Source organism: Pieris napi, chromosome 23, assembly GCF_905475465.1.
Source record: "Pieris napi chromosome 23, ilPieNapi1.2, whole genome shotgun sequence".
Taxonomy (NCBI): Eukaryota; Metazoa; Arthropoda; class Insecta; order Lepidoptera; family Pieridae; genus Pieris; species Pieris napi.
The window spans coordinates 8,358,825-8,503,003 of record NC_062256.1 but is presented as its reverse complement, the minus strand read 5'-3'; the positions used below and the strand labels follow the sequence as shown (position 1 = coordinate 8,503,003).

General features: G+C 33.9%; 1 protein-coding gene, 1 non-coding gene and 1 pseudogene across 2 annotated transcripts; 1 reads left to right on the top strand and 2 right to left on the bottom strand.

The window, feature by feature from the left end:
* Window positions 1-63,640: 63,640 nt before the first annotated feature.
* LOC125061607 (carbonic anhydrase-related protein 10) lies at window positions 63,641-123,174 on the top strand. Its single transcript, XM_047667115.1, has 11 exons — window positions 63,641-63,820; window positions 69,357-69,547; window positions 89,155-89,205; window positions 99,564-99,700; window positions 100,914-101,105; window positions 104,791-104,886; window positions 110,147-110,213; window positions 110,927-111,081; window positions 121,040-121,171; window positions 122,206-122,254; window positions 122,802-123,174. Exons 2-11 carry the CDS (start codon window positions 69,484-69,486, stop codon window positions 122,822-122,824), a joined length of 966 nt encoding a protein of 321 aa, XP_047523071.1. The 5' UTR covers window positions 63,641-63,820; window positions 69,357-69,483; the 3' UTR covers window positions 122,825-123,174.
* Window positions 73,550-73,668, bottom strand: LOC125061654. Its single transcript, XR_007119067.1, has one exon. It is a non-coding gene; the product is annotated as a 5S ribosomal RNA (ribosomal RNA).
* On the bottom strand, window positions 73,849-73,967 carry LOC125061659 (annotated as a pseudogene).
* Window positions 123,175-144,179: the final 21,005 nt, after the last annotated feature.

Sequence of the window (144,179 nt, the reverse complement as noted above, 5' to 3'; positions counted from 1 at the left end):
TTTCCTAAAGAAAAATAATAACCTAAGGGTGCTACTCGGGTGTCCATGGGCTGCGATGGCTGCCCATTTTGTGCGTCGTTAGTCTCGTTTACGTAAACTATCTTCAATCTCTTCTCAATAAGTCCTTTTTATATGATAGGGGTCATATTAAAAGGACTTATTGAAGATAGTTTTAAGGAGAAGTAACTATTGCGTGATGCGTCGTCCGCGTGGATTTCTTCATTTTGAAAAGGTTTTTTGCAACGTCTTTTACAATAATAGTTATATATCAATTTCTATTAACCTATAATGACAAAGACATCCTTAGGAATCACACGGCCTTTATTCATGTACGGATTAATAAAAAAAGGGTGCGTGTACTTATGTACGCGCGTAAGAAGTTATACTTCTTTGGCATTATTAAAAATAGTTTTTGATTGCATGCAAATAATTAATTACAATTATATAATCAAAGGAGTCATTATAGTCAATAAAGTTCAGTTTACATTTGAAAAATTAAATAAATAAATATTTATTATTATTCTCTTACATTAAGTGTAACATAAATTCTACTATTATTCGAATGTTGTTTTTAAATTATGTCCAATGCCGTAGCATCTTCCGTGGGCAACTTCATTCTGTTAACTTTGTGTCACGGTGCGCGCGCATCGTAAAATTTCACGCTCATAAATTTTTCATAACGCGCCTAAAGAAGTATAACTTCAAAAAATAATCTTAATGTAAATCTTTTTTCAATGATTTTTGAGAGCAGTGTTAGGCGTTAGCCTAGTGGCTTCATTGTGCGATTCTCATCCCCGAAGTCGTAGTTTCGATCCCCGGCTGTGCACTAGACTATATAGACGTTCTATGTGCGCATATAACATTCACTCGAACAATACAGGAAACGTCGTGAGGAAACCGAGGACTCAAAAAGTTAAGTGTCAGGCACAGGAGGCTGATAGGTGCTTGCCTATTTGATTGACAAATGTGCATGAAACATCTGAGGCCCAGAGAGATTTATTTTTATTTTACATTTCATCAATACAAACCAATATTTTGTTAACAAATTATAACACTAAAAAATATATGAAGAAAACAGAAGTTATACAAAAAATATAGAAACTATTTGGTATAAAACAATACTGAACTTCTGTTAAATTAAACTTTAAATAAAAATACATTAGGTGAATGTATGGACGTCGGGAACACGGGTTTCCGCTAATGTTCATTGTAGGAGCAACAAATAACCCTCAATCAAACTAACGCCCGACCGCAATTTGTTTGACCAAAGAAATATCGCGCTCCACGCCGTCGTAACCGCTACGTAAAAACAAACAAATACACCATGAAAACGTAATGTATCATTAGTAAGCGCATTTTTTACGTGAATTATTTAAGTGTAAATAGTGCTCCGTTCACGCATACGCAATGCTTAAAGTATACGAAAATGTTTCTATTAAAATAGCTTTGTTCGTGTCAAAGCATTCAATTTAATATGTGTTATATATATATATTTTCATATGAAACTTACACGTTATTGTATGTGCAAAACTGTAGGAGAAACAAAAAGTAGAAATTTAAAAATTAATATATTTAATTAATCAATGTACTTTGCTATCTATTCACTTTTATTAAAAAAAAACATACGGACGGTATTCAATAAAATCTTTGAAGGCAATAAAGGCAAAAGAAATTTTGTAGCAGGTTACGCGCCATGTTGCTTTTTGAACTCAAACTTCTTTATCGGCGTTGGAAAAAAATTTACACACATTTGTCACATTTTTCGGTTACGCGCCATCTTTTTCTTGTCCCTACCACGGTTGATCCGAAGAGATTCGAAGCCATTAGTAACAAAAATATATAATAACGATAACAATGATAGTAATACTAATAATTCTATTAAAATTAATGAAATTCTGTAATAATCTTAGTAGTAATAAGGTAAAAGGAAATAATTGTATTTGTATTCATGTCTATGATAATAAAAGCCTTTTGTTAAACTTTATCTAATTTAACTTTATTTAACCAATTTCTGTAAAGTTGCATAATTATAGTAGATCATTTTTCGAAAAATAAGGTCATAAAGAAGTTTCACTTCTTACGTGTGTACACCTAGTACACGCACACATTTTTTTTATTAAATAATTTATTTGAATATTGCAATGATTTTTTTGTGTTATTTAACAAGGCAGGGCAGGAGGCTTACCTGGTGATAAGTAAGGCCCGCGCCCTTTAACTCGCGAGTGCGTTACTGGCCTTTTATCTTTATAAATAGTAGAATCATAGAGTTAGTTATGTAAAATTTTGTTGATTTTGTTACAAAATTGAAATAGAAAAGACAAAAGTTATTAACTTTGTACTTTAGTTAGAAAAGGGTTTAGTTCAATCTAGCCAATGCCACTATAAACTCGAGAACACTCTCTTGCAGTTTTCGTAGTACTGAAGCTTGCGATTGCGGGACTAAAAATTCTAAAGGTGCGTACAGACTATATAACATAACATGTAATACAACATGTTTCAGATAATGTGGACACTGAATGTTATAAAACATGTTATAATAACATGTTATTGATATGTATGCTAGGACGAACCCAGCATTTACGTTTTTTTGTTTTTCTTTTGTTATTTAAAATGGTTATATAACATTGTTATATTGCATTGTTATTCTAATGTGTACAGTATTGTTTTATGTTATAATGTTGAATAACAAGGTTACATAATGTGGACGTGTTATAAAACACAAGTTATATAATATGTTACATAATCTGTACGCACCCTAAGAATAATTTTGTTACAATCTAATAAAGCCTATGCGGCACTGATAAAATGTCATTGCTACAATTGACATCGACAAGTTCGCGTTCAAGAAATTAATATTCAAGTTTTGATGAAAGCGGTTAGGTCGAAGTTCAATCGAATTTTAACGAGTTAATCCACTTTTAATAAGTGTTGATGCTCGCTTCAGTGTGGTCGCGGGAAATCTCATTTCGCCCTTAACTAGAGATTTTCGACTTTTCACTTTGTAAAAACTTTTAAGTACCTTGCTTTAAGTGGCTTATGGTGACTTATTAATACACTAATTAGATTAAATGCGCTTTCTAAATAATTTAATTATAATTTCAGGACGTTTCACTATGCATTTTTATGTCTGCACGTTTTGTAATGACTTATATGTTTACCGTCGCAACACTAAAAGGTTTGCAAATGCGTTGCCGACCTTTAGGCGCTACGCTCTTCTATTGAAGGCAGACGTAACAATTCGGAAAGGGTGTCTAAGCGCAGATTTTAAACTTAAAATATTGATTTAAAAAAAAATTGTATTTGTAATATTATAATTGCAGTAAATTATAATGTATTGATATGGCTCTAACTTCTGTCGTTATTTTAGTCTTCAACTGCTCAAATTTCGTGACAAGGGTATCACAAACTCTTGCTTTAAGATATAATAATAATATAGTCTTTAAACTCCGTAACTCTGTGATTATATACATGAACTTTAATATATTTTCACTCCACTATATCTCGGAGTTCGGTGTGCCTCTTGGCAAAGGCCTCCTCTAACTCTTTCCACTGTTCTCTATCTTTTGCGACTCTTCTCCAGTTGTAGCCTGCTGTTAGTTTCAGTTCCTCCTGCCATCTCTTGCGTGGTCGGCCTCTTCTTGCTTGCTTTAAGATAACCCTTATAAAATAAAGTCAGATGGGGTTAAGTCGGGAGATCTGGGTGGCCACAATATGTCTCCAAAGCGGCTTATGATTTTTCCAGGAAACAACGTTTTAGTGTGCCCTTGGAGACCTAGCACTGTGGGCTATGGCCCCATCTTAAGTTTAAAATCGGCGCTGAAACACCCTTTACCCTCTATAAACGAGTAGTGAACGGCAAGAAGTGTCTTAAAAAGCCTGTCGTGGAACACCAGATTGTGAGTTGAGAATGTAGACATCAGATAAATTTAACCCAGCCCAATTTCCTGAACGTTATCGATATTGGTATTATAAATGTTTCCAGGTATTTGATGTCTGTTTTGATAAACATCGTTTTTCAAACAAAGATTCCGGTGCTTAGTTATCTTATATAACGCTTATTAAGATTTTAACAAACTATAAAAAAATTGAGGTTTAAAAATGAATTAATTTATCAATTATTTAACATTGGTAACTTATTAACATTTATACATAATAATAATAATTTACATTTCAAATATTTTAATGTTATGGAAATAAAACAATGCGTTAACAATAAAATATACAGTATTTACAATTTTCTTAACATACATAGTAATAATAAAAATAATTAAAAATTAATAAAAAGGAAATTAAAACAGATTTAAAAAGTTTGGTCCCTGTGGCAGTGTACCTTTAACGCTGGTAGAATTTCATCGCTGTATTGCGTTACTTATTCGTTGAGCGAGGAAACGTAATACTCACTTTTGTTTTCTTAGCCGTGTCATTATTTATTAATGTATATTTATGTACAGCGAAATACAATACAAAAACCTTCAGTTCACAATGTTGTAACTATTTTTTGTTAGAAAATGGTCTTGAAAATATTACACGACCTTGTCTTAAAAATATTAATGTAAGAAGTAAACGAAATGATTCCAAAGTCATAAATGATTCTTGGCATGAAGGCGTCGATTGAGTTAATTTTCAGGGAATCGTTTTTACGGTTTTCCCACTCGATGTTTCGGTTTATTTCACCCGAAGGTATCATCACTGGGAAATTGTTTCCGGCGTTTCGTGCACTAAAAAGAAAACCGTCAAATACCAATCTGTATGTTTGTTTAGCGCAATATTTTTTACGTCTCCATCAATGTTAACCTGTGAGGCATGAGATTGCTAACCTTTTACGAAAATAAAAGTGTTCATGTTTTTCACAAAGAAAATCAATATTTATATGCTTGATTACCAAAGCACAGAAAATCTATTACGACCTCTAATTTAATTTAATAAATGGAACGTTTTTCTCGTGCACACTAGTCTCAATTTAGTACACTCATACACGAACACGCACTCACACTGACCCGTACACTCACACACACACACACACAAATGCTTTTACTTTTTACTATTTTTTTATTTTTATTTATTTTTTTATATATATTTTTTATATATTTTTATAAATTATTTATTTTCGTTCGTTTTTAAAGACTTGTATTAGCAATACTTTTTGCAACACTATGTTCAAGAGGGACTGGTGACTTGTAATAACAGGTTTTCCCAACCTTTTTCAAGCACCAGTCTCTCAGTATAATACATAGCTTTAAGCTTATTGTCAAGTTTATTATTATTATTATTAATTAAATTAAATTAAGTTAAAGTTAATTAAAGTAAGTTTATCATAAAGCAATGTATGTATAAGATAAATAAATTCTCTCAAAATTCTCTTTCAATTCATATGCACAAATTAAGTTCGGTGGTGGTTGTTAGATGTTCAAATAAATGAAACACTTTGTTTGAATCTAGGTGTCAACTGGTTTTAAAGGTTTAAAACGTGAGCTTATAACTAACATATAATTAGGGGTAGTGAGGTTGCGACGCTGGATTAACATAAAACTTAACTTGACTTATGTAAGGGTTCTTAAATCTAAGTGGCACTTCTGTTACCTACAAACAATGTAAGTATAGTCGATCTAGTCGACATTATCAGAAACTAAAGAGCATTATGGTTTCAAGTATGCGATAATTCCTAACATTTGGCTTCTAATTTTATTTACTAAAATATATATATAATATATGTAACTTTACTAAATATTATCTAAGTTAATTGTCACACAACACTTTAATAATAATTTTATAAGTTGTGTTTTATTTAAAAAAATAATGGATTAATGTACTCCCAGTACAAATGTACCAGGAGAGACGAAATGCGAAGAGGTATTTTTCACTTCTATTGCATAATAAGTACATTACTGTAAATCTTGAATTGTTATGGTGTGTGTATAGTTATGGTTTGATAATTTTGTACCAATCTTGCTCGCACCCCGATAAGGCATGAGCGTTTGAGTCCTATTACTACAGGAATCTATATCAACGATTGACCCTTCCTTCCCACGTTAGTAAAACGATTAGTCGCCCATAAGGCAGGCTGGGATGTCTCCACGATATGTCCTTCTGAATTAAATGTAATTTATGGTAAAGTAATATTATTCCATAATATTGATGACAGCCACTGCGCCGCAGTACCTGAAAGGTAGTCCATGTTTATACGTGTCAAAACAATCATAATTAAAGATTTTATTTTTAATTATGATTTTGTCTACTCCTCCCTCAAAGGCCGGCAACGCACCCACTAAAAATGGGTGTCTATGGGCTGCGTAGACTGCCCTTTTTGGTCGTCTCGCAAGCTCGTTTGCCCCCCTATTATATAAAAAAAAATGGCTTGACTTAGCATTAACACATTCTTTCCTCTCTGGGAGACGACAATGTACGCGTATTCTGTTTATATATTTATTTTATTTTTATTTGTTGTTGATGTTGATACTAAAATTAGTCTTTAATTTACTTTCTAACTACAATTTAATGAGTGTTAACTAACTGGAATATATTCTAATGTTTAATGTACGCTAATTAAAAGAATATTAATTAATTATTTATAAATTACTTGCAATAATAATGCAGCAGGAGCACTGCTAGCCTAGTGGCTTCAGCCTGCGATTTTCATCCCTGAGGTCGTAGGTTCGAACCCCGGCTGTGCTTATACTTTCTTTCTATGTGCGCAACATTCGCTCGAACGATGAAGGAAAACATCGTGAAGAAACTGACATAGACGCAAAAAGTCAACAGTGTGTGTGTGTACTTGCCTATTACATTTAAAAATGATCATGAAACAGATTCAGAAATCTGAGGCCCAGACCTAAAGAGGTTTTAGGGCTACTACTGATTTATAATTTATAATGTTAATATGTAATAAATATATGTATGTATGTATTAAGTTATGTTAAAAATAATAATCAATACCAGTAGCAATATACCAGGAGAGAAGGAACACGAGGAGGTTAATGACCGCTCTACGACGCCAATAAGCAATAAAATATCATAATGTTTTTCAGTAATTACGCGAAATGTGTTTGGAGGGTTAATGTAACCATATCAGACATCAAATATTCGTTACAAATACCTTTTCGAGATAAGGCCATCATTTCCGTAGTGCCAATCACACGTCTTGCCTGTCCGGCAGTGGCGCTAATGAGATCGCAAAATAAATTTCCGAAGCATTGTCGATCTCCAAACAATTTGTAGTAAAGGGATCGTTCCAAGCCTGTCGTGGCTGACCGCTTGGCCGTTTCAAGTCGGAAACATTAAGGTTCCATCAGCGGCCATATTTTCCGGCGGGCGTTGAATTTTCACGGAGGCCGACTCCGTCCGGCAACTCGACACGCCTTTGCACTCAGACACTAGCAAAGGATGGAGTTGAATTGTGTACCCTGGTGGCACTAAGCCAATATTTTACGAGATTCGGGAGTTTGAATTTGGAATTGGAACTGTGTCGATGTTTTTGTTTTATTTTTAATGTGTAATTTATCTTTACTCTATTGGCTTTCTAAAGTGTTTAAAAAGTATTTATTACGATTGTTATGTAATAAAATATAAATATCACAGGATATTTATAAAAACCACAAGTTATATACCACTATACAATAACTGAAACTAAACAAATGTTATAATTAACACTAATAAATAAATGTGGGCGCCAAGAGGATTTTGGTTTATCCTACGAAAACTATTTTTATTATCCTTTAATTGGAGACCTAATTTGAGGGAATTTCCCAATGCTTCAAACCATTTCAAATAACTTTACAATAAAAATCCAAAATTTCATATAACACGAGGAACAATAACTCAAAAGCGTCCAATACACGGCAATCACCGCCCGTGTCTGTCGATATTTCCTATTAATTATTTTCATCTATTAATATAAATATATTATATAGATATCGATCTTTATTATAGTTCCTATTATAAGGAAATATTTTTGTATCATTTTTTCGTGGATTTGTTTATGTTTGGTAAACAGTATGTTATTTGTTTCAACAAAGATTTTTCGTAATATAATAATATGAAACAATACAAATAGTCGTATCCTTATATTACCTGCCTACGGAAATAATATTAAGTATGAAATATATTTTCCTCCGAAGCTGTTATTTATTTATATAGTACGACAAACGATAGATTTTTTCACCAAAACGCAGAAATGTCTATAAAAAACTAACTACATTTAAGATTTTTGGAGCAGTGTTGGCCTAGTGGCTTCAGCGTGCGACTCTTATACCTGAGGTCGTAGGTTCGATCCCCGGCTGTGCACCAATGGAATTTATTTCTATGTGCGCATTTAACATTTGCTCGAACGGTGAAGGAAAACATCGTGAGAAAACCAACATGAACACCAAAAAGTCGACGGCGTGTGTCACTGGAGGCTGATCACCTACTTGCCTATTAGATTTAAAAATGATCACGAAAAAGGTTCAGAAATCTGCCACTGATTTATTTTTTATATTTAAGATTTATATGATCCGCTTACATGTATGTTTTTTTAATAATAACATCTATAATTGAAAGTGTAATATTTTATTTACCATAATAGTCTTCTACTAAATGCAGCTGGTAACATATACTTTGGATATAGATATTAAAGCCCGGTAACGCACTTGCGAACCCTCTGGCAATGTGAGTCAAATCAAAATACGTTTATTCAATTTAGATGCGTCTTAAGGCATGCTTATGGATGTAAAAAACGTTACGAAATTCGCGAAAGAGCAGACTACGCCATACGTGAGTGTCTATCACTTAACATAAGGTGAGCCTCCTGCCCGTTTACATAAAAAAATGTGGTGAACTTTTATAAATAAATACGTATGAAACATGAATGTCCCGAACCCTAAAAGAGCAAGGCAAAAAACAAATGACTGTAGAACGTTCCTTCATTTGTTTCAGCAATCACAATTTAAACGTTTCAAGAATCGACGTTTACGAACAAGTTAAAAGTTAAGGTAGAAGCTACTCATACCTTAAAAGCTCGCTTTAGCCACGTCACACGAGGTGAACTTTATTTGGGCTGCAACAAACTTTGACATATTTGCACTGTATCTTACCATCCATTACAACTTTCTCGTACTAGGTTTTAAGTACTAAGTTAGTGTTTATAATGGCGCAAATAAATTTATATTTTTACATACATAACAGGTAATATAGTTTTATATAGGTTTATACATACTATTAATTATACCTTTTCTTTAAATTTTATTTTATTAAATTTTAGTTATAGTTGCATGTTATTTATAGTATCTTTTTGATAATTAATTATGCATCTCTTGTACTTTACCCTCTGTAGGTGTTTCTTTTTGCCGTTTCAGGTTGCCTGGAAGAAGTGTATGATGGTAATGTAGAGTAAATAAATAATAATAAAATTGTTTATTTCGGAAAACATGGTTCCATAATACAAACATGTATTATTAGAAAACATAAAAATACAAGAATTGGAGAAATTAAAAACATTAATAACGCTTCAATTCCTTTTATTAATAATCCATTGGCGCTACAACACTGTATTACATCCGTTTCTCAAATAATTTTTATTTAATAGACAAATGCCTGAAATTCGATTTATGGATTTGAGACATGCCATCTTTTTCTTCACCGTACGAGCGAGTGTTTTATTAATTAGAATTAATTTAATATTTCTGTTGATAAGTGTAATTGACCTATAAAGTTATTTTGGGTTTGAGTTTGATATCTGCCTTGCGATTCTGTAACTCACTTTTCGAACTCTGACAGCGGTTTTCGCAGCGGCGGTCGCGCTCAAATCAGTGGTGAAGCAGTCATTTTACGATTTGGCATTCTAATAAGGAGGGAGCTTGTAGTTTATTGTTTATCAGAATGCCAAATCTTAAAATGACTGCTTCACCACTGATTTGAGCGCGACCGCCGCTGCCTTCTGTGCTTCCAGAAGCACAGAAGTCTCCTGGGCACTTCACAGGCTTCTCGGAGCGACCTCACTGTTCCGAGGATTTCTGCACGTTGATTAGCCACAGCATCGCATTCCAGGACTACGTGGGTGACTGATTCCTCTGCGCTGAAACAGCCTCTGCACATGGGGCTGTCTGTCGCGCCTAGGACTAAAAAGATGTTTATTAAGGAGACAATGACCCGTAATTGTTCCTATCATTGTTTTAAGGTTGGTTATATTTAAGCTTAGTAGTCGCTTTGTCAGTTGTGGGTCGAATCACCTAAAAACAGCTCCAATTTTTTTTTAAATCGTAAAGAACATTACGACTTGTATGTAGTACCCCAAGTAATATTAAGGAGACGCATGGCTTTGGACCCCTTAAAAAATAAAACTGATAATATTACATGATGTAAATGATATTGTCTCAGTTCCCAGTGAATTACATTGGAATAGGTTAGATTAGGTTAAAGCTAATTTGTACCTTCAATCATTCGTTTCCCAAATGATGTTTTAATTTGTATGGTAACTATTGCCGAGTGATGAAAAAATGTAGAAAAAATTTGGAGATTTAAAAAAAAATACCGTTTTTATTGTATATAATTTTACGGATTATTTTATTTGTATTTTTTTAAATATCATAGGTGACCTACCAAGTTCTCAAGTACCTCTCACTCTTTCGTTTACGTCGACATATTGAAGAATATAGAAAGTAAATATATTATAATACGCAGTTCTCATAACGTGTATATTTTCCATTTAAGGAGAAAGGGCTTAGGAAGATTTATATGAATGATTCGTCAAAATGAATAATGATAGTACGTGTGAAGGGATGCGTAATGGCCAGAACTAAATCCGTTCCATTCAGTAATACATTATCATATTATTCAATAATATTATATAGAATCTTCTCTTTACAAATGGTAGTGGTACTTATATACCCAAGTGTTCCCCTACTTTCTCCTACCTTCACAACGTTATGTCCTGCGATATTTATTGTTTACCCAGGGTACGGAATAAGTTTAAGGAATTAATATTATGACACTATCTGTTCAATATATTCTTGAAGCCTTGTTGTATGTACAAAAACATAGATTATGAACAAATGGTGACTTTCACCAGTATAATACGCGAAATAGAACTAATTTGAGTGTACGACCAACCAGGCTTTAGAAGATGAACCACTCCTTATATGGAAATTGTAATCGTTTATCAACAAACTCCCAAGTTCTCAAACAATAATATGTATGACGCAAAATTTGGAGATTAAAAAGAGTGGCGGAGAGTTTCTTGCCAGTTCTCCTTACCCGCTCTATGCCGTTGACTTTCGAACTGGTAGTCAATGTAAATCTACAGTTAATTTACCTTTTTTTTGACGTTTATAAGTGTACTTGGTTACCTATTTAAATAAAGATATTTTGAATTTCAGTTTAAAGTCGTGATACACTTTACGACGCGTGAAAAACAAAAGACGGCGCTCGTTTTTATTCACTGTCATGGTGAACAGGATCTTTAGTCCAATGACAGATACGCGACACGATCCACCGATCCATCCGACCAATCACAATGAAACGATTTATTTGATGTTTTAACGTGCTCTTAACTTTCACGACATATCTTTAGTTGCATCGTTATAAAAGAAGACCGTAACACAAAAATGTAGTACAAGTTTGCGTAGCTTCTGAAACGACACCTCTGGGCGTCTTTGACGTCCAGCAAACACCCCGTGAAATTGAAACACTTTCAGACGGGGCTACCGGAAAATTTCCTTTAATACGAACAAATATCTTTGAAAATTTACTTTGCTTTTATGCTTAAGTACCTTTGGACTTACATACAACTTAACGTCAATTAATATCTATATATATAAAAATGAAACCCGTTTTCCGTTGTCACGACATAACATGAAAACGGCTTGACCGATTTGTCTGATTTTTTTTTGTTGTGTTTGTAATTGTCAGGAGAAGGTTCTTATAAAAGAAAAAAAGAAAAAAATTGCGCGGAAAATTAGAAAATTTAAGAATACTTAACCACCATGCAATTCGAATTTTTTGATGTAACCTTATGGCGTTTGACATAACATTGACAGAATGCGTGCAAATATCGTCAAAGAGGATGTAAGAAAATTGAATATAGTTTAAAATAAATGCTTCGATCGGAGTTATTATATTGATAATATAAAGACTGTTGTATAACATAAAGCATTAGAATAATAAACACTTTGTTTCTGAATTTTTTTAAATTAATTATACCAATTTGAAATCAATATTCATAATTAAGACAGGACAACGTCTGTCGGGTCCGCTAGTTGTTTATAAACAACAGTATTAATTACAGTGCCACATACTTTTCTTGGCCGGTTGCAAATTGGTACTACCGTCGCCATTTTGGTGCGTACAATAAATAATTTTACTATCAACATCTAATAAAAATCCAACTAAAATGTATTTATTTTTATTCCATGCATTATTAATTACAATGTCAAAGTTTTAATTATCGAACGGTTCTGATTGCTAGGTGCTTAAAATATATTATATTAATAGTACAGGTAACAACACCTATCAAATCAGTTGTTCTTAAGTTTGTGTCACATTTATTTAAGCCTAGAACTGTATTTTCTAGATACGAGTATACAGTTTTATTAAGATATTTCAATTAATTATTAAGTTCAAAATATTCCCCTTATAATGGTTAATTTTTATTTACTGGCAATACTAATGTATATGCCAGCGACGCGCTATCCGGCCAAAAAAAGTATGTGGCTGTAATATTTAAATGCGCTAAATGTCATATGGTCAATAAAATAGATCCAAAATAATATTGTCTATATACGGTCATAAAACGAAAAAAAGTGTATCTGCCCCGATCTAAAAGTATCAGGCAGACATAAAGTATTAGAACATTAATCGTTAACCATTATTCCAAATGCATTATAGTGTGTGCCTGATTTATAATCTGTGTAAAAATATATCAAAGAAATGAATACATATATGATCGATCAGAATTAGAGGCCCTCTCCCGTCACACATGATCGATGATCAGAAATGGAGACGTCTTTCTTGGAATATGTTATACGCCATCGGATACTTCATCGAAATTTGATGACATTTCAGATAAATCGTAATGTTATGATTCACATTTATCCTTTATTCACATTCTCATAATTTTCTTACTAACAAAAATGTTTGAATTTCTCAGTAATAAGTTTTTTTCTGTTTCATGATCATTTGTCAATTTGATAGGTAAGTAGGCAAAGGAATCTGTAAACCTAAAAAAGTGGTAGCGTCACTGATTTTGATTTTACGTGCTAGAATTCTAATATACAAAATACTCCTGTCGCAATGTTCGTTCCCATACTCCTCCGAATCAGCTCGACCGATTCTTATGAAATTTTTTATGCATATTCAGTAAGTCTGAGAATCGGACATCATCTATTTTTCTTCCCAATAAATGTTAAGGGTCCCACACCTAAATTTGTATATTTAGACAAAACTTTTTGTTTTTTTTATGATACAGCATACAATAATACATACAACCCTTAATTGTCACCAAACAATGAACCCCTATTTTTTATTATAGTACATAGTTATTTTTATCGAACTAAAGAAATGTTTCCTAGAAAATACATGGCAAAACGACGTTTGCCGGGTCAGCTAGTAAATAAATAGAGAAACAAATGAACTATATATTATGTACAGCGACCCATCTGCGATAATTCACACACGTAAGCGGAGGTTTTTCGAGATGTTCACGATGTGTTTTTAAATCCTTTTCCGTAATAAATTATTCCCGGCTTGAGTGCATGAAGCGGGAAGATCTTTTATATTACACTTACAACTAACGCTTTGAAGGACGTTTTAGCCGTGGTGTTAAAGTACGGTTTATGTGTACGAAAAAACATTTGTAACAATTAAATAATAATAACAAATATTAATTTGTAAATCCTATAATTATGTTAATATTATAGGATTTAATTTTAATTTTGTTGAAAATAAATTTTTTGAATATAAGGCTAGGTCAAGTGGAAACTTAATCTATATATATCTATCTTCTATATATATATAATGAAAATGGTCTTTCGTTTGAGGCTCAATCACGCCTAAACCACTGATCGTATCGACATGAAACTACCACCATTCGTTATGGCGTTATGGCGTTATGTTCGTTTATGGCGTTTATGGCACCATGGTTTATGGCTATTTATTTATTAAATTCCAACGTTCCTTCATTTTTTTATTGCTGTTTTACTTTTATGAAAATTTAGCCATACGGACTTCACCGCGGAAACATTCGGGGAGGCTTCCTAGAACCTCTAAACGTCAACATCTGTTAAAAACTCGATTTTCGAAATATTTCAATTTTCTTAGCGGGAAGTTAAAAAGAAGAATAATAAAAATATGAAAAAAAAATAATGAAACATAACATTTTATTTATTTCCTATTTTAATTCGCCCAGCAAAGCGGGCGGGAAACGGCTAGTAAATTATATATCGATAGCTAGATTATCGATATCTCAAAGTCCTGCAGCCTTTCCATCATTACCTCGTCTGTCACAACTAATCGCTTACTAGTAGAACCTGCTACCCGTCAAAGAATATCTGATCCAATACGACTTCGAAAAGAGCGACTCGTTAAAGACCGGCAACGCACTCGAGAGCCTTCTGGCCGTGCAGTGAGTGACAGTCCGTTTGCCCCTATTGAAAAATATAATATTTCATTATTAGGAAATATTTGTTTGTTTGCATCGATTAGGCTAAAACAACAGGACCGATTTGAATATTTCATTCACGATTGGAATCGTCCACCATGATGAAAAGGCTATGGAATATTTAAAAAAAAGTTAGATATGCATATGAAAACTTCTATTGTAAACAATGTGAAAATAGCAATAAAAATCTCAATATCGCATACGCTGTGGAAACTATTGACAATAGAGCAAAGTGACTACAGTTTTAAAGACGACGTCAATATCTACAATAATTTAATACCACAAACTATTAAGTCAAAGTAAAAGTCAAAATGCGATGGCATTTACGATTATACGTAAATGTTAGGTAAGATATTTCAATAAAAAACCCGCATACAAAAACCGCAAATCATATAGAATGTTATTATTTACACAACTCTCATCTTCGTTCGCGGTTCAATCGTTCTCATTCGAGTCTCAATGCATTCGCTATTGTATTTGCAGACGGCTCTACCGCTCATGTCGATTGCCAATCGAAAGGAATGAACATTGGAATGAAATCTCACCATTTGCTAATCATCCATATCCATATGAAACAGCTGACCGTAATCTCTTTGATGCGGTATTAAAAATGTGCATGGATAGATTACAATGACTGTATGAGGCTTTTTATTTAAAATTTCAAATAAAGAATCTTTATAGAGATATGTTATATTCTAAATTTCAAATTATTTTTTTATAGTGTAGTAGTGTTTCTCTTTGATTTATGAGATTACAATGTATGTAGCTGAGGTCTTTATTTATATAATTCAAATAAAGAATCTTTTTAGAAATAAGTTATATTCTATTTGTTTTTATAACGTGGCAGTGTTTCTGGCTTGGTTCGATTTATAAGGTTACAATCCCTGTACTAATGTTGAGGTTTTTATTTAAAAATTCAAATAAAGAATCTTTTTAGAAATGAGTTATATTATAATTTTTTTTATAACGTGGCAGTGTTTCTGGCTAGATGCGATTTATGAATTTTCATGGGACCTTCAATTCGTATTATCCCCTATGAAGTAAGGAGCTTGTAAGGGGGCTAGCAAGTGCATCGCCGGCCTTAAGATTCTAGCCCGTTTGTAGTCAAGGACATGGAGCTGGTAAAGTTTTACTTATAAAGTATGTAGCTTAGTGGTTAAAGCTAGGTTTTATGAATAATTAGCGTATTTAGGATAATCACCTATTAGTTTAGAAAAATCTTGATGTAATCTTTTACAATTCTCCTATTATCTTTTAATAAGGATGATGTAATTAATCACCCTACAGTATTAAAAGCTTAACTAGATTAATATAAAAGCTGATAATTAACAAGTTAATTACAAAAGCTTTAAAAATATGAAGTAGCAAGTGAAGCGAGTATGTATATCCTGTGAGAATAGAGCGAACTACGAGTAGAGTAATTGCTTTCACATCGTGTACCGTACGTCGCTTTAATTAGCTGCTTTCCTACGTGAAACTTTTAATTATTATAATGTACCAATATGTAAAGTTCTTTAGTTTTCATTCTATTTTCAAATGTTTATTTTGAATATGGAAATGCTATAATGATATCGAGTAACATATTCTAATCGTCTAGGTTCGATTTTTAAATTATTTTGAAATTCGAAATTTTTAGTAATTTTTACTCGTTCTTCGAAAATTTAATTTTAAATTTGGAATGCTGTGAAATGACGCCATTTCATTTTATATTTTCATTATATAATTACTCTTCATAAGTTTTTTTTTCATATTAGTTATTTTTTGTAAGTTAATCTATAATAACGACCGATAGACAGTAAAATTTAAATACTGCATTTTGAAATAACCCTGGACTGTATTGTGTAGCCTTCCCACCGCATGTAATCGAATGTTATCGGATGACAGTGGACCATACGAGATTGAAATGAAATATTCAATTCACTTTTTCAATTTTATATGAACAGTGAAAACGAATGAATAAAAATCTAGGCATATTCTAAAAGTTATTTATATCTTATCTCGTATATGGATTTGAAGAAAAATCCATAATTTGGACAAAAATAAGCAAATTAGCCGCCATTTTTCGCATACTAAATATAGAATATCAAATATAAAGCAAAGCTCATAATATCCCCGCTATTAAAATGTCAGTATAAAAGATTTTGTAATTAGAACCACTTTTCATTACTATGCAAAAAGCGCGCCATTTCTATAGTCAATGACATATTCAAATTTTTCTAATATGTGGCTGTGGTTTTAAATATCGAATATTAAATTAATAACAATGGTCATAACATCGCTGTTATTGAAATGTCAGTATAAAAGATTTTGAAATTAGAATCAACATTCATTACTATGCAAGAAGCCCGCCACTTCTATTGTCGATGACATTCCAATTTTTACTAATCTGTGTTAGTTTTGGCGCCATTTATACATATGAGCGTTTAACTTAAATCTCCAATATTAATTCACATGTATAGATTAAAGAATACAGCTGTTTAAATATTATTAATGTTATTCTAGGCTAATAATCAGAAGTTACCGAGCCCGATAGGAAATAATATAGCCTTAGAATGTAAGCTCTATGCTCCATTCTTAGTAACTCAGAGTTATTAAGTTATAATAACAACCTAAATAAAATTCAGCTACAATATTTTGTTTGATTACATTTATATCAAAAGTATTGTCGTAAAACGAAACGCCATATGCCATTAGAAGAGAAAATTGCATATTTTCTCTTAAAATAAATGGAAAAATTAATACCCATAGGTATAGTATATAAGGTATTAAGATAATAATACACAGTATTTACAATTTTCTTAACCTACATAGTAATAGTAAAAATAATTAAAAAGAAAATTAAAACAAATTTAAAAAGTTTGGTCCCTATGGCAGTGTACCTTTAATCTAGTGACTTCAGCGTGCGACTCTCATCCCTGAGGTCGTAGGTACGATCCCCGGCTGTGCACCAATGGACTTTCTTTCTACGTGCGCGTTTAACATTCGCTCATTTGTTTAATGTTTAATAAATTTTTCTTTTTTTATCTATTGATGTACTTTTTAAACAAAAAAATATAATCTGTTTTGTCTTTGTATATTGTCTAAGTGTTTTCTTTTATAACAGGTATATGTGTTGCTTTTAGATTACATATAACTAAATGCTACATATAGTGATAAGCAGAAAATATATTACGATAAACAAAGCAATTTCGGTTTAAGGCTTTAAGTGGTTCTTCATAAGCTACGCTCAGACAGAGCTACATAAATCGTTGATACTGCCCTCTGCGGTGCACAACTAACTACCGCCATTTGTTTCTCTGATTACAAAGGCGATAATGCAACATCAATTTAATACCATGAGAGATCGGGTTTTCTTCTACTGCTCAATTTCGTAAAAGGGACGTGTACTACAATCATATACAAATCATGGATTTTCACCATTTATCTATGACGTGGAAAATATATTTTTATATGAAATAAAAAAATATAGTAAATTCATCAACTAAACAGTTAGTATTTGATTTCAATTTTTAATATACTTGCCGCGAGAGCGATACAAAGTAAAATACTTCAGCTCCAGCCCACTGAACTATTTCCGAAGCAATTCGACTTGGGGTCCTTCAAGAAAAGAGCATACCAATTCCTAAAACGGTAACGCACTTGCGAGCTCTCTGGCATCAGAGTACCAATGGGCGGCTGTATCACTACTATCAAATGAGCCTGCCCGTTTGCCCCTATTCAATAAAAATACCTATATTTAAACAAACAATAACATTATTGTTTAACTGGCTGACTGATATCTAAACCATGATCATTAATACAAAAACAATACACATTAACGGAAAAACTATTTTTTTTAATTAGTAGTTTAATTTCGTAAACGTTTAAAATTCCTTTTTTAAACTTTTGTTTTGAAAACTACACATTTAAAAAATGCCGAACATTTCGATAATTCTAACCTAGCCCAATTTACCGAACTAAAGAGTTACTGGGTGGATAAATGTAGACTGTATTTGTTCTTTTTTCAAAATCAAGGGAAAAGCCAAGTCAGTGGCCGTTCGAAGTGAAACTCAGAAATTTACAATTTATTGTGTAAATAGAAACCACGAGTTGACTCAGCTCTTCATGTGCCATGTTTCGGATGCGGTCCTCTTACGCCCTGTCTCACATAGATTGTATAAATTAGATATTTTGAAAATGGAACATAAAAATATGTAATAATCTGTGGCTTTTTAAACAATCTATGGTAATTGTCATTGTCAACAACGTGGTAAAATTAATAAATTGTGTAACAAAAAAGTGTTGGCATAGTGGCTTCAGCGTGTGACCATCATATCTGAGGTCGTAGGTTCGAACCCGGGCTGTGCACCAATGGAGTTTCTTTCAATGTCCGCATTCAGTTTTAAACAATCTATGGTAATTATCATTGTCACAACAACGTGGTAAAATGAATTAATTGTGTAACAAATAAGTGTTGGCATAGTGGCTTCAGCGTGTGACCATCATATCTGAGGTCGTAGGTTCGAACCCGGGCTGTGCACCAATGGAGTTTCTTTCAATGTCCGCATTCATTTGCTCGAACTGTGAAGGAACATCGTCAGGAAGGCTTGCCCTAGACCCAAAAAGTCGACGGTGTGTGTCAGGCCCGTTTTGCCGATTAAAATGACAAATTATCATGAAACAGTTACAGAAATCTGAGGCCCAGACCTAAAAAGGTGTAGCGACACTGATTTATTTATGTTTGTAATTATTAATTCAATTGTAATGTGACCAGAGTATTAAAACAATTTGTTAATTGAAGTTTGTTGTATTACTTTCCTTACTGTAAAAAGTGCGTAGACTTTATTGAAAACAAAATGTCTGCTACAGAGTTGGTATTTCAAATCTCCTATCGATATCCCTTAATTAAATAGATTAGAAAAATACTGTTTACAACGGCAAACCTTTTTTTAATCTCTTCAGAAGCTTTCCCCGTAAATTAAATGTATACCTAAACATTCATTTGATGCGAAATTTCTCCCAACAAAATTCAATTTAGTTGACGACAGTCGAACGCCCTTTATCTATGCACAGAAGGTCTTTTTATTTGATGGGCTCTTTCGGATACTCTTGTCCTTGTGAAATTTTTAAATAATGGCAAAAGTATTGATAAGACTTACAGGAGATGCTTTAAAAACGTATCAAAATTTAATATCAAAGTGTAGCAAAGTGATTATTTAAAAATAGAATTGTGACGGATTTAATTTAATGAAAATTAGAATCGTTATTAGTTTGAAGTAAATTTGAACGTAACAAATTTTAATAGTTACGTATATATTATAAACAAGTGTTGTAAAGTTATTATTTACGAGAAATTTAAAAATAGAATTTTGATGGATTTAAAATTAGAATCGTTATTATGTTCGAAGTAAATTTGAACGTATCAAATTTTGAATATATAAACAAGTTTAGCAAAGTAATTATTTACGTAAAATTTAAAAATAGAATTTTGCTGGATTTAAAATTAGAATCGTTATTAAGTTTGAAGTAAATGTTAACGTATCCAATTTTAATATATAAACAAGTGTAGTATATGATGGCTTAGTAGCTATAACGACAGTTGCACCGTGTTTTTTGTAAGTTTTTTTTTAATTCTTGTGTAAATAATACTTAAAAGAATTCCTTAAAAAAATTACTATTCAACGCTTTACAATCTATGTCCGCAAATTCCAATAAATATAGAATGAAGTTAATTTAAACGTATCTATCTAAAACCAACGTGTTGAATATTCATCACATTTAGATAGAACGACGCGATAGACCCACATCAGAAAAACATCAAAAATGCATCAAGCGGAAACATCCGTCCATGTTGTTACAGCAATATTGTGCCTCAATTGTGCTTAGACAATGATGTACTATCAGCATGCTTCGGCTACATTTTTTTCTTTTTTTTTTTCTTTTTAAACTAGTAAATTTTCGTAAAATAAACGTGCGTGGTAGTGAAATAATTTATTGTCCAATTGTCATGAAACAGTAAAAGTAATAACCAATAGTTGGGGCCGTCCAAAGTCCTCGTAGTCTTTCTCTCTTTGCCTCATCTGCAACTGTAATGTAATGTAATATGAAATAATTAACATACAGTCAATGTAATAAACAAAAATGTTTGTCAACTGGCAAAGATACGTGAATATTTATGTGTCAAAAATAAAAGTTAAAGTTTAGTGATGATTATGCAAAACTATGTATAAATTGTGTGCATTTGCAGAATTATCAAATACTAGCTGGCCTGGCGAACATCGTACCGCCTAACAGTCGATTCTTTATTTTCTTTAAATACTTATTCTGCTATTCGGGACACCGGTCTAGCTAAGATAAAAAAAAAGAAAGTTGATAAGACAACAAATACATTATGTCAAAAAATTAAAATTTACCTTCCCGGAACCCCTCCACTAACACTTGAACTTTATGATATGGTATTAAAGTTCAAATTGACTTTTAAGTATTATTACGAATATTATGTATGGGAATATAGAAAAGTGTTGTTTTTAGACATTTTCACTGAATTTTTTAATTTTTTCTCTATGTAAGAACCATCCTCGTACTTCAAGGAATATTATTAAAAAAAATCAGACAAATCGGTCAAGCCGTTTTCATGTTATGTCGTGACAACGAAAAACGGGTTTCATTTTTATATATATAGACTACGACACGCTTCGAGTAAAATTTAAATTTCATAACAACCAGTCACGTCTTGGCAATACAGATTATGCAAACAAAAATAAAATTAATTTATGAAAAGCATTACTTTCGTTAAGGTTGAACAAATTGTTGGGGCTCAACCCACGACGTGACAACGACCGCTCAGTCACTGTTAATGAGAGGTCACCGCAACTCCCGCTGATTTTTTGCTGGCTTACAAAACGTTACTTTGCTTTTTAGTTCGAAATATAAACATTTTTGTATGAAAACTTTTAACAAGCTGCGATTACCCCGGCCCAGACGGTCTATTTTTGTCGAAATTTTAATCTTCAAACTTCAATTGTTGATGTTCTTTAAGAGGGCTTTAGCTGGTATTATATTAAATGGTATTGCGATTTTCCTCGTCTACATCAATTTTTTATATAGTAAAGGTATGTAAGTTACGTTTCTATGAGTTTGGAATCGTAATTATAATAATTATTATTAACACTAATCTTAATATATATAAATTACGTTGTTTGTCCGCTATGACCTCCTAAACTACCGAACCGATATCAATCAAATTTGCACACCGTGTGCAGTTTGATCTAACTTAAAAGATAGCTTACATCTCAATTTATACCCGCAATATTATTTTATTGCAAAATATTTGATTATTATTTGATAGTCACAATTCTAACAGATGGCGCTGTGTTGAAAGTATGTACCAACGTTTTACATAAGCTACAATTTAATGGCATAACCCCTAAAAAAGCATGGTGGTCCCCATGACTGGTGTTCTCCTACCGTTTCCCTTGAATAGTTTACTACTATGTAATATAACAAAAACCTTAGCCACAGCAACGCTTGGCCGGTCTGCTAGTATTATATAAAAAAGTCTCTATAGTTATGCTGCATTGTTTTTTACCCCGCAAATTTGGCCCCACATGGAGTACTGTTCTCACCTCTGGGCGGGAGCTCATCACTACCAGAACCTTTCGCTTGATCGTATTCCACGAAGAGCGATATGAAACGTCGACGATCAGTCAGTTTCCGAGGGGTTGATCCCTTCGCGTTTCGTAGAGATGTGGGGTCCCTCTGCATCTACTACCGCATTTAGAAAGATGGTTCAGAGAAGTTGTTCGGTCTAATACCTGCAGCTGAGTTTCATCAACCGACGACAAGGCAGAATACAAAATACTATCCGTATCACCTTGACGTAAGTCGTTCCGCAACTGAGAGTTTCTTAAGACAGTTTTTGCCGCGTGCCACCACTATGTGGAACCAGCTGCCCACTGAAGTACTTCAGAACAAATTAGACTTAGGGTCAAGAAAATAGCATGCCGATTCTTAAAACTCCGGCATTGCACTTGCAAGCCGTCTGGCAGTGTTAGTGTCCCTATGCGGACTAAACATCAGGTTACCCTAGTATTGTCTTTTATTAACATAACTTTTATACATTTAAATAAAACACTTTTTTTACCGGATTGAAGTTAAGTATTATTATAAATTTCCGTGTCCACGCTCGCTGTAAAGCACGCGAAACGTCAGATTTTTTTAATTGTGTAAAATAATTATAAGTTTATAATAATACATAGTGTTTTCTTTAAATCAGCTTACCCTTTTAGAAAAAGGTCGATTTCTCTGTAAAAATAATATAAAAGTCATTTTTTTACTTTGCATTAAAAAAAACCACTAAAACCCTTGGGCCTGAAATTTCTGCAATTAGATGGCCTGGCAATTAGATTTTTTACCTAACAGGCCGACTTTTTGGGTCTGCCGATGTTTCTACGAGTCTACGAGTGTTAAATGCCAGACAGAATTCGTGCACAGCCAGGATTCGAACGTACGACCTCATTGGTCGCAGACACATTGTATTTTCCTTTAAAACTATCAATGTTTTATTTAAAGCAACCTTTATCGCTTTGTAAAATTACAAAGGTTCTTATTACAAGAGTGAGCGTGCAGTCTCTATTTTCTTTAGCCATTTGAATAAATATTGTGCTCCTTTCAACGATATTGTTTTGCGAGATACAATACACAAAATAATCTCGTAGCTCCTGCCGTACTATTCAAAATATTTGTACAACATGTGTGCACGTTTCACTGATTATTACTTTTTAAGATTATTTCAACCGCATTTTGCTACAATTCTTGTTACCAGTAGAATATATCTACATTGAACGATGTTATTTCAAATTTGAATGTTCAATTTTATTAGTTTTTAATGATTTGTTATTTATTTATTTGCTCATAAGTATTCCTACAGCTACTCACTAAACAATTATATTATACACAAAATCCAAAAACCGAATACAAATTCAAACATAAACATAAATCACAGTTAACAATTTTTACCTATTTATACAAAAATACAAAATACCATCCGTATCACCTCGACGTCCGTCGTTCCACAACAGAGCGTTTTCTAAGGCAGTTTTTGCCGCGCACCACCACTATGTGGAACCAGCTGCCCACAGAAGTATTTCCGAACCAATTCGACTTAGGGTCCTTCAAGAAAAGAGCGTACCAATTCTTGAAAGGCCGGCAACGCACTTGCGAGCCTTCTGGCATTGTGAGTGTCCATGGGCGGCGGTATCACTTAACATCAGGTGAGCCTCCTGCCCGTTTGCCTCCTATAACATAAAAAAAAAAAAAAAAATAACACGCAAACAAAATGTATATTAATAATAAATTATAAATTCTAAGTTCTAAGATGCATTGATCATTATAATACCTATATATTTATAATGTCGTCCGATAATGAAAATCAGCTGTATCTATTAATCCGAATAACTTCTCTAAACACCCTCCATGGTAAATGCGGTGGAAGATGCAGAGAGACCCACATCTCTATGCAACGCCAAGGGATCAAGCTGCTTGGAAAGTAACTGGTCGACACTAATATCGAATGGATAATTAAATAACAATTTGTTTTTGTGGTATACATTAGTATTGTTGTAGATAACTTGTGGTTCCTTTTATAAATATCATGTGCCAATTTTTATTTTACAAGAATAACCTTAAAATGTAGAGAATATAATACATAGGAATTCGTATATCTTCTACACAATGTGGTAAGAGAGTAATAAACTAATATTAACGAGCCGGGATATCAAACCGCAGAATCATGAAAATGTATCCCCCGATATGGCACGGATCATACATTATTTATTATAGTGTACCTTGTTTACATCGGTTTCCGAAACCCTTCCGGCCACGTGATCGTTAGTGTGGAATGTGAGGAAGATCTTAAAGGCCTAACTACACAAAAGTATTACGTATGGCATGAAACTCAAATTTAAAACAACGTTGAAAGAAACAAAACACAAGTGACCACGAAGGTAACGGAGACGAGTTTGAAGGGAATTGGAGGATTTGCTGTGAGGGTCATGCAGGGGGTTGTCAAAAGAAATAGGTAGTAGTAAAATAGTGATATAGTAATAGAAAATAAACATTCGGGTTACCAATACATTTATGTAAGCTTTTTAACACCTCCGACGACTACATAGTCGGGGAATAATCTGGAAACGTTTAAATAAAATTAAAAAAAAAGCGACCAATTCTTTTCCGAGCAGCTTGATGTAGAGATCTGGGGTCACGCTGCCTCTTCTACTGCATTTACCATGGAGAGTGTTCAGAGTTCTTCGGATCAATGTCTGCAGCTGAGTTTCATCATCGGATGTCAATGCAGAATACAAAACTACTGACAACTGAGCGTTTTTAAGGCAGTATTAGCTTCGCACCACCACTATGTAGCACCAGCTGCCCACTGAAGGATTTCCTAACCAATTCGACTTAGGGTCCTTCAAGAAAAGAGCTTTCCAATCTTGCCCGCTCCACGACCTTGACTTACGAACTGATAGTAAATGTAAATGTAGAATTAATTTAACTTCTTTTCTGACGTTCATAAGTGTACTAGTTTACCTGCCCTGCGATTCTGTAACTCACATTTTGAACTCACACAGCGGTTTTCGCATCGGCGGTCGCTCTCAAATCAGTCGTGAAGCAGTCATTTTATGATTTGGCACTCTGAAAAGGTGGGAGCTGTGTGAGTTTGAAAAGAGAGTTACAGAATCGCAAGGCTGATGAATAAAGTTATTTTGACTTGACTTGAATCTTTTAAAGGCCGGAAATTAAGCTCTATGGGATTGAGTGTCCATGGGCGGCGATATCACTTAACTTTTCAAAATACAAAATACCATCCGTATCACCTCGACGTCCGTCGTTCCACAACTTAGCGTTTTCTAAGGCAGTTTTTGCCGCGCACCACCACTATGTGGAACCAGCTGCCCACTGAAGTATTTCCGAACCAATTCAACTTTGGGTGCTTAAGAAAAGAGCGTACCAATTCTTGAAAGGCTGCAACGCACTTGCGAACCTTCTGGCATTGTGAGTGTCAGGTCAGTGTCAGTTAACATCAGGTGAGCCTCCTGCCCGTTTGCCCCCCGTTCTAGAATATATATATTAAATTTAAAGGGATAGGAATTATGACGCTTACATTGCTTATACTGAAATTTACAGTGTAAATCAAATTGTATCTGATACAAGGTCCCTAATAGGCGAACAAAGTGATTAAAGTAACATTTTCTGGAGTTTGAGGGAATTATAATGTTGTTATCGACATGAACAATGTTTGGCTAAATTACTGTTTTGCTATAGTGTTTCTATATTTATTGTACCAGACTATTTGTATCGTAAATGTATAATTAAATTCTTACAATATACAGTATTTGTTAAAATGACTATAAGTCTGGGCCTCAGATTTCTGTATCTACATCATGATCATTTGTGCCTGACACACGCCGTCGTGTTTTTGGGTCTAAGGCAAGTGGGTTTCTTCACGACATTTTCCTTCACCGTTCGAGCTAATCTTAAATGCGTACCTAGAAAGAAAGTCCATTGAGCCGGGGATCGAATCTACGGCCTTTGAGATGGGAGTCGCACGCTGAAGCCACTAGGTGAACACTGCCACTTTAACATTAACAATAATAATGATTAGGCCTCATTTATTCCTTCACACAATTTGAAAACTAATTTTAAATAGCTATATTGTTTCAAGGATCTCTAAAGGGTGAAGGCTCTTCTACCAACTGGCTCCATTTCTCTCTATCTTGATTTTTCTGCCAATAATACTCTAAAATAATAAATTGTGACTCTCAATCCTCAGATCAAGTGTCGCGGTGTTTGTGGTTAAACTCCTCCGAAGCGGCTTGACCGATTCTCATGAAATTTTGTGTGTAATTGGGTATAACTGAGAATCGGACAGCATCTATTTTTCATCCCCCTAAATGTTAAGGGTAGTCCACACCTAAATATATTTTTTTTAGTTTTAGATATTTTTTTCTGTTTTTGTTTTTTTATGATACAGCATTAAAAAATACATACAACCCCTAACTCTTACCCCCTATTATTTTATTATAAATGATATACATGGCAAAACGACGTTTGCCCGGTCAGCCAGTTTATAATATAAAATTCTCAATTTTGTTTCTCAAAGGTAAGATAAAGAAGGATCTACGTAGGCTCTTACCTTGATCAGCGAAGGTGGATTCTCCGTTTTGCGTCGCTGCAACAGTAAAAACAAATAGTAAACTTTTGTGCGATAAACGAACATTAAAATATACAACGAGAGGCCGTAAAAGCAACGGGTTGTATGGCACTCACTAATCATACTTTGCTTTCTGTTTTATTTCGTATTTCCATTACCGTTATTCAAAAGGTATTGACATACGAGACGTTTTTACGAGTTAACTTTCGGAACATTTCCTATAACGAAAACAAATGAAAATTTAAACTTCTGCCAATTATTTGCAATTAGCCGTTTCGCTTTATTTCGCAATTTTCGTTTGTGGAATTTACATATTAAACCTTTTTGTTATTTATAATGTAATCTTACAGCTACACATATACATATTAAAAAAGAAAACACTAGCACATATCCAAAACAGATTACATTGTTAAACAAAATATAAGTCAAATAAAGTAAGTAAGTAATCTTCTTCTATTCAATAAAGTGCAACCAATTCTCATTTGCTTTACAAGTCAGTTTGACATCCGGCTCGAAGGATCAAAATATTTTGGTAACTCCGAACTCCAACTCCACTGCCACGTTTATAAAACTATGAAAACCTAAGTGAGTATAATGTATAGCTTTGGCCGTAGTATACCTTATGTAAGCAGATATAAAAATAAGAATCTCAAAGAATAAAGTAAAGTAAAAAATCATTTAATCATATATGTAACATAATATACACTTATGACTCGTCAGTAAAGAAATACATATTAAGCTTCTAATTTTACATTTACTGCCAGTTCTCAAATCAAGGGCGTAGAACGGAAGAGAAGAACTAACAATAAACTCTCCGCCACTCTTTTTAATCGCCATTTTTTTAACACAACGTTTGTAAGGAGCTGCAACAATTATACCATGTTCCACATGACATATTAAGTAATTAATAATGATAACATAAATTTAAAAAAAAGCAAAGACTTGTCCTCTATCAGCAGGAGGCATGGTGAAATAGGAGCACGCACTTACATTCTCGTGGGAACAACATGCAAACACATAGTCGAAATAACTAACATAATAGTACAGCAATTCAATATATAAAACGTAAAACGATCACAATCCGTATCACATTCATTGGATGTTTAAATTACTTTTAGTAAACCGTAGATTATATTTTAAAAGCCTTTCTGTCTCGTTCATAGGGGAGCAAAAAAGTGAATGTACGAACCACAGATGCAATCAGAGAGGGTAATAGGAAATGTCTGGTTAGCTCACGGGATATCTTTGTTTTGTCTGATTGAACCATTAAACTATTTTAAGTGTTTAGAACATGTTTAGTGTTTGGTAGAATTTATATATTTATATAAATATAGTTGTAGTTTAAATATGTATGTTACAAAATATATATTACTAGCTGTCCCGCGAACTTCTTTTCTCCTTAATGCGATTTTACTTAGCCTACCTTTTTAGTACATACCAACATAGAACATTTTGCTATGCTACCCCAGAGACTGTAGGTTTTCCGGAATGAAAAGTTTAGGTTTTTCTGTGAATTTTTCTCTATATAAACGTCAGAGTTCAAGTCATAAGTTTTAAATAACAAATGAAAAATAGGGTATATCGTAGAGGGATGAAAATTAAGGGTTGTATGTATTTTTGTATGCTGTATAATAAAAAAATCAAAACAAATAATTTTTCTAAAAAATTTTAGGGGTCCACTTAACATTTAGGGGGATGAAAAATAGATGTTGTCCGATTCGCAGTCGTTACCAATTTGCACACAAAATTTCACGAAAATATGTCGAGCCATTTCGGAGGAGTTTAATTACAAACACACAGTGACAGGAGAAGTTTATATATTACATTATATTTATTATTTAGTCAGTAGGTTTACGTGTAGGCGGCTGTTAAAGGGTTAATGACCTCGGTGTCTCGACGCTCCTACACAATAATATTTTGAGATAATTCAGTCTTTTTGTATTAAAACTAAATCTCCTTTTAATTAGCAATATGGAAATGTATATTATTGAAATTGTCTTTACCGTTAACATTCTGGTAAGCGTTGAAAGATAGTTGGACTAATTCGATATTCTTTTCTTACGATTTTTATGAAGAGAAAAATTGGATTCAATACGTTTTAATTCCGGGATAGCGAACAGTCTCTATAGAGAAGCATACCAAAATGTTCGATATGTTTGTATGTAGCTACTAAAAAGATAAGAATATATTAAAGCGAAACTAAGTTCGCGGGGCGGCAGGCAATAATATGTAATCTTTTAACATAACTTGACATAACTTTTACACATTTTAAGGAAACAATGTTTTATCGGATTGAAGTTATGTATTATAAATTTACAATTATTTTACATAATTTTAAATTTAACCGACGTTTCGCGTGGTTTACAGCGTGCGTGGTCACGCAAGACAAAATGTGTTGAATGTCAAAAAGTATCACAGCTGTAGAAAAAGTTGTATTATCTGTATTTATTTCCGCGGAGTTGGTATCGACCCATCTTTTAGTCGAAACGTCGGTTAAATTTAAAATTATGTAAAATAATTGTAAATTTATAATACACTAGCTGGCCTGGCGAACATCGTACCGCCTAACAGTCAATACTTTATTTTTGTTTAAATACTTATTCTGCTATTCGGGACACCGGTCTAGCTAGTAAGATAAAAAAAGAAAGTTGATAAGACAACAAATACATTATGTCAAAAATAAAAATTTAACTCCCCGGAACCCCTCCACTAACACTTGAACTCTATGATATGGTATTAAAGTTTAAATTGACTTTTAAGTATTATTACGAATATTTTGTATGGGAATATAGAAAAGTTGTTTTTAGACGTTTTCACTCATTTTTTTTTTATTTTTCTCTCCATAAGAACCATCCTCGTACTTCAAGGAATATTATAAAAAAAAATCAGACAAATCGGTCAAGCCGTTTACATGTTATGTCGTGACAACGGAAAACGGGTTTCATTTTTATATATATAGATAACTTCAATCCGTTAAAAAATTGTTTCCTTAAAATGTGTAAAAGTTATGTCAATAAAAGACAATACTATATGTAATATTTTTATCATTTTCTAAATGTTTGTTTAAAAATCTAATTCTACCTAAGTTTAGAACCAATTACGGCAAAAAAACATTGAGCGTTGGGGGATTGCTGCGGTATAATAGACAGACAGACAGCCTGGCAATATTTAAATTCAGACTAATAGACCATCTTTTGATCCCAGTTCTCTGCATAGCTGAAAGTTCACCCAAGCTCTACTTCGCTAATTCATCCTTGAAGCTCTTCAATGACCCACGACGTTTTTTTTTTTTTTTTTTTTTTTTTTTTTTTTTTTTTTTTTTAATTAAACGTTTCCAGATTATTCCCCGACTATATAGTCGTCGGAGGTGTTAAAAAGCTTACATAAATGTATTGGTAACCCGAATGTTTACTTTCTATTACTATATTACTACTCTACTACTACCTATTTCTTTTGACAACCCCCTGCATGACCCTCACAGCAAATCCCAAAAAGATGCCTCTCAACCTAACATTGAGCATTATTCCCTTCAAACTCGTCTCCGTTACCCTCATGCCCATAGCTTGCTCAGCGTTATACCTGTCGTATCCATACATGGGACAGTCGGTCAGAACATGCAACACTGTCTCTTCAGCTGCATCGTCACAAGGACAGGCAGCACTTTGTCTAACCCTGAACCTGTGAAGATACGACAAGAAGCCACCGTGGCCTGTCAACATCTGAGTAATCAATCCCGTTGGTTTCATTTGTTTAATTATCGAAAAGGCCGAAGCAACATTTGGAAGGAATAACTTGGTTATTGCAGCTGTTTCACCGTCTCGATATCTGTGATTCCATTTTTCTATCGTGTTTCCACGTAGACAGTTCTTCAAATGCGATATGGGAAATTTATTGTACACGGGCGCCTCTTCTAGATGCGCAGCTTCCTTTGCTAGTTGGTCTGCTCTTTCATTCCCCTCAATGCCCGAATGCGCTTTAACCCAAAAAATATCAATTTTTTTGTTGAGTAAATGCGCTTTATTTATGTTCTTACGAATTTCAACTACAAGGGGATTGAAAGAGCGACCACCCGCAACACTTTCGAGTGCACTTCGGGAGTCACTATATACGCCGTAGGTTGTTTCTGGGTGACAAAGGATCCTTTGAGTCGCTTTAAGAATAGCCACCAGTTCAGCTTGATACACGGAACAGCATGAAGATAGTTTCAATTTAAAAGTCTCGAATTCGGCACCATTTTTCCATAAGGAAACGCTGGCACCGACCAATTCGTCTACTTTACTTCCGTCCGTATATATCTTTACTGCCGGTGCATCTGTTCTAGGACGCTCTTGTTCTCTATAGGCTATAAAGTTGATATCAGGTTCTTTGGAGGGGTGAGGAATACTCATCCACGATACTCTTTGCTCCAGGTCACCTTCCAATTCAGACTGAAATAATCCTCTCTTTGCTTCGTATAGCACAGCGGCCTCCTGAATTCTAAGGTCTAAGGGCAATAGTCCAGCGAGGATCAAGCTGGCATTCAGTGATACGGTTCGGTAAGCTCTGCAGAGCTTCAGCGCGAAGCTTCGTTGTACTGAATTTAATTGCTTCCTAATTCCTAGCTTTTTAGTGGCTGGAGCCCAGACTGCTGCCGCATATAAGATTATCGGCTCGATGACTGCTGTATAAATAATATGAATTACATCTCGGTGTAAACCCCAGCCAATTCTCGCCGCCCTTGCTAATTGTTTGTAAATATTTGTTGCTTTCCTGCATATATTGGAGATATGTTTATTAAAGGTCAATTTAGCATCGAGAGTCAAACCAAGAATTTTTATTTCATCTGATAGTTTCACGGACACTCCGCCCATATTCAAATGTGGTTTATCATATTTTTTTTTTTTAGTTATAATCATAGCTTGGGTTTTTTGTGGAGCAAATCTGAGTCTATTTTTGGTACCCCAATACATTACATAGGCAAGAGCAGCATTAGCATTTCGTTCTATTTCAAATGCTGATTCTCCGACAAACACCATGATGACGTCGTCTGCAAAGGCTTGACAATAGTACCCCTTTTTTTCCATTTCTTGCAGCAATGGATCCAAAAGTAGGTTCCAGAGTATAGGGCCACCTATGGATCCCTGAACGCATCCTTTCGACGTATTTCTATTTACCACCTCTCCCGCATATTTCAGCTGAACCTTTCGTTCTTTTAGGTAGCTATCTATTATCTTTCTCAGGTTTATCGGGACCCCTAGTTTAGCCAGCTGAACCCGTATCATTGGCCACCAAGCACTGTCAAAGGCGCCCTCTATGTCCAAGGAAACTATTGTTATCAGTTTTTTCTTATTTAGTTGTTCTCGTATATAGCCGATAAGGTCGTAGAGGGAGTCTTCTGTGCTCCTTTGTGGCATAAAACCGTATTGACGGTGGCTTAGTTTGGGTATCACATGCCACTTTAATCTAGACACAAGCAACTTTTCCAGGATTTTTCCCATCATGGGCAGAAGACCTATTGGTCTATAGGACTTTGGACTCGTGTAGTCATCCTTACCAGGTTTCCTGAGAACCACTACTGTTGCGACTTTCCATAGTTTCGGGAAGTATCCAAGTTCTAGACATTTGTTTGCCATTGATAGGAACACTCCCGGATCCCGCAGGATAGCTCGTGAACAAATATCGAGAGTGAGGCCATCTGATCCAGGTGCTTTTTTGCAGTCAAAGCTACCAATCACCATGTTGAGTTCAGTAATAGTAAATGGAGGATCATGGTTGTCATCATGGTCCTGTTCATTTACTGTTTCAGCGAGCTGTCTTGTTTTCTTATGTTCCTGATCATCGTCTTCCTCTTGATCTCGCGGATAAAAAACCTCTGCAAGTAGCTCAGCCGACTCCCTTGAACATAGAGTTTTACCTTGATTATTTAGCGGTAGGTCTTCATGCCTCTCAGTGGTTTTATTTATAATTTTATATATCCCCTTCCAGACTCCTTCTTTATCCTGTTTTTCACAGTACTCTTTCCAACTATTAATCTGTGCTTTTTTTGCTTCTTTCTCATATATATCCTTAGCCTCTAGATATTCTTTTATCACTTTCTGTCTTCGAACCGCGGCAGCGCATCGAATCCTACGCTTTTTAGTCACCATTATCCGTTTAAGGTTTGCCAGTTCTTTGGTCCACCACGGTATGGTAGGGAGTGATTTATTTTTTATTTTAGGTATGCAGGCATTACTGGTTTCTGTTATAATATTTATATATGTTGCTATAATGTCTTCTAACTCTGTTTTATCGGTTATATTATCTACGTTTTGTTGATTTATTCTATTTTCCAAAAGTAACTGACCGATTTTCTCTAGAAAATTAGTCCAGTTAGCTTTTTTAGTATAATATATCCTTGTTGTCTTTAATTCTGTGTTATTCTTTGTTATTTTCTGTTTTATTGTAAAGGTAATAGCATTGTGGTCAGAGCTAATTAAGTCTTGATTTACTTGCCAATTTTCAATTTTTTGTAACATATCTAATGTGCAAGCCGTTACGTCTATAAAACTGGTATATTGTTTATTGGCTCGTATGGTATAGTATGTGGGGGTGTCTCCCTGATTTAAAATTTGCATTTCTAATTGCTCCAGTGTTGCAGCCATATCTTCTCCCCTTTCATCAATTACTGAGCTGCCCCACCAGACACTTTTTGCGTTTGCATCTCCTCCAAAAATTAAGTTGCGTTTAAATTTATCTTTGATTTTAACTAGTTGGTCTAGGTATGGCACCAAGGGTTTGGGGTAAGGTTCAAAGTAGTAAGAGACGGCTACCATTTCCCACGCACCTGTGTGAATTTTTACCACCACAATATTGTTTGTGGTAAGTTCGGGGTACTGTTCAACTTTTAAGTCGTGGTCAAACACTGCTATCGCAGCTTTTACAACCCCCTCGTTTTTTGCGGTGCTTTGGTAGACTCTAGCCCCCCTATACTGCCTCACCCTACCTCTGGCGCCGATGTATGGCTCCTGTAGTAACGCAATTGCTATACCTTTCTTCTGTGATTCAATTATAATTTCGTTAGTGGCCAAGTTCTTCTTCTGTAGGTTTGCTTGAACTATTAAGTATGATTTTGAGTTTTTGTCTGTTGGGCAAACTGAGGCAACCTTAGCAATATGCTACTGAGGCCCTTGCCAATAAGTCCCATCTTTTCCTCGTAGGGCACTCAGAGTCAAAGCTGTTATGATCTGTAATTTCCAGGTTCGCACGTTTACAGTTAATACAGGATGGGATCCCCCCAGCCATATATTCCGGGCAATCGATCTTTTTATGAGGCCCACCACAGTGTGAACAGTTTTCTTCTTCTGCTGTACATAATCGCCTACCATGCCCGTATCCTAGGCACTTCGAGCATTGTATCAGGGGTGATTGATCCATAACTTTAACCCTTTGCAAGTCGATGTGCATTTTACCTTCAGTTGTTAGTATTCCCCACAATGGAGGAGAAACTTGTACAATTATGTGATTCGTATGCAAGTTCCTAGCTCTTCTACGATACTTTACTGTAGCCCTTATGTCCTCTTTATTTAAGTGTTTTATTAGGTGTTCATTTTGAGTATTAATTGATGATATAATATCGTCATCCGTATTGGTTTGCAATACATCGTAAAGAATTATTAAAGGGTCTTTGTTTTTGGCAGTCTGAAATGTTAGTGTCTTGTCAATCTTTAACCGTTCCGATACTTTTTGTAGCTGTTGGGTGGACTCACAGCCTATAATTACTTTTTGATCCTTAGCTTTTCTTACTTTATCTACGTTTATTCCGGTCTTTTTTGCATTTACTGCCGTTTTAATGCGCTCGATAATTTCATTGCTCGTCTCTTGTTCTGTTGAAGTAACAATTAAAGAGTGAAGTGCGGTAGGCTTTAAGTTGGATGCAACCGTGTTCCTTTCTCCTTTACTTTTCTGACCCGCAACGATACTGGCATATGTGGACTGTATCGAGAATGTAGTTGTTTCTATCTTATTTATAATCTTTTTTTCCCTTATTTCGTCTGTTTTATCCTGTTTTTCGATTAGTAGTTTTAACTGTTCAATTTTATCGTTATTTTTTCTTATAAGAGCTCCTTGTTCCTCTATTCTCATTAAAATTTCTCTAGCGTCGCTGCCACATTCCGTATTTAGCGTGTTTTCTTCTTTTGACTGCTCCCCTCCAACTAGTTGACTTGTATCGACCCGTGCTGCAATGTCACCGTTCGTTTTTTCCAGTTCCTTGACAAGTTCAAAAAGTCTTTCCGCGGCACTTACAATTTTATCTTTTAGTTCCATTTTTGTAAATTTCAAACTGCTGATTGTACTCTTGATGGTCGTGTATAAGATTTTCGCCTCGCTCGTAGGGGTCTTCGTTTTGGGAGACACTTGAGAATTTAGGATCCACGTCTTTATTGAGTTGTTGGCTGAAGCTTGTGTCTTTCTTGTCATTTGTTTAGCGTCCAACTCAATTATACTATTTTTTTGTTCCCTCACGCTGCGCAGAACCTGCGATTCTTCTGTTGACATACCTGCTTCATGAGTGCAGTCCTTGGATTTTACCATGTCTTTAGGTGGTGTTTTAAACATGTTAGCGTATATGTGTTTACAGGTCGTGCGTCACAAAGAAAAAAAAAAAATAATAATAATAATAATAATAATGTTTTTCAAAATAATAATATGTGTATATATATATATATACTGTCAACTATCAGTATATATTATCAAATAATAATGTTATGATGAACGCGATGCATTCATTTGTTATAGGTACCCAAATATTACAATATAGAATACCGTTCGTCGAGAAATTGATTAGTAATTCCTTTAATTATATTTACCGTACCGATACCGTACCTGTTCACGTTAATTCATACAAAACTTTAATATCCAACACTAACCCTATGCTATATTCTAACAATATTTATTTGTTATGATACAAGTATAAAGATACGAAGATGTACATAGTTAGTTAATGTTTTTATATTATACTATAATTAACTAATGTCCTATATTAACTAAATCTAATGTCCAATCTCCTATTATTTCGGCGATGTTAAACTTTGTAAAATAAATTGCACAGCAGTTATTTTGTTTTCACTAACAGTTAATTATATTCTGATAATTTTAAAAAGTTTATTGCATAAATGTTATCCTCAGGTAGTTTACTGTTCTCCGATGATAATGTCCACTTCTTTTCCTTGTACGATTTTAGTGATTGGTATTGGTAACGCCCTCTATTGTCGGACCTCTGAAGTACTTATAAAACTTGACCGTCGATCGATCGAGGCGATCAAAGTGGACTTTGTTGTTATGGTACAGGCACTCTATACTAGATGGCGTTATCGACTATGCGCTATTGTTATCTTTTTGCATTCTCATTTAGCAAAAATAGGTTATATTTTTATTGATTTTGTTGTAAAAGTTCACAAATCTATAATTGATCGACACTTTAAATTTTCAGTAACTAATTTTGATAAAACCACTGTTATTTCGCTTCGACTGGGTGTCTTTTGATAGCACTTCGACTAATTTTTGATATTGCACTTTTTCACAATTTAGCACTGAGTCACTGAATAAAAAGCTTTGCCCACACTGTATATTAATAGATGATTGATTATTTTCCACTTTTTTGTCTATACACTGGGTTAGGGTACACAATTATTTTTTAATGTTTCGATAAATACGGAGCTGATATTGACAGCGGCATTTATTTTTGTTTAAATACTTATTCTGCTATTCGGGACACCGGTCTAGCTAGTAAGATAAAAAAAGAAAGTTGATAAGACAACAAATACATTATGTCAAAAATAAAAATTTAACTCCCCGGAACCCCTCCACTAACACTTGAACTCTATGATATGGTATTAAAGTTTAAATTGACTTTTAAGTATTATTACGAATATTTTGTATGGGAATATAGAAAAGTTGTTTTTAGACGTTTTCACTCATTTTTTTTTTATTTTTCTCTCCATAAGAACCATCCTCGTACTTCAAGGAATATTATAAAAAAAAATCAGACAAATCGGTCAAGCCGTTTACATGTTATGTCGTGACAACGGAAAACGGGTTTCATTTTTATATATATAGATAACTTCAATCCGTTAAAAAATTGTTTCCTTAAAATGTGTAAAAGTTATGTCAATAAAAGACAATACTATATGTAATATTTTTATCATTTTCTAAATGTTTGTTTAAAAATCTAATTCTACCTAAGTTTAGAACCAATTACGGCAAAAAAACATTGAGCGTTGGGGGATTGCTGCGGTATAATAGACAGACAGACAGCCTGGCAATATTTAAATTCAGACTAATAGACCATCTTTTGATCCCAGTTCTCTGCATAGCTGAAAGTTCACCCAAGCTCTACTTCGCTAATTCATCCTTGAAGCTCTTCAATGACCCACGACGTTATAAATAACTGTATCTTTATTATATGACTTCTCAAGTAAGTGACTATTGTCTGTTATGAGAATAAATGTCATTAAAATAACAGTTAAAGAAGTACATGTATTGCATACACTGGGTTTTATATTTTAAAATCGCTTTTCAATTAAAAGTGTATACAATACCAATGTGTAGAATATACGGAGCGATATGAACGCGAAGATTAAAAATAGGTGGGGTATGAAAGCGGCGATTACACGATGTGTATTGCACGTTTGGTGCTCGGAGATTAAAAGTCTAGTACACACGTTTGCGGTCTTCAATACTCTGGTTGAATATTTATGATGACTGTTATTTTAAGGGCCTATAGTGGATTTTTTCATTTTGTTATCGACATCCATATCCTGGCAAAAGGATAATTATGTACACAATATGAGAGATAGAGTTTAGATTCAACTATTTGTGGATGTAATATTATTGTTAATGTTTCATTTGAATAGTGTTTTCTTAATTTGCAATACCATTTTTGGGGCATATGACAATTAAATTTAATTGAACAACAATTCAAGGGTGCCATGCAGGGTTTATTTTGAGATTTTATTTGTTTTCATCCTACCAATTTTATTGTGCTGCGTACTTGTGCATCAAATCCCGAATGATTGCCAATAGCTTTAACCTCCTTGTTCTACAAAATTGGAAACCATTATTTAGGGCCAGCACCTGTGATATTTAGTAGGCCAACAGCTGATAAGTGATTATCAGTACGGCTTTCTCGTGTATGGAACCTACTGCCCACTGAAGTATTTCCGAACCACTTCGACTTAGGGTCCTCCAAGAAGAGGGTACTGATTCTTAAAAGGCCGGCAACGTACTCACCAGCCTTCTAGCATTGAGAGGGTACATGGGCTTCCGTTCTAGGCGCTTGATTTAAGAACTGGTAGTATATTATTTAGAAGCATTAATTTTTTTACTGATGTTCTATGTTTATTAAAAAATTAAAATAAATCAGTGGCGCTACAACCCTAATTGGGTCTGTGCTTCAGATTTCTGAATTTGTTTCATGATCATTAGTCAATCTAATAGGCAAGTAGGTGATCAGCCTCCTGTGCCTGACACACAGCGACTCTTTGGGTCTAAGCCGACAAGCCGGTTTCCTCACGCTGTTTTCGATCACCGTTCGAGCGAATGTTAAATGCGCACATAGAAAGTCCATTGGTATTGGCACAGCTGGGGATCGAACCTACGACCTCAGGATTGAGAGTCGCATTCTGAAGCCACTAGGCCAACACTGTGCTCTCTGCTGTGTTTATTAACTTACCTTAATTGAGATGTTTTAATTATTAGTGCAACTAACAAATATTAATATACCTTTCAAGATATTCTATTCGGATAACTTTCATACTGCACCGTTTGACAACATTTTGTCCCCATGTTACTGGCTATAAATAAAAATATATAAATAAAATAATAAATAAAATAAAATAAAATAAAATAAAAATAAAATAAAATAGCCTTTATTGCTGTTTCTATCTTACAATAATACTCATTAATTAATACATGCCTAACATAATTACTTTCTAAATACTTTTCTACTAAATTAAATTTAAATTACTTTCGAAGTGCTTACTAAATTAAATTGGTTTAATCATTGTATGTTCGGCAACTGGATGTTTGTCTGGAACAGCTTGTCTGTCGACAAAGGCCTCCTCTAAAGATTTCCACGTATTCCTGTCTTTTGCTAAACGAGTCCATACCGGACCAGCTATTTTGTTGAAGTCGTCTTCCCATCTTTTCGTTTGCCTACCTCTTTTTCTTCTGGTATCTCTTGGATACCACTCAGTTACTATCCTTGTCCATTTTTCTGTACTTTCTCTCAACATATGTCCGGTCCAACGCCATTTAAGCTGTCTGTAGATTGTGTGTACATTTTTGAATTTTGTTTTCTTTTTAATTTCTTGTAATTTTACTCTATCTCTTCTTTTTATACCTAAAATACTCCTTTCCATAGCGTTTTGGCAGACTTTTAATTTATTTTCTTGCCTTTCTGTTAACGCCCATGTCTGGCACCCATATAATAGGCATGGTATAATGCATGTTTAAAAATATATTGCCATCCATTTGTCCTTTTCCACCATATATCTATTAGCTTTTAGGTTTTGTGACAGCGTCCACCTGAACGCTTTTATGGTTCTTTTTTGTTTATATCTGTGGAATAGTTGTGTTTAAATTGAAATTACCCTAATATGATTATTGTTAAAAAGTTGTCAAATCACCGCTCCACCTAAAAACAACTCTAAATTTTGTAGTGAAAACTTCTTTAGCGGCGTTGTACACTTTTTTTGGAATGGGTAAAAAAATTTAAACTCGCGTCAGGACACGTGACCTGATCGAAAATTCGTAAGACGGATGGAGAGTAGACAGCTGGCGCGGCGTATTTAATGTAATATAAATTGTTATGTTTGTGTACGATAGCGCAATAAATAAATATTGTATTCTATCACATAACTGATAGTACTTTTATACTGATAGTTAAAGCAATTCGTGCAAAAAATTTTTTTCCAAAATATCAAAAATGCACAACGTTAATATTCAAGTTTTCACTTCTGCCGGCACTCCCGGAGTGCAACCCATTGTTTTTTTTTCTTGCGTTCTATACGACTTGTATGTAGTACCCCAAGTAATATTAAGGAGGCGCATGACTATGGACCCCTTACACAAATCATGATGTTTTAATTTATTTCTATGAGGTAAAAGAGCATGCGCCACCACATTATTGCATGATACATCATTGCCGAGTGATGAAAATATTTAGAAAAAAAATTGAAACTGTTTTAAGGTGGGGCCGTGATTCGATTTTCGAAATTTAACAAATATTTATTTTTTATAGAATAGGGGAGCAAACGAGCCTACGGGACGCCTTTAAAGAGAAGTCATCGCCCATGGACCCCCATTGTCAGTGGGTGCGTTGCCGGCCTTTGAGGGATGAGTACACTCTAATTTTAAAATAAACGTTAAAATAAATCAGAATTTTAATGGTACCGGTTTTAATATCCAGTGAAAGTACCTACAGTTCAGGATCACCCTTAAATAATGTCCATATGTTCATTTCTGATTTAAAATTTATTCTTGAATAAACTATTGTTTCGGTTAGTGAATAAATTATTACAAAACCGATCATGTTTTATAGGTCTGTCCTCAAGGCGTGGAGATTTATCGCTCGAGGTTTCAACCACTAACGACGGACCGAGCGCCTACCCTTGACTGATGATCTTCATTTGTTTTCACTGATTTACACTGTACGGCTTAGGTACACACATGCTTAAACGTTCGATATTTCATTATATAGACGATATTTTTATTCCAACGGCCAAATATCTAAGTTATTCCTAAAATCAACAGTATTACCCAGGTTGACTGGTCACGGTGGATTCTTGTCGTATCTTTACAGGTTCAGGGTTAGACATAGTGCTGCCAGCCTTGCAATTCTGTAACTCACTTTTACAAAACTACAAGCTCCCACCTTATCAGAATGCCAAATCATAAAATGACTGCTTCACGACTGATTTGAGAGCGACCGCCGATGCGAAAACCGCTGTGTGAGTTCGAAAAGTGAGTTACAGAATCGCAAGGCTGTCCTTGTAGCAATACAGCTGAATAGACTGTGCTACATGTTGTGATCGACTGTCTAATGTATGGACACGACATGTATCACGACAAGCTATGGGAATAAAATAACAAAGACAAATTTAAATGAAATATTTTTTTTATTTATTTATTACAGACATACAAACATTATCCATACATAACATATTAACGTCGAGTGACATGAAATAAAATATAAAAAAGTACATATATAATATTAAACACATAATATACGCAATATCGCTACTGTGAATTCACTCTGCGAACATATAAATATGTCGATAGTGTCGGAGACAGCATTCAGTAAGCGCAACGTCTTGGATAACGAGGATCTGTGCAACAGACTGGTTCTTGCTCTTGCTATCGCAAATAACCTGGGCCTTCGCCGTCACACATATCCCATAGGTATTAGAAACCCAGTTCTTGGAGTACACTTGGGTTGCACACTACACCCCTTTCATTACGTAGTAGGCCAACTGGTTTCCAATTTATTGTACCCCACCATCCCTAAGACAATAATGTTGGGTTCATAATGTTCAACATTAGGTTAAGAAGCATCTTTATGGAATAGTACATAAAAGTTGTAAAGAAATTGGTAGTAGTGCTTAGTACCGTGTACTTTAGTTGTACATATACGTAAGTTATTAAATCCAACGACAACATAGTCGAAATTAGCTAGAACATATATGTACGTACTATGTAGGTTAAGAAAATTATAAATAGTGTATATTTGATTGTTGTTTAGGTTTTAATAAACAATATATTTATTCCCAAATGGTTATTTCATATATCCCATATATTTTTTACATTCTATTCAAATCCAAATACCTTACCTCAAAGTTTTCATTACAATAAGTTAGCGGTGTGTGCGAACGTTTGGCCCAACACTGATAACACAACAAACAACTTGTTACAAACGTATTTAGTTTTAGTTATTGCCTTGAGTTCGACGGTTAAATTCATTGGTGTAATAATGAAGAGGGTTTTCGAAGTAATTAAGCTTGCCTTTCTATACTAATTAAAATATCAAAGTATTTCAGATGCATAACTCAATTATCGTGATTTGTATAAATGTTTCATATTTCGATAGCAGTGTCTAGTGATTAGTAGTGTGCGATTTTCAACCCTATTTATTTTAATATACATATATATATATATATATATATAATTAAGCTCAATGTTGAGGTCGTAGGTTCGATCCCAACTGATCCAATGGAAAGTATATGCGCATTTAGCATTCGCTCGAGCGGTGAAGAAACACGTCGTGAGGAAACCGGATGGTCTTAGATCTAAAAAGTCGACGGCGTATGTCAGGCACAGGAGGCTAATCACCTACTTGCGTATTAGATTGGCAAATGATCATGAAATAGATACAGAAATCTGAGATCTACTCCTAAAAAGGTTGTAGTGCCACTGATTTCTAAAAACGGAGAAAATTAATGGAAAATATGAAACACAGTTATTAAGTGAAAAATATAGTAACTTTAGTCAAAACATTAGACAAAATTTGAAGTTTGGACTTTACACTTATTTGGAGATTGATTCTGTTTATGTCACAAATTAATTTCATTCTTTCAGTAAAAAGAGATTACAAGGACAAAAATATGAATGATCTAGCTTCCTTAATATATATAATAATATAATAATATATATGTTATATATAACATAGATAACAATGACAATTGACTATAAAAGGTGACTTTGCAAGATTGAATCTAAAATTAATTTTCGAATTACAGTATTGACATACTATATGATAAAATCTGATACTATAATACATTGATATTGTCACCGCCATGGGCAGTCACACTGCCAAAAGGCTCGTATGTGCGTTGCCGGCCTTATAATGAATAGATTACTATAAAAGTGCTTTAGTGTTCTTATAAATAAAAATAGGTCTATGCTCTGTATAGGTTGTTTAAGGAATCTGTGGTCTGAGGATTGAGATAAAAAAAAATCGATTTTCAAATTACTTTTGAGCGGTGAGCCCAAGTTTTAGCACACTCCAGCCCTGCGATTCTGTAACTTTACGAACTCACCCAGCGGTTTTCGCATCGGCGGTCGCTCTCAAATCAGTCGTGAAGCAGTCATCTTATGATTTGGCATTCTGATAAACAACTAACTACAAGCTCCCACCTTTTGAGAGCTGCAACTCATAACAATTAACAAATATATACAAATAATTTTCATTTTCCATTTGATACTTTTTGTAAGGCTTACTCAAAGCGATACAAGATTAAATTACGTGCGGGAGCGCGGACGCGCTGTCCCATTTCGAAGCATTTTTTCACTATTCGTTTTGTCGATGTCAAACAGATCTGTAAACCATCGTCGAATTGGGAATTTGTGTTTGGAATTTAGCTAAAAGGTATCCCGATTCGCATTTATAACTATACGTTTGAACCGTTAGTTTACTATATCGTTACCTAACTAGTCGTAGTAAATGGGATATCTCCATTCAGATAGACCGGAGACGGCAGAAATATTAAGGGAATGAAAAATTTACTCTTTATACAAAATTGCGTTATTTACACGATAATTATTAATATGTATAATTCAATAGGTATTTATCTATAATAATATTCACACTCATCTTCTGACAAAATTTTCCTTTCTTTGTAATCGTAAAAGTGTTCTTTTTCGGCGTTGGAAAAAAAATTACCGTCACATTTTTCTGTTACGCGCCAAGTTTTTCTTGTCCCTACCACGGTTGATTCGAAGAGATTCATTATATATTTATATAATAACAATGATAGTAATAATTCTATTACAATGAATGAAATTCGGTAATAAGCTCAGTAGTAATAAGTTAAAATGAAATAATTGTATTTGTAATCATGTCTATGATAATAAAAGCCTTTTGTTAAAGTTTATCTTATTTAACTTTATTTAACCAATTTCTGTAAAGTTGCATATAGTTGATCATTTTTCGAAAAATAAGGTCATAAAGAAGTTTCACATAGATTTCTTATCTTCTTATGTAATAGATGTGTATGTTTGTTAAATTTCTGATGTCATATTTTCTTGTATTTAGGCATACACATTGTTTTAGAATGTATAAATTAATAAATTGCAAAAAATATAACAGAATAAACGCTACTAAATACCTCGAAAAAGTAAAATGTCAATTGATAGTACATTCCTAATGTGCTAGTCAAAGAATCTAGCAAGTCATAGCCCCTGGCGTGGGGTACGTTTTCCCAAGTTCCGGAGCACAGATAAACCGCTTCCTCTTCCTGTACCTTTACCAAGTAACGGACAAAGGCTGTATACACCTATGAAACTAATACTATAAGGCTATTTAAATACCAAATTAAACTTAGAACGAAAATATTTAAATGCATACAAACAAATTTATTTTATATGCTATCAATTTAAGTCAGAAGTGAAAAGAGCAGTGTTAGTCTTGTGGCTTTAGTGTGCGACTCTCATCCCAGAGGTGGAAGGTTCGATCCCCGGCTGTGCACCGTGTAGCTTTCTATTACTTGGGCAATTATACTGCAAGTACGGTAACGAAAGAGTGTCCAACTTGAAAAATGATGATGTAGGATGGAATTAATCTTTTCTTTATCATTTATAATATCCGGTCGGATTGCAGAGGTATCCACAGAACACAATTTACATATATAATATAATCTACTTAACGTGAGTATAACACTGAACTCTTAAACGGCTGGACCGATTTGAATGATTTTTTTGGACGCGTTTGGGAGGCGCGCTGGGTGGTTTAGATTCACAGATCCGCCCGGCAGATGGCGCTGCAGTCGGTATGTAGGTTATTTATCTTTACAGCACAATATAATCGGCTGGTTTATATTTAAATCTTCTGTGCATTTTCTTGGAGTCGGGAATGATTTATATTACTATTTTTTTTTTGTATGTGTACAGGACAACATCTATTGGATCCGCATGTATATTATATTTTTATTTTTTAAATAGTGCTCCTCGATAAAAAACACTTTTAAAATCGGTTTGCGTTTAGTTTTTATAATTTAATTGTATTGTTTAATTTTTTTCTATCTCTTCATGTTTATGTTTGCCTATAAGTGCTTGTCACATTGAAAATTGTATTTTATTTTTCTTGTACCAATGTATCAATGTGCCGATCATTGGCAAGCATTTATATATAAAAATGCAAACCAGTACTTTCTGATATTTATTCTAACCTAACATATCTTTATAAATAAATTCACTTTTTTTTTTACTTTGAACGAAACTAAGAAACAACAATTTATTCTCAAACAAATGTAAATGCAACCAAACAAAAACAGTTCCCTTGTTCCAGACGAAACGGGAGAGGTCAGTTAAAATGTTACTGTAATCTCGAACAATTTATCTAATTTGTTTTTACTTGTATTGCTTTGCGAGACACCTGGTAAAAATTTGTTACTATTTGTTTTTTCGTGATAGACGTCTATTTCACTATATTTTATAACGAATAAATGACTTAAGTTGTTTAAACAAAAATAAATTAATCAGTGGCGCTACAACATTTTTAGGTCTGGGCCTCAGATTTCCGTATTTATTCCATGATCATTCGTCAAGCTAATAAGCAAGTAGGTGATCACCCTCCTGTGCCTGTCAAACGCCGTCGAATTGTCTATTAGTCTAAATAAAATGTCTATAAGTGTCTATGATTCAATCGCACGCTCAAGCTTGTAGAAACCAAGACCACGCTATATATGTTTAATCAAATGACATCTGGTCCAACTCTGTTTAATACGTGATCTGCCTGTACACCTTGTTTCTGAAACTAGCATTAAGTGTGCTAATATATAGCTAATAAACTCATATATATCATCTATTGCATTTTTGATGACTAATTAGGTCTAACGACCTGTATTCACTTTGATTAGTGATTAGTGCAGGTGATTAGTTGGCTGCGTAGTAACGTGATTAGAAGCGTGTTCTATTTTTTTGAGCTGCGAGTAGTGTTGTCGCGTGCGCCCTCCCTTCCCCCTCACTCGCAGCGTGCCTGACAAAACACAGCAGGACTCTTCGGCCAACCTGAGAACCAAGTAATATTGCGTCGTATCTTCAGCAGCCAATAGAGTTAGTAGCTTGCGCCATGAATGGGTCTTCTATTAATCCATTTTCAAACCCAAACTTTTCTTGGTCTTGCAAGTTCAGCTTCCAAAACTTCTTCGGTTTCAGATAGCACCGCGTTTAATACTTTTTTCAGTACTTCTTTCAATTGCAACCGCGCTTCTCGGTGTTCGTCCAAACTTGCTGATCGACAGCTAAATTAAACTAAATTTACTTAACAGAGCCAACAAGATTTGGATACTACTTGCACTACACACCTGCACTAATCATCCTCAATTACTAATCACTTGCACTCGTACTAATCAAAGTGAATACAGGCCTTAATTCTTGGCTCGGAATCTTTTTGCTTTTTACCATTATGGGATCTGAACTCGTGAGTGGGGTTGAGCTACATTAAACTACGAAACACGATGTATAGACTGGTTGTTACAATTACGCAAAGTTCGGCGTAAATTGTATCAGCTTTCCAAGACTTTCTTATATTTAAAGCTCTAATAAAATTCGATTAAGCTGCATTCCCTATTTGCATTGTTGCGTTTTATTGCAGCGTAAATCTCCTTTGTTGTAAGTAATTACAGTGAAAGGAAAACTATTATTAGAACCAAAATTAGTCGTGAATATTATTAAAACATGTAATGTTTGTAATATAAACCAGTACAACCCTTGGGTCTAGGTCTTAGATGTATTTATCTTCTTGATTTATAGGGAAGTAGATGTTCAGCTGTCTCTGACTCGGGCCGTGGATGTTTTGGGTCTAAGTTTTACGTAACTCCAAAAAATACGAGCTCCTTCAACTAATCATACAAGGCAAAGTGGCAGGTAGAAGGAGACCTGGTCGCAGACGCACGTCCTGGTTGAAAAACGTAAGACAATGGTTTGGTCAAACCACCTAGTCATTGTTTAGAAGCGCGGCATCCTAAATTAAACTAGCCATGATGATCGCAAACCTTCGCCAGGAGATGGCACTATAAGAAGAAGACACAGCCGGAAATCGAACCTCCGAAATCAGCGCATGCTGTAGTCACTAGGCCAACACTGATATTGCAGTATATGCGTTTAAAGGTGCAATTGTCTACATTAAGGTCGTGAATTGAACCCTTGCTGATGATTGTACGATAAAGCATAATGCGTCTCTTTTCATCTTAGCGTAATAAAGGTATGTGGAACCAGCTGCCCACTGAAGTATTTCCGAACCAATTCGACTTAGGGTCCTTCAAGAAAAGAGCGTACCAATTCTTAAAAGGCCGGCAACGCACTCGCGAGCACTCTGGCATTGAGAGTGTCCATGGGCGGCGGTATCACTTAACATCAGGTGAGCCTCCTGCCCGTTTGCCCTTTTCCCCTGTTCTATAAAAAAAATAACAATTTAACTGAAAAAGACAGAGTACTTTTAGACTAAAGACTATTTGACAAGAAAAACCATTTCCAACCAAATAGTTATTTTTAATTATTGGCTTTAACAATCAAATGAAATATTATTAATTTCAAGAACCCGTCAAAAAGCATCTCGTGTTAATTATTATCATTCTTAAAACGAAATTAAATTACACTTATATTATTATTATTAGTATATAGTATAATAATATTACATTTTACATAATAATAATAGTGTTTTAATTCAGATACTTTTACATTAAAAGACGTTTCTATTTCAATCTTCTTTTAGGAATCTGTGTACCCTTTTTTGGCAAAGACCTCCTCCAATCCCGTCATTCCTCTCTGTACTATGCCACTCTCTGCCATGTACCACCTGCTGTTTCTCTAATTTGGTCTCCACCTTCTAACTTGTCTTTCTCTTTTTCGCTTGCTGTATCTTGGGCACCAGTTTAGTACCTTTTTGCTCCACTATTCTGTTCCTCTGCCATGTGCCCCACCATTTCCACTTTACTTTATTTATTTTTATATTGTTTTTCTTAAAGCTGTATTCTTTTTTTCGTCTATTCTTTTGTTCCCCATACATCGTTCTATCGATTTTACATTCATACTACTCTGCTATAAAGAAGAATTTATTTCTAAGATTATATTATTGTATCCTTTTAATTTCAATATAAATTTAAAAATAGAACGGGAAATCCTAGACGGTTATCGTCTGCATTTTCAGCTTGCTCGAGCCTTAAATCATACTCGAGTAACAGTAGGCTATTACTATCGCTGTAAAATTTATGTGTTACCTATACTACCTTTGGAAATTATATTAGCTGCACTGCGGGATAGGAAATGACGTCATTACGTTTTCTCGTATTTCTTGTTGTAGACGTTAAGGACTTTTGCATTTTTAACTCCGAAAGGTCAAGATGTACCGATAATACAAAATACGTAAGGACAAACAATTCTCTATGTGTTCCTTGTAATTTTCAAATGTCCTAATTTTTGCCAAAAATGTTTTGTTATGTATATTATTTCTTGGAAATATTTTTGTAATTCAATAAAAATAACTATCTATTATAGTAGAAAAATATGGGTTGATCGTAGAGGGGTCAAAAATTAAGGCTTGTATGTATTTTTGTATGCTGTATTATAAAAAAATAAAAACAAATAATTTCGATGTTGCCTTAAAAAATATGGGTAATAGGGGATCATAAATAGATGTTGCCTGATTCACAGACCTAGCCAATATGCACACAAAATTTCACGAAAATCGGTCGAGCCATTTCGGAGTAATTAAATTACAAATACCGTGACATAATAATTTAAGTTCAAGAAAGCGCACAACATCTTACCTCCATAATACTATTAAATCGAACATTTTTGTCGAACGGTTCTTAGTTAGGCCGCAATCTCGTTTCTGAATCTTTTATAACACACAAAGATTTTCTTGAAATGTATTATTCATAAACAATACATATTAAGATTATTTTTTTACCTAACACAGATTATAACTAGTGGTAAGGTTGCCAATCATTGCTTTTTTAGCCCTCCTTTTCATTTACTTATGACAATTGTATTATGTATCTGCAACGAAGTATTAATAAGTAAATATATTAAGATTACAGTATTACTTATTTAAAAGTACATTGGGATAGCAGTTAGATCATGTGAAAAACGAGCAGCGCAATAATTTAAACCTCTCAGGAGCTGACCCGTCCACGGCTTTAATTAACTTTTCAACCAGTTATTTTCCACTGGAAAATTTATTGCAAATCCAAAAAGTTCTAAGAAAAATAACATTTATAAGATAAACTAAACTATATATATACTGTATTGTCTTTTATTAACATAACTTTTACACATTTAAAGAAAACACTTTATTAACGGATTGAAGCTATACAGTATTATAAGAAAATAATAATATAATAAATAAAATAAAATAATAATAATACTGGAATCTATTCACGAACCGTTCAATAATGAGAATCCGTTTAGATAGTTACATTTAATTTTATAACGAATATTGTGTTTGAATTACGATTTTATTTATACAAAACACGCCAGATGGCAGTTTGGACACAATCCGGCCAGATTTTAAGTGATATGTGGCCCCTTAGAGGGCACGTCTGTATAGGAGATGCCTATTTAACTTCTGCTTGAATTAATCCATGGTATACTGTCTAGGGAAGATGGAAGGGGATAATAATTATTTAAAGATTAAAGTTGGTTGGTAGATAGTACCGGTGACTCCAGAACTGGTGATTTCGTCACTCAACGAATAAGTATCGCAATACATGCCAGTGTGTTTATTAATTTATAATTATTATTCTTACTATGTAAGTTAATAATTTTGTAAATATTTGATCATTTGTATCAGTAAATAAATACAAAAATACTTAAAGATTCCTTCGTCAGGTCAAAAGCCAGTTCATAAAGATATAAGTAAAAATGGCCGCGTGATATTACGGCATTGTTGCGTGCTCACGTTTAATATATTACAATGTCTAGGCCAAAATGTCTCTGTTAGCGGGTACAACTTAGCTAAATAACACTGGCTACTTAATTTATACGTCTTGGAATATGCAAAGAGAATTTAAACCAACATTAAATAATATTTCTATGATAAGACTACTTAAGTTGTATTATTAAAATTTTAAACCGAATAATAGAATGGAAATTCTATATCACTATAATAGATTTCTAATGGATGTTTTCATAAAAAGCCGGCAACGCACTTGCGAGCATTCAGAGGTAGCGGTATCCCTTAATATCAGGTGAGTCTCCTGCCCGTTTGCTCTATATAAAAAATAATAACAATTCAAAAATTTATTTTTTAAACAGAATATTTAATTGATGTGGCAATTCACACACATAGTCTGGTAATATTTCTCAGTATGTTTTCTAAATGTATCAAATGAAAGTGCATATATATAAAAAATATTTGTTTAGTTGTAATTTTTGGATGCGTTTATGGAGGTTTTGTGACCACAAAGTGTGATATTTTCAAAGACATAAAATATAATATCTTAAAATTCTGCTAAGCCGTGTTGGAGATTGGTTAAAACCACTATGACATGAGAATTTTATACAAATTGCTTTTCGTATATTAAACAAAAAACTTGACGATTTAAAACAGTGACGGGGAGTTGGAGTCCGTTCCACTTCCTTGATATGATTTTGACAGTTATATTCTGAGGGTATTCTACCTTTAGGATCTTAATTTAAAGCTTATAGCAAGGTTAATATTTAACAACGTCAAATTTTGCAATAATCTATCAAGTTGTTGCAACTTCATCTGTGCAACAGATGGCGCTAAACTAAATGCTTTGGTTATTCGAACTTCGTCCTTCATTTAGACGACTTGAACGACATTGCATATCGCCGAGGTAATTATGAAAACTATATTATTTAAATACTTTAATATATATTAAGAAAACAACTATGTTCGTTATGATACAAATTATATGGGAACGTATCTATTACACGATAAAACACTTGTATTTGGTTAGGGTGTTAAACCAAATATGACTTGAATTAAATATGCCTTCGCCTACTAATTAGTCTAAAGGCCTATTTAGATGGAGAGAGTTTTTACTATCACCAGCAATAATCGCCATAGCATTATAGTATCAAAATGTTTACATACAGGCAAGAACTAAATTCTCCCCTACGATTATGTCATACGAGATTCGCCAGTGATTTATCGCTAGGCGATAATTTCCTGCGTCTGTTTACACATCGACATTTTAGTAAGAAGATTCTTTCTTACGAGAATCTCAACTAATATAAACACAATCTCGTATGACATTTTTTATGTTCTTACGAATATCGTACAAATCGGTTTGAATGCGAGATTTTTCATTCGAGTTTAGTGATTAAAAAATTAAAAAAAAATCAGTGGCGCTACAACCTTTTTAGGTCTTGGCCTCAGATTTCTGAATCTGTTTCATGATAATTTTTAAATCTAATAGGCACGTAGGTGATCAGCCTCCAGTATCTGACACACGCCGTCGACTTTTTGGGTCTAAGACATGTCGGTTTCCTAACGATGTTTTGCTTCACAAAAAATAAATTCCTTTAAAAAATAATATAATAAGTCTATAAAAAACTTGATACTTTTTGTAACAGGCTGATTATTTATTCACGTGGCAGGAATTTACTCTCCCTGTCAAGGTGATGCATGTAATGTCGTCCCATGTCAAGAGTAAGGCAGGTGCAATATCACATTTTTGTTATGAATACCATATTTCGCTAGTCCACTACATATTTGCGAGGATTGCGAACGCAACTTATGACTAGATTTATCGTATATATTTATCAGGGGACTTTTTTGTTGACACCTTTTATTAAATAAATAATGTTTGGTAATCTAATGTGTATAATAAACGGCTCAAATATAAGAGTCTTTCCTTCAACTTCGATTTGTTCCCTTTGGAGTAGAGACTCTTGGGCAAAGGCGGTAATTAAAGATTTAAGTTGGCGCCTGGTAGATAGTACCGCGACCCCAGCTGGTGCTTTCCTCGCTCAACGAATAAGCATCGCAATACAGCGAGGAAATGCCACAGGGGCCAAACTTTTAAAATATGTTTTAATTTTTTTTTTAAATTATATTTTAATTATTTATATGTTGGTTAGGTAAATTGTACATGCTGAATATTTGATTGTTATGAGCACATGAAATAATTTTCTTAGTTTTGTGACGATATTATATAATATAAAGTTTGTTCATAGAGGAGTAGTGGCTTCAGCGTGCGACTCTCATCCCTGAGGTCCTATGTTCGATCCCCGACTGTGCACCAATGGACTATGCTATGTGCGTATTTAACATGCGGCTTTAGACCCAAAAAGTCGGACACAGGTGGCTGATCACCTACTTGCCTATTAGATCACAGAAATAGCAACAGATACAGAAATTTGTGGCCCAGACCTAAAAATGTTGTAGCGCCACTGATTAATTAATTTATTTAGTTTGTTCCTATTTAATGAAGCATTACATAATTTGCTGGTAATTACCTTGTTTGGCTGACACGTTCGTAACCTAGCAATGACCTTCAAAACACACAAGAGCAGATGATATATCATCGGGAATCGAACCCGACGTTTACGCCGTCATTAACGAAACAAGCATTCTTAAAACAAAACCTATGAAATCATAAATAAAATCCAAAGAGTAATAACAATGTTCAAAGCAAGTGCATTGTTTTATTTGTGTTCTAGAAGCGGCTGTCTCTTGTCTCTGAATGCGCCGGAAGTGTGTTGGAATGAGTCTACGCCCTCTTGGGAGACAGATGGAGATATTATTACGTAACGCTAGTCACCATTCCCGCGATTCTCATGCGATTTTCGCAGTCTTAGCCAACTTGCGAAGAAGCACTTTATGCGAACTACTTTTGGTTGTAATAGTAAAACAAACATTTCACCTACGGATTTCTTGATGAATTGTGCCTGGAAGTCAGCGAATAGAGCGTTTAAATGAAGATTTATGTTAATATTATTTTATATAATATAAGAAATATATTTTTTATCAAAGTCAAAGTCAAATAATTCAATTAGACCATCTAACATGGCACTTTTGAACGTCAAAAAAAATACAAAGAAGATTCTAAGTGCCCCTTCCAAAAGGTAGTTTCGTGTGGAGAAGAATGGGCAAGAAACTCCACACTTACTCTTTTAAAATAGGTTTACAATATTTTGTTACATTTGTTAAATAATTATATGTGAAGACAATGTACTCTTAGAATAAACTATTATTATGAATATTATATCTCTCTTTTAACACTCGACTAATATATGTTGAAGTAATGGCGATGGTATCGGCTGCAATTGTCATTGTATGTCTCAGAGCTCATGAATTGACAATGTCAAGGTCTTGTAAGTTTATTCGATTTGCCAATATTGCTAGATCTAAAAATTAACGACTATTTGATAGTATATAGTAATAATAATGCCATAGTCATTATATTTAATTTTGGAGCAACGGCGTTAGTTATAGTTGCCATTGTCATTATAATTGAATAACATCAAAGACAATTTAGTTCAAAACTAGTGGTTTAATTGATTTGGTGCCTAGTAGATGGTACCGGTGACCCCAGAGCTGGTGCTTTCCTCGCTCTACGAATAGGTATCGCAATGCAGCGAGGAAAAGCTGTCAGAGTCAAAGGCACTCTACCACAGGGACCAAACTTTTAAAATTTGTTTTAATTTTCTTTTTAGATTTTATGTTTAGATTTTAATAAACGATTGAATAATACTAATTTATTTATTTCGTAATTCTACAGCTCACAATTGTTTACAATCAATTAATGCTTATATTTAAATGTACGGGTTCGTGATTGTTCCTTAAAGAGCCGTAATAAGCCTGTCCCTCCGATGTTTATATCAGTTTTAAGGCAACTTCACCGATCACAACGCTTCCTTTCAAGAATAAAGGAATTTTTGAATGCGGCCACTTTGAATTTTCACATATTCACTTGAAAATCGACAAGTGTATGGAGGAACTTTGTTATTGTGTTTTATCTATTTCTTTCATGTACTCTTTGTGACCAGCTTACAAAGTTTATTACTAATTCGTGGATTTGGATTTTAGCGAACTGGAGACGTATTTAGATTTTTATGATTATGATGCATACGAGGGTAGAGATGACTAGTTGTTCAAGTCTGAAGCGACTCACAGAACTCAACACTCAACACTCGGAACTCACTATGTGGAACCAGCTGCCCACTGAAGTATTTTCGAACCTTAAACGAAAGGACCCGAATTTCGACTTAGGGTCCTTCAATAAACGATCGTATCTACTCCAAAAAAGCCGGCAATCCACTCGCGAACCCTCTGGCACTGAGATTGTCCATGGGCAGCGGTACCACTAAACATCAGGTGAGCCTCCTACACGTTGGGGATGGTAAAGTTCCCGCACCACAAGCGTCGATATTGGGATTTATATGTAAAAAATGGTGATGGGATTGTTGGTAAAGATCGGTCCAGTTCTAATAAAATAAAAACAATCAGGGAAACAGAAGCAATGTGAAGTCAAATAGAGTTGGAGTAACACTGGATCCTCCTGGACGAGAACAGCGCGTGCGTCAAGAATTGGTACCCTATAATTTTATTCTAAAATACGGTTTTGTTAAATATCTCTGGAGAAAATAATATTCAATAAGCTTTATTTTTCATAGTAATCGTTTTATAAGTGTTTGCTTATTAATTTTAATGACCTACCCGAAATATTGCTGAGAATGCCACTCGAGCCTTAAGGATTCTTATTAAAAGGTACAAGAGTGGGCCGCCTCTTAATACCCTATGAACTTACTTGAGTACCAGGATAAAGTTCACGAGAATTTAGTTGTATTGTATTTTATATAAAGCCTAATTAAATCGGCCTCGCATCTATTTTATTTAAGAAATGTATTAAAGAAAAGCTGTGTAAAAAGGCTTACTATAAAGTTAACGATTATCTAGTTAAAAGGGCCTGGGACTAGTGCTAGACAGGCTACTTCTAATTAATTGGCGATATTTGTTTTAAATAAGTGTTGTTTGATGATTTGCTATTTTAAAAGAGTACCGAGAGTTTTTTACGCCGGCTTTTTCTCTCGGCCTATACCCTCTGTCTTCTTAGCCGATAAGTAGGGATATCTACCGATTCAAATTTAATGACGTGGTTAAGTGATACCTGTATCATATATTCCATAGTAAACTTTTTTTTTTTTTTTTAATATATATTTTTGTTATTTTGCTAATTAAGTTTTCTAAAGGTTGAATAATATTGAAACTAACACAAATCACTTCTGGAGTCGAACCTGCGAGCTTATTCATTATGATAGCCTATTAAAGCGTACCAATTCTTTAAAATTACCAATATTGAACCTTCCCATAAGCTTCGTCAGTTCCCAAGAAGGAACGTATCAAGAACGTCAGCTGCCAGTACAGGTAATACCTTATATGAGGGGCCTTCAAAAAAAGAGGGCAACTTCCCTAAAAGGTCGGCAACACATGCTAGCCCTCGGCTTTGCAAGTGTCCAGACCGTCACGAGTGGGTGACAGTGATCACATTGCCTACTCGTCAGCCTGCTGACGCATAAAAAAAAATAGAATGATCGATTTGTATTAGAGCGCGTGGTACTCTGGTTTTTATTAAACCAACTATGCAAACCTATAAGTGTCGGAATAAAAATATCTCCGTTTTAAAAGTCCGTTAAATTCATTGAGCAGAATACTGAGTTGATTCAAAGATGTATTGAATCTGTTTTGACAGCGTCCATTCAGGGTATACTTAGGACTTCTGAATGATTGGTTTCCTTTGTCGGAATACCGCTGTCATTTCTCTTTTAAATCGACCGCATCATTTCGCATTCTGTTTATTAACAATACAGTGTGAACAACTCCAGCGTCATTTTTGTTTTTAATTTCTATAAGGTTTAATAGATAGAATTTTGACCGGTATTTCCCTCACAAGCTTTTAGTATAACGGCGCAATGTATTAAGACAAATAAAATATGTTTCATTAGAAAATTTATTTTTAGTTTATAATTATATGTAATGTTCGGGAGTCAGAAGGGGCCTTGAAATGAATACGATAGCAAGTCGAATATATGTTAAATATATTTATTATTTTTATACACAACAAAATTGTATGTATCACCCACAACTGGCACTTCATGGTGATCAGCCAGATCCTGACTCCCAGATGGAGCCCATTTATAACTAAAAAAAATTAGTTTATAATAAGTTAGTGTTTAACAATTTATTATATTACAAATATTAATTATTTCAATTATTTCCTAACAATCAAGGTTTATAATAATTTACCAAAAGGTAAAAAGATCTTCCTACTAGAGTTTTTAAAAGTCGACCTAATGTACTACGATACGATAAGAATTGACGATAATGTGAATGGATATAACTATAATATATATATATATACTATACAACTATAAATATAATGACTCAAAATGTAATAATTGTAACTTGTATTTAAAATTTTACTAACTAACAATATAATATAATAACTAATCTTTATTATTATTATTATAACAAATTGAAATTAGGGCGTACCAATTCTTTTAAAACTACCGCCATTGAATCTTTTCATAAGTTTGTTTGTTAGTTTTTTTTTTAACTTTTTGAAGTCTCATAACATTTCAATATGTAGTCCACAATATTTCCTATTTTTCAAATCACATCAAATAATTTGTTTCAATTAGGCCTATTAAAAGGCCACTTTTAAAAAGTCTAAATTACAAGTTAAAAATATTTTAAAAAATACTCTCGTTGCCCCTTCCAAAAGATCTTGTGGAGAAGAATGGGCAAAAAACTCCATACTTACTCTTTTAAAATAGTTTTTACAATACTTTGTATACATTGATTTGATAATTATATGTGAAGACACGGATCCGAACAAAAAAAACTACTATACTAAAATAAAATGGGCGCATGGTGTTTTAAAAACCAATGCAGCAGATAACTAAATTATTATATAGATATACATGGTGGTCACATCAAAGCTAAAATACTTTCGTTTGGAATCGAACAAAAGATTCTCATCTCTGTTTTATATGCTGTATTTAATACTACTTACATTACTAAATAATCGTCTAACTAGATTAAAAAAGAACATATCATTTTATGATTTGGCATTCTGAAAAGGTGGGTGCTTGTAGTTTATTGTTTATTAGAATGCCAAATCATAAAATGACTGCTTCACGACTGATTTGAGAGCGAACACCGATGCGAAAACCGCTGAGTGAGTTCGAAAAGTGAGTTACAGAATCGCAGGGCAGATATAAAAATAAAAATAAAATATAGAAATTACAACAGTCCGAATTCCAACTATTATCTAAAGTGGCCAGAGACAGGTCCACGAGCTATGCCATTATTTCCTTGACATATTTCACAAAATGTAGAAACGTTTAACCACAATGAACGAAATAGAACGTGTTTAACAATATGTTGGAAGTTGTATTTTATATATACTAATATCTATCTCTATCAATCAAACTAGCTTACTCTTTCATCTCTTTCTGTTTAATTATGCCTCCGCTGTAATAAATGATACAGTTAAAAAGGTGCAATAAAATTGATTTAGTTTGCGTGGCTGCCTCTTTCGTTTCCCACTTCATGGGTACAATTCTGTTCCATTTTTGCTTCTTTTCTCTTATAATATGACACGACCATTTCTACTTTAGTTTTCGATATGTGGCGTATGCGTCTTTAAAATTTGTTTTTAACTTTCCTTTACACGTCTGTTGTACTTGTTTCCATACCGTTTTGACATATTTTTTTATTGGTTTCCCCAGTTTTTCTGTCAGGTCTTCCTTGCAACAAAATTTGTTGCAATTATAATTAATTAATTTTAACTTCTGTACCGCTACATAAGAACTTTAAACTTTATCCTTAGACAGGTACGCACACCGTTATTCCAACGCACTCGTTTTGTTCGTGCTAATCTGTAGTCTCATTAAATCTATTCATGTAACTATAATATTGCATAATTTATAAGTCTGCTTTTATCACACATTATTCCGCAACATAAGGCTTATGGCAGTAACATTTCTTATTTTACCGGTAAAGACAATTCTTTGCAGTAGATTACTCCTGACATTACAATATATTTTACGTACATTACACCTTAACTTAGGATCGAACAATGCCATGAAGCGTACTAAAAACATAAATATAAAACCACCTCGAAATAGACTTAAACTGCGTCGTAATGCAACTTGAACTTTAGAAGCGGCATGTTCCAAAACACTTTGAATTTCTAATTCGGCTCTGCTGTATTACATTTATTCATTTTCACTCAAGGATAAGGACGAATAATACCGTAGCATTTGAGGTGTACACTGTACATTGAAGGAGATATGTGAGGTAACTTATGATATACATAACTTAACAAAGCCCAAAATTTTTGTTGCTAATGGCAGGAAAAAATACAGCAGCAAAGATACAGCAGTGTTGGTCTAGTCACTAGTGGCTTCAGCGTGTGACCCTCATCCCTGAGGTCGTAGGTTCCATTCCTGGCTGTGCACCAATAGACTTTCTTTCTATGTGCACATTTAACATTCGCTCGAACGGTGAAAGAAACTGGCTTGCCTTAGCTCCAAAAAGTCGATGGCGTGTCAGGCACAGAAGGACGAACACCTATTTACCTATTATATTGACAAATAATCATGACCTATATACCTTAAAAGGTAGCACCGCTGATTTATTTTTTATTTTTCAATGGCAGGAAATTTATTTTTGAAAGAATTTTTTTTTTCGTTGTCGTTTCGTTTCGTTGTTGTCGTTGTACATGCCTAGTGTTGTTAGCCTCTTTAACACGTCTGTATGTACACTACTCTACCTATTAGTACTGTTATAATATCTATAAGGCAAAACGAACTTTGTCGGGTCGTTTAAAGAAGTTACAGGAAGTAGAAGTGCTCGTAGACGGAGAAGAAAGAAGAATCGGCCAAGTATGGCCCAGCTGCCCACTGAAGTATTTCCGAACCAATTCAACTTAGAGTCCTTCAAGAGCGTACCAATTCTTAAAAGACCGGCAACGCACTCGCGAGCCCTCTGGCATTGAGATAACATCAGATAAGCCTCCTGCCCGTTTGCCCCCTGTTTTAAAGAAAAATACCTGATCAAGGACACCGAAATGTCTATCTGTATGTAATCCTATTTACGAGACTCCATACAATTTAAAACAATATACAAACTGTTAATGAACAAAACGACAAACTTTGTTCATATCAAAACAATTTCATTGTTATCCTTTGACAGCACTTGCTAAAGTTAAAGTATAAAATGATCGGCGGAAATTAAAAATCTTACAAGTTCAATTAATAATATAATTATAATTTTACAATGGTAAACATTGTTTACAGTTACACAGACGTTGAGGCAGGTTACTAGTCTTCGAAAATATTTTTTTTTGATGCACTTTTTACGCGCTTCACCACTATGTGGAACCAGTTGCCTAATAAAGTATTGCCGAACCAATTCAACTTAGGATCCTTTAAGAAATGAGGCGCTACACCCTTTTGAGGTCTGTGCCTCAGATTTCTTTATGTTTCATGTTCGTTTTTAGTCAATCTAATAGGCAAGTGATCAGCCTCGTGTTTAGGGCTGTAGGGGGGGGGGGGGGGGCTTTGATTTTAATTTTTTTTACACATTGTCTATACTTGAAAATGAAATACATTTTCGAGGATTCCTCCAAAACATTAATACGTTTATGTAATATTATTTTTGAGAGCTTGAACTGCCCCTTTCTGAGGCCGACGACTTTTTGGGTCTAAGGCAAGGCGGTTTCCTGAAGATGTTTTCACCGTTCGAGCGAATGTAAAATGCGCACTTAGAAAGTCCATTGGTGCACAGCCGGGGATCGAACCTACGATCACAGTTGCAACTGTTAAGCCACAGGCCTATACTGCTCATATCTTATTATAAAAAGGAAAAACGTACTTAACCATAACTAACGTTTTGGTATGACCTTCACTTTGTGCAATACTTTGTCGTTTATGAGGGCTCGTAGACGCGGGCTGTGTAACATATTGCCGTAATAACATATAACGAGATATTTTGAAGTCTTTTCCGTTCCTTAAAACGTTCCGAGATTTCCCAACTTGAGTTGTCAGTTTACAAATAAAGAATGGAAGAATTTCTGGTTTTTTAATGGATTAAATTTCTTCGGTATAATTGAGTTGGAAAAGCTAGTACTTGTATTAAAGTTAATAAGTGGATCAAAACAGAAGAACAGTGGCTTCCACTTAATGAAGTAAGGGAGATTGGTTCTTTCGTAAATGAGTCAATAAAGCTTTTTATAAATTTGACCAATACTTAAATGATCCTAATCCTGGTTTGGATCTTTGGTCTGGATTGATCTGTCCAGTTTTGTCCAGTTCAAACAATTCAAACAATTTGTGTGACTCAAAACTAAGCGATTAAAAAGAGTGGCGGAAGGTTTCTAGCCAGCTCTTCTTGCCCGCTCTACGCCCTTGACTTGCGAACTGGCAGTAAATGTGAATTTACAATTAATTTAACTTATTTTTCACGTTCGTAAGTGTACTTGTTGCCTATATGAATAAAGATATTTTGAGTTTCAGTTTGTGTTAGAGTTTTCTCAAACGTCTCAACCCTATCGTCGACAAGAAGCAGCTCATACCAGATTACCAATTTGGTTCCAGAGAAAAACATTCTACTATAGACACAAGAACAGAGTGTCTTCCCCTTGAGACTGTCAGTAGTGGTATTGGACAATTTATGTTAAATATACTTTTTAGTCAATTAGGGTAACTTAAATTTCATATTAGTCTTAAGTTAGACTAGATCATGTTAAATTGTCTTTGGGCAGAGACAAATTGATGAACTGAATGAATGTCTTAAAATGGTTCTTAAAGGGCGTAGAATGAACGAGAAAGAGAAAGAGAGACTCTTTTAAATCGCCAAGATTTTTGTTATACGAAATATTTGTACGGAGGTGTAACCATGATCATGCTCCAAAATCTAAAAGCAATATAATTTATTAGCAAAACCAACGTCAAACACATATAAACATACGCATTATAATTTCTGTGGTCGCAAAGTAGTGTCAGAAAACGACGTAATCCCGTCTCCACGACAGCTGAAAAGCACTCAAAACGTCGATAAAATAATGTAACAACTTTTGCTTATATCCGCTAAAGAGTCTAAACAGTTTGGTTCTCCACATCTATTTTGCAACTACTATTGGTACTTGCAATAAAGATGTGTCAACACTGATAATGGTTTATTGAATGATTTATTGGAACGAAGTTCCTTATCGCGCGTTGTGAAAGGGGGCTAGACGGAAAAAATTCTTACGAAAAGTTGTCACGACACTTTTTTGCTGTTTGCTATTGTACTACACCGGTTCTCGTCCGATCATCGAAGTTAAGAAACGTTGGGCGAGGTCAGTACTTGGATGGGTGACCGCCTTGGGAACACCTCGTGATGTTGGCTTTTTTTTCGTAGGGATAAAAAATGAAAATTATTTTTGGAATCACTTAACTAAATTATTATTATTATATATAAGACACCTCTCAAGGTTTTTTTATTTATTCCGTACTCTTACAGCTTACAAAATTACATAAAATAACAAACAATTACATTAAAAATATAGCCAAAGGCGGAATATATAATGTATTTACAAAAAGGTTCAAACATTTACAAAAGGGAACAAACAATAAAAATTATGCAATACATTTAACTAAGAGATACTTAATTTGGCTGTGTTGTGTGATGGTGTAAAAGTAAGGGTAGATATAACATTTATTACTAACAGAAACACACACACAAAATAACAATAATCAAAGATAAAAAGAAATATAATGAGAGATATTAAAAAAAAGTATTTTCCATGAAATGGGAAAACATTCGGTTCGTTTCAAATGTTTCAGTTCAGTTTCAGGTGTGTATGTAGGGTATGCAGGTGATTTTGCGTTATGGATATTCCTAATACTCATTTTAACCATATTCCGCGATAGCTTCAAGGCTTAAATATTTTTCGTTGTATGTCCGTTGTATACAAAACTGAGTTTTGCATAGTGTTGATGTGAGGAACAACTATTTTCTTGCTTCATTATTTAATCATGTAGCAGGCATAAACAAGAGTTGCCGTTGGCTTTTGAGAGAGGAGTATAAATAAGATTTATTGACCTCAACAAAATTACGACTTTTACAGGGGGACAAACAAGCTGACGGAACGCCCATAAATGGCAGTCATCACAGCCCATGGACGTTTGAGTGAGGAGTATGTATGTTCTCTTTTTAAAAAGTAAAGTAAAAAAGTACAAAATCATTCACTTATGACTCGTCAGTAAAGAAATACATATTAATGCTTCTAATGTTACATTTACTGCCAGTTCTCAAATCAAGGGCGTAGAACGGAAGAGAAGAACTGGCAATAAACTCTCCGCCACTCTTTTTAATCGCCTTTCTTTTTTTTACACAACGTTTGTAAGGAGCTGCAACCATTACACCATGTTCCACATGACATATCAAGTAATTAATAATAATAACATAAATTAAGAAAAACAAAGACATGTCCTCTATCAGCAGGAGGCATGGTGAAATAGGAGCACGCACTTACATTCTCGTGAGAACAACACGCAAACACATAGTCGAAATAACCAACATCACCGCATACACGAATTCAAGTACGACCAGTCAATACAAGCAGCACCCGTTCACGAGCATGACGCATGGCCAGCCATCGGCCCCCTCGCCATATTTTAGGGAGAGAGACAATCTGACGAACTACTTAAACAATTGAAAGTCGTGACCAGGACTGACCTCCACTGAGAGTCGGTTCTACAGTTTGCTTGTTCGACTAGCGTACCGTAACCGTAAACAACTACATCCTCCTTCAAATTGTTTGAATTACCTAAATAAATGACAAATTATTTATTACGTTTAACTAATGTTAGTATATAAATACACAAAGCCATAACTCAAATACACGTTTATAAATATGTAATTTCAACTTTGGGTCAACCTTGACTGTTTGAGTTTATATGTTTATTAACTACGGCTTTATGTAATGTGTGTGTGTGTGTGTTTTAATATGTATGTATTTTGGTAGCCAATACCAAACAAATAATGAGTATGTAATACCTAATATTTTTTGTATATCACTTTTAAATAAGGCTTATAATAATTTTAATAAATTTAAAAATTTTGGTGTTTTGGGTAGTAGGCTGATCACCTACTTACCTATTAGATTGACACATTAAACCTAAAAAGGTTGTAGCGCCACTGATTTGATTTGTTTTTCATAGATAATTTACATGTGCAAAAAGTGCTCAGTTGTGTCAAAAGTTCTAAGTTTTAGTTTTTTATATTTATATTCTGGCATATCATATTGGCATCAGGTATAGTGTTGTCCTTATCTAAATTTTGACTCTCATACAATTGATGTTTAAAGTTCTTTTCTATATTAATGCGATTGTACGACCTATTGAATTTTCTTTAGGATTTCTTAAATAAATCTTTGTACTGTAAGATCATCCCCACTACATTGTTGTAGGCCGTTCCCTTTGTCACTTAAATCTATATTCATCCCTTTCCGCCGACGAAAACTTTTCAGCAATATCCGTGTTATTAAATATATCCCAATGTGAATGTTACTGCAAATATAAACCTTATTCCAAAGAGAAAACGTTTAAAATAAAATCAATGAAAACTTCACTTATTCCATTTTCGAATTAAACCCGTCAACTTTTCAGCTTCAACGAGATTAAAATGACGTAACACAATATTTGTTTCATGCAAATTCTACCTTAAATCAAACGACTTAAAGACGTCTTTCTGGTGATGAGCCATCCAACATAAGGTGTTTATTATAATATGTTAGTTGAAAAAGTTAAAAGATAGACCATTCAGGACGTGTTGACTGCAAGCCTCCGTGGAGCATGTTTTCAGTCGCGTCGCGCGCGTCATGGAGATAAGACGTGTATAACTATACTCTAAAATGGCGGGAACTTTTAGATTTACGATCTTTAACAAAAATAACTCAACTTTTAACGTCTAGTCTGTGTTTTTATATATAAGAATGAACATTTTGAAATAGTTTTAAAAAAAATATGTAAGTATTAACTTATTAAACAAGTTTAATCGACTACGTAAGTACTTAGTAAAAGTATAATTTATTATATTATATTATACTAATATAACCGATCAATAAGATGGGCCACAGTGTTACAATTATCATGTTTCTAATTTAAGGTTCAGTGCTTTTAAAAGTGCATTAAAGAACAGAAAAATTAAATTAAATTAAGAAAAAATAATACGTGAATCCCGCAGTTTAAAATTAAAAAAATTATAATAATTACTCGATTCCAAAAAGTATTAATATTCATTATTTTATTTGCCTATTAAAGTAAAATTAAATGTAATTTTACAAACATTACCTATTATATCGAGTGAATTTGCTTATCTTGCCTAAGCCGCGTACAAATTATTTGAAGAAGTTTATTATTTATGAGGGTGTGCAATTATTTAATCAATTACCGTCTAAAATTCGTAATATTAGCGTGTTTAACCAATTCAAAAGGGCATTAAAGATACATATCAGAATTAGCCTTGTAGACTAAAATTAGGACGACTGTCTGATGGCGACGTGAATCTCGTTTATATATATATTAAGTTTCTCATGTACCAAAATACATTTTTATTAATATATTATTATAGTAAAATACATTATTATATTAGGCAAAATATATCCGAGAAACGCTAGACTTTTTTTGACTTAAAATATTTAATAAAACCACTTAGTATTAATAAATAATGGCTTACTAATACCGTCAGTTTATTAAAAGGTTGTATTGCACTTTTATGTCGCTTTAAGTAAAACGCAATAACCTTCTGATAAGATAAGATATCCTGTCTTTCGTATAGGAAAAGTTTGTTGGTAATGTAGTAAGTTAAGTATTTTAAACAATAAATTAAAAAAACGGAAAGTGGTAAAGAAAATATTATATTCGTTAAATAAATTTTGTTAAAATAAATCTCTCTTATATACGGTTACATAACTCGCGGTCATCTAAATTACTCTACCAAAAGACGAAAATTTAATTATTTACAGGTATTTAATAAAAACGAAAATAACGCTTAAGTGAGGTTGTTTCGTTTATTTATTAATAACTAATGAAATCATAAAAGCCTTACCGTGGGAGAAATATGTTTAGGGTGCATTCGGTGTAAGGAATTTTAGTGTATAGGAATCGAACCATGAACTTATAACAAATGTCGGGTTAACTAAAATCAATGTTTGATAAATTTAAGAGTTTAAAAAACTACAACTTGTAAATGATTATAATTGTATTTAATTGCTTAGTAATAATAATAATAATTTATTGGCAAGAATATGGTATAAAAATGTTATGGTGGTGCAAATTTGTCTTAAAAAGTAGAATAGAAGTTACAGTTACATTATGAGTTATACCATTATAGTCAATTATTATATTATTTAATCATCACATTATTAAAATACACTATTACGTTGTCAATTAATATTAACTATAATGTTTCACGCAAATAATCATAATAATACATTTTTTCCAAAAGCAGTAAGTCGATTTTGAAAACTCTAGTAGGAAGATCTTTGAGTGTCTTTGGTAAATTATTATAAACCTTGATTGCCATACCAAAGGTGTTTTTCCTTTACAATAGCCAATTTCTCCCCATGTCTACTTGGATCTATTTCCGTTGACTTAATATTTTTTATGTTGAAGTATGAAGTATGAAGAGATAAAACTTTGAGCTTTAAAACAAAGGAACGCAACTATCAAAATAGTATGTGTGCTCTAATACATTTTATTGAACCTTAAATACCCTATTTACTTCGACTGAATTACCCCAAACTATAATTCCATATCTAAGAATAGAAGGAACCTAGGTACTTCCATTATGATCTAAAATTTGTACAATAAAATACTGTTATCATATCATATTTATTTAATTGAAATGTAATTCGTAAATAGTTCTAGCGTGCTTACGGCTAAAATCATTCTTCTTGTGATTATAGTAAAGTACATAAGCAACGCGTAAGTTTATAAAAACATTTGTTTCACAATTGTTCAATTGCACAAGTGATTTATTAGAAATAAATACCATCCTCGACGTCCGTCGTTCCACAACTGAGCTTTTCTCAAGGCAGTTTTTGTACCACTATGTGGAACCAGCTGCCCACTGAAATAGAAAACAAGGATAGAGCGTACCAATTCTGTAAAAGCCGGCAACGCATTTACAATCTTTCTGACAATGTGTCCATAGGCGGCGGAATCACTTAACATCAGATAAGCCTGCCGGTTTGCGTCTTATTACATAAAATATTATAAAAAATTTGACTTTATTGTCCAATATGTAATTGAGTCTCATCCCTGAGGTCGTAGGTTCGATCCCCAGCTGTGCACCAATGGACTTTATTTCTATGTGCGCATTTAACATTTGCTCGAACGGTGAAGGAAAACATCGTGAGGAAACCGACATGTCTTAGACCCAAAAAGTCGACAGCGTGTGCCAGGCACCGGAGGCTAATCACATACTTGCCTAGATTTAAAAATGATCATGAAACAGATTCAGAATTCTGAGGCCTAGACCTAAAAAGCTTGTAGTGCCACTGATTTATTTTTATTTATGTAATTGAGTCTAAAATACTCCAGTATTCCTATACCATACAAGGGAGTGATAATTACAATTGGAAGTCCTTTGGGGCCCGATGTTCTAACATATTACTCTCGATGAGGACTGGTTACTACTATAGGAAATTGACAATAAAAAATTCAATACTATCGTAATTTATATAGGCCAGTGGAATCTATGAAAATAATATTCGGGCAAATGAAAATTCCGATGCATTTGAAATCGCGAGCCGCTCTGAGGATTTAATTCCCTTGACTGTAGCGAATCGGCGCGTGTTTTTTCATTAAAACGCATTCAATGCGACGACGTGGCTTTGAAATAGCGGACCTTTTCAAAAAATTTCCCTGACATTCCACTCTGCACTGCTCCCATTCTATTCAAGTCTTTTAACATAACGTTATTGACATTTTTTGTTATTTCATCCGCGGCTATAATTACTGAAAATCGCGATAAAAACATCATAGCCCATTCCAAATGTTTAATTCCTTGCCGAAGTTTATTAGGCAACACCTTGACTTATTTACTTTGATCTCATCCTTGAAGATATATTTTTGTAATAGTACACAAGAACAGAGTGTCTTCCCCGTAATAGAGACTGTATAGTGTTAGACACTCTCTTATGTTAAATATCCCTTTTAGTAAATTAGGTAATTATTATCTGTAATTAACAATCAAGTATACAGTATTATAATTTTCTTAACCTACAAAGTAATAATTAAAAATAATTAAAATCAAAATCAAAACAAATTTAAAAAGTTTGGTCCCATTGGCAGTGTACCTTTAATTACAATATTAATATGTAAATTAGGTTAGTTTTCAATTACTTATTAGTTAGGCGACATCGTAATGTTAAATGATAACTTTGAGACAATTTAAAAAAAAATGGAGTATATAAATGTTGAAATTATTTATGGTAACAATGGCGTTGATCTTAAGTAACGATAATACATAATAATTGGCCTAGAAGCTTGATGGAGTTCACATTTTTTACTTGCGAAATAAACACTAGCTACGGTAAAGGCAAAAATCAAATTAGGAAACCGGTATGTTTCATACCAGAAAATCGACGACATATGTCAGATTCTGAATTAAAAATTATCAAAGAACGGATGCAATCTGAGGCCAAACCCCATTAGGGTTTAAGCGCGACTGTGTCATCATAATCACATACATGACACAGAATAATAATACAAAAGTAAAAAAGCCGTTGTTTTCCAGTATTTACCATTAATGGAATATACCAGCTGCCCACTGAAGTATTTTCGAACCAAATCGACTTAGGGTCCTTCAAAAAAAGACCGTACCCATTCTTGAAAGGCCGGCAACGCACGAGTATCATTACTGACTTAACATCAGGTGAGCCTCCTGCCCGTTTGTCTCCTATTACATAAAAAAAAGTGTTGGTCTAATGGCTTCAAGGTGCGACTCTCCATGAGGTCGTCGGTTCGATCCCAGGCTGTGCACTAATGGACTTTCTTACTATGTGCGCATTTAACATTCGAACGGTGAAGGAAAACACCGTGGAAACCTGAGATCCAAAAAGTCGACCGTGTCCGGCATAGGCTGATCACGTAGCTGTCTATTATTATGAAACATATACAGAAATCTGAGGCCCAGCCCTAAAAGCTGTAGCGCCACTGATTTATTTATTTTGAATTCTGCAACAATAAGCAATATCTAATACCATGTCAAGCTCATTATTAATTTTACAAATCAATTCTTACAAGATAAAGTGTAGTTCTTGAGGGTGCCCTCGAACTTTCAAATCAAACAGCCATTGGTATTTCGTATAACGACCCCTTCGCGTGATAAAACCAGCTTAAAGCTCATACAACGGTACGTTCAAGTGTTATATGATTTCCCTCAACATTATATATGTCAACCAAAACACATCTAAATAATAAATAGTAAATTGTACCAGTGTTTATTTTATATATTTCTTTAAGGACTTCTAAAATTTTTGCCAGTATTTTAGGGAAAACGGGATTGGTGACAATTAAAATGATTAAATTAAGTTCATAACTGCATATAGTACAGCTATACCAAATCAGCAGCAGTAAGTTGAATCTTTGTATCTCAAAAAGAAAGAAGAGAAGGAACAAATTATTACTTTATTATACAAAATACGTACATAACGCAGTGCCTTAATAAAAATAAATCAGTGGTGCTACAATCTGTTTAGGTTTTGGCCTCAGGTTTCTGACTCTGTTTCATGATAATTTTAAATCTAATCGGCAAGTAATCAGCTTCCAGTGCCTGACAAATGCCGTCGACTTTTTGGGTCTAAGACATGTCGGTTTCCTCACGATGTTTTCCTTCACCGTTCAAGCAAATGTCAAATGCGCACATAGATTGAAAGTCCATTGGTGCACAGCCGGTGATCGAACCTATGACCTCAGGGATGAGAGTCGCACGCTGAAGCCACTAGGCCAACATTGCTCTTGTACGCAGTGCCTTAGCGCGTACAAATTTACTCAGAGAAGCGACATATACGCGTTTCTTGCACATCCTGAGTTATTGCATGAGAGATGGATATATTAAGTTGCACACTGGCTAAATTCACGTGAGGAACCATTCCAGCATCAGCTACGCTCGCCAAAACACCCTGAGCGGATCTTTATAGCCCTTAAGGCCAACAGCGAGATTCCATAAAAACAAACTCACGAGAATTGCATTAGTTATAAGTTATAAAAAGGTTTAGGTTTTTGTTCTATTTGTTTAATTTTTATATCAATAAGTTTTCAATTCTATTAGCAATAAATTACTGTAAAAATAGGAAATAATAATTAAATATTAAAAAAAATAATTAAATATTTGAAAATACCTAAACTATGCATAATACAATTTTATTATTAAACTACTATTGCAAAAGAAGAAAACTTTCTGTTTAGCATAGGATAGGTTAAGAAGGTGTTGTTAAAATTAGTGTATGTGTAAAGCTTTGGAAAATGGAAACTTTTAAAGATTTATTTTTTCAGGTATAAAGCAAAGAAATTAGACGTTCCATTTTTGAAATCGCGTGGAATGTCGTGGAATGCTTGAGAGAATCGTGAAGTATTTCAAATGTGGCAGTTTACATGGGCTAGTGACAGCGGTGCCTAGACAATGCACGACCTGTTTGGAGTTGCAACAGCCTCCACATTTCTCCAAATATTATTATCATTTACTGGTAAGTTTTTTTTATTTAGTAAATTAAGTTTTGCTTCTCTGCCATATTAACCAACAGATCTAATTAAAGACATATATTAACTATTCATAAATTAAACAGGTTTTGACCCTTAATATTTCTGTCACAGCTAAACACAACAGATATCGGTTTTCTCACAAAAACACATCATAATCGGTACATTCGTTTAGCAGCTAGAATACCATAGACAGACGTCATACGACGACATTCTTACAAAGAAATCATAACAGGTCCATTCTTTTAGAACCCACAGACATACATACACAAGCAGATATGTTAAACACAAACATAAAGCCTACATTTTATATAACTTCATAAAAGTAAAAGTAAAAAAAATCATTTAATCATATAGGTAACATAATGTACAGTTATGACTTGTCAGTAAAGAAATACATATGAATGCTTCTAATTTTACATTCACTGCCAGTTCTCAAATCAAGGGCGTAGAACGGAAGAGAAGAACTGGCAATAAACTCTCCGCCACTCTTTTTAATCGCCAAGTTTTTTGTTTTACAAAATGTTTGTAAGGAGCTGCAACTATTACACCATGTCCCATGTGACATTTTAAGTAATTAATAATAATAACATAAATTAAAAACAAAGATTTGTCCTCTATCAGCAGGAGGCATGGTGAAATAGGAGCACGCACTTACATTCTCGTGGGAACAACACGCAAACACATAGTCGAAATAAGCAACATCACCGCATATACGAATTCAAGTACGACTGGTGTGAACATAAATCCTAAAGCTTTAGAGCAACAATGACACTCTTCAACAGTTTTCAACATTTATGAATAAACTTTAATTTTAAAGATGTTCCTTTGGATTTAATTATTGCTTATTGCTATATAAAAAAATGATAAAGTTTTGTATCTAGCCATTTTTGGGCTTTAAACTGAAATTAAAAATCCTTCGCTGTACGAAGTTATTATTGAGTAGATTGATAACTTGCAGTGCCAAGTTACAATCACCCAAAGTTAGAGATAAGTTAAAGGTTCAGTCGGGACTTAGCCGAAGCTATAACTCTTGTATCATATTCTAATACGTTTTTAATCAAAGTCATACTAAGACATACTTACTTGTTTGTATGTAGAAAGTATTGTCAGATAAATGGCGCGGTTGGATCCAACCAAATAATCTAGTCTTAATTAAGATATAGGCCATCGATGTGAACATAAAAAAAAACGTGTACTTATGTACACGCATTAGAAATTGAAAAATCATCATGAAGAAGAAAAAATCTTTTTAAAAAATTTATCTTTCTCCTACGTTTGTAGAAAAACCGACACTAACAATAGAAAACTGGGTTTTAATACATTGAAAGTATTATAACGCATTAAATCTAGTTAAATTAAGTTTATTTAAATGTTACGAAAAAAAATTCTACATAATTACAGAAATGGACAGTTTTATTTTAAAATGTTGATGCTAACTCCAGGGTGTCGGTTTTTTGTGACGGTGTGCGCGCGCATCGTAAAAACTTAGTTTCTTAATTTTTCCCTAACGCGCCAAAAGAAGTATAACTTCAAAAATGTAGAATAATTGTACCTATCAATAAAGGATATATTTATTTATGTTCTTATTAAATCTCTGGATAATAGAGTTTTCTCACGATTAATACCTTAACCATTCGTTCTTATAATAATACTTTATTTATTGCAAGAATATGGTACAAAATGTTTAGGTGATATAATCGTAAATCGTTCACATATTCTGCCTCACACGATGGCGCGCAAATTTGTCTTAAGGAATTTTACATTACTAGTCAAAGTCAATTCTTATATTATCTAGTCAATTTAGTTAGTTATAGCCTAAATGGTTTAAATTAAACCCGTGTTCAGAAATAGCTGACACCTTAAGGTATGAAGGCGTCAGAGGGAAACCGGAAGCAGCTGTGTCGCTCGCGTGCTATTTACCAATTTATCACTAACCAGATTATATATAGGCCGGTTCCTTGGACGTGTTTTATGACCTTGTTTGCACTCGTATTGTTTATCACTATATTGTAATTCAATTGTTTCCAAAATATTTCGCTTAAGAATATTATTGCAACAAAAATAAGAGAGCTTGAGAAACATTTTTTGATGCCGCCGCCCATGGACACTCACATTGCCAAAAGGCTCGCAAGTGCGTTGCCGGCCTTTCAAGAATTGGTGCGCTCTTTGCTTGAAGGACCCTAAGTCGAATTGGTTCAGAAATACTTCGTATATATTTCGTACTATAGATATCGAATATGATGTGGTAAACTTCAATAAATAAATAAAGCTTTACAAATAAACGTTAAAAGCTTGATTATTTTTGTAGCACAGCTCCGCCGTTGATGTATCAAGGTGTCTAATAATTCAATTTACAGCGAATAAGTCCGAATAGCTTTATATGATTTTGCCAACCCATAAATAAATTATGGTTTGATACATTTAATTATCTTTATACAAGACTACAAAAATATTGTTTAATGTACCTCAATTGTTTTAAAGGATTTTTTTGTGAAACTCAGTTACAAGTGTTAGGTTTTGTTAAATGTTTACAGATAGTCGATGATGTAATATGACAACTGAGTGTGTTAAGACGAGACTGATAATTTAACAACATTGATAACAGTTTTTTCATCACATAATGGAGTGGTTATGAGTGACTCATTGACAGAACATTCCATTAAATTAGCCTAGTGGCTTCAGCGTCCTTGGGTAGAATGCCTGGCCAACCCTGAGGGTCATACTCGACATCCATAGCGTGGGCCTGCGTAGGCGCATTTTCACCTCATTTAAAAAAAAAAGTAGCTTCAGCGTGTGACTCTCATCCCTGAGGTCATTGGTTCCATACCCGGCTGTGCACCAATGGAATTGCGCATTTACCATTCGCTCGAACGGTGAAGGAAAACCATATTGTAGTTAAAGTGAATATGGTGGTCCACCCCATTGTTTTTTATTTCTACCACCAACCCATATTTGGTATTAGCCATATTAGTGCTGATGAATTCGTGTATGCGGTGATGTTAGTTATTTCGACTATGTGTTTGCATGTTGTTACCACGAGAATGTAAGTGCGTGCTCCTATTTCACCATGCCACCATAGACGACAAGTCTTTGTTTTTCATTTATTTATGTTATTATTATTAATTACTTAAGATGTCTTATGGAACATGGTGTAATGGTTGCAACTCCTTACAAACGTTGTGTAAAAAAAATCATGGCGATTAAAAGAGGGATTAAAGAGAGTTTATGGCTAGTTCTTCTCTTCAGTTTTACGCCCTTGATTTGAGAACTGGCACTAAATGTAAAGTTAGAAGCATTTCATATACATTACTTTTTTTTTGACGTTCATAAGTGTACATTGTGTTAACTATTATTATTATATATGATTAAATGATTTTTGACTTTTGACTTTTATATGTAACGTTCGCCGATCTTTATATGCCATCCAGTACATAAAATTAAAATATCATAATACACATTCACAAAGAATATTAAATTAGTAAACCGAATTAGTTATCCGATTGCCCAACGAGACATAAAGCTATAATTTTTATTCCACGTTAAAACGCTTTCAAATGAAAACAGACGCTGAACATCTGGCGAATTAAAGCTATGACCGAACGTGCAGTACCTAAATATGTAAAATAAATTGTATAAAAGTCACAAAAGGAACGTAAATTGTGTTTTCAGTAGTGTTTTGGTCGCAGGTGGCGCTGGTCTTAAGCTCAAACGGACGAAAGCTGTACACGACTTTAATTTAACTTGGAGCATTGTTCTTGCACATTTAGTCTTCAATATCTTTGTGATATTTCTGGGCTTGATTGTACTGTATACTTCATTAACGGTATAAAAGCGAATTCTATTAAAAACATAACTTAGAAAAAAAACTTTAGAGGTGTCAAGGGACACCCGGATGGAACGAAATTCCTTTCGATTAATTTATATGTTAATTGGTATCATAACAGTATGATAGATATTCTCGACACCAATCTTAAGACGAAAAAAAAAGCCAACATCACGAGGTGTTCCCAGGCGGTCACCCATCCAAGTACTGACCTCGCCCGACGTTGCTTTACTTCGGTGATCGGACGAGAACCGGTGTATTCAACGTGGTATGGACGTTGACGATAGCTAAATCGAAAATGTATATGTATATAACAACTATAGAAAAAGTGTCGTTACTATTTTTGGTCTTAATTTATTCCGTCTAGCCCCCTTTCGCTACGCTCGATAACTTCGTTCCAACAAGACTAATTTAATTAAGTGATTCCAAAAATAATTTTCATTTCTTATTCCTACAAAAAAAAGCCAACATCACGAGGTGTTCTCAGGTGGTCACCCATCCAAGTACTGACCTCGCCCGACGTTGCTTAACTTCGGTGATCGGACGGGAACCGGTGTATTACAATAGCAAATAGCAAAAGAGTGTCGTGACAACTTTTCGTAAGAATTATTTCCGTCTAGCCCCCTTTCACAACGCGCGATAAGGAACTTCGTTCCAAAAAGAATCGGAACGCAGTTCTTCTACCGTAAAAAGTTGTAAAGCTTAGGTTTCCTAGAAAAGCGGTGCCGTTAACAAACGGCCGTCATTTTACGGTTGTTAATAATGGCCGTCTTTACTTTTTAACATAATGCAAAAAAAATATAATTTTCGCTCGTCCAAGTCACGTTTCCACTCATGGTATTAATTAAATATGAGCACCGCTACACGCGAAAAACGTTGAACTAATGTTTATCAGCGTTATGACGGCCGTCATCCAAATGACAGCACCGCTATTTGATGTTACGGTGACACTCAACGTTATCTAAAAAACCTATAGACAACGTATGGGTGACGTCACCCAACGTTACATTACGGCTGTTGGATAACGGCACCGCTTTTCTAGGAAACCTAACCTTTAGTTAAGTTATAACCTAATTAGCTAACCGAACAACATCTTATAATGACCATATGAATATTACAAATCTTTTATGGTTTAAATATATAAATTGAGACTTAGAGTTTTGATGATCGGTCAGATAGTGAGTGACAAATTAACTTTGACTAGTTATAATTCTTAAATTACTGGTTCAAATTGAATTAAATTTGTATCTAATAAAAATTCGGGCTTCTAGTTTGATCCATAATAAAGTTATAGGTCGAAAATGGCCTGAACTGCTTCAAGAAAGTGATGGCTAAAAAGGCCATACCACTTTTTTTAATCGACTGCACTTCCGTGCCACATATTAACATTACTTTTAAATTGGAGAAATTAATGGCCAGTCCATCAAAAATGATTACTGGAGGATTAAAATTTAAAATTGCAGTAGGTACTTTCGTAAACTAAAGACAATAAATTCTAAATTCAAAATTGTTTATTTTGTACCATATAGTAACTAAAATTATATACAATGTGAACCTGGAATAAGTGGTTGCCTGGAAGAGATCACCCGACAGCGATAAGGCCGCCAGTTGCCCTCCTTTTCATTTCATTATGTCAATTGTACTATGTTTCTGCAACGAAGTGTTAGTCACCCAAATACACAATAATATTTTTTTTATAGAACTGGGGGCAAACGGGCAGGAGGCCCGGTGTTAAGTGATACACAGACACTCTCAATTCCAGATGGCGTTACGTTGCCGGCCTTTAAATAACTTAACCTTTAAAATTAATTACCATATTATTACTTAACTTAACATTAACTACCGCTAATGTCATGTTAATGTAGTTCTCTGACATATGTAATTTTTTATTAAAATGGAATATGGAATAAATATCGGACGTTGAAGAGTAATATAAAATTCCACCCGTATCAACTTGACGTACCTTTGATGTTTAAGATAATTCTAATACACGACTATGTGGAACCAGCTACCCACTGAAGTATTTCGAAGCAAGAAAAGAGCGTACCAATACTAAAAACGCCAGAAAAACATTTGCAATTCTGGCGTTGAAAGTATTGCGAGATAGTCCTCTAGTCACCGAACCCCCCGCCCTGTTTTATTTAAAAAAATGTGTCTACTTCAATAAATTAGTATTATCTTAATTAATTTTGACGTTTATAATTATTCAATTGATATTTTGATAAAAACGTGGGTTGTAAGTTGTGTTATGATAAAATTTTATTACATTTATTATATTTTTAGATAAAATGTTATTACAATATTATTAGAAAAACGATTTCAACTTTGTACCGCAAGCGTCCTCTAGCATAAGCGATAAAACGCTCCATATGTATACAGGAAATTCCATTACGATGATCGCTATTATAGATATTTGGGGAGCACAAATGCAATAGTGTAGAATTTGCATAGGTAGAAGCGCCACGCTGCTGGTGCGATTCGGTTTGAATACGTAACATCGATGCGGTCTCGAAAATACTGTTTCATAAGCGACAATCCATATTTTGCCGAGCTTTCGATATTGAGAATAAGCTGTACTGTAAGTGTATCGGTGGAATTACAATGTATTATCTTAATGAGTGGGCTGAATAGTTTGTAGGCTGACATAGAAAAAAATATTGTTTGTATAGAATTTGATTATTTAATCTAATAGATAAAATTCTCGTCTCTCGGCTTGACCGATTCTCATGAAATTTTGTGTGCATATTGGGTATAACTGAGAATTGGACAACATCTATGTTTCATCCCCCTACATGTTAAGGGTAGTCCACCCCTAATTTTTTATTTAATTTTTTTTATTTTAATTTTTTTTATGATACAGCATTAAAAATACATACAACCCCTAATTTTCACCCCTCTACGATCAACCCCTATTTTTTATTATAAATGATAAACATGGCAAAACGACGTTTGCCGCATCAGCTAGTATGAAATTATAAAATGTTTCGATACCATTTTTATAGTACGATTTGTCTACAGCCTTAAAAATTTCTGCATAGTAATCATTCTCTGGATATATGGTACATGTATTAATGATAGCTGTTCGAAAACTGAGAATGGCTGGACCGATTCGGCTTATTTTGATACTGATATTTGTGGAAGTTCAGGGAAGGAGAAACATGTGTAATATATAATTTTCTTAAAAGGCCGGCAAATTTCGCAATCTTTTTAATCTTTCGACCAACTTGAAACCCCTATTATTTCAAGGACCTTGTCACCCCATACCACTCAATTAAATATATACCAATAATAAAATACTTACAAATAATAACCACTATAAAATTGGTTTAACATATAGAAGCTTACTTCTACTGGCATTGGGTCTCCGCCTTGAGATATTTAGAGTTGTAGCTGTCATCTCAAAGTAATACCAGCTATTCTAAAGAATTCCTTTTTGTTATGGTGATTTGTATGCGAATTGAAATGTCATCGATGTATAAATTCACGTGGAAGATAGGCAATTTCACGGTGCATTGGACGTTCTTTACGTTTTGCCCACGATCGCGTCGCACTTGACGCTCGCCCAACAAAAGCTTCGTTGGGGCGGATGAATTCTAACTGAATTTCATATCACAATACATATTACGTGAACACGCTAGACTTATGAACGTATAACGTACAAATGTTGTAACGTTTATGTGGGACGTATTTATACTTACTGTATAACCGTCGGCAGTGACTGATCATTCATCCATCCATCCTTGAGGTCGTAGGTTCGATCCCCAGCTGTGCACCAATGGAATTGCTATGTGCGCATTTAACATTCGCTCCGCAAGGAAAACATCGTGAGGAAACCGACTTGCCATACCAAGATGTCGACAGCGTGTATCAAGCACAGGAAGCTGATCACCTACTTACCGATTAGATTGACAAATGATCATGAAAGACAGATACAGAAATCTGAGGCCAAGACCTAAAGAGGTTGTAGCGCTACTGATTTTTCTTTTATATAACTGACGGTCAACGGTCTTACCAAGGCTGGACAATTTGCATTTGATAACTTTTTGTTTAATATAGCATTTCAATGATGAAGGCATATGATCTATTTATTATGCCACATTCATATATCAATAAAATTTGGAGGTGTTTATAGGCCAGATACGAATTGACCAGATTATATTTTTCTTCTGGATAAACCCCATTGCAGGGTCAGAATTTAATCAGGTTGGGCAATGGATAGTAAATTATATACCAAAGAAATTTCAATTCACGTTGACAAAGTAGCACATCTGAAAAGAATCGTTTAATTCATGAAGATGGGATTCAAGTGTTACATAAAACAAAAGGCCCAGGAACCGTCTCTCTCCTTAACAGGTTTTACTGATAATTTTTAAGTATGTGGTAAGTATCGATTTTTGGTTTCAAGACATGCCAGTTACCTCACAATATCTTTTTAGCCGTCTTTACAGAATTTGGCTACTATATAATAAAACAGGATATTACTGCAATTACGTAATTGCGAAGATTCTATACAAAGTGCATTTATAGCCTTTCATTTCTGTAGAAAAATCTTCGATTTGTAGCTGTAACGACTAGTATTTTATATAGAAATCGAGAGTTAATCGATGGATCCAAATTATAAACAGAACATTCCATTTTCAAAATTAAAATTGTCTTAATTACGAGTTGAATACCGAGGATTCCAGATTCAGATCAGAGATTTTCAAAATCTAAATTTTGAGTGAAAGAGCGAAGAATCCATTTTTAAAATTGTTTAAATTACGAATCAAATAAAGAATATTCCATTTCCAAAATCGTCTAAATTACGAGTTTAATACAAAAGATTCCAGATTCAGAGCAGAGATTTTCAAAATCTTCTAAATTTTGAGTGAAATAGCGAAGAATCCATTTTTAAAATCGTTTAAATTACGAGTCAAATACAGAAGATTCCATTTTCAAAATCGTCTAAATTACGAACCAAACACTCCATTTTCAAAACTCTGTAAATCATTCAAATGTACTGAAAGGATGACGTTAAATGCAACAATATTTTAGACGTATTGATGTCCCAATCAAATGTTGAAAACGTGAGCAATTCGCAGCCGACGTACTCCACAAAGAGCTCCAACCGTGCATCGGAAATGAATCAGTTTCCCTCCTCAGTGACATAAGTGATATATCTCTTTGCTTACTGCTTAACGAATATCAACCCTATTTGGAATACTGAGAGATGGTTTTACAATTACACACCATTGATGCACCTGGTCGAGACGTATCGTACTAAAATATTCAAGTTTTTAATTCAAAGAGCTCGTTAATGCTCAAGATTTAACTAATGAAATTATTTTGCATGAGTTTGAATTGTTTATTTTTTTAACTGAAAGTTTCATATGAAAGATGCGAATTTAGATTTTAGTTGACTGTTTTTATTTGTCGAACTAAACATTCAGAAGTTATCCTTTTGTGATAAAGGGGTGTTATATTATGTCATCACCATCATCATCAATGGCTATACAGCCCCTTGAAGGTCTTAGCCTCCTCAAGTACACTTCAGTGCTTCCCGCATCCAATTTCGAACCCCTATTGTTTCGAGTTCCTTGATATCCCACCAACGCAGCTTCGGTCTACCGGGTTTTCTCTTGCCACGGGTTGTGATTTCAGTAAAGACCTTGGGGTTCTGTCGTCCGCCATTCGGTGCACATGTCCCAACCAATTGAGCCTGTTTCACTTTATGTTATATATATTGTATGAAAACTTTTATGAATTATTTTATTACAATATTTCATTTTATCATGTTTTAACGTATGCACACGCATAATGGCTCAACCTAATAAATCGGTATTGTTCCTCTTCATTAACTACATGAAAAATTAAACTTCTTTTGTTTTTGTGTACTAGTTATGTTTTATACTAATACTAGCCCGGCAAATTCGTCATGTATAAGTATTATTTCTAGGAAACATTTTTTTAGTTCAATAAAAATAAGTATCTACTTTAATAAAAATAGTGGTTGATCGTAGATTGTTGAAAATTAAGGGTTGTATGTATTTTTTAATGCCACATAATAACAAAATATTTTTTTTTTTGGGGTGGATACCCCTTATATTATTAAGGGTTTGAAAGATAGATAGTAGCTGATTCTCAGACTTACTGAATATGCATAAAAAGTTCATACGAACCGGTCGAGCCTTTTCGGAGGAGTATGGGAACGAACATTGTGACACGAGAATTTATTTATATATTAGATTAAAAGTTCGTTAGGTTGTAGGGGATAATCTCTGGATGAACTAAACCAATTTTGAAAAAACCTATAGAAAGCCAGACTTTTGGGTCAACATTTTCGGTTCACGATTGCCCATGCGAAGCCGGGGCAGGTTAAATATATATTTTTTTTAATTATAGTATTAAAAAGGCAAGACGAAGTATGAAATGTGCAAGCCTAATACAATAAATGTTTTAATTGTTTTATTAAGAACGCTTACGCTAACAGCTCTCAACACATCTGCCCATAGTCTAGTGTAGTCTAGTGATGCGCAACAAAAATCGTATTAAAAAGTTCTTTAATAATAAATAACTCGAAATAGTTCATAAAATCCTTTGAATTATAAGCTAAAAATTCGTCACACGAAATCATTTGATTTTTCCCCGTCTAAAGATTTGAGGGGTTTGAGACATACGCTGACTGGCGAACCCTTCTCTCCATCACGTAGCAAATGCGTCTGCAAAATGCAACAATGCATAAGAATTCAATCTTATGTTTGTTCCAAAGATGCAATATTAAATTTTATTTTAGTGCATTTTAGCTGTCGCTTAAAGTTACTTACAGTGAATGCTAAAATACTATTTTTACATATTTAGTTGTTAGCACCTTTCTCATTCATTCGTATACTATATTTAGTTGTTAATACTATTTCCATTCATTCATATACTATGTATAAATACTAATATTATGATGAGGAGAGATTTGTATGTACATAACGAATTAACGCAAAAACTGGTCCGATTTAAAACCCTTTTTCACTATTGCTACATTACAATTGTTATATGCTATTTATTTCGAATAATGTAATAATTATTAAATTTTTTAAGTATGTGAGTATCGTCTTTGGATAAAAGATAGCAGCTTGGATATCTCTATATCTATCTATAGCTTTTAAGTTTTTAGTCTGTTATTAATATAATTTTTTTTGTATTACTTTAGATTAAGGTTATATATATATGTATATATATTTTTATATATCATTTGGTTCTGCACTTCTCGCACGCATCATGTTTCTTTTTTTTTAAGTTTTTCTCTTTAACTAGGGTTGCCTGGAAGAGATCGCTTATTAGCGATAAGGCCGCCCGTTGCATCCCTTATAATTTTTATGTATTGTGTTTCTTTTATTTGCAACGAAGTGTAAATAAATAAATAAATATATATATGTTTTGATATATATCTCTATATATCAAAACTGTAACTAAGTACATTAAACGCATCATTAAAACATGTTAAATAAAGAAGAGCGAAGCTTCCAGATCTTTGACTTACTAGGAACGCCTCAATCTGAACTCTACTATATATAATCTCTATATATATAACATTCTCGTGTCACAATGTTCGTTCCCATACTCCTTCGAAACGGCTCAACCGATACTCATGCAATTTTTTATGCATATTCAGTAAGTCTGAGAAACGGGCAACATCTATTTTTCATCCCCTAAGGGTGATCCCACCCCTACATTTTTATTTTATAGACAAAACTTTTTGTTTTTATTTTTTTATGATGCAGCATACAAAAATACATTCAACCCTTAATTGTCACCCCTCTACGATCAACCCCTATTTTTATAATAGTAGATAGTTATTTTTATTGAACTAAAAAATGTTTCCTAGAAATAATATACATGGCAAAACGTCGTTTGCCGTGTAGCTAAATAAAAAAATAAAAAAGTTAACAACACTCTTGCTCTATTATCATTCTACACGTCCCTATAGAATTCTGGAATTAATAAAATAAGAAATAAACTATTACAAATATATATTGCCCCAACCTTAAAATGTTTATATGCAGTTTATATTTTTATGTAAATTCTCAAAGTTATCAAAAACAACTAAATATAGGAACAATTTACTGCGACCCAGGTGTTGAATTTCCGACTGTATAATTCTTTAAGCCGGACCGAGCTCCGTCCAAGCATAGGCTTGTAAGTCCACTTAAATTATAACAATTAAGACTTAAGTACGCTTTATCTTAAACCTCTTGAGAAGATAAGTGAGATAACTATGGGTGTCAACATCCCTGGAGGCAGCAAGGCTTTTCGACACAGCCACAACCTTCAGTTGAAGACAGATTAAAAATATTTTATTACACAAGATAAATCTTATACTCGTGTTAATAAAATAAAATAATAAATCAGTGGCGCTACAACCTCTATAGGTCTTGGGCTCAGATGTCTGAATCTGTTTCATGATCATTTTTAAATCTAATAAGCAAGTATGTGATCAGCCTCCAGTACCTGACACACGCCGTCGACTTTTTGGGTATATGATATGTCGGTTTCCAGTTTGTCCAGCAAATGTTAAATGCGCATATAGAAAGAAAGTCCATTGGTGCACAGCCGGGGATCGAACCTACAACCTCAGGTATGAAACTGCGCTCATACTCGTGTTAATCAGCATGTTAAATATAATAATAATAAACTTTATTCAAAACCAAATATGGTAGTGATAAAATAGTATATTGTGGGTGACCAGAGTACAGTTCTTTTGTGGAACATATATATTTACATTTATTGTTATATGTTTAAAACAAAACTTATAAATGAAAATATTAAAAAACAGTAGTCTTCATGTTAAATTTTTCGCAGCAGCATTGGCCTAGTGGCATTAGCGTGCGACTCTCACCCCTGAGTCATATGTTCGATCCCCGGCTGTGAACCAATTGACTTCTTTCTATGTGCTTCACTCGAACGGTGACGGAAAATATCACGTGTCAAAAAGTCGACGGCGTGTGTCAGGCACAGAAGATAACCTACATGCCTATTAGATTGACAAATCATCATGAAACAGATACAAAATCTGGCCCAAATCTAAAAAAGGTTGTAGCGCCACTGATTTTTTTTATTTCCTAAGCTAAATTGGGTCATTAACCGCCCAAAGCACAACGATCAGTAATTAATCCGTTTTGTGACTTTATAATACACAAATAAAAATTCGATAAGCCAAGTACGTACGAGGCGTGCAGTTGAAATGTATATCTCGAAACTTACTCGATACACGCCTGATTTATGTTTTTAATTTAAATTTTTGCATTCGCATTCGAAGTTCACCCTGGACGCGCCGCCTGCATCGCAAATACATCCAAGTGATTCGAGTGATCGTTCCCGTTGTATGCTTCAGTGAACTATCGTATTTATAATGTTTAATTAATAAGTTTTATACGCTTTTTCATAGAGATGTTTCTTAATAATAAAAAAAGGGTACGTGTACTTATGTACGCGCGTAAGAAGTGAAACTTCTTTATGACCTTATTTTTCGAAAAATGATCTACTATATGCAACTTTACAGAAATTGGTTAAATAAAGTTAAATTAGATAAAGTTTAACAAAAGGCTTTTATTATCATAGACATGAATACAAATACAATTATTTCATTTTAACTTATTACTGTACTACTATGTAGTACTAAGATTATTACAGAATTTCATTAATTGTAATAGAATTATTAGTATTACTATCATTGTTATCGTTATTATATATTTTTGTTACTAGTGGCTTCGAATCTCTTCGGTTCAACCGTGACAAGAAAAAGATGGCGCGTAACCGAAAAATGTGACAAATGTGTGTAAATTTTTTTCCAACGCCGATAAAGAAGTTTGACTTCAAAAAGCAACATGGCGCGTAACCTGTTACAAAATTTCTCCCATATGTCGATAAAGAAGTTTCACTTCAAAAGATGGCGCGTAACGGAAAAATGTGACGCGTAACGCAAAAATGTAACACTAAATTTTTTTCCAACCCAGATAAAGAAGTTTCACTTTGAATAATAATTTATTTATTGCAAGAATATGGTACAAATGTAAGGTGGTACAATCGTAAGTTCGCATATTCTGCCACACACAATGGCGTCTTTAAAGGAATTTTACATGTTACATTATTAGTCAAATGAATTGGTCAATTCTTATATTGTTTGTATCGTACATATCATATCATACTTTATTAAATTTATATCAACTACAGTGTCTCACGCAAATAATCATTTATTGAATAGTAAATTTTTTTCAAAAGTAATACCTACACCAAGTCGCTTTTTAAAGACTCTAGTCGGAGGATCTTTTAATTCTTTTGGTAATTTATTGTAAACTTAAATTGCCATACAAAAGGTGTTTTTCCTCAACAGTATTAGATTGATTTTTGCCACAGCCAATTTCTCCCCATGTCTACTTCTTACTTCGACTTAAAAATATGTATGTTTCTGTGCACGAATAAGGATATTTCTAAAATATAAATACATGAAATAGATAAAACTTTGAGCTTCTTAAATAAAGGTACGCAACTATCAAGACAGTTTGCTCCACAAATTGCTCTAATACATTTCTTTTGAGCCTTAAATACCCTATTTACTTCGACTGAATTCCCAGTATGTATTTAAATTGTTAATGTCAGTGTTGGCAACTCTTATGCCTTCCTTTAGTGACGCTACAGTAACAAGTCACAACCAGCCAGCACCCTAGCTACAGGTATCCTGTCCACCACCATGTAGCAAGCACGTATGCCTGGTAACCTCTGCCGCAGCATACTGCAGCATTCCAACACACTGAACCAACACGCAGTATGTCAGACAATTTCAAACCCACCACAAACTATGCGACATCCACTTCCTCCACTCCACCTGGCACTGGCAAACCACTCCCTCAACACAACTACGTGTCAAGCAACTTGATCGACCGATCTTCGGGGGAATTTACTGTAGCCACACATACAATCTGCGTTTACAATCATAGCGATTTTATATATTATTAGGTAACAAAAAAGATTAGAACGTGTAGGACGTAGGTACTTTAGACTTTTAAAATCTACTGAGGTTAGGTTGGTAACAAGTCCGTTCCGCACGAAGTCTCGAAAAAAAAAAGTGAGTCAACGCCGGTGTTGCCACGCTTTATATAGGTTTCTGTTACAAGATGGCGTTAGTCCGCTAACAATATATTATATAGAACTTCTCGACTTCACTTCGGCCGGCCAGACAGTGGTTAGACTGGTTAAAGAGGCTGGAGGTTGGAGAAACAGTACTCCATCATTCCTCCAAATTCTAGAAATGTATAGTCACTACCAATTATCCTCCAAAATTGATAAAGCCGAAATAATTTAACATCCGAATATCCGGTAATAAAAGATACTTCAGATAATTACGGGCCAAATTTCGTAAGAATTTTTGAATTAATTGCTTTCAAAATATTATAAGTATAATAATCCTAATATAATCTTAATTAAGGGAACTCAAATTAGAATTTTAATCTCTTGAAAATCGAGCTTCTGTTTTTGAATTTTGTTTGCGGAAATTGAGTTATTTAACGTAAATTGTTCTTAATTATTCTGAGATGACCTCCATGGCTTAGTGCACAGTGTATACCATGTGTACCATTCAATTTTTTTTTTAAAGACAATTCACACCAATCAACCTAGTCCCATGCTAAGCTGGTGAAGCTTGTGTGGGTACTAGGCAACGGATATACATACATATTATATATAGATAGACATATAAATACATATTTAAACACCGCAGACCCAAGCACACCACCAAATGCTCATCACACGATGTTCGTCTCAGCCGGGGATCGAACCCGGGACCAATGGATTCGCAGTCAGGGGTACTAACCACTAGACAAATAAGTCGTCAAATAATTGAAATAATTGTTTTCTAAAATATAAGCCTTACAATATTGTTAACGTATATCAGCCCATGACCACCCCATTTAAGGCGTCGCCGGCCATTTTTATTTTTAAAATGTAGCACACAGGACACAGGTTTCTCCACACCACTCAATAGTTTATATTCGATAATTAATTAAATACGACCGCTGCATTGCGGTGACGAAACGCCATGAAGAGTGCATGAAACTTCTGTTTGTGTGCAAATATAACCCTGTACAACCTTTTTAGGTCTGGGCCTCAGATTTCTGTATCTGTTTTATGATCGTTTGTCAATCTAATAGACAAGAAGGCCTAGCCTCCTGTGCCTGACACACGCAGTCGACTTTTTGGGTCTAAGGCAAGTCGGTTTCCCCACGATGTTTTCCTTTGTTCGAGCGAATGTTAAATACGTACATAGAAAGTCCATTGGTGCACAGCCGGGGATGGAACCTACGGGCTTAGCGATGAGAGTCGCACGCTAAAACCACTAGTCCAACACTACTCTCCCTAAGCATGGACCCAATAAAATAAAATTAAATAAAAGCCTAATAATTTCTATAACAAACTACTTAAAAAATAAATAAATCAGTGGCGCTGCAATCTCTTTAGTTCTTGGCCTCAGATTTCTGAATCTGTTTCATGAACATTTTTAAATCTAATAGGTAAGTAGGTGATCAGCCTCCAGTGCCTGACACACGCAGTCGACTTTTTGGGTCTAAGGCAAGTCGGTTTCCTCATGATGTTTTCCTTTGTTCGAGCGAATGTTAAATACGCACATAGAAAGAAAGTCCATTTGTCCAAAGCCGGGGATGGAACCTACGGGCTTAGGGATGAGAGTCACAGGCTGAAGCTACTAGGCCAACACTGCTCTATATAGTTACATAATTATATAATATTAATAATACGCACTTTCTCTTACATCTTTTTGTTCTTGATTATATAGATAATATTGATTCGATAACGTTCAAAGAAAAGTAAATAAGCAAACAATAGCGTACTTCCTATAAAAGATACTTATTATTTGACTAAACATTACCTTTATATTATTTTCCCAGTGTGTTTACATACAGTTTTAGTAATATGACGATTTCTGTATTTTTATTTCTGATTACGCTTTGTTTAGTGAGAATTACGTAGAAATTAGGGCCCTCATAAGGATTTTGCACTGTCCAGTTGACATGTGTATGAATATTGTTCCATTCCAGGCGTTACAGAAGGCATTGAATACGCTCCGTAATCAGTGTATTTATTTATTTATTTATAAAAGCTTGCCAACGCTTGGCACATTAATACATTGACAGAAGAAAAATAAAATACAGTTTTCAATGTGTCAAACACTTACTAGCATACAAGAAGTAATAAAATTAATTAATCAAAACAATAATAAAATTTAAACAAACACTAAACGAAAATCGCTCTCAAAGTCTGAGGTGAGCAACTATGGATGTCCAGATCCAGCTCGTTTAATAGAATGCTCAATCTGGACATCGGTGAATTTCGGCCAAAACAGTGTAACAACGCGTTTAGGTAGTCATTCAGCTGAATACAAAGTGCGGTTAATCTGTCACCCGAACGAACTTGTTCGCCAATTCACCATAGAACAGTATGTGAGACGGCTAAAACGTCACCATATTCTAGAGCTAGAAGACCGGCAGAAGCTCAGCATGAGTAGACGCTTCCAATGGGAAACCACTCATAGCCTTAGGGCTGATTGCAAGAAGATATAAAAAAGGTTGCCATCAGGTATTGCCGAGACACTAACTGATAGTTTTAAATAAAAATAAAAACTTTATTAATGACAGAAGGGTTTGTGACAGAAATCATAAATCGCTAGTCCCCACACTAGGGAGGCCCTGTGTTGTGGGTAACTAGAAAACAATTATTTCGTGGTACATGTTTTTTCAAATTAGTTTAAAAAAAAAGATGATAATAAAAAAGAAAAAATAATAATAATAGTTATAAATTTAGTGTTACAAATGAAGTGAATGAGTGAGTGTGTGAATAGGTGAGTATGCGCATGTATTTGAGAATGTAGCTGAAAGTTATTATGATCGTGCAATGTGTCTGTGTTAGTTTATGAAACCTCAAAGTCATACCAAGATATGTAGCAATGCCTCTGTAGATTCGAAATCCAATCCAATCATTTCGAAGAGAGTGACATCCTTGATGCATCGTGAAAAGAACACTCATATCTTGAGACGTTGGTATACTGTCCAGTGTCCATGCCACTATAGAAGTATTATTCAACTAACATTGAATTGTTAACGCAGATTGTGGGTTGCCTCGTGTCAAATGTCAATGTTTTAAAGTATGTTGTATGAGTGAAATATGAGCTAGCAATTAAAATGGAACAGAGTATGCAAATAAATAATTCGTTGACGTTGACAGGAAAGTATTGGTGGAGGTTGTAAATCAAATAAGTCTTTATTGTATAAAAAGTTTCCAATGAATAACGTAAAAAGGAGGGGCCTCATAGCCTAGCGGTCTTATTAAGTGGCAGCTAGGTGAGGGGTACCGGGTTCGATTCCCGGTTCGAGGGCAAGTTTTAATTTAATTTAAATTTGTTCTCGACCTTTGGGAGGGTTGTGCAGTACCGGGCGAGTGCCTAAACCGTGCATGGAGGACACGGTCGAATTTCTAAAGACAAGCACGAATTATAAAAAATCCTATACTTTACGCTGGCTAATGCACAAATCGTGCAAGAGCCATAAAAAAAAAAGTAAAAAGGAAAAATAGCCTTTAATCAAGTTCATTAGATTACATTCAGTCCATGTCCCCTCCGAGAGACAGTATTTCCAATTTTCTCACCTGTAATAATAAAAATAATTAAAAATTAATAAACAGGAAATTAACACAAATTTATAAAGTTTGGACCCTGTGGCAGTGTATCTATAACGCTGGCAGCATTTCCTCGCTGTATTGCGACACTTATTCGTTGAGCCAGGAAAGCACCAGCTCTGGGGTCACCCGTACTATCTACCAGGCGCTGACTTAAATCCTTATTTAGCGCCTGTGTTCTTGAACTCCACTGCCCAAAAGACTCTACTCCAAAGGGAACATAATGGAATCTGTTTTGTTATTCACACATATTACACACATTACATTATCAACACTCAACAATCCCTATGAGACTCTATTAAATTAACTGTACGATAAACGCTTGGTTATACAATTAATACGATGAAACAATAGCGCGGGCGGGACATTTTGCATAGCAATACAATATGTCGCATCCTATTGATTCTAAGATGTTGACAAGAGGATAGCCAAACATTTAAATGTAAAACAAACACTAAAAAATTACAAATACAAAATAAACAATAAGTTCCAAATATTCACATAAAACTATGTAAATAATTAATTACATAATAATACACACCGACAAATAGTATTTTTTTACACTCACTCATTCACTCACATCCATCCATCAGTAATAAACTAAATTTTGGTTGATAAAACCAAAAAAGTGGAATTAACTAATGAGTTTGTTATTGAGGAGCTGGGAACCCTGACACAGGTATTTTTTTACTTAAAAGGGTTCTCAAATCTTACACATTATAATGCTAACACATTTATATTTTTTTATTTATTTAACCATTTACACACACACACACACATCAATAAATACATTAATTAACTTGATCTTTTTCTACGGTAGAAGTTCATTATCTTACCTAATGCATTGTGTACTATTTTCCTGTCTTTCGGTCTATCGAAACATTGAACTTATACCAAACTAACATTTAATGTCTTTATAATCTAAATATCCAAACCATACAATCAACTCGTAAACATTCATCAAAATCATGTTAAGTACGAATTAATGTTCAAGATTTGCGGGTTTTTCAGTAAATTCATAATTAGAACGTACTGAGTTAATTAGAGGTATGATTGCAGCCGTCAACGGCGTCAGCTGGGAGGAATGGTGGACCTATGACGGGATTTCAGGTGAGTCAAACTAAATATTCCCTTCGCATATACAGATTAAGTGAAAGAAAAATAAATGTTAACATATATAAATTACGTGTCACGTTGTTTATCCGCTATGGACTCCTAAGCTACTGAACCGATTTCAATCAAATTTGCAATTTGCAGTTTGATCTAACTTAAAAGATAGGATAGCTTACATCTCAATTTATACCCGCAATATTATTTTATTTCAAAAAATTTGTTTATTATTTGATAGTCACAATTCTAACAGATGGCGCTGTGTTGAAAGTACCTACGTTTCACATAAGCTACAATTTAATGGCATAACCACCAAAAAAGCATGGTGGTCCCCATGACTGGTGTTCTCCTATCGTTTCCCTTGAATAGGTTACTATTATGTAATATAACTAAAACCTTAGCCATAGCAACGCTTGGCTGGTCTGCTAGTAGTTTATAAATATTTCGTTTGAATGCACGTTAGTCTTAAAGCAGTGGTTAAAGTGGAAAGTTTTTTTTAAAACGTCACGATGCGGGGCGGGGATTGAATTACGCGTTATTGTTATTATTATTTTCGACTTTCCGGTACTTTACAGCACATAATGGTAACTTTTAGGTATATAAAGATCACTGGGTGGTCACAAAACGTTTTAATGGTATTAGATCAGGTTTTTTCAAATAAATATTATTGCTAGGTTCAAGTAAAGAGGATATATTAGAACTGAGGCTGCCTAATGCTCCGGTAAATCTCAACATCAGACTAACATTGAACACAACACAAATGAGCAATGTTTATATTAACATTTTTTTTGTGATCAGCTAAGACAAGTATCTTAAAACATAATTAAATTTCTTGATTACGAAAAAGCCAACATCGTAAAATAAATTAGACTTAAATATGAAAATGCTAGGGGCCTAGGGCTAGTAGGTTCGATCCCCGGCTATGCACCAATAGACTTTCTATGTGCGCACATTTAACATTCGCTCGAACGGTGGCGGAAAATATCGTGAGAAAACCGACATGTCTTAAACCCAAAAATATAAATTGAAAAATGATCATGAAACAGATTCAGAAATATGAGGCCCAGACCTATAGAGGTTGTAGCGCCACTTATTTTTTTTAAATATGAAAAAGAAATCGAGCTTAAGAACATACAAAAAAAAATTAAAATATGTGGGCTTTTTTTTATTTCATTTGATTATTCAATAGCCTTCGAGAGCGATACAAATATTATAGTCCGATTTGTCTTTAGCCTTAAAATTAGCTTCAGTTTCAGCCTTGGGTGGGGAACAGAAGTCTACTAGAAATAATAATGATGAAAGATACAACAACGTCAATCACAACAGTAGAATTTAAGCATTCAGGTCAATGGGAAGGAATGAAAAGGCAAAACCATAACAGACACAATGTAAGATAAAACATGTTGCAATTAAAATAAAATAAAATAAATCAGTGGCGCTACAACCTCTTTAGGACTTGGCCTCAGATTTCTGAATCTGTTTTATGATAATTTTTAAATCTAATAGGCAAGTAGGTGATCAGCCTCCAGTGCCTGACACACGCCGTTGACATCATGGGTCTAAGACATGTCGGTTTCCTCACGATGTTTTCACCGTTCGAGCAAATGTTAAATGCGCACATAGAAAGAAAGTCCATTGGTGTTGTAATTGAACCATAAAAATTAAAACGCAAAACACTTTGACGACTCATTGGTCTAGTGGTTAGTACCCTGACTGCGAATCCATGGGTCCCGGGTTCGATCCCCGGCTGAGACGAACATCGATGTGATGAGCATTTGGTGTTGTGCTTAGGTCTTGGGTGTTTAAATATGTATTTATATGTCTATCTATCTATAATATGTATGTATATTCGTTGCCTAGTACCCATAACACAAGCTTAATCAGCTTAGCATGGGACTAGGTCAATTGGTGTGAGTTGTCTTTAAAAAAAAAAAGCAGCAAATCGTGTGTATAAAGTGAATATCTCAATTCATTGACCTACCGCAAACGCACCGCAAATATAACGTTTCCGGTATCAATTTTTCCGTGCCGATAACATTTTTCCCGGTTTACGTGACATGAAATTTATACGGCCAATTTATCTTGCATTCATATTGCGTTACTCGCGAAATTGTGAGGTGTGTTATCATACTATCCGTAACAGAAATTTCAGTCTTACTCCAATTTTATATGCACGTTATGTGTGCAGTAAAAGTTTGATTTATGTTCCTCCACGAGCTTTCCAGTGCCTCTACATTTTACCTCAAGTTTTGTTTACGACATAAATTTTACTCTCAATGTAGAAATCTATATATATAAAAATGAAACCCGTTTTCCGTTGTCACGACATCACATGAAAACGGCTCGACCGATTTGTCTGATTTTTTTTTGTTGTGTTTGTAATTGTCAGAAGGTTCTTATAAAATTAAAAAATTAAAAAATTGCGCGGAAAATTAGAAAATTCAAGAATACTTAATAGACCACAAGCCCATGAACAAAAAATACCTGTGAAATGACCCAACCTGAATTACGCTTAGAAGGCTGTTACTATATCTGAAAATAGCTCTGAGCACTATGCCGTCATTTCTGAGCGGTACATGTGAGTACGTGAGTGAATGGACTTTCTCAGGTACAATGGGGGAATTTCGACTAATTATTAATGTACGGCTTTGTTATAAGTGTATAGATGATTAAAAATAAATGTCGAAAAACCTAGTGCCGTACAAAAGTGATGGTGCTGGAAGTCGGTGGAAATTTTTAATTCGACGACAGTTGCAGGAGCAATATAGGTCATTTATTACTGTACGGCATTTGTGTGATTACTTTTGGACACATATACAGATACTTTACCCGTAAACGCCGTACATATTCCCAGCGGAGCGGTCGAAAGCCAAGGGTCGGAACCCTACCCCTACACCCATATACCCTAAGGTCATTGTAAAATGTACGGCAACATGTTCAAAACATTATTTAACACGGACAATAATGTTTTATAATTATGCCGTCCAAATATTATAGTTAATATTTGTGTAATTAAATATTTATCGAAATTTCAGGATTTACCAGGTTCTTACTGCTGTAAGATCAGAGAATAATGTACGGCAACTTGTTTTTTTACATAATGTTACTAAATATTACCTTTGTACATTATAGCCGTTCATTATAAATGGTAACAAATAAAAATATTATGATAAAAAATATATGAAATTTCCGAAATTTAGATGACTTTTCAAATGCTCCTAGAGTAAAATGGGGAGTAATATTTTCAAAGATTATTGTTATTTTATATGTAACAAATATAAATAAAGAAAAAAAACCAGATGCCGTACATTTTACTCCAGATTATTCTTTACAGCTGATAAAAACTTCGACGACGTTTGAGGTGTCCCTTAAGGTCATTAATAACTGTACATATCTGAGTATACTACCATAAGGCTGTAAAGTATATTTACAGCCTTATCGTACCAGCAGAGAGAGGTAAAGGAAAAATATTTTTAACAAAAATAAAAATATAATACAGGGCGTCCCAAAGTTATAGGACATGAAGGAAAAGTACCTTTAATATCGTAGGTAGGGTATTTTACTAAAAGAAGACTTTATGCTATTTTTAAAAGTTAGTAATTCTGCATTCAAAGATTTTTTAAAAACTAAATGCCTCGTCTGGAAATCGAACCGGATTAAATTTAAAAAAAAAACACCCCTACTTTTATGATGCCAATCGAAATAATGGCCAAAACCTAATAACTTTTCTAAAGTAACAGACTCGTAGGGGATTTTCTTAGGCCGAATACGATAGATAATGTTTTTAATTTGATTAAAAAGATATATTCACGCTGTTACTTTCTTTTAAAATACTATGTTACTTAAGAAGAGTTATTAGTTTTTGGCCATTCTTTCGATTGGCATCATAAAAGTAGGGGTGTTTTTTTTTACATTTAAGTCGGTTCGATTCCCAGACGAGGCAAGTAATTTTTAAAAATCTTTGAATGCAGAATTAATAACTTTTAAAAATAACATAAAGTCTTCTTTTAGTAAAATACCATATGTACGATATTTAAGGTACTTTCCCTTCATTTCCCATAACTTTGGGACGCCCTGTATTGGTAGGCGGTGGTAGCGGACTATCGAAAGTGTACGGCATTTATCTTTTATTGAAGATTGTCTGAAGTATTAATAACCTGTGTTATTGCCGTACAGATAAAAGTCACCGGAAAATGACTCTTTTCTGAGGAAAGTAATTTACCCCATACACCTATGTGTTCCACAAAAAATGTACGGCATGCTGGAAAATGTTATCTATTTGTGAAGTACTCTCAAAATCATTTAATTTTATGTTGTTTCATATCATCATCACCTATATGCTAATCAGACATATGTTGCGACCCTTGGCTTTCGACCGCTCCGCTGGGAATATGTACGGCGTTTACGGGTAAAGTATCTGTATATGTGTCCAAAAGGAATCACACAAATGCCGTACAGTAATAAATGACCTATATTGCCCCTGCAACTGTCGTCGAATTAAAAATTTGCACCGACTTCCAGCACCATCACTTTTGTACGGCACTAGGTTTTTCGACATTTATTTTTAATCATCTATACACTTATAACAAAGCCGTACATTAATAATTAGTCGAAATTCCCCCATTGTACCTGAGAAAGTCCATTCACTCACGTACTCACATGTACCGCTCAGAAATGACGGCATAGTGCTCAGAGCTATTTTCAGATATAGTAACAGCCTTCTAAGCGTAATTCAGGTTGGGTCATTTCACAGGTATTTTTTGTTCATGGGCTTGTGGTCTATAACAATTCGAACTTTTTGGTGTAACCTTATGGCGTTTGACATAACACAACATTGACAGAATGCGTGCTGCAAATATCGTCAGAGGATGTAAGAAAAATGAATATCGTTCAAATTAAATGCTTCGATCGGAGTTATTATATTGATAATATAATAATATGCGAGCCAGAAAAACAAACAAAGAATGTTGTATAACATAAAGCATTAGAATAATAAACACTTTGTTTCTGAAATATTTTTTAATTCATTATACCAATTTGAAATCAATATTCATAGTTAAGACAGGACAACGTCTGTCGGGTCCGCTAGTATAGCAAGTGATCAGGCTCCTGTGACTGACACACGCCGTCGATTTTTGAATACAGGAAATATTACTACTTATTAAATAATAATACATTTAAATAATTTGATTTTTGTTTTTAAGTTAAAGTTTAAACAAAGACTCAATGGATAATCATAATATACTCGCTACATCCAGCTACCTTTTTAGGTCTGGGCCTCAGATTTCTGTATCCGGTTCATGATCGTTTGTCAATCTAATAGGTTAAATAGGTGATCACCTGGGCCTGACACCAGCTGTCAACTTTTTGTTTTTTTTTTAATCTACGTGAAACCGTGGGGCACTGCTAGTATTTTATATTCTCAATAGGCCCCCTCCCTATCAGTAAGCCGTCTACCCTTCTTTGACCCATGAATACCTTAGCATGATGAACTTTAATCAAATTACATTTAAATCAAAGGACTCCGTTAAGGTGCTTAATAAAATATCGTCGGCGTTCGTTAAAAATGTATTGACGTTCGATCTACACCCAGTGGGTATTAGCAAAGTGATGTTGCGTGAGCCTCCAAGCCCTCCGATCTCTTGTAATATTCAACACCATTAGTAATCAGTGTATGTAGTACATTTTTGTTCAAGTCTTTAAAATATACCTATTGGTTCTACATTTAAAATTCTCTGGGAAATCTACTTTACTAATTTATTTTTAATTTTGAGTTATAGAATTCTAAATTCAAATTCACGGGTCTATTGGTTAGTAAAGAGGAAATGTGTGGATTTAATTTGAAAACATTTTAAAATAGACTTGATTATAAATTATAAATTAAGGAATTCATTTGTGGTACAGTATCAAAATATTTGTTTAGTTTGTTTGATAATTACAAGGCGCTATATGGACGATACTATTTTATGACTCTTCTTTATTACTAGAATATTTATTTTTGATTGAACAGTTTTTAAATGTCTTAATTAATCTATTTTTTATGTCCTATTGTACCCATTAATGGGAATGTAATATTCGATCTCATACCTTACCATAAACTTTATTTAATGAGATAATTGGTTATAATAAAACTTTCAATGTATTAAATACCTTTTTTCTATTGTTAGTGTCGTTTTTTCTACAAAAAATAAGGCTATAAAATTTAAAAAGATTTTTATCTTGTTACGCCAAAGAAGTATACCTAACTTCTAAGGCGTGTACATAAATACACATGTTTTGTTTATAAGTAGTCCTGTAATATACGACTTAAACACTGCTGTGAGACTATTTAAAATAAAAAAAAAGGCTAGCTATAAAACAAATATAGTTTCGCCGATTAAATCCACGATATCCGTTCTGCGTTAAACAAAGGTTTAATTAGAAGTGTGCAAGTGACATAATTGCACTTTTGCCGTGCCAAAAAGTATACAAAAGTTCACTTAACGCAATAAAGTAGGCGTGACCACAACCGCTGTGCTCATGCAATTTTCAAGGCCGTAAATAATAAAACCGTGAACGCGATCCAAAGCACTTTGGCCACGTTTCCGCTGTTTTCTCACATATTGAAATACCTTGGTTACGTGAGCGTTTTTCTAGACGCCACTTATACTTTTCAAGAATTCTTATGTTGCCAGTAAAAACCTTGGTCTAATGTATCAACTAAGTACGGAGGATTTTCATGAAAAATCACCGCTGTATTTGACAGCGTTTGAATCGTTTCGAGTTGAATTCATTACAATAGAGGTTATCCAAGGCCTTTTTATACAATAAAGTTTTTATTCATAAACACCCTTATTACCAAAATTCAAAATAACTTTATTCATATACGGTACACAAGTACACTTATGAACGTCAAGAGATAGATGATAAATTTATTCTTAATTCACATTTACTATCAGTGCGCAAGTCAAGGGCGTAGAGCGGGCAAGAAATGGCAAGAAACTCTCCGCCACCCTTTTTAATCGCTATGTTTTGAGTCATACAAATTGTTTTGAACTGGAGCAAATCAATCCTAAGAATTACGATCATTTCAATATTCGTCAAAGAGAGCAGAGACCACAGACCAAGACTAGCTACATGCCTCTTGTCTCTTTTAAGTTCATTTTTAATGTCACTCAAAAGTATGTGCCAAAAATTGATTTCCTTTGATGCTCTGTATAGCAAAAGTCTGGACAGAAATAGATTTTTAAAATAAAAAATTGGAGTTAGTACTCCTTGGATATTAGAGTAGAATGACTGTGATGATCTCGTCATGTCCTTCGTGACATTCATTTCTCTTCTTGATTCGATCTATAATTTTCACACTAATCAGTTCTCTTTCTTCAGGTATTAAAAAATCATTTATTCATATAGGTAACAAAATGTACACTTATGAACGTCAAAAAATAATATGAAATGCTTCTAAATTTACATTTACTGCCAGTTCTCAAATCAAGAGCGTAGAACGGAAGAGAAGAACGGGCAATTTACTCTCAGCCACTCTTTTTAATCGGCAAGTTTTTTGTTTTACACAATGTTTGTAAGGAGCTGCAAGCATTACACCATGTTCCACATGACATCTTAAGTAATTATGAGCAATACAAAAATAAGAATTAATTTAACATTACCATTGTAAAGAAAAAACTTTTTAACCGGATTATAGTTATGTATTATAAATTTACAATTATTTAACATAATTTTAAATTTATCCGACGTTTCGCGTGCTTTACAGCGTGCGTGGCCACGGTGACTGAAGACAAAAGGTGTTGGAATTCAAAAAGTATCACAGCTGTAGAGAAAGTTGCATTATCTGTAATTATTTCCCCGGAGTTGGTATCGACTAAAAGATGAAGTGGACACTTGTAAAACACTTGGAAATAACACTTGGAAATATAATAATACATAACTTTAATCCGGTTAAAAAGTTTTTTCTTTAAATGTGTAAAGGTTATGTCAATAAAAGACAATACTACATTCCCATTGTGTTGTAACCAACTGAACATTAAAAATAGGTAACTTAAAAAAAGGCATTTAAAAACTAGGTGAAAACTGTTCAAGTATCGTCCACATTATGATTTTCATACACAACAAATATTTCGATACAATCACAAATTTATCCGTTAATTTATAATTTCTAATCAAGCCCATCTAATGGCCAGTCATTATTATCGTGGCAATATGCAATCTAACCCCGATTTTCAATAATTTAAATTAAATATCAACTGTTTAATTCAAAATCCTCACAATTTTTTTATGAATTTGTATAAAAAAAATGAGGGTACTTTGCTTATTAATTTTATTGAGGGTAACACATAATTTTTACACGTCTGCTCGCCATGTTTGGATAAAGAGTGTTTGTTAACTGTGGCTTTTTCGCATTGCTTCATAAGCCGCACTTGCAATTGTTTCGATTTACGAATGTTATCATTAATTACACCGTTGAGTTTTTTTGTATGCTGTGAACTTTTTGTGAACTATAAGGCATATTATTAACGGTGTAACGTTTTATCTATACGTAAGACAATTGTGTACCTTACGTCTAAGTTAAATAAAATATATATTTATTAGATATATTATTATTGTTAATACAAATCGTGGAATATTTGTAAAGACAATTATTTACGTAGATCTGATAATTTTCTCGAATATCCCACAATTTTCTCGATTTTTTTAGTCAGGTTCGTGAAATTACTGTATAATAAACCTTATTCCAAAATATTCACACCAATTGACCTAGTCGCATGCTAAGCTGGTGAAGCTTGTGTTATGGGTCCTAGGCAACGGATATACATACATATTATAGATAGATCGACATATAAATACATATTTAAACACCCAAGACCTAAGCACAACACCAAATGCTCATCACATCGATGTTCGTCTCAGCCAGGGATCGAACCCGGGACCCATGGATTCGCAGTCAGGGGTACTAACCACTAGACCAATGAGTCGTCAACACATATTTTATACAATATAAGCGATGTTCATTTGTTAACGTTTGAAAGATAGTAAACTAGTATGAGTTTATAAAACAGAAGAAATAAATAAATGATATACGATAATGGATAGGAATGCAAGTGGTTTTGTTAACAAGCGGTCTATCTGTTCGCAATATTAATAAGGTCGTACACGAGAAATAGTGTTCGTCTTGAGTTGAAGATACTACGGATTCGTATTAGTACTTATTGACATACTTCCGAAACTAGGAGGAATCTTCGAAACTATATACTTACTACTATAGTATACTAGATAACCCGGCAAACGTCGTTTTGCCATGTACCCATTATGTATATATTATTTCTTGGAAACATTATTTTAGTTTAATGAAAATAAATATCTTCTATAATAAAAAATAGGGGTTGATCGTAGAGGCGTGAAAATTAGGGGTTGTATGTATTTTGTATACTTTATCATAAAAATAATAGTTTTTTTTCTAAAAATAAAAAATAAATTTGGGGTGGAGACCCCTTATCACTTAGTAGCCGATTCTCAGACTTACTGAATATGCATAAAAAATTTCATAAGAATCGGTCGAGCCGTTACGGAGGAGTATGGGAACGAACATTGTGACACGAGAATTTTATATATTAGATATAGTACCAATGGGAAATGCTATTTACTAGGCTATATACAGATGTTGGTTCTAGTAACAGGTAACGAGGTTAAGAAATCTTTTAATAATAATTTATTTCTTTGATTATGGGACAAAAATATTATGGTGGAAACTCCGCATATTAAACAGAACATCTATTGGAGCTGATAGAAGCTAACAATGATGCATTATAATTGTATAATTATGTCTAGGTCTAGGTGTCTAGGGGGGCGTGATTTCAACGGCTTGGCAATACAATTGGGCGATTGCTGGTGGGTTTTTAGTGGGTATGCACAGTAGCGAAATCCACATAACCCTCTACCATAAGGCATTTGCCCAGGAAAGAAAAAAAAAGTAAAACAGAAGTCAAGCTACGTAGACAGTAGACATTGAAAGAAGACACGGGAAGAGAGTTCAATAGCCTGCGCAGAGCGTTCTTTTTAACCTATTCCTCGGTTCGCAATTCAACGTAAAAAAAATTGACGACTCATTGGTCTAGTGGTTAGTACCCCTGACTGCGAATCCATGGGTCCCGGGTTCGATCCCCGGCTGAGACGAACATCGATGTGATGAGCATTTGGTGTTGTGCTTAGGTCTTAGGTGTTTAAATATGTATTTATATATCTATCTATGTATGTATAATGTATATCCGTTGCCTAGTGCCCGTAACACAAGCTTCACCAGCTTAGCATGGGACTCGGTCAATTGGTGTGAATTGTCTTTAAAAAAAAAAAAAAATTGTCAACAGGTCCAGCCTTCTGGGGGCTCATCAACCCAGAATGGTCGCTGTGCAACAAAGGCCGCAGACAGTCTCCGGTGAACCTGGAACCGGAGAAGTTGCTCTTCGATCCCAACTTAAGATTTTTACATATAGATAAGCATAGGGTAAGACATTTTAATCATTAATTTTAAAAAATCACGATTTAAAAAAAAAACTTATTTAAAATTCAAATAAGCAGTCTCCTCCGAGATTTGGTTCCTATTTAAAATAAATTTATATATAAGATATATAAATTTTATATAAAATGTATGTTGCAAGTCATAGTTGGTGTTTTCATACATTAGTTTGATGTTTTAATGTATTTTTTCAATTTGGATTTAAGATATTATTTGACCATTTTTAATTAACTTGCCCGACACTTTTAGTGTCTTATATTATCAAAACTAATATTATGATGAGGTAAGATTTGTTTGTTTGTTTGCATTCAAAAGGCTCAAAAACTACAGAACTGATTTGAAAAGTTATTTCCCCCTAGAACTACGTAATCCCCAATGAAAATAGAATGTATATAATAATTTAAAAAAAAACGGTTCTGTATGAAATTACAATATGTAACCCAAGTTGTTAAAAAGACAAACCAAAACTTCTACTGCGTGCGGTAACTATTGACAATAGATTAAAGTGATGTACTACAGTATTATAGAAGATATATCTTCAAAAACGTCCACGCGTCTAACAAAACAATTGTTTGAACCACAGAATACAGCTAGTACAAATATAATCATTTTATGTATAAAGGAATATATAAACGAAAATAAGTCAAAATCTGTTATAACGACATTGAAGGGACTACTCATATTTGGTCGTAAAAACCGATAGTCGTAACAGCCGATGACGTTGTTCAGTACCTCAGGGTGCGTCCATATCTGGCGAATATGCAGCTCGCTAACAGTTTGCGTGCTGCGCGCGTGCGTTTTTGTTTGTTCAACCTAAACGCCGTGCGCGATCAGCGTCTTCCTTCCGCCCACGCCCGTAGACGGAACAGTAAGCGCGAGAACTGAGTGCGCGCAGATCGAGCGCGGCTTTTACGAGCCTTGCATGTGTTGCACTAAAAAGGCGCACCAAACCAATGCCGTGAATGCACGCGCGCAGCTCGCAAGCGGCTCGCGACCTGCACATTCGCGGCGCAATCGCCAGATGTGGACGCACCCTAATACAATAGAATTCAGCCGGGACCTTTGATTTTGGTCAATATAATATTGTTCTATTATATTGACCAAATTCAAAGCTATACGCTATAAGCTATCTATCTAAAATGTCGTCGTATTTATTTCATAAATTAAAACTGCATCGATAATAAAATCCTGAAATTTTCAGATAAATGGATTAATTAGCAACACGGGTCACTCGGTGATCTTCACAGTGGAAAATGAGACACGTCACCACATCAATATAACAGGTGGACCCCTCTCGTACAAGTATCAGTTTCATGAGATCCACATACATTACGGTCTACACGATCAATTTGGTTCGGAACATGCCATTAATGGATATTCTTTCCCTGCTGAGGTAAGCAAATTATTCCATATCGATAATTCTGTTATTTGATAGCTTATTTCTGTCGTAACAAAAGACGCTATTTTGTGAGACAGTTTCCCACATTGCTTACTAAAGTAGTAAGGTAATGAATGTATATAAAAATATAATTTTAGTAAATATGTTGCGATAATAGTTCAGTGTTTGCATTAATTTTAGTAAAGCGAATAATTAGTTTGGCTTTATAAGTAAAAAGCTATTCAAGTACGTCGTTTAGTGAGTTATTGTAACAATTGTTGAGTTTACAAGTTTTTTTTTGTTGTATGTTGTTGTTTATATTATATGTCAAAGTGTAGAACATAGTTTAAAAAAACAAGCAAACTATTAATATTAAACAATGGTTTGTAGTAATGTAACTAAAAATAAATGATACTATAAAAATAAATAATTATAAATGTTTATGTTACTTATTTCCATAATTTAATTTTAAAAAATCAGTATCGTTTTCTTTTTAGGTCTGGTCATCAGATTTCTATATCTGTTTCATAAAAATTTGTTAATCTAATAGACGAGTAGGTGGTCAGCCTCCTGTGCCTGACATTCGCCGACAACTTGTAAGGCAAGCCTCGAGATGTTTTCCTTTACCGTTCGAGCTAACGTTAATTGCGCACACACATAGAAAGTCCATTGGTGCACAGCTGGGGATCGAAGCTACGATCTCAGGGATGGGAGTCGCACGCTAAAGCCACTAGGCCAACACTGCTCACAATATACCTTGCATAATATATTTTATACAAGATTAATTAACGGAAGGAAAGTATTAAACAGAAACACGAGCTGCGAGCTAATTAGCACTAGCGTATCTCAGTTTCGTCAAGTTACGCCTGGTAAACACTTGGATTGATGCGCCCTAATTGATTGCAGACTTGCTAACATTTGTACCAGGAATAATAAATTATTCTAGATTATCGACCTGTTAACCTATGTATACTTGCCTATTAGATTGGCAAATGATCATGAAACATATACAGAAATCTGAGGAAGAACCTAAAAATGTAGCGCCACTGATTTATTTACTTTTTATATTGTTAGTAGAACCGTAGATTGTCCCAAAGCAATTGATTGATTCCCTAATCTAATAGTTACTCTTTCGTCTGTTTCTGTCAAATTGTGTTTACACTTGAAAAAAAACCGGAGCAATTAAACTAATTTCGTTTTTATAAGACTTAATTGATAAATTAAATTAGTTATTTTATAAATATACTATTAACAATATTCTTAACCCACATAGTAATAATAATAATAAAAAATTGTTAAATGGAAAATTTTAACAGATTTACAAAGTTTAGTCTCTGTGGCAGCGCGGGCAGCAATCGCTGTATTGCGATATCTATTCGTTGAGCGAGGAAAGCACCAGCTCTCGGTATACTGGTTCTATCTAGAAGGCTTTCTAAATATTTATAAATTAGTTATTTAAAACCTTTCCTCATAAACTAAGAGTACGTATTATTATCCATCCAATCCATCCGAAAACGTAACCAAAACGAAGCATTAAAAAGCCATCTTGTTAAAATGTAACATTAAATCAAACACCCTAAGCCACAAATAAACAGCCAATATGTTGGAATTTCGTCGCGGATTCCTTTAAGTTCAAAAGAAGTGACAGATGTTTTACACGCATGGGCCCCGTACCCGACGTAATCCCAACAAACGACTTCGGGCTAACTGAAGCATACTGTTTATTTGGCAAATACCTCCTGAGTCACGTTAAACCAGTGATGTTACATTACAGTAGAAAGAATACGGTAAATTTATCATCTACTGTATTATTCTTTTTATTAATAATACTCTACTCCCATTGTGTCCAGGGACTTTTTCTATCTCTCAAATTTTTACAAAAAACAAGATACATTATATTAATTCCAATACACTAGTTCACGTGTGATACCGGAGGTATTTCGCGAGACGCGTAATCGCTACATCGGTAATATTTTTATTTACTAAATTACTACTGTATTAATACTGTATTATTAAAATAATACTGTATTATTCTTCTAGCTTCTAGCTTTCTTTGAGCCCTCAATGAGCGAAAATATATCTAAGCATAGATTAAATGCCGACGACAGTATCAAAACTTTTTAATATTTAGAGTAAACCTATAATCGAGTAGATACTATATATTTTTGAAGTTATACTTCTTTAGGCGCGTTATGAAAAATTTATGAGAGTGAAATTTTACGATGCGTGCGCACCTGTGACACAAAATTGGGAGTGTGATTATAGCGTGCGAGAGCGAGATAGGAATAAAACAATCTACAAGTAAAAAGAAATAGAATATGAGTGAAGTTCGTATGCCAAGAATTTTGAATGACCATAATGACATTTGTCATACAACATACATCTTAGTGTTTGGTAGAGATGTTCTAAATATATAATAATATATACTTTTAACTGAATAGTATTTATGTTACACTTAATGTAAGAGAATAATAATAAATAATTATTTATTTAATTTTTCAAATGTAAACTGAACTTAATTGACTATAATGATTCCTTTTCCAGTCTTTGATTAGCTAATTGTAATTAATTATTTGCATGCAATCAAAAACTATTTTTAATAATGCCAAAGAAGTATAACTTCTTACGCGCGTACATAAGTACACGCACCCTTTTTTTTTTAATACTTGTGTCTTCACTGAGACATCATTTAACATTATAATCTAGCCTAGCTTAAGACTAATAAGAAATTTAAGTCTAACTTAAATCACTAAAGGATAATTAATATAAGAAACGTACAGCCTCTATTCAAAAGAAGACACTCTATTCTTGTGTTCTATTTTTTCACTTAGTTGTTTAGTATTTAAGACTAACGCACACTAATACAAATTCGATAATTCAAATGGTTTTGAGTAGATACAATATTAATTTTAAATTAAATGACGGTAAATTCGTATCACCTATATATTTGTCAAAACTTAGTACATTGTTTTATAACCGACCAAAGAGATTGGACACTATAGTAACAAAACAGAATTTTAATGGCATAAATATGACAACAGTGACAATTTTTATTTCTAAAAACACAAAAGACATAAATTATTTCCCAGTTAGGAACCGTTTTTATTGGAAAATTCAATGTTGTTTTTAGTATGTTTCTTTATTTATTATTTATGTTTCCCCGTTTAAAACTTCCCTGAACTTCCACAAATATTTCAACATTATAATTAGCCAAATCTGTCCAGCTATTCTCAAGTAACAGAACAAACGAACAGTAATTTATTTTATATAAATAGATATAAAACACAAAAATACATGAAGTTAAAAATTAATACTTATGTGACAATTACGAAACGTAAATGTAAATAACATAATATATTTATACGTTTTTGCTTGTCATTTCTTGTATTTATTTAAGCACCTAAAAATTACATTTAATCGACTTTAATTATAATATAGGTAGCCATTAAGTTTTGTTAAAATTAAAAATAATAAAAGTAATAATACATAAATAAAAAACTCAGTCAAAAACAATTTCGACAGAATTCTTTTGCAAAAAAAATCTACTGTATTTATCAACACGACAGTAATCTACTGTACATCCTAAAATCATATAACTTCGTTCCCAACACAATTTAACTTCTTAAATTTCCTTATAACAACCTTTGTTAAATGGCTTCAAAATACGATTTTTAACATTCAAGATTTTCTTTTGTTACAGATTCAAATATTTGGTTTCAATTCGCAGCTGTATTCAAACTTTTCGGAGGCTTTACACAAAGCTCAGGGGATTGTTTCGATTTCTTTACTCTTACAGGTGAGTATTGTATTGGATAAAATATGCTCATTTTTACGTTTTTGTTAAGCTTATTGTAAGGTGTAAGGTAATACTAAAACGGAGGGTAAATTTATTTGACAGTTTTTTAATATGACTATTTATTATATTGTTCTTTTATAGAACAGTGGGCAAACGGGCAGCATCTGATCTAAAGTGATACCGCCGCTCATGGACTCTCTGGCGAGTGCATTGCCGGCCTTTTAATAATCGGTACGCTCTTTCTTAAAGACCCTAAGTCGAATTGGTTCAGAAATACTTCAGTGGGCAGCTGGTTCGACATAGTAGTGGTGCGCGGCAAAAACTGCCTTAAAAAACGCACTATCTACCGTATACGATCAACCCTTATTTTTTATTTGTTAGTTACGAACTTATAACTTGAACTCTGAGGTTTTATAGAGAAAAATCACATTAAAACCTAAAAAGTTTTCTTTCCGGAAAACCGAACAGTCTCTGGGGTAGCATAGCAAAATGTTCCATGTTGGTTAACCACTTCATTAAAAACAAAATTATCACTAACATTTCAAAAATCACATTACATACATTTACTAAACATCTCAAAAGATATCTTGTTAACCTGTCGTATTCTGATACTGAAAATATTCTTATTGTACAAAAATAGTTTTAATATAAATGTGTAGAAATAATTAATATAACTTATAAAATACAGTTTTCATGTCAAAAGGAAGAGACTGGCTACCCACAACACAGGGAATCCTAGTGTGGGGGCCAGTGCACTTTACTTTATCTAAATATCTTGTATATTGTGCATAATAAAGTTTTTTCTTTCTTTCTTTCTTTCTTTCTGGTATATACTAAAAAGGTAGGCTAAGTAAAGTCACATCAAGTAGAAACGAAGTCCGCGGGGCAGCTACTATACTATAATATGATAAGTTGTTTTTATGTATGTAGTAGCAAGGCACGCACAAAATTGATCTTGAATCAGCACTTTAAAATCCTTTGTATACCAAATTGTAAACACAACGAGACTGAATTTTGTTTTATACTAGAGATAGTGAGTTATCGATATCGTGTTATCAACGATGCCGCACCTTTCATAGCATCCACCCCAAACTAGTTAATTAAGGAAATTGGAATTTTCTGTGCGCCATTGGATTAGCCGCCGATGCTATTACTTCAAATTAACAACTGTCTGGAATACGAAAGAAAAATGTTTACCTCTGATTCAAATCTAATAAATTAAAACAGCGACTGTATTTTGTTACAGATTTAATATTCTTCATTTAAAAATTATTCTCTCTTTAACTAACGCTGGAAACGCGTTTTTGAGTCCTGGATTTTATAACTAAACTGCCACAAATATTGATATAGGTTATTGATTAATATCGTTGAACGATAAAAATTGTTGCGATTCTTCACCTCAAGGTCGTGTGTTCGAAGTAGGGGGAACACGATTTTCTTTCTATCAAAAAGTCAAAAGTCAAAAATAATTTATTCATATAGGTAACACAATGTACACTTATGAACGTCAAAAAAGAAATATACATTAAATGCTTCTAATTTTACATTTACTACCAGTTTTCAAATCAAGGGCGTAGAAGGAGAAGAACTGGCAATAAACTCTCCGCCACTCTTTTTAATCGCCAAGTTTTTTGTTTTACACAACGTTTGTAAGGATCTGCAACCATTACACCATGTTCCACATGACATCCTTAGTAATAAATAATGATAAAATAAATTAAATTAACATTAATTTTGGTATTAACATTGGGGAAATCGCCCATTTTTTAACCACCACAAATATTGATTTAGGTAATTGATTAATATCGTTGAACGATAAAAATTGTTGCGATTCTTCACCTCAAGGTCGTGTGTTCGAAGTAGGGTGAACACGATATTTTCTTTCTTTGACTTATAATACTAGGAAATCAAATGTCTTAGGGTAAGATTCATAAAAAAACTAATGGCAAACCATTGTATGCCAAAGCATACGCGAGTCACCTTAGAAATAAGCAGTCCTGGGCACTAACTTAGTAATAAAATATATTATTAATACATCACGAGGGTCTTGGCCTAGTGGCTTCAGCGTGCGACTATCATCCCTGAGGTCGTAGTTTCGGTCGTAGGTTCGACCCGTCTGTGCACCAATAGACTTGTCTATGCGATCATTTAACATTCACTCGATCAGTGAAGAAAAACATCGTGAGGAAACCGGCTTGCCTTAGACCTAAAAAGTCGACGGCGTGTGTCAGGAAGGCGGATCACCTACTTGCCTATAACATTAACAAATGCTCATGAAACAGATACAGAAATCTGAGGCCCAGAACTAAAAATGTTGTAGCGCCACTGATTTATTAAATTATTTTTATTAATGTATCAAACTTAGCCGATACAAAACTCATTTCCAGAATCGTTTGCAAACTTCTGTGCATTTACACAAATTTTAGTACAACTATAGAAATGGTAATTGTTTAGCACGCTGTTAGGAATACCTGAATTTAAACAACGACACAGCTTTAGTAGAAAGTTTGTTAGTTTATGTTGCATCTTACATGCAAGCTATATTTTCTTAACTATGTTAACAAGGTTTAAATTCGTAATGACAAAGTTTCTTAGAATATTAATAAGTTCACAATTATAGAGTCTACTAGCTGACCCAACAAACATTGTTTTGCCGTGTATATTATTTCTAAGAAACTTTCTAAGGCGGAGAGTTTATTGCCAGTTCTTCCCGTCCCTTCTATACCCTTGATTCGAGATCTGGCAGTAAATGGTAAAATTAGAAGCATTTAATATGTATTTCTTTATTGACGTTCGTACATTGTGTACTTAAATGAATACATGATTTTGAATTTAAATTTAAATCCTTCTTGCATCCAACTTCGGATACAAAAATCTGAGGCCCAGACCTAAAGAGGTAGCACCACTTTTTTTTATTTAAGTTGATTTTAATAACGTTTTACGTTAATAAATTTGAAAATTTGAAAAACGGCGAAAACATTCCCTTATTGGGTAAGGGAAAATTTTCGCCGTTTTTTGCTTCGACAACTTTATATTTTCACGTTTGATTTGTTTTCTTTTGGATTCAATTGACAGTAATTGAATCGGAAAGGTGGTATTAGTGCCACCATATTTCGTATATAAAACGTAAACGTACTTACAGCTAACCGCGCTATTCTCAGTAAGTAAAAGAAAAAATCTTATCAAAGCAACACTAAAAAAAATGTGAGCCGTCACGGGACGCCTGGCAGATGTGAAACATCAATATTTTGTAAAAGTAATATGCAGAAAAGAACAGATTGTGATAGAAACTAAATGTGTCATAATGATAAAATAAAATATTACGATTTTTTTTCCAGATAACGATGACTATTTATTGAATAAACATTTATTTTCATTAAATACAAAAAATTTCGAATTTATTTCAAATCGTGACTACTTAATTCGTTTAATCAGTGACTTCGAAATACACACACCGTACACACTACTGCATATAGACTGTATATATATATACCATCATATACGGCGGCTTGCGTCGCCACGCCAGAAATCGGTTTTACGTGCGGCTATAGATGTTTCACATCAAAAATTGTAGAAAAACTAATGTACAACACAATAACTGTTTCAACAAGACTATCTTAAAGTCAATATAATAAATAGAAATCATAGACAAGCAAATAGATGACATAAATCATCAAAGACTTTCCGATCGGCTTGATTAGCGTTGCGTAGTGAACACTAAAAAAATTATGTAAAAATTAGTGTATTTGAATTTGGTTAGTAAAATACAACAGATGTTTCAACAAGGCTATTTTCAATAGACTATAGAATAAATAGAAATCATAGACAAGCCCATAAATGACAAATCATCATATACTTTCCGAGCGGCTTGATCTCATAGCGTTGCGCAGAGATGTGGGGTCTCGTACCGCATTTACCATGGAGAGCATTCAAAAGAATTGTTCGGATTAATACCTGCAGCTGAGTTTCATCATCGGTAGTCAAGGCAGAATACAAAATACCATCCGTATCACCTCTACGTCTGTCCGACAACTGAGCGTATTTTAAGGCAGTTTTTACCGCGCACCACCACTATCTGGAACCAGCTGCCTACTGAAGTATTTCCGAAGAAAATTGACTTAGGGTCTGTTTCAAAATGTACGGATAAGTTCTACGTAAGTTCCAAATTAGCTATTTATTACTTATTAGTAGGATAAACACTATTGTTGCGTTTCACGACTGTCAGATAGCGCAATTCGTCACATAAAGTCCATCATAAGTTAAGAGTCCGATAAATGTCAAATAGCATTATTTATCTTCCAAATAATTTATGTGTTGCATAGCTATTTGATACTTTATTCATACATTGCGAAACAGACCCTTAGGGTCTATCAAGAAAAGAGCTTACCGATTCTTAAATAACCGACAACTCACTTGCGAGCCTTCTGGCATTGGGCGGCGGACAAAAAAAATCAATACAGATACTAATTAAAGTTTGAGTGTTACAAAAATGCAATAGATGGCGTTATTATTGAAGCATATTTTGATATTCTATCTATTTAGTATAGCACATAGGTTGACTAAATAACCCGTGGGCACTATTTCTTGATGAATCAGCTTACATAAAGAGCTATTCGATCGTTTTACGATCTAATGCGGGTAGTTTCAATGTTGTCTCGGGCTGTGTACATATATCGCCAGCTTGCAAAGTCAAACGTGGTTAGCAAATTTCTCCGATACCTATTATTTATTACTAGTGTAAGTTTTGCATAGAATTAATAAAGCTGCATAGCCAATTTTGCAATTTGAATTAGAGCGAGAAGTTGGGGCTCTGGTATTCTAGAATTTGTTACAGGTTGTATCTGTATGCGTATACAAAAGTGTGCTATAAACTATCAGAATTGTAGAAAAAGAAAAACTGAATTCGTTTTCCATATTTTAAATATTTTACCATGTATTTCTGTCTTGAGCCACGTATTACGTCATCTGACCATCTTTTATTTTGTCGTCCATCACTTTCCAGTAGGTCCAGTCCATATTGTTGTTCAAGTGACCATCTTCTATCCCGCACTTTAGAAATATGACCTGCCCACGCTTAGCACTAAGCTGGCAGTTAATGTAAATTAATAATTGTTTTCACTCGACGTTACAACATAGGAAATTAAACATAAAACTAGAACTGTCCATTTTTTTTCTCTATAAGGGGGCCATCATTTGTGTTTTATACTTTTTGTTTTATTTGTGTTTTATACTATATATTAAATTAAATTTTTATTTTTAGCTTGGAGACTTATCAAATCCAGAGCTAAGAGTGTTAACGGAGGAATTGGAAAATATCAAATATGGAGGTAAGGTTTATATATTTCATACCTATTTTTAACCTTCGATAAAAATATCTGCGCTTTTATCATTTTATGTGACGAATTCTATAATTAATAAAAAAACAGGTTAAATTTATTTATTTATTTTTTACTAGTACTTAGTTTCTGTTTTATATATATTGTTAATCTATGTAATCGGTTTTGACTTCCTGTATTGTCTAAGTGTTTTGTTTCATAATAATATGTATGTAAGCTGTAAGATTACTTAAAATTAAATAAATAAATTGGGCCTTTACAAATATTTCGCATGGACCCTATACTCATTAATTAGTAAGCCAAAGATAGAAAACTGTATTTTGAACTAATTGGTATCAGAGCGGTGATGTGTCAGATTACATTTCAATTACAGTGTAATGTCCGCAGATTACGGCAAAATATGTTAATAAGCCACTATACTCTGTACTCCATATATTCGTAATAAATATGTAATACAGAGTGTATAATACGCACACACACATATACTCAAACATTCACGCATACTTTTGTTTGATTAGATGTAACACTAAGTATAATTTTTCTTAAAAAAAATGATTTAAACAAACACCATGTACAACGGAGTAATTGTAATCTAGTTACCCATATGGGGATCCCTAGTGTGGGGACTAGCGTAAAATCAATATTGTCAGAACCATATTTCTGTTATGTATCAAGTTTTATTATTATTATAAGTAAATTTACAGGTGCTGAAATGCCAGTGAATCGTCTGTCGGTACGCGGACTGCTTCCTGATACGGACTATTATATGACGTACGATGGTTCGACCACCGCGCCTGCGTGCTACGAAACTGTCACATGGGTTGTTATTAACAAACCAATTTACATAACAAAGCAACAGGTAAGATAAAAAAAAGAATTTAATAAAATTCACTTACACTCACTTACTCGGCTCTGCGACCCAAAAACTGTATTGGCCGACGCAACGAGAAACTTCAAGCGGTCTGTCACCCATCTCCTGCCAATCGTTGGCCTACAGCTGCAGAAGGTACTCTTGCGCTCTGACCATCCGTCGGCTGTGTTGTCGGCTGACACACTATTATAAAAAAACATCTGTCTAAAGACAAGAACTAAATTCTATTGCTTTAGGTGGGTAGGAGAATATGTATCAACAACCCTACCCTCATTTTTCCTTCGCAATACTCTGTAGCGACATCGCGATTACGATCCCAACTTAAATCTTGAGTTTTATACCACGCTTTCAGCGACATCAGCGCTACGTATTTTAAGATAATTAAACCGAAATTGCAAACAAAAACGTCGGGTTCAGAGTACCAACGCTGAAACGTGCGTCGTGTTAGACGTTATGGAACGCCATACCAATCGTTAATAGTACCCCTTATCACTTAGGGGTTTGAAAGATAGATAGTAGCCGATTATCCAACTTACTGAATGTGCATAACAAAATTTCATAAGAATCGGTCGAGCCGTTTCGGAGGAGTATGGGAAGGAACATTGTGACACGAGAATTTTATATATTAGATTATTATGCACAGCTTAGTTAAAGTATACACTAGACTAGTACTTACCTATATATGTATATACATTTAGTTTTTAATACAGAGTAAATGTCTGTGTGTGTGTTCACTATGTGACTTGTCTGAACTCTCAGGGCTGCTAGACGTTTCTGTACGCATGTTGTAGGGTCGGCAACGCTTTTCATATTGAAGTAAAACGTCTTTAGGCGCGACTAGGGAGTAACTCAGATTTTTTTTCTGACGGAAGTAACGCTTAAACGTAGTTTCCGCTATTTAAAATAATACTAATATTTAATCATTTCAGTGATATATGCCGTCAACACCAAAGAAGTTATACTTCAATCACGCGTAAAGGTTACACGCACACACTTTTTTTTTATGTACGTTAATTTGTTTGTTGACTGATATCAACAAACAATTTTGCGATTGTCCAATTTTGTGGTCCAAATAAATGACCATACAATTATCTTGCGTTACAAATCTAAAAGATGCCCTGTTTCTATTTTATTAACTTCCACATTAGCATCTATTAATGTCGTTATCAAGCTCTTATCTCTCACCTTGTGATATCGTAATTCATCTACTTGCCAAGAACTTACCAATTGATGCAATTTTCAATTACATTGAGATTTCTGAGTTTCAAAAGATTATATTTGATTGGATCTTTAAGTATTAAAAATTAAAGTTGCAACAAGAATTATTAGGAATACTTGTGGTATTTAAAGAAAAATCTTTTTAACCGGATTTAAGTTATGTATTATTATAAATTTACAACTATTTAACATAATTTTAAATTTATCTGACGTTTCGCGTGCTACTTTACTTCGCTGTGATACTTTTTGACATCCAACACCTTTTGTCTTCAGTAACCGTGACCACGCACGCTGTAAAGCACGCGAAACGTCGGATAAATTTAAAATAATGTTAAATAGTTGTAAATTTATAATAATACATAACTTCAATCCGGTTAAAAAGTTTTTTCTTTAAATGTGTAAAGGGTATGTCAATCAAAGACTATACTATACTTGTGGTATATTACGAATTATAACTTGTTATGGGCAAATTAAATAAACTGACTTTCATGTATGTCATAAATTTTCAGAATTAATATAATGCAATAAAAAATATATGAATAAGTTTAAATTATAATTTGTAGTTATAACCTCGTAGAACCACCATTAAAACTGTTTCATGAAACCTATTGAAACATCAAAATGGCTTGAAAATTTTAACGTCAAGCATAACACTTAACCGCACTGCGGTTAAACCGCTACCGTTATACGATAACTGCGAATCAAACAATGTTAGAACGAGTCTCCTGTCACTCTGTAGATGTATGTCAAAACTGACAAGTTTTATAGAGAAAAGTTAGATTTGAGTTACGAAAGCAAAATTCATACATTTCCGTGTTTTAAGAATAATCGAGTCGAGTAAAGAATTTTCAATTTTCATGAATAAGAAAGTAATTATAAAAAAGCAATTTAATATAGTATGCATAATACATACATTCGTCTTAGGGTCCTTCAAGAATAGAACGTACCAATTCTTAAAAGGCCGGCAACGCACTCACGAGCCCACTGGCAATGAGAGTGTCAATGGATGGTACTTAACATCACGTGAGCCTCCTGCCCCTTTGCCTTTGCCTTTGCCTTTTATAAAAAGATACATAAAAAACTATATTGAATAAGGCACAATAGTTTCCATGGATTTATTTGTATTAAACATAATAAGAACACTTTTGTAGGCTCATGAATTAACATAGAAAAACGTCTCTTTTCTGTTTGACCAATAGACCAGACTAGACTAAGATGATAAGAAAAATCTGATATTTAATAAAAGGCAGCACGAGATTAAAAAAAGAGTGAAAAGTCAATGTATTGCAATTTTATTTTCCATTTCATTAATAAAACGTTACGTTTCCAAAGCGGTTTGCGGTTAAGCGCTTAACCGTTTGTGCTAAAAATCCTTTGCCCTTAACTCAAAATTCACTGCTACAAACGGTGCTTTAAATTATACTGAAAAGTCGTTCAAAGCTCACGTGAGTGTGAGCCTACCGGTAATATTCATAAACAAGAACTCAGTTAATTTTAAATTAAGAATAGTACTGCTCATATAAACACGCTTATTTAAAATTGCAAATTTCTCAAGGGTGTTTTAAATCTGAATAATTTTTATGTACCCATAAAACAGTTGTACAGTTGTTTTTAAATACATAAATGAAATCGCTTTGTTCATAGTCCCCAACGTGGAACAAATATGTCTGCTTTATTGATTTTATTTATTTAGATAGCAGGAGGCTCATCTGCTATTAAGTGATAACGCCCATGGACACTTTCAATGCCAGAAGGCTCGCGAGTGCGTTGCCGGCTTTTTAAGAATTGGTATGCTCTTTTCTTAAAGGCCAAATGTATTCTTTGTGACTGTAGTTTACCAACTCTTAAAAGGCCGGCTACGCACTCACAAACCGGCTGGCATTATCAACATCAGGTTGCATTCACCTTATATCAGTTGAGCTTCTTGGCCGTTTGCCACCTGTTCTTTTAAAAATAGATGTATATAAAAATCATTTTGAATTATAAAAAAGCTTCTATAGTTGTGTACAGTACCAGATTTTAAAGAATACGCTAATAATGATAGGGTACAGGAAGGATCTTAGAAGTTATAATCGCTTGACACGAATTTTAAGAAAGGTGCGATTTTTTGACGCCGAGTGTATATAAAAATCATTTTGAATTATAAAATAGCTTCTATAGTCGTTGTGTACAGTACCAGTTTTTAAAGAATGCGCTGCGTCTGTAGGTAAAAATTTTAATACTATTAACAGCGTTAATGGATTAGCTGTAAAATTAGATTGAAATAGGACGCTATATCTTCAAGCTCGTTCTCAAAAGGCTTTTATCAGATCGTACCAGACAAGATATAGAGATGCAAAGAGCGTTCCCCTCGCGGTCGCATCCAGGGCGTGTTTGTGAACTGAGCAGTGCCTGTAAATTTAGTATTACGGAAAAAAATTGGACGACTCTTGTATTTTTAATATAAAGCCATAATAATGTGATTAATGAGATACGGGAAATAGTACCAGTGGACCTGTTTCGAATATGCCTGAGAAGTTTTTCGTAGATGGACTCTAATGCAGCATGTCTTTGGTCATTTGACGACTCATTGGTCTAGTGGTTAGTACCCCTGACTGCGAATCCATGGGTCCCGGGTTCGATCCCCGGCTGAGGCGAACATCGATGTGATGAGCATTTGGTGTTGTTCTTAGGTCTTGGGTGTTTAAATATGTATTTATATGTATATCTATCTATAATATGTATGTATATCCGTAGCCTAGTACCCATAACACAAGCTTCACCAGCTTAGCATGGGACTAGGTCAATTGGTGTGAATTGTCTTTAAAAAAAAAAAAAATGTCTTGTGCGTTCTGTCATTGATCATTTCCAGCCTCGTCGCGAATCAAAAAACAAAAAAGACGAAACAAACGTTTATTCTTTTGTTTTAATTCTCATCTTCCATGCCATTTCAGTCTATTAATACAGTAGCAATATAATTGTTAAAGATATCGATTTTTCTCAAATAACAGTTGAGACTGGATATCTGTTGGCTTTTATTATAAAAAATTTATGTACATTTGAATCACATTCTTCTATTTACTGACAATGTACCGAAAACCATTTTTTATTTACAGCGGAATTAAAAACCTGAAGTTATAACTTATACTTAGACTCCATATATGAATAAATATATATGTCACCGTAAAATTGTAAACACCGTTAGATTGTAATCTATCTCGCGAGATTGTAAACTGTTGAAAGATTGTGAACCTCAACGAACTGCTTACAATTTAACGTATTATTATTCGGTAGTTATATGAAATTGTTGGGAAGTAAAATTAATCTGTAATTGACCAAAGAAGTTTGAATGATAACTAAGTTAGTGTAGTACAATCTACTGAATAATAATACGTTAAATTGTAAGCAGTTCGTTAAGGTTCACAATCTTTCGACAGTTTATAATCTCGCGAGATAGATTACAATCTAACGGTGTTTACAATTTTACGTTAACATATATGGCACATATATACCAATGGCGCTGCAACCTTTTAAGTCTGCGCGTCAGATTTCTGTATCTGCTCCGTGTCAACCAATGTCAGTTCCCTCACTAGTCACTATATTTTTCTCCACCGTATAAGCGTGTGTACGGGCGGGTAGCGGGTATCTATAAATATAAATACAGTGTAGACTCTTTACGAGTATAACGAATTTCAAGGGACCGAGCATTTTCATTCGTATATATCGAGACGTTTTGTTATAGGGAGGGAAGGAATAATGTATGGGGTGGGGTTAAAGCAAATAAATGTTATATAGATTTTTTCCTTATAACGAATAACGTTATAAAGAGTTTAGACTATATTTAATAATAAATACAAACGTAAAATCCCGAATTAAATGTGTCAATCGAGTTGTGTTATTCGAGAACTACCTTGTCAAATATTATCAAGCAGAAAAATTTGCATAAATGGGCACAAAAACAGTAAGTTTTTAAAACCGGGGATTGAACCTACGATCCCAGAGATGACAGTTGCACGTTAAAACTACTAGATTAACACTGCTCATAATATATAGTTTTACTAGCTGACCGGGAAAATGTCGTTTTGCCATGTATATCAGTTATAATAAAAATAGGGGTTGATCCTAGAGGGGTGAAAATTAGGGGTTGTATGTATTTTTAATGCAGTATCATAAAAAATAAAGAATAATTTTTTTAACTAAAATTTAAAAAAAAATTTTTAGGGGTGGACTACCCTTAACATTTAGGGGGATGAAAAATAGATGTTGTCAGATTCTTAGACATACCCAATATGCACACAAAATTTCATGAGAATCAGTCAAGCCGTTTCAGAGGAGTTTTACTACAAACACCGCGACACGAGAATTTTATATATTAGATTTGAAAATCCAAAATATATCATAGGACCCAATCTACATTAGATGGCCTTAAGTCACGGTTTGAGGCCGTTTTGTTGTAACAATAAACTCCTCGCGTCCCTTAGACAAAGACCCCGTGAATTATGTACGTGTTAAAAGTTAAAGTGGCGTTGTATGGTTGGTAATATAAATCATTGTTTATGTTTTCCGTTTGTTGTGGAAATTAAGTGCTAGTAAAGTTTTTAAACTGCTTCGTTGCTTCTCTGTTTGTTTCGATCCGTTCGTTCCTCTTGGGTTCGATTTTTGAAAAACTATTTTGAAGAGTTTGCTTAACCCTTTTGAAGAGTTCGGCTGTACTTTCGATAATTAAACAAATAAAAACAAACAGGATTGATTACCCAGATGTTGACAGGTCACGATGGATTCTTGTCGTATCTTTACAGGTTCAGGGTTAGACAAAGTGCTGCCTGTAGCAATGCAGCTGAATAAATAGCAATACAGGGAATAAAAGTAATGACGAACTTAAAATAAATAATGTTCAACAATGGATTAAGAGGCAACTTTCTGGAATATGCTGTAAATGTTATACAAAGAGTTGTTAAAAGAAATAGGTAGTAGTGCTGAATTATCCGGGTTACCAATACTTTTTACTTAAGTACATATACGTAAGTTACTTAACATCGTCAACGACTAAGTCGGGAAATTGCCCTTTGACTTAAGTTGACGGCGTGTGTCGGACACAGATGAGATTACCTACTAGCCTATTGAAAATAAAACAAATGACAATAGATACAAAAATCTGAGACCAAGGGTTGTAACATTACAGGGTTTTTTTAGGTTTGTACACGATCATAAGTAAAATATAAACTAGCGTTCATTCTACAGGCAATCATACAACAAACGAATGTTCAAGTGGCTTCGATGTCAGAATTATAATACGCGTGACTAAGTTTTCATTCGTATTTACAATATTTTATTACCAAATATAAGGAAATACATTTTTCTTCTATATTATCATTCTAAATACATCCTATAAAATATATACGAACATGTTTCCTTATCAGACAACAATCATCAAGCATCTCTATATTGTCAATCCGTTTGCACTAAAGTACTATTTCGTCTCCTTCTGGCAAGTTGTGTATACCCAGGGTTGGAAAGAGACGGACGTGTACTTGCAGTAAACCCTGTATGTCTATCCAAGTCTCTATGGTTTACATAACCATATTTTTGAGGTTCCCAAAAATGCCTGAAACCTCACATATGCCAAAGGAAGAACAAATATTTTATTTTAAAAAATAAATGTAATAAATGAACGTAAATGCATGAAACAATTGAAAGAATCCATTATTATTAAACTAATAAGCAAATATTATTGTAATATAATCTGTTGCAATGTAATATAGAACATTAAAAAATATATCTAACTAACAACATGATAATAATGACTGACAATTTTATATGAGTTTGACAATGACAGCTGACGTATACATCTACGCGTAATCATAATGTTTTATAACTTCGTAGAATAATTACCACATCACAATCTCAAACTCCAACACTAAAATTTTTCAATTTAAACCACTTTTCAATCTCGCGCGTGAACAATAATTTCATATTATCAAAAACTTTTCTACAACTCTACAATATTGTTTCAACTTGAATAACGTGAATAAGTCTTAACTCGAAACGCAATTTGCGAATGGCTGTGATGGTTTTACAATCTCAAACTTCGCCTTTAGGTGTCTATAATCGGAATAGGTGTTATGTGGAAATAGCGATGGATCGCAGATAGCGGTCGCGTGCGCTGGGGCCGTTAATCTCGACCGCTATACAAACAGAATTTTCAATTTCAAATTGTGCTATTGTACTTTAAAATGGAATTCAGTTTAGAAGTTACACTATGAAAATAGTACTATTGATATTACCAAGTTGGATTCCCGGTGAAATAGTTTTTTATGTTATAATAGTACATGTTAATATAGTACGCACTTAACAGCTTAAGTGCGTGCGTGTTGAAAGTTTAATGAAAAAATATATATTTAATTACTTTTTTTGACTTAATGTCTTATAACCCTTAGATAGGACAGAAGACGTCCACAGTCAGTCTCCATCGCGTTCGGTTAATCTTATTTTTATTTGACCGAACGCGATGCAATTAAAACAAAAAATAAATTAAAAAAAATACAAACAAACAAAGGTAGAACATAAAATATGTAACAATGCAACTCATTTTCAACAAAACGCTTTTATTTAGATTTTTTTACAAAGCTAAAAAATGTTAAGTCTGTTGTAAGCTCCCTCCACTTTTTTTCACAGGCGTAAATCGGTCCTCTTTGACCTCGAAGTATTCTTTCCCTACGAAACCTACGAAACGAATTCTACAAAAACATGCATTACACATACGCCTACAACGCACTCGCGAGTCCTTTGGCTTTGAGTGTCCATAGACGGTATCACTTATTATCAGGTGAGCCACGTGCCCGTCTTTGTGAAAAGAAAAGAAGATGATGCGACTTGTTCGTATGTTGGTATGGTATGGTATGGTTTGTGGACTCGTTTTCCGCACTTAGACGCTCACTAGGTCCGTTGTACGTGAGCCCTGGCTAACTAAGCCAGCCTAACTCCTTCCAGAAGCACAGAAGCTTCCTGGGCACTTCGCAGGCTTCACGGAGCGACCTCACTGTTCCGAGGATTTCTGTACGTTGTTTAGACACAGCCTCGCACTCCAGGACTACGTGGGTGACTGTTTCCTCTGCGTTGAAACAGCCTCTGCACATGGGGCTGTCTGTCGCGCCTAGGACATAAAGGTGTTTATTAAGGAGGCAATGGCCCGTGATTGTCCCTATCATTATTTTGAGGTTATTTCTGGTTAGATTTAAAAGTTGTTTAGTCATTCTTGTGTTAGCCACTGGCAGAACCAATTTGGATTGCCTGCAGTCCACACTAGATGACCAACGTTGGTGCTGGAGTTCCTCAGATCTCTGGCGAATCCATGTTCGCACTTGCGAGAAGGGCAAGGGTAGGAGCGGATACGGGCCTGCCGGCAACATTTCCGAGCCTCTCCTCGCAAGCTCATCGGCTGCGTCATTGCCGAGAGATCCACTGTGTCCCTTAATCCACTGTAGGGTGACCCTGTTCGTCAGGGCTAATGCCTCCAGTGCATTGTGGCATGCCAGCACCAGTTTGCTGTTTGTCGTGTTACCCCCTAACGCCATCAGCACAGACGCGCTGTCGGATACGAGCTTAATACAAAAGTTATTAACTCCCAACCGCTTTACGCCTCTGGCTGCTTCGGTTAGGGCAACACACTCGCATTGAAAAATCGAACTGTGTATGCCTAGGGGTAGGTGTGTTTTGATGTTGAGATCTTGAGAGAATATGCCAGCACCGGAGCCGCTCCCTGTTTTTGAGACATCAGTGAATATGCGTAGCTCGTTCGCGGTCGATTGATCACATTCCTCTTCTCTCAGTTGTACATGGTATTTCTTGTTTAGCATGTGTTGATTAACAATCCTATCGCATGGCGCAGCTATTAGCGGTTGGTATTCTATTGCCCTGTTTAGGATCGCTGTGTGTGTGCTGTAATGATTTTTACCCCATAAGTCCAGTACCATAAGCCTGATGGCTGCCTCCTGCTGTATGTGTATGTCAAGGGGTGCAACTTGGAGGGCTAGCTCCAATGCTGAAGTTGGCGTTGTTTTCATGCAACCACTGGCAGCGGACAAGGCAAGCCTTTGGAAGCGCCCAAGTTTAGTTATTACTGTTTGGAGTTCTGTCGTTGTTCGTATGTTACAGTTACCTTGTGTTGTTCATAAAAAAAAATAACTCGATTTGTTACTTTTTAATTATGGACATTAAATCTAAAGAAAATTAAAAATGTTTAATGGCAAGGCTACTAATGATTTATTTCTCATTTAATTAATTGATCGAAGTATAATTATTAATTCTTTTGACGGCGCGTCATATATAGTTTATTGTATATCTAATGTATAAAATCGTGTCACAATGTTCGTTCCCATACTCCTCTGAAATGCTGGACCGATTCTTATGATTTTTTAATGCAGATTCAGTAAGTCTGAGAATCGGCGACTATCTATTTTTCAAACCCCTAAGTGCTAAGGGGTGTTATTTTTTTATGATACAACATACAAAAATACATACAACCCTAAATTTTCACCCCTCTCCGATCAACCCCTATTTACTATAGTAGATAGTTTTTTTTATTGAACTAAAAAACTGATTCCTAGAAATAATATGGCAAAACAACGTTTGCCGGGTCAGCTAGTTTGTATATAATATAGTTGCGCAAACAATAATAATTAATTACTTTATATATATACAAAGTAACATTCGCTTGTACGAAGTAACTTACACGTAGCTTTGACCCTAGTTGCACGGCCTTCGGCGGTTGATGCAAGGTGACGCTCGGCACCCGAAAGCTCCCCTCGGGAACAACTTCCGCCCGCCACAGCCTTTACACCATCGGGCTGTGAGGACCAACATCGACTTTGACTTGAGCAAGGTATTAATAATATTATTATGTTATATATAGCCTTATGTTATATGAGGAGTCAAAGAATGGAAGTTGAAGAAAGATTTTATGATCATAACGAAAAGTTTACTACTATTAACTATTTGTAAGACATCCTTCTATTATCTTAATGTGTAAAAGTTGCTACACAGTCAATGACTACCTAGAAGAAAAAAACCCTTGGCAATAGTTCTAATTATATTCTTATAATTTGATTTGTTATCTTTGAAGTGTTGTGAATATGTGTGTAATGGTGAATGTGGTAAATCACAGAACAATTTTTTTTTACTTATGTAACTTTAAAGACGTTGTGGTTTATGACATTTTCCTTTGAATAATTGTAATGTAGAGGAAGGGTAAAACATGCTGAGCTTCTTCCCCGTTCTTCTCAGAATAAGGCCTCCTGGTAGTTTTGCTAACGAATGGCGTAGTCTTGCTCTTTCGCGAATTTTGTAAACGTTTTTGACATTCATAAGCATGCCCTAAGACGCATCTAAATTGAATAAACGTATTTTGATTGATTTGATTGATTCCTATGGACTATGTATAGAGATTTGACTTTAAATTGTATCATAACTGCATAAATTATTTTGTGGTATAAATGTTATTTTATAATGATGTCTATGTAGTGGCGTTATTAGACCTGGCATTTCTGAATGGTTGATTGAAGTATTCTTTTTATAAACAAGTTATTAAGTTTATACTTAGCACAAGACCAAATCTTCGTGAGGGATCCGGTATGTTTTAAATACAAAAGACTGATCAATGCAATTTAAGGCGTAATTATTGGATTATTTATTAATGTAAATGAAGTTTTGACGCAACGCGCTCGTGAGCCCTCTGGCATTGAGAATGTCCATGGGCGCCGGAATATGAATATCACTTATCACATAACATCAGGTGAGCCTGGCCCCTATTACAAATACTAAAATAAAGAAGGAAATTGTTATGTCTACTACGCGTACATAAATTACACGGAAAAATATATTGGAAGTTGGAGATTTACCGATTTTTTTTTATTTCAGTATCCTGGAAAGACTTGTCCTAGTATGAACAGAAATATGCATTATAAAGGTAATAACAATATTTTAACCCTTAAATACAATTATTTATTCACTGTTAAAGTGGCCTAGCGGCTTCAGCCTTGCGATTCTGTAACTAAGAAGTTCGAAAAGATTTGATTTGGAGCGTCCGCCGCTGCGAAAACCGCTGTGAGAGTTCGAAAAGTGAGTTACAGAATCGCAAGGCTGCCTTCATCCCCGGGTTCGCAGGTTCGAGACCGTGCATCAATGGACTTTCTATCGATGTGCGCATTTAACACTCGCTCGTACGGTGAAGGAAAGAATCGTGAGGAAACCAACCTTAGTGCCAGAAGTCGACCGTGTGTGTCAGACACAAATTGATCACCTATTGCGTATTAGAAATGATCACGGAACAGATAATGAACAGATCTTAGTATATACATATATATATATATATATTCCCTATTAAATCAGCATAGTTTTTTAGTATTTTGGTACATCAGGAAGAAGAAATATCGATGGTAATTGTGTACGGAAAGAAGTCTCCAAAACTGTTTATATTTTAAATATAAAATTAAACATGTTTTTCTTTGTTTCAGCGAAAACTTGGACACAATATTAATAAAACTGTAGAAGACTTTGTATATTTTGTACAGACGTAACCTGCTTATGATAGATAATAATAATATAGTCTGTATTACGTAGTTGATTTAGGAATTCCATAGATAATAGAAATGTAACGGCCTCTTAAAGTAAGACATATTTTCGGATAGATTATTCAGCGCGTAATAGATAGTATTCAGTATTCCCAACTATGTATTGATTAAGAATAATGTAGCAAAACTTAAAAATGAATTTAGAAAATCATATCAATGTATAATTTGTAGATTAGTTTTATAAATCTATCGATTGTTAATGTTCCGGCTTCAAAAGTGTAATTTATTTAATTAAATAATAACTTCTAATGCCTTTGCTGGTTGTTTTAATAATGAAACCTTTGACTTAAAGTCCCCAAGTGGGGCGGAGGGCATCCAGCGTAGAAAACCAGCCTTATCGGTCTGGGCTAGCTTTATTTCACTCCACTGTCATTCCAGCTTCATTAGCCTCTGCAATGATGCTTCGCTACCAGGTCTGTTTTTGGACACGTGGACCTTGATGGTAATATGACTTGGATTCCTCCGTATGGAAATTATAATTGTAAATTGCATCCTCGAAAATGTGGAATGGAATGGAATTTAAATAGTCTGAACTATATCAAACTCAAATATGTTATAAAAAGGGCAGTTCCTAACAATATATTTTAAATGATAGTCAAACATGTTAAGCTAATAAAATCTATATTCGAACGATTTTTATATTATAATTTTATGTAATATTTACGTTTACCATAATAATTGTCATGCATTTTATAAAATATAGCTTGTAACATACTGTACATATAATATGAAGTGGTGAACTTTAGTAAATAAATAACCAACCTGGCTTATCGCAAATTCGTATCCATAATGTGGATACAGTAATCCAGTAAAAGATAATACACGTAAGAGTTACATAACATCTAATACGTTTCTGTCGCAATGGAGTGAAACAGTCTGTTAGTGTACCTTCCACTTGTGTTTGAATAAAAAGCTCATTTAAATTCTATGAGAATCGAAATTGTCCCGCTTTTCGCTGTAGTAACTTAATTTAACGAGTACTCGCGATGTCTTTTGGATTAGATATCAGAAAATTGCTGTTTGGCTGACGTTTCTCTGAATAACCTTTTACGATTCGACAATGTGGTCGTTTGCAGTTTCTGACATGTTCTATTTTTAAATTTAAAAACAAAAAACAGATTGGTTAAATACATACAGTTATTACACACTAAACAACATTTGTAAACCTGAAGTCCAATTAGATCTGTACACAGCATTTTAGTGGAATCTTCAGTGCTTATTTACCAAATATTAACAATAACATATTGTATATAATATGTACATATATTAAACTTACTGACATAAAAAATTAATGACATAAAATTAAGTTATTATTACATTTATATATATTATATTATTTTAACAATCCTGTCCTTCTAAAGCTTTTTCATTGTCTACAAAATTTATTTGTTTTGTCCATTCAATAATAAATAATCATCTTTATTCATGACAGAAATAGTTTGTGACAAAATTCATCAATAGCTAGTCAGTTCTGTACATTTTGCGCTCACCATATTTACATTATTTTTCCATACAGTAGTTGCCTGGAAGAGATTGCTCTACAGCAATAAGGCCACCCGTTGCCCTCCTTTTTTCAATTACTATAATTGTACTGTATTTACTTAAAGTGTAAATAAATAAATATTACTATGAGATGTGGTTCGATTTCCGTTTTAATATAAAACGCCGATCGTTGTAAGGATTCAAGTTGCATATCATTAAATAAAGAAAGTATTTTTTCTTCTATACGATGAAACCATTTTACTAAGCATATTACTGAGTACTATTTAAACTAATTATTCACGTGTGTTGAGAAAGATAAATGCTCGAATCCTTTGCGTAATACAAGCTAAGTTAAAAATGGAATAATGTACTTACTTTCCTAGCATATCCATCGCAGCCTTATGCCTCGCCGTGTCAAGAAAAGATTCAGAATATTTCGCGCGAACAGTGGCTCAAGCGTGACAATATCCAATAGGTTTTCGACTTTTAAAAACATTAGAGATAAGAACCTCTTTACATAGGACAAAATTTCTGAACAGTTAAATCAACTTATTAACAAACAGATATTTATAGAAAAAAACTAAGGTAATAAACTTCTAATTAAGATCTATAAATCGCTCGATTTTCCACGCCGGAAAACTCGACCCCGCGTTATTGGAAAAGTTTCCTTTCGATCTACCTTAATAGACTTACACAAATTGAGTTCATTAAAAATTATTTTATCTAGCCGCGTTTATTATATTTAAAAGTTGCTGAACGGAAGTTTTCAAATACGGTAAGCTTTCATTTGTAATATTTATTTTACTTAGTAAAGAATACTTGTTTACGTTTCACTGAACAAATTAACTATTGAGCATTCATGACTTATATAAATATATGTTTTAATAAAATAGACTCGCCCGAAGAGCCTCGTTTCATTACAATACTCAGTACATAATAAGGACTTACCACCAAGTACACGATCAATACGATTTCATCATGCATTTTATACACAATAAAACACCATTATTGTTTTTTAAAAACAACAGGGATTTTCTTATTATAAAAATGTATTAAAACCAATACGGATGACGGTACGTACTAAAACCGTCCGTACGTAAGTTTAGTAATTATAGTTTAAGTATTTGTTTAATGAGCTTTTTAGGGAGGTAGGCTTTGCTTTATCAAAATGTAATGTTAATTTTAAGCTAAGCAAAGAGTACTGCTTTACGTTTCACTGAACAAATTAACGATCAATATGATTTCATAAGCACTTTATACACAATTAAACAGCATTATTGTTTTTTTTAAAAACAATAGGGACTATAAACAATTGTTTTAACCAGTACGGACGACGGTACGTACTAAGACCGTCCGTACGTAAGATAAGTAGTAATCTAATATATAAAATTCTCGTGTCGCGGTGTCTGTAGTAAAACTCCTCCGAAACGGCTAGACCGATTCTCATGAAATTTTGTGTGCATATTGGGTATGTCTGAGAATCTGACAACATCTATTTTTCATCTCCCTAAATGTTAAGGGTAGTCCACCCCTAATTTTTTTGTTTTAATTTATAGATACATTTTATTTTTTATTTTTTTTATGATACAGCATTAAAAAATACATACAACCCCCAATTTTTTACCCCTCTACAATCAACCCCTATTTTTTAATATAAATGATATACATGGCAAAACGACGTTTGCCGGATCAGCTAGTTATAGTATAAGTTTATTAAAATTTTAATATGAAGAAAGCAAGATTATATATAAATAGTTGTGTATGTACTATGTAGCCAGGAAAACTCGGCTATAACCATCTAAGCGTACCAAAAATGAAACCTCAAAAATTACACTTGCAGCAGTTGGTTATGACAAGTGTATAGGAGGGATTGAATAATTTATGAGTGCAACTTCGGGCCACGGCCGAAGTACATATATCAAACAGTCAAAGCTACAACTTCAATAAAACTTCGGCGAAACTTATTCAAACGCGTCGGCCGGTGAAAGCTGTTTTTAACTTCTTTCCTCGAGGGTACAAATAAAGAGTTGGGCTGAGGTGAAATTCTTTTCAAATATTTTTTGAGTTAGCAACTCTTGATGCCAGCGCCAGATCTCTTTGTCATGTGAAGTTTCAGAGTTTTATAGACTCATAATTTATGTATTGCTTTTAGTTTTATCGTATACTAGCGTATCGTATACTGGCCTGGCGAAAATCGTACCGCCTAACAGTCGATTCTTTATTTTTTTTAAATACTTATTCTGCTATTCGGGACACCGGTCTAGCTAGTAAGATAAAAAAAAAGTTGATAAGACAAAAAATACATTATGTCAAAAATTAAAAATTTACCTTCCCGGAACCCCACCACTAACACTTGAACCTATGATATGGTATTAAAGTTCAAATTGACTTTTAAGTATTATTACGAATATTTTGTATGGGAATATAGAAAAGTGTTGTTTTTAGACTGTAAGAACCATCCTCGTACTTCAAGGAATATTATAAAAAAAGAATCAGATAAATCGGTCAAGCCGTTTTAATGTTATGTCGTGACAACGGAAAACGGGTTTCATTTTTATATATATCGATTATATATTTGAAATATCTTATATTTTGACACATACAGCGTGGTAAGATTTTTGAAATGCTGCTGGGACTGATGATGCTAAAATGCATTGGGAATGTTTGCTGGTGCGCGAACTGATCTACGCAACCAGACGGAAAAGTGCGGCCGTAGACGAATTTTAAAGGAAATTTTTATTAGCACGTATTCTTATATTTTATTAAGTAATAAACATAGCCAAAACTAGGAACATAGTTTTAAATACAATCGTTACACCTTAATAAAAGCTTTCTATAATTATTTTAAAATACAGTGTAAACTGTTTATACCGAATTTCAAGGGACCAAGCATTATTCTTCGTCATAGGGAGCTAAGAGAAAAAACACCAAATTGGTTAATTACAATAATTTATATAATTTAGATAGATGACAATGGTGCGTTTACTGACACCATAATTTCCTGCAGGCAATTTAATCTTAAGAATAATGGCACACGCGTTAATACAGTTAACAATAGCAAAGGCGAGATGACTGTTTATGACCTCAGGTGCCTTTTTTAGAAATTTCGGCACCTCAATGGGTTAGTTTTGTGATCTGATTATAAAAACAATTACACTTACTTGTTGATGTCTAAATATGAAAATATTTCTTCGTAATAGAGATGGCTGTTGCGTTATAAAGAATGAATTAATGTATGGATTTTGTGTTAAACCAAAAAGTTTTACTCTATTCTAGGTTATATAGAGTGTGTCGTTATAACAAATAAGGTTATAAAGGGTTTACACTGTAAATGAATTTTTATCATGTATTTATGATTAGTTTCCATCTCGAATACATAACTTATCCTTAAAGTTGTAACTTTAAGGACACTGTAGTGTTTTATATACCTACGTTTATCCTATATGATACACTGGTATAAAATTTTATTTCGAAATACATTTACATTAAGGCTGTGATTCCTAAGTCTCTTTATAACATTTCCTTATCTCTCTCAATAATCAAGTTTTGAACCGTTTTTCGTTTCGTTCAAGACCTAAAAACTTAACTTTATCCAAAATATTAAACACGATTATCAATCAACGATAAGAGGAGTTGAAAAGGATAGCGTATAAAAGTATATATATATATATATATATATATATATATATATACAGTAGAACCTCGTTAAGTCGAACCTCGATAAGTCAAAAACCTCCAAATCTCGAAAAAATGTTTTGTTCCCTTCCCTTAAAACACCAAAACGTAATGGAGACTTGAAATCTTGACCCTCTATTAATCGAAATAATCACCGAGTCACTCCAAGCCATTTTGGTACATATTTTCACTCTATAACTCGAAAAATTAAATTTGACCTCTGTATCTCCAATATAGGAACGTTTTATTTTACAACCTTTACAACTTGATCATTTGGAATTTATTATCTCTATTGTTCGAACAAAAATAAGTTACCGACTTCAAGAACTTGCCGACAATGTGAGTACACTATTGTTTCTTAGAAAACATTTTAGGAGTATACAATAATAAATTTATGACACATGGAAACACGTGTTTGCTGGTGTTCAATTTTGATTACCTTTGAAATTTAGCTAAGCCAGTCATTTGTTTTCGACTTAAATACTGTCAGAAGTAGTTTGGTTCTACTGCAATACACATCAATTAGTACCTACAACAGTTAACATGAGTGCTGTGAAACGTAAACTAAAAACTTTGAGTCTTGCTGAAATATTAAAAGTGCTCGAAAGAATAAACCTCAAACTCTTTATGTCGAATCAAAATCCGCCTAAGTCGAAATCCTATATAAGTTGAAAACTCTATATCTCGAATTTTTTGGCGTCTCCCTTGATGTTGGACTCATAGAGGTTCTACTGTATATATAAGTACTACTACTATACTTATATATATAATATATAATATATAATATACATATATATAAGTAAGAAACGAGCTAGGATATTCATAGTTGCTCCCTCACACTTTGAAATAAATTTTCCTTTAGTATAATTTATGAATCGAAGTATTTTCTCTTCTTGTTTATGTTTGCCTATAAGTGCTTGTCACATTAAATCTTGTATTTTTACCAATGTATCAGTGTGGTGAACTTTGGCAAGGTTTTGTAAATAAAAAAAGGATTCTTAAAAATTTCAAGTAAAGTATTACGTCACGCAATTTTTGAACATTATTGGAACCCAAAGTAACGCGTCGTAACGTTTTTCTGTACCCAAGTAAAACGTTACGTGACCACCTAGTGACTCTAAATACCTAAAAGTTACCACTATGTGGTGTAAAATACTGGAAAGTCTAAAATAATATTAAGAATAAAGCCCCGCCCCGCATCGTCACGTTTAACAAAACGACCCCCCCCTCTAAAATTCGTTACGTTATACTTGAACGCCTAAGCTTTAAGCTTTTTAAATCTATTTCGTACAAACCCTCAACACAACTTTGTAGTAGCAGTCGTTTTAAATGCCGACGACATATCTAACAGATTTGTAAGCACGCCTCCAAACGATGCACAATCTCTGTCACTCAATGAATATATAACGCAAATAAACCCGACACTCAAGTACATTGAAGCTCACACTCGTACTCGAGTGAGCACTCAAGTCGCGCCCCTCTTCACAAGTGTTTAGCAGACTTTATAAACATCTTCACATTCGCCTACAAATCACCCAAAATTTATTATATTTTCTTATTTTTATTGGATATTTCAAGTGTTACGAGTAAGGTGTTTTTAAATGGTGTATATTTTTGTAAAGGATTTTTTAGGCTGTCAGACCATAAACATATTCATTAAAATCTGATGGACAAATACTTTTTTGCAAGCCTTTTTATTACACGTTTATATTTTTTAAATTCATATTTTTTACCAAGTATTTTTAAACGAAATCACACCAATCACCTAGAAAGTAATTACAATAACTATTATACACGCTGCAAGCTTTAAGCACCAATGTAGAAGTATAACCATACATGAAACAAATTAGCTTGTAATTAAAAAACTACTTAATATTCAACATTCAAAAATAATTTATTTATATAGGTAACAAAATGTACACTTATGAACGTCAAAAAAATAAATATATATGAAATGCTTCTAATTTTACATTTACTGCCAGTTCTTAAATCAAGGGTGTAGAACGGAAGAGTACGGCAATATCCTCTCCGCCACTCTTTAATCGCCAAGTTGTTTGTTTTACACAATGTTTGTAAGTTGCAACCATTACTTATTCACATATAAAAAGATACTACAATTTCTAATTACTGCCCAATAAAGCTTCTAAGTTTGCATTTTTAAAGCTTGCATTGCATTCAAGATTCACAGTACAATATCGGGAATGGGAACGTTTCCGTGGGAAGAACGGCACGTGAGGGCTTATCCCGGCAATATTAACACTACGCTACTTAATTTTATCCAGTGGCAGCCATAAATAGCATTTGCAAGCACTTTTATCACGTGTACTTTGTAGTTGAAGCAATTATCTTAATATACATAAATTACGCGTCACGTTGTTTGTCTGCTATGGACTCCTAAACCACTTACCCGTTTTCAATCAAATTTGCACATCGTGTGCAGTTTGACCTAACTTAAATGATAGGGTAATTAATTTATACCAGCAATATTATTTTATTGCAAATTATTTGTTAACTATTTGACAGTCAAAATTCTAACAGATGGCGTTGTGTTGAAAGTACAAACGTTTCACATTTAAGGTACAATTTAATGGCATAACCACCAAAAAAGCATGGTGGTCCCCATGACTGGTGTTCTCCTACCGTTTCCTTTGAATAGTTTACTACTATGTAATATAACAAAAACCTTAGCCACAGCAACGCTTGGCCGGTCTGCTAGTTAGAATATAAATTATTCCGAGAACAAAACTCGATCTAATTTAAACACAGGTTAAAGTATCTTATTGTTTAACAAATTACAGACTTGACAGCTTTTAAGGCTAGATAGTGACATATCTGACTACAGATTTGTCAAATGTCAGATGTCAACTGTCACTGTACACTTTATTTTGAAATTTATTATTATAGTTATCATTTTAGTTATATCTATATCTATACTAATATTATAAAGAGGAAAGATTTGTATGTAAGTATGTTTGTAACGACCTCAAAAAGTACTGGACCGATTTAAAAAAAAATCACCATTTGAATGCTATATTGCTACAGATTAATATTAATATATTTTAATTGCAATAAAAAATAAGGATTCCTACTAAAATTACAATAAGGTTACCCAAGGTGTTAAAAATGACTATACATATATGCGCTGCGAAAACGATTTATGATAGAACAAAAAATGTCACATTATTAAAGAACATATCAATATCTGCAAAAAAATATTAAAAAATAAATGTCTACCACGTGCAAAGCTGGGGCCGGCCGCTAGTCATTCATAAAGAATTTAATTAGATACTTCCGTATAGTAGTAATCATACAATATAATGTTTTCTCTAAGTAAACATAATACATTTTTTTTTCAGTATATAGGTGAAGTGACATTACTATCGTTAATAACTTTGACCTGCTAGTGCATAAGAAATTGTGTGTAGGTATGTATGCTTAGTAAAACTACGGGGGGGGAATGTAAAACAATAGAAGGCTTTATTTGATTATAATTTTTCGGTCCGTGTCTTACGTCACGAAAGGTAACTCAGAGCACCTCAAATGAAAATTATTTCGTTCGTTCTATTTTGAATCGATATTCCCAACAAATAAACGAATTACTTCAAGTATATTATTAAAATGCATAATGTATAAGGCTATACGCCGATAGACAATCATATTATTATGCAAACTTCTTCGCCGCGTAGCACTATAACACTTATTATCTTGCTGTCTCGTGTCTTTATAGTGATTTTGCAATATACCGGCATGTAAGTTCACACTCCAATAACTTCGTTAAGTGAGTTTTCGTACAGGAATTTTTATTTTCATTACGCGATTTTAAAAGTTTACAATTATAATAATAACAAATTGTTTAATTTCCATTCATTACAAAAAATACAGCTTATAGTAGCTTATTTGTTTATACAATAATATACAGCTTTTTTTTCTTGTTATCCTATATATTGTATATCCTAGCTAACTTCAGGCCTCCTCCAGCTTTTTCCAACTTACTGCTACCCTTCTCCTTTTTCTTCTATCCACCTTCTCCATCTTTTGCAATACAGGGAGGAAATGCTGCCAGCATTAAAGGTACACTGCCACAAGGACCAAACTTTAAATTTTGTAATTATTTTCATTTTTATTAGCTTAAGATTTTTTTTTTATTCTAACCACTGTTAAGCTCAGTAAAGTTTAATAATGATAAAGATTTTTTGCCTCTACATGTTGCATAATACAAGTATTGATTATGCAACAATACTAAAAAAAAGAGTAAAAGTTGTCAAAGTGACAACATGAAAAAAATATTTATGAGAATTTAGAAATAAAAATTGATTAAATTAAATGGAATATGATGCAAAATGATGATATTTAATGCGTAAAAAATGGAAATAAACAAAATCAATAAAACATTAAATTACGTAAAGTCTAAGAAACGGACAATTTAATAGTGGTCAGACGAAATTTGCTTCTTCCTAAATCTGAACTCTTTTTTCTCAGTGCTCTTGCTTGTGCTCTTTATGCTTTTGCTTGTGCTCCTGCTTCTTCTTGTGTTGTGCTCCTGCTTTTGCTTGTGTTGTGCTCCTGCTGATGCCTGAGTGTTTATTTTATTTTCATATTTTCTTTGTATATTTATATATTATTGTCATGTATTTAAGTTAATTTAAGGTTATTTAAGTTTTTTTATTAGTTGACTTATTTTAAGAGTACTAATTTTGTATTTTTCATAAACGCGGAGTGGAGTGTACATAATTATGGAAAATTTGACTTGTGACCTATGTAAAAAAAGTTTTAATACAATCCGGGGCTAAAAAATACACAAAACAAAGATACACAGAGACACTATACAAAATTCACAACTTGAAATACTTTGATGTTGAAATACACATTTTGAAATACTGTATTTGTGTAAATAAATCTATGATTCTATAGTATTAATTATATTTTGCAACTAGTTTTTAAATGCACCTGTCCATCATGATACAATACAATTGTGTTACAATACTACACAAATATATAGTGTACAGGATTTAAAAATAAATAAAAAGGCTTCCAACTTAAATAAAGGTTGTCAGGGTTCCCAACTCCTCCATAACAAACTTAATATTAAATTCCATAAAATATATTTTTTTTTAATTATTTTTGTTTTGTTTGTTTAACTGTTTTCTAACACGCTTATGTGCATTAGTGAGTGTGTGGGTGCATGTGAGTGAATCCAACTCTCCAAGACTGCGTATGTTGTATTTATAAGCCAGTTCTTTAATCGTATTTTTAGATTGTAGACGGTGAGCGGGTAGATATTTAGCAGCCTGTCTTATCTATTATAGATACGTATAGTCTGCCTGCATATTGCGTCTGGCAAAGTTAGTACTTCCGGTCTGACCGACAACAACATCCCTATTTTTTTTTTAATGGCTCCGGCACGATTTGTGCATTAGCCAGCGTCAAGTATAGGATTTTTTTATAATTCGTGCTTGTCTTTAGAAATTCGACCGTGTCCTCCATGTACAGTTTAAGCACTCGCCCGGTACTGCACAACCCTCCCAAAGGCCGAGAACAAATTAAAATTAAATTAAAACTTGCCCTCGAACCGGGAATCGAACCAGGTACCCCTCACCTAGCTGCTACTTAATAAAACCGCTAGGCTATGAGGCCCCTCCAAACATCCCTATTTCTAATATATTAAACTTAATCTTTATATTTCATGTTGTCTATGTATTGTTGTCGAACACAATCTTTTTTTCTTATCACACAATCTATTCTTAATTTTATCTTATACCTGAAAATTTCCCGAAAAAACCACAGTAAATATTTGAGAGATTAAGAACAATAGAATGTAATTAAATAATAATTATGGGGTCGGCCTGTCCATTCTAATCTCATGTAAAAGCAAGATGGCACGTGTGAAAACTCCCACGGCCACGCCGCAACATGAGACGTTTATTAAGCTTTTCAGTTTTTGTACCTGCTGAGAGATTTATTACTTTTAATTACGTATCGTTGTGTGTGTTTTTCATTTATGTTTAAAGCAAGCGTTTAGGTTTAAACCAATACATTGAATAGCGCTGCACTCCTTTATTATAAGGAGACGAAGACACATTATCGGTTTTAAACAAACAATGGAGAGTGTTCAGAGGAGTTATTCGGATTAATACCTGCAGCTGAGTATCATCATCGGACGTCGAGACAGAATACGAAATTCCACCCTTATCACCTCGACGGCCGCCGTTCCACAACTGAGCGTTTTTCAAGGCAGTTTTTGCCGCGCACCACCACTATGTGGAACCAGCTGCCCACTGAAGTATTTCCGAACCAATTCGACTTAGGGTCCTTCAAGAAAAGAGCGTACCAATTCTTAAAAGGCTGGCAACGCACTCGCGAGCCCTCTGGCATTGAGAGTGTCCATGGGCGGCGGTATCACTTAACATCAGGTGAGCCTCCTGCCCGTTTGCCCCCCGTTCTATAAAATAAAAAAAAATCTGCTGAAGTATTTCCGACCCAATACAACGACCCTAAGGTCCTTCAAGAAAAGAGCGTACTAAATCTTAAAAGCCCGGCAACGCACTTGCGAGCCTCCTGGCAATGTGAGTGTCCATGGGTAGTTAGTGGTATCAGGTGAGCCTAAAAAAAGGAAGAGGATAAAACAAAAAAGGATAATTACTTTGCAACACCTTAAAAAGATCCTGTTTTCCTGTTCCTGACCATAACCAGACATACATCAAAACCACTCCTCTTTTTCACGTTGGGAGTTATACCAAGTGGCTTCAATATGTGCCCCTCTGTTGAGAGACGTCTCACGTTCGAATCACGGCTTTGCACCAATGGATTTCTCTTTTTAAGGCTAAATTTAGACTCTTATGGTAAATTTTGAGAGAAAACCCTTTTAAGGTCAAAGGTCACATTCAAATCGACAGCGATTGTCACAGAAGGCATATTAATTACTAGAAAAACAAGTTTTCACGAAACGGATATAAATTAATATGAATATCATTTTGAGCTTGTAGCGCCATTTTTGGTTATATGTATATGTTACTGTAAAAGCTCGCACTGCAGTAAATCCTAAGATATTCCAGTAAAACCTAAGATCTACCAATTCCTAATGGTAAATGTCCCAAAAGGTTTGCGATTCGAACTCTTACCACCATTCCGTTGGTAAATCTTAGGATTTACATTAATGGGACGGTAAATGTTGAAAAACAAAAATAATTATTAAGTTAGACTAGCTTATGTAAGCATTATGTTTGTATTTCGTTGTTAAATTCCAAATAGAGAACTACTGATTCAGTTAGATAGATATGATAGAGATTGAGATATTCAGAGATATTAAGTTGGTATTAGTTTGTACTTATTACTATCATATGATACCTTTATAATACTATGTACATGTTTTATCTAATAGTTCATTAAAGTAAATAATTAAGAATTACTCATTGTTTTATTCCTAAAACCAACATCTACCAGCTGACAGTGGTAAAACCTAGCATATACTGAATTCGGATGGTAAAAGCTCGAAAAAATCGTCGTATTTTCAGAAATACTTACATTTACCAACTCATGTCGGTAAATCCTAAGACTTACGCTTAAATCTTAAGATTAACCGTAGTTCGAACTTTTACAGTAACATATAAATAAATGAACAACGAGAGCTTTATTGCTTTAATATTATTTCAGAGATACGGACATTTTGCATTCCACAGTGAACCACGTTTCTATCGGTATTCATCGCGACAGGGAAGGGTTCATTAAAATTCGACCAACAATAAACGCTGGCCTCATGGGGCCACAGTTTCGACCGCATTTCAATCGGACTTATTTTATATTAATTAATATGTATATGCATATCAATGTCACTTATCCAATTGCATATTCAATTATTTATTTACGACGAAATTATACATATGGTCTAAGATCCCGCTATACAACGACCTTCACCGAGATGCTTATTTAAAGAAACTTATTTTATATATAATTTAATATGTCAATAAATATAATCCATATGGGTTGCCTAGCAAACTTCAGTCCAGAGTATGTTTAATTAATTTAAAAAAAAATTTTTTTTTTTAACAAAAAACATTTTTTTTTAAACATTTCACCGGTATGATTATTAGATAAATTCTATACCGATCGAAAGTATGAAGCCCATAGAATATGCAAACGTTAGGTTGTTTTTAATCAATTAATTATTTATGTGTATATTTTTTATGTGACACTAAAGTATTCTTCTTTTATACATCTTTAGTATAAAAGAAGGTTATAGTGATACATATATTATAATACTACCCTGATTAAAAATATTGATTGAAAAAAGTTCAAAAAATTTACTACATGCAAATTTAAAAAAAAAAAATTTTTTTAATATTAATTAAACATACTCTGGACTGAAATTTGCTAGGCAACCCATATGAATTATATTTATTGACATATTAAATGAAATATAAAATAAGTTTCATTAAATAAGCATCTCGGTGAAGGTCGTTGTATAGCGGGATCTTATACTAATAGTAATAGCCGTAAATACAGGGCGTCCCAAGGCTATGGGACATGAAGGGAAAGTACCTTAAATATCGTAGATAGGATGTTTTGCTGGAAGAAGAATTTTATTTTGAAAAGTAAGTAATACTGCCTTGCGATTCTGTAACTCTCTTTTCGAACTCACACAACGGTTTTGGCATCGGGGGTCGCTCTCAAATCAGTCGTGATGCAGTCATTTTATGATTTGGCATTCTGAAAAGGTGGCTTGTAGTTTATTGTTTAGACAATCGCAGGGCAGCATTAAATGATTTTCTAAGAATTTAAATGAGCCATAGCCTATCGAGTATTCACCATGATATGATTTGTTTACAATTAACAAATAAAAAACAGGGGTTGATCGTAGAGGGGTGAAAATTAAGTGTTGTATGTATTTTTATGTATGCTGTATCATAAAACAATAAAACCAAAAATGTTGTCTAAAACATAAAAAATTATGAGTAGTACCCTTAACATTTTGGGGGATGAAAAAAACCGATATGCACAGAAAATTTCACGAAAATCGCTCAAGCTATTTCGGAGGAGTTTAATTACAAACACCGTGACACGAGAATTTTATATATTAGATTGATTTCTAAACATTTAGCCAATAAAACCTCACACTTGACAGAGTTGTCTTTGACCAACAAATTCAACTGAGTTCCTTCAAGAATAAATGATTTTTGGAGATCGGCAAGGTGACATCACGTGAACTCTCTGCCCCTGTTCCATAATATGTATTAGTTAACCTGCATATTCCAGTGGTATATTACCAGGTTAATATATAATTCGACGCAATTAACCACATTAAAGCCGCTGTGACGCCCAGGCCATGTTTCTGATATCTACAGCCTTATTTCACCACATTACCATATTTTGCACATTTCATTACAGTCTTTTTTGTAAATAATATTAGAGTAAACGACAAAGATAAAATTTGCTTAAGACATTTTTCATCGCCTTAAGTGGATAACACATTACTTTAGTTTCACGTTCGTTGTCTGGTGAAATAATAACTAGATTTTTTGCTTCAATGTTATGAATACGATAAACGAGCTAGGGTTGGATATCCATAGTTGCTAAATATGTATATATAGTTAGTAGTTTTAAATATGTATACATAGTTTTTATTATTTTCACTAAATGGTCATCGGGGTCTTTTAAATAATAGAAGATTTTTTTATATATTAACCAATCGCGTACAACAATACAATATAAGTGAAATAATGAAATTTTAATTGCTTTGTAATGAATGAATGCAATGAAACCGTTGAAGAGACCTACGTCTGGCTTAACTCTGACGATTTAGAAAATCGCCACGCTTATAAAAGTAAGAAAGAAGTGGGCAAAATGTTGGCTTGGCTTATACACAATTTTTTTTAAAACCTCAATATTTATAAATATGTACGTAAATTTAGAATATTTTTCGATGTAAAGAATTATATATACAACCAAAGATTTTGCTGAAAAATATCTGAAAATACTGAAATTATTATACATAAATGCACTACGTTTTAAAAGAAAAATTACAGTTCTATCTACAAAGAAAACTTATCATTCAGAAGTCCTAAGTATACACTGAATGGACGCTGTCAAAACAGATTCAATACATCTTTGAATCAACTCAGTATTCTGCTCAATGAATTTAATGGACTTTTAAAAGAGATATTTTTGTTTATGTTTGTGTCTAATTATGTTCAGTGATGCTGCAACCCTTATGCCTTGACCTCCAGACCTTGACCGACGGCGATTTTTTGAGTCTAAAGTGTGGTTTATAGTTTTATTCACTGTGAAGAAATCTACATTTTGAATTTCGGACACGTTTTACTCAACTCCAAAAAATATGAGCTCCTTCAACTAATCATACAAGGCAAAGTGGCAGGTAGGAGGACCTGGCCGCAGACGCTCGTCCTGGTTGAAAAACTTGAGACAATGGTTTGGTCAAAGCACCAAGTCATTGTTTAGAAGCGCGGCATCCAAAATTAAAATAGCCATGATGATCGCCAACCTTCGCAAGGAGATGGCACTATAAGAAGAAGAAGAAATCCAGCCGGAGTTCAAACACACGCGCATGTTGCCAATCGTATGCTTAGTCACTAGTTTAACACTTCTCGTTGATATACGAGTATATTACAAATTAAGTGAGGGCAGCGGTGAACAAAATGTGTTTAAATTACTTTAATTAATTATTACTTTTACAATAATGACTTAACTAAATATAACTATTTAATCGGCCCGATATTAGGTGCACGACAAATAATCTATATTATAAACTTATTGAGCGGTCCGATATGAGGTATCCGATCAAAAGCTTCTGATCTCTATTGTCCATTTCCTTTTATAACGGTGTTGCGTAAGAGGGGTATAGGTATTGGTTATGCGGGGCAAAGGGAGTGCAATGGATATGTAACATACATCACATGGCTATGGATTTGTTAGCCAACTTTAATGTCAAAATAATATTTGAGCTCTCATTAGCCTAGCTACTTTTGGCACCGGGGTTCAAGTTTCTGTAAATATTGCAAAGTAGCATAGTTTCTTGCAGCCATACCACATTTCTTTCAACGGTGCTACAACCTTTTAGGTCTAGGCCTCAGATATCTGTTCCGGAATAATTTCTAATAGGCTTACGACACCGTATGAGCGAGTGTTAAATGGGCATATACGTTCATTGTAACACAGGCGGGAGTCGAAGCTACGAACTAAGGGAGTCGCACGCTAAACCCTAGTACCTACTAACACTGCCTTACCACATTTAATGTCATTTAAATCATAAGGGTTAAGTTAATGACATTGTAAATTCAATAAGAGGACAGAATTCATTCACCCTGGGTTTTTGAAGTTATACTTCTTTAGGCGCGTTATGAAAAATTTATGAGAGTGAAATTTTACGATGCGCGCGCACCGTGACACAAAATTATCAGTATGGGCGCCGAGCGTGCGCGAGCGAGATGGGAATAAGACAATCTACAAGTAAAAAGAAATAGAATATGCGTGACGTTAGCATCTATGCCAAGAATTTTGAATGACCATAATGACATTTGTAGTACCTTTTAAACAAATAAAGGAGTTTTAATTATTTTTTCAAACAAATTTAGCAATGCTTTTTCACAAAGACCTATTTTTACTTAGTTAAAAGATTATGAAACCTACCTAGTTATTAAATTGAATTAATAATATAATAAAATAATAAATAATAATTATTATTAATATTAATTAATAATTGAATAATATACTAAATATTATACATTGTTAAATTATTAACGCTAAATATTTATTATTAATTATTTAATATTTAAAAAAAAATAAAGAAAGCCAAAGAAGTATAACTTCTTACGCGCGTACATAAATAAGTACACGCACCATTTTTTTAAATATACAGGGTGGCCAAAAAGTCGTAGATCAAATGCAAATAGGGGATAGATGAGGTCATCGGCTGCAAAAAAATATTCTACGGGAGGTCCCTCAGCTCAACCCCTGCAGAGTTATAATTTACTTTGCGTTATGTAATAAAATTGCCTTTTTTTTACTAATTCTTATAAAAATTCGACAAAATGTACATCCTGAATCTTTTTCATAATATCCACTAGATTGGTACTGATGAGTATTTGCGTTAAACATACTATTTATAGTTGTTTATTGAGTGTATTGAAGATAATATTAAGTTATACGATATAATTTTTTTTCAAATTATAACTTTTTATTTACTTCGGACCCCACTGTGAGAAAAAAAAATACTCTACCGAAAAGTGACCCTGTATTACAAGTTTTGGCGCATTTAATAGGGATTCTGAAAATGTATTACACATGGCCATGAGTCGTTCTAATATCTTTCTAGGAAGAATTACTAACAATCATTGTTTGTTATTCATCGATTTGACTGACACCATTTTGCATTAGTAAATCATTAATTACTTACAATAGTAAATCATTAATTGAACTCATGACATGAGAGTATAGACTACCTTTTTATGTCTTGTCAATAATCTTGCATTTTTCGATAGCTTTGTACCAAGCATGCTCTGAAGAATCGGGTAGCATATGTCTTCAATGTTCGAAAGCATCGGGCAAGATTTTCTCGTAAGCTTCAAGGGGCCATTCAGAAGGCACTCTAAACGGAAGGATACGGCTCGTAAAATAGGATTTCATGCATGTGTTGGCTTGTGTGAACAAATATGTACGCTTGACAACTCACGACCTTTGGGTAAGAATCATTTCCTTTCAAATTGCACCTTTTTCTAGTCGGATTATTACTTCCCGGGCGTCAAGAGAATGGCCTCGTATAAAATTTTGTTTTTATTACAAATGAATTGCTAAGAGCTAAGCGTTGGCTTCACGGATACAATAATTATATGTAGCAGGCTGAACTATATGTATATACATAGCTATACATATAGTTCAGATTGAGGCCTGCCTGTTAAGTCAAAGACCTGTGACAGGGAGATATATGCCAAGTTATAATTAAAGCAACAATTTTATATAATTTAAAGTACTTTAAACATTACTTGGACGAACCTAGTCCTTCAAGTAATCAAGTAATAACTTAAAAATAATTTTGCGATGTGTGTGAAAATTTATTGATGTTCAGCCGAGTTTTATACTCATAACTTGAGCTGAAAAAATACACCACAAAACTACTTGTTTAAACTAATATACGGAAGAATTCTTAAAAATCCGCCACTCGCGAGAGTGTCCATGGGCGGCAGTATCACTTAACGTCAGATGAGCCTCCTGCCTATTTGAACCCTGTTCAATAAAAGGGAATATTCATTTTTGCTGCTGAAATAAAAAAACCTTTCATTGAAAATGTGAAAATGTTAATATTACATTTTAATCTCCTATTCTTCCAGTATACAGACTAAAATTTATTATCTATCGACTATGAGAGCTAACAAGAGAGGTATTTACGAATCAATACCCCTTAAGCCCACTCAGAAAAGCGAAGCATTTAATAGATTGTTAATGGCAAAATCAGTTCATAAAATGATGTAATATCTGGATCTCTATCCGTATTTATTCAAATAGTGTATGTAGTTTACTACAAGTACAGACACATATTACTTGATTATTTAATTATTGAAGTACACCACATCATATATTGCATATTGTTGGACACGCTACAAGCGTTGTTTCCGAGAAAAATCATAAGCCGCTTTGGGACATATTGTGGCCACACAGATCTCCCGACTTAACCCCAGCCGACTTTTTTTTATGGGGTTATCAAAGCAAGAGTTTAGGATACCCTTCTTACGAATTTTGAGTACTTGAAGACTACTAAAATTTTGACAGAAGTGAGAGCCATATCAGTCGACGTAATGCGGCGTGTATGCAAATTCGCTAGTCCGCTTTGAAGAGTGCATTCACCGTGATGGAAGATATCTTGACGGTGTAATATTCCGTACATGAAATCCGCACTAATACATTATAATTTACTGCAATTATAATATTACAAATACAAATTGTTTTTATAAATATTTAAAGTGTAAAATCGGCGCTGAGACACTTTTTATAAACATAAAATTTACAAGAAATTAAAAATACAATAAAACATTACACTTTACTAGTAATGTGTTGCGGAGGATTAGGTACCAGATGTAAAATTAGAAGCATTTAATATATATATTCCTTTTTTGACGTTAATATGTTGTGTATATGTTAAAAGAAATATTTCTTAAATTAGAAAATTTTAGCGAACTGTGGAATCGACTTCTGGTCGGGGTCTTCTCTGAGATACGACCTCTTATTGATTAAAGAAAGACTTGAATCCTGCCTCAAAGGCCGTCTACGCACCCGCTAAAATGGGTGTCCATGGGTTGCGATGCGATTTTGGGCGTCCCGTAGACTCGTTTACCCGCCTATAAAAAAAATAGTAAATAATGTTGGGTTTGCAGAACAGATGACAATGGAAATAAATTATATTTATTAGAATATTTAATAGATACTAAATAATAAGAAACATGTTTTAGAAATGGTTAAGTTGATAATCCTTTACAGAGCCATTTAATACCATCAGGTGTTCAACATAAAACGAAATAGAATCTCAGTTTCATTCTGTGTAAGTGCTCAGTGAATGCAAATAAAAAATGTCTCTTTTGTAGAACAAAGTACGAGAAATAAGGATATTCTCGTAGCAATCAGCAACATATATGTTTGTATATGCGTCCCCTGCGAACCATAGGAGAGCTGTGAATATTACATTTAGCTTCGTCTCCCTGTCGGCCCTCTACACTTGACAATCTCATACTAAAGTATGATTGTGTTTCATTATTTCATTTGTGAGCGCATTTTTCGTAATATTTGACAAAGTGTTAATACGAGTTTTTCACGTCTCGGTTCCAAATTCAATTTTTTTGATTCTTATCTATAAACAAGTAGTTTAAGGCCGATTTACATTATCTTAGTGTTTAGGAGAGTGCTTTAGGATAGTACTTTAGTTGAAACATGTAAACGCTACTTGCTGTAGTAAACGCTACGCTAAAGAACTTGCCGTTCAAGTTGTACTAAAGCACTCTCCTAAACACTAAGATAATGTAAATCGGCCTTAAGTTCAAGCAATTTAGTGAAGACATTATTTAATTAAAATAATATTCAAAAATTACATTTTGTTAATGTTTTTACGAAATAGAAAATATTACACATTGATACATACTAAACCGGAATTTAGTACTCGAAGTTTTTTAACATAATATTCGTATGTATTACAGCTATTTTATATATTTTAAATTACCTTTAACGGCTTAAAAATTAGAACCATATTTGCTCCATTACCAAGGTAATATGGGTTATAAACTGTCAAATAATACCTGTCATAAGTGTGTCTAGTGGCTTCAGCGTGCGACTCTCATCCCTGCAGTCGTGGGTTCGAACCCCGGCTGTGCACCAATGGACTATCTATCTATGGGTTTCTTTTAAATCCCGCTCGTATGGGGAAGGCGACTGTGTTAGACACATAATATTTATCACCTACTTGCCTTTTACAAATTATCACGAAACAGATATATCTGAGGCCCAGACCAAAAAGGTTGTAGTGCCATTTGTTAGTTATTTAAAAAAATTGAGTATTTACAAATTCGTGAAAATAAAGTTCTCAATAGAAGATTAGCACGAATTTTTATTTAAAAATCCAGCTATTATTTAACTTTAAATCTCTACTGTACAAGCATTACCTGTCCACATAGTAACTTTCGTACTAACTAATCTGAAATTATCGTGTTTCATGTGTCCCTTTTTATAATTATCCCACACTATTACATGTTTTAATTGCTTTGCTTTATTCCATTAACTTTGTATTTTTTTATTTCTCTCAGTGATTGCCTGGAAGAGATCGCTTGAAAGCGACAAGACCAGTTGCTCTCATTTTTATTTAATTATTTTAATTGTACTATACACTTCTGTATATAGTAATATAAATATAAATAAATAGACAAATTAATACGTATGTAAAGCGACTTTAGTAATTCATAGATATGATATATAATAGCAATTACAGCGCTTACCTTGTGCAATTGTTGTGATACAAAGCAAACCATTGACCATCTTGACAATATAATCTGTGGATTGTTAATTTGAAATAGTGACATTTCATTGACGTTTCATTTCGCAGCCGACATTGTTTGC

Coding starts and splice junctions, on each gene's coding strand:
- LOC125061607 (XM_047667115.1), top strand. CDS start 69,484: ATGCACGACCTGTTTGGAGTTGCAACAGCCTCCACATTTCTCCAAATA. Junction 99,701..100,913: donor TACATATAGATAAGCATAGG/GTAAGACATTTT, acceptor TGAAATTTTCAG/ATAAATGGATTAATTAGCAA. Junction 110,214..110,926: donor GGAAAATATCAAATATGGAG/GTAAGGTTTATA, acceptor GTAAATTTACAG/GTGCTGAAATGCCAGTGAAT.